This window comes from Ochotona curzoniae, unplaced genomic scaffold (assembly GCF_017591425.1).
Source record: "Ochotona curzoniae isolate NIBS_2020 unplaced genomic scaffold, NIBS_Ocur_1.0 contig_523, whole genome shotgun sequence".
NCBI lineage: Eukaryota > Metazoa > Chordata > Mammalia > Lagomorpha > Ochotonidae > Ochotona > Ochotona curzoniae.
The window spans coordinates 10,793,943-10,912,008 of record NW_024466459.1 but is presented as its reverse complement, the minus strand read 5'-3'; the positions used below and the strand labels follow the sequence as shown (position 1 = coordinate 10,912,008).

Here is a 118,066-nt window from a genome sequence, read left to right as displayed (position 1 = left end):
CCACTCGGTCGACAGGGAACTCGGGCGTGGGTGAATCGACGCTTTTGTGTGTCTGGGGTGACTGCGCGGGGTGAGGCCGCACAGGCCCACGCGCAGCCGCGACCTCCGTGGGGCGCCCCCTGTGACGCTGCCGGCTTTCGGGGGGCTCAACCCAGGAAGGGGCTCCCCCAAGGTGGGGAGCGGAGCAGTGGCAGATGCTCCCCCAAGAACCCAGGCCGCCCCAGAAGCGACTCCACAGGGAGTGGGGTGGGAAGTGCAGCCACGGGGTTCGAACCTGCGCTCCAAGGTGCAGCCCACTGGGCCACACGCAGTGCCCGGTGGGGCAGCACGGGTGCTCGCTGGGTCCCCCACAGGACGTGAGCCTTGGCCAGGGGCGCTGGCGTCGGCTGCTGTGACCCGTGGTGGTGGTTTTAACCTTCTGCAGATGGGCCTGTGGCGGTCCCCGCGTCAACAACATGATCCATGTTTATAAAACCAAGTTGTGTTCCAGACTTTGAAATAAAACAGATCATTTCCCGCTGCCTCCATGCCCAGCTGTCTTGCCAGCTCAGACCACAACGTGACTATACGAAAAGTAAAGTGGTAGCCTAGTGACTAAAGTCCTCGCCTTGCATCCTCCTATGGCCCGGGAAAGCAGTCGAGGACGGCCCAAAGCTTTGGGACCCTGCACCCGCGTGGGAGACCTGGAGGAAGCGCCTGGCTTCAGATTGGCTCAGCCCCAGCTGTCGCAACTAGCAGGAAGATCTTCCTCTCTGTATATCTGCCTTTCATAAAGAAAGAAGAGACGAAAAGATCTTCTGTCCTCTGGTCCGCTCCCCAAGCAGTTGCAACAGCTGGAGCTGAGCCAATCCAGAGCCAGCAGCCAGGAGCTTCTTCCGGGTCTCCCACATGAGCGCAGGGTCCCAAGACCTCCCAGGCCACAAGCAGGGAGCTGGATGGGAAGCGGGGCTGCCGGGATTAGAACCGGCACCGATATGGGACGCCAGCATTTGCAGGCAGAGGATTAGCCAATGGATCCATCGCACCAGCCCGATCCAGCTGCATCCCAGTGCTGTCTGCCATGTCGCTTGGTGCCAAGAGCTCAACAGCCTCTTCCTTTTCAAGGTGGAGACAGGGAAGGGAGCTCTGAGTCCTGACAGTGTGAAGAGCTGGGGTCCAGCAGCTTCTGGGGGAACTCCAGAAGCTGGACGTGGCCCTCCCTGGCAGTGAGGGACCCCTCTCACTGGAAGATGGCAGCGGGCTGGGGGGGAGAGAGGGGTCTGCATAGTGAAGGGAGTAAGAGCGGGGAGCCAGGCACAGGAAGGAGTGGAGTGAGGCTTTATAGCATAGGGGCGGGACTGGGAGCACAGGCTCACGGTGATTGGTAGGCATGTGGTAGGTGGGGCCGCAAGGGATTGGTGGAGAGGGCTGTCAGGGAACAGAAGTGGCATGGAACTGAAGAGCCCAAGACTTCGAGAAATGAAGCCAAGACCTGAAGGAACTGAAACCTAAGGGAAGCAACTATTTCAAGCTGTGGCGGGTCTAAAGTGTGGGGGTCTCACCAACCTCGGGCTGATGTTGAGTCACTGCTCGCACGCAAGGCTCTGGGCCGTCCTCCGCTGCCTTCTCAGGCCACAACGGGGAGCTGCATGGCAGCTGGAGCAGCCGGGACATGGACTTGTGCCCAGATGGGTTCCCGCGCCAGCAAGGTGAGGGTTTGGCCACTGAGCCATTGTGCCAGCCCGAGGCCTGTGGTCTTGCAGACCTGTCGGAGGAGCTGGGAGTGGGGGAATGGGGACAGGTGCAGGTGGCAAAGAGCCAGAAGCAGGACCTCCTCTGCCTGCCTGGCGAGGTCTGGCCAAGGGCACCTGTTTCTCACAGGGCCCACAACCTTGTTCTTGGGGGCTGTCACCACCCACCTGCTGGTTGGTTCACCTGCTAAATGCCCAAAACGCCAGTGTGTGGAATCAAGGCTCAGGGCCGGGAACTCAGCGCAGTGCCCTGCAGAGAGCAGTGCCCCTGTGCTTGACCGCTGCCCGCAGGCGCAAGCCAGCAGGTGAGCAGAGCCTGCACTGTGACATGGAGTGCAGGGGTCCCAAGGCACACCCCACTTGGCACGGTCTCCCTAACTCACAGCGGGGTCCGGGGAGGGGTCGCCAGCTGGCATCTCTGTGTGGGCAAGAGGAGGTACAGGCGTGCTCTCCAAGGTTGCTGGGTGAGCAGCCGGGCTGGAGTGGAGGCCTCTCTTGTAGTGTCGCGCCTCCGGGCCCCAGATGAGGTCAGGTGGGCTGTGTCGTCTCTGGGGAGTGCTTCCCAATGGGGCTGGGCTCATGGGCATCGCCACGGGCTGGGTGTGGCCGGATCCAGTGATCCCATAGGCTGTGTCCAGCCGCAGACCATGCTCACCGCCCCGCCCACCGCAGGTCCTCCTGCAAGGGATGAGGGTCAAAGGCAGACACAGGGAGGAACCGAGTGGACGCAGGCTTAAGCCTGCAGGGGATGGAGTCGGCTTTCGAGTGACTGCTCGCCGCAGCCTCTTAGACCCAAGGTGGTGCTGGGGCCCTGAGAGCCGACTCCATGAACATGCCGGCGTTTCACGATGAGCCGGGGGGATGGGAGTGTCAGGGTGCCTGGAGAGGGTGAAGACCCAACCTGGGCTTCCAGGTTGAGCACGGGGGAGAGGAAGCTGGCGGCAGCAGGGTGAGCTGTGAGGTCCAAACCAACACCCAGCAGGCACACACACACCCATGTTCACGGGGGCATCGTCCCTGATATTCCCATGCCCCTTTCCCAGCAGCCCTGTCCAAAATACGCATACACCTGTGCCCGCGGGGGTACAGCCATGACGTGTGCGCCTGTGCCCGAGGGGGTACAGCCGTGACGTGTGCGCCTGTGCCCGCGGGGGTACGGGCACGGCATGCACATGTGTCCATGGCACTCACGCACTTGTCCGTATGGGAGTACGGCCTGTGGCATGTGTCCACCATGCTTGCAGCTGTGCTGTCCCCGGCAGCCCAGGGGCCACTGCTGGACAACTGGGTAAACCCAGCACAGGTTTGTGGATATGTGAAGGTGAGAGATGTGTGGGCATGGCCTGGAGTTGGGTCAGCCCCCAGGGACAGGCTCAGAGAGCAGGTGTGGGAGGCCGGGGGTGTGGGCTCCAGGGCAGCAAGTGTGAGGAGCAGGCCAGCCCACCGAGGTGGGCGCAGCCCATGGGCATGGCTCTGTTGTGGAGTGGGGGAACCACACACAGGTGGAGCTAGCAAACCACAGCTTTGGGAGGTGACACAGCCCGAATGTCGCCTCAGATTTGAGAATAAAGGGCACCAGTGGCTGGCGGGGGTGAGGTGGCGGCCAGCAGGTCTCTCCCACTGTGGTGGAAATGGCGCCTTCCTGCTCGCATCCACCCGCTGCCAGTGTTGGTGTGGACAGAGACGAGCCTGGGGTCACAGCCACCTGCTTGCAGAGTGGGGAGTCCGATAGCTGTCTGTCCCACAGCGCTCCTCCATCCTTCACCGTGGCTCTCCAGTGTTGATCGGGAGCCTTCCTCCACCTGAACTCCTCTTCTGGGGGTCTGTTTTGGGGGGTCTGATTTCAGCCTCCAGGAGTCTGCGTAGCTACCTAACACCTCTGCCTTCCTCTGGGATTCCTTCAATGTTAGGACTTCAAGGCCAAGCCAGGAACCCCAACCCCCAAAGCCACCAGAGCTAACGGGTGGAAATCCCCCAGGGAGCCCTGGCTGGCCCAGGCCCAGGTTGTCAGTCACCATGGCCACTAGAACCGCAGGGGGCACTGGTTGGCACTGTCTCAAGCCAGCGTGGGGAGCGGGAAGGGGGCACAGTGGGTGCATGACCACCAGGGGCCAGCACAGCTGTTTATACATCCTGGGAGTCAGGTGGTTGCCCCTCTTGTTCCAGACCCAGGCTACCACACTCAGCGGACACCCTGGGGGATGGGGGGCCTCAGGGAGACCCACACCCCTCGATGTGCGTTCATTTTGGTCAGCTCCTCGCTCCCACAGCCTCGCAGCACCTTCGGGAGCTGACAGTGTCTGCGGCCCGGGCACCATGAGGGGCGAGCCGACCTCCACCCCAAGGTCCTGCCTATGCAGCCATGCTACCACAAGCTGCTCCACCCCTGCCCTTGTCAATAGGAGCTGGATGCCCAGCCAGAACTCCTGGGGATTCACTAACAGGGAGTTAGGCAGGAAGTTTGCAAAGAATAGGGACCACCCACCAGTGGGCAGCGCATCCAGCAGAGGGGCTGCGCCAGGGCATGGTTTCCAGTGGAGCCACCTGGAAAGGTGGCAGGGGAACCAGGGACAAGAGGCTGGGCACAGGCAGAGGGCAGCAGCTCCCGAGTGTGGTACACACCTCTGTGGCCTCTAACCAGGGCACAGTCCACAGGCAGCAGAGGCAGGAATGACACAGAACCCTGCAGGTCCTTCCCCAGCCCCAGGGGAGGCTCCCGAGGGGCTCCCCACCCAGCAGTACTGACTCAGGGCTGGGAAGCCATCCCTGCCTTCGGAGCTCAGCCCACATTGGCACTCTTAGAGGGGTGCTGCCTCCATGCTGGCACCGCAGGGGAGCACCTGCACAGGTCCAAGGTCCCCTTCCCTGGCCCTCACCGCAGGCTGAGACCCTTGCCGATGGACACACAGGGGGACCAGTCGCACCCTGAGCCCAGAGCGCCTGTCTTGGTGCCACTCACCTGGCTGTGTCCCTTTGCACGGACTGCAGGAGGACACGCTGGGACGGGGCTCTGGCTGGAGGCCACAAGGCCAGGCCTTGGCTCCCGGGAGCTGCTACTTGCACCCCTGCCTCCGGAGGCCTGCCCTGCTGCCTCACCTGGCCTGGAGATGGGCAGGTCCTAGGAGCCAAGTCGGTGCCTCTGAGCCCTGCACCCACACAAACCCCTTGTGAATCAGCACCATCTGTTTATGGCCTCTGGGCCCATCCTGAGCCCCTCCGTGGGAAGCGTGGCTGTGGGCTCCCCTGCAAGGACACAGCTGGGCGGACATTGAAGTGGCCGGGAGGAGAGCCAGTCCAGTCGCCCTCTGGTGGTGCGTGGCAGAACTGCAACACACGCCTGGCTCGGGGTCCCCTGGCTTTGCAGGGCTGAACTCACTTGGCTTGTCCAGTGGGAGGGTTTCTCTGTGTGCCCCTCAGCTGCAGGGGGAAGCAGAAGTCCCAGGCAGGCACACTAGTGATGGAAGTATGGGGGGAGCCTCGGGTGGGAGCAGGGACTGAGCCTGGGGAGAAGGGAGAGAGATCAGGTGGTGGGAGAACACGGGGGGGGGGGTTCTCGGGGTGTGTGTGTATCTGGGGACATGTGCCTGCGGTTAGGCTGCATACCTGAGCAAGGTGCAGCAGGCAAGGTGGCTGTGCCAGACACGCCTCCGAGTCTCCCAACAAACGGGATTCCCCTTGGGAATGCCGCTCAACCTGTACCTGGCGCCCCAGACCAGACCTCAGAGCCCCCTTGCCATCAGTCACTTGCCCATGACCTTCCTGCTGACTGTCCCCCCCCACACACACTGCTGGCCAAAGTGGACAAGCAGCTGCTCCAGGGGATGGCAAGAACCCTGCAGGGCCTCATGGGTGCTCTGCACGAGGAGCAGGACCAGGTGGGGCTGGGGGGCAGAGGCTGTCTGGGTGGGCTCAGCGCACAGGCTCCTGCCCAGCCCCTCGTCCAGGGCAGCTGGCTGCACCTCTGAGGCTCTTGCCTTGTCCATGCAGGTGCCTAAGCTCCTCTCATCCCCACATCTCAGGAGGAAGTGCACCCCAAATCTGGGGCTTGCATGTATGCCCACGAATGGAAACCAACCCTGTGTGTGAACTCTGGCCCGTGCAGGATGGGCGTGTCCAGAGCACCCTGCCCCGTCTGCCCTTACAGAGGTGGGAGCCCCGTCCAGGGGCAGGCGGACGGCTCAAAGTCGGACTAGATCCTCTGTAGGATGCAGCCCACACCTCAGGCCTTGGGCTGGACAGCAGCACAGCACCCCAGAGTTGGAGGCGCAGGAGGCTGCAGCAGAGTACCTGATCTCTGGCCTGGGGGAGACACACCCAGCTTGACTCTGGAACAGCATCCTGCCTTGGTGGGGCGAGGGCAGGCAGGGGCCCAGAGGTGGGCAGGCTGGGACTGTGGGAGGGGAGGCTGTGTGTGGGCTAGGCCACAGCTGCTGCTCGCCAGGGGACGCCTAGGAGGTGACGCAGGCCAGGGAGGACCAAGCGCAGGAGGCAGGGCCTTCACACCACACTGCTGGTCGCTGGGGGGTCTACAAGGCCAGAGCACAACTCCTAGCTCCCAACCCTTCAGTTCCTTCCCCCAAGGAGTCAGAGTGGAGGTGCCCCCCCCCCCTTTGGAGCTCCGCCTCAGCTACAAAGTTGCAAGTGTGGGAAGCAGTGGAGGCACCTGCCACCCCTCCGGCCAGCCAGCTCTGCAGCCCAACTCCCTGGTAGGATGGGGTCCTGCTGGGGGGCACTATGGCTTCCTCCCGACCCTGCCCCTTCCTTCCTTCCGACTGTCCGTGCCCTGCCAAACATCGGGCTGGACGGCTTCTGGGCCCTGCACGGCAAGAGCCGTCTTCCACATCATCGTCCACGTCTCGGCCGACAAGAGGATGGCCGAGAAACTCGAGTCCAGGGGCTGCCATCACTCCACCCTCAATGCCGCCCTGGCAGGTGCCCATGGGCCACTTGCCCCCAGCTCCAGCACAAAGGCCCAGGAGTAGAACTCCTCAGCCCACCTACAGCTGCATAACTGCCAGGCTCAGGTAGGTGACACGAACCAATCCATCCCAGAAGGCTGAAGACCCCTGTGGGGTCATGGCTGGGTCTTCTTGCTCTGCCCTGAACCACCCCATCTCTGGCCCACACAGGAAGTGCCTTCAGCGACTGGGCAGCTCAGAGGGGTGGCTCCTGCAGCCAGCCCAGCAGGAGGGGCCATGGCTCCTCGGTGACACCTCCTTGCCCTGTCCTTGGGGGCAAAGCCTCAGAGGTGTGGCCGCCCAGCCTCGCACCCCCTCCCTTTGCACAGGTGAGGTCACGGCGCCTCATCTCCACCCGTGACAGGGTCTGGCGTGCCGCACTGCTCCACCCACACCCGGTGGGTGGAGGTCACTGCAGTGTGCCCCTTCTCCCAGCTGCCGCTGGCCACGATGCCCCAGCAGCTGGGCTTTTCAGTTGGGACCTTCTGGGGGCCGTGCCCGAGGGGCTCGGGACGGAGAGGGGTCATGGCCGAAACCTGAGGATTAGCCGAGCTGGCCAAACTCCTTCCTCTGCCTGCAGGCCTCAGGCGCCCCGTCACCTGGCCTGTCAGACTCGGACAGACACAGCGCGAGTTCGGAAAAACTAGCATCTGTATTTTAGCAAAACAAAGAGCTTTCCCACTGCTCTGGGCCAGGGGCCTCTGTGCCCCACACCATAGGGGCAAAGGGCGAAGGCAGGGCCTATACCCCAGCCACTGTGGGAGGAACCCTCCTTTCCGGAGGTGGAGCAAGGCAGGGCATTCTGTAACACAAGCCAGAGAGCCCCCCGGCAGGGGCGGGGGATGTTCCTCAGTGCCCCCTGCCCAGCAGGGCGAGCCCAGGAGCCACCCCCGGACACACACGGGCTTCCTCGGGTCTGAACTGTGGTGAGAAAAGCTTTGTCCATGCGGCCTGGTTTGCACCTGCCCACCTGGCACACCTGGGAACATCTGGAGACAGAGGGTCCTTCAGCGCTCCCCCACCTGCCATCTGTAAGTCTCTAGTCAGGACCAGGGCACGGCCGCACCGGGCCAGGAGCCCACTGTCCCTGGGGTCCCCACTCTCTGTGGGGACAGAGGTGCCCTGACATGGAGGGGCCTCCCCATGTCCTGTCAATCACGGGAGAGGAAGAGGCGGCTCGTCACAGCTCATTGTGCAGCGGGCGGCACGGGGGCGAGAGCTTGTCCTCCAGCACGCCATCGGGGGCGCACACCCAGGGGTCGTGCGTCTCCCACTGCCACTTGGCCAGCTGGGCCTTGAGCAGGTCTAGGACCTGGGCAAAGTGCGGGTCGCTGGCGCGGTTGGCGGTCTCGCGGGGGTCCCGGCTGTGGTCATACAGCTCCCAGCGGTCCCGGTAGTAGTAGTGGTGGAGGTCCGAGTACCAGCACGTCGGCTGACCTGCCACGGTGCGATTCAGCAGGTCCTGGAACGTGGGCGACACGTACAGGTCCTGGTCGATGGGGAAAGGCATCTTGAAGGCCAGGTTGTGCACCAGACGCAGGCCCCGGTGGAATACGGAGCGCATTGGGTAGGCCATGGTGACCTCGTGGTGGCTCTGGCTACCGAAGACGGTGTCCCAAGGGGGCTCGGCCCGCAGCGCCGGCAGGAGGGAGCGGCCCGTGAGCTGCACGGTCTTGGAGCCAAAGATGGCGTAGCTGGGGTAGGGCACGGAGAACCAGTCCAAGAGGGTGGGCGTGAGGTCTGGAAAGAAAGTGGTGGGGGTGGCTCAGCAGCCCCCCGAAAGGCCTGAGCCCAAGCACCCCGCACCCCGCCCGCCCCGCGCCTGCCCGTCCCGTCCCTCTAGCTACCTTGGGCCGGCACCTCTTGTTGCCATGCCATTTCTCAATGCCTCAGCTATCCGCAGGGCCCCAGCCGGTGACCCAGGGACCCCTCCAAACTCCACGGCCAGAAATGAAGCCCCTCAGGCAGGCAGGGCTCATGGTTTGGGGACAAAGGGCAAGGTGGGCCCTGAGCCAGCGACTCCCTGCTACAGGGCTGTCCTGAGATGGGGTGCTCACTCAATCCCACACCCCTGGCTTTGCTCAGCTCAGCATGGGCTATCGCAGAACCACCAAGAGCTTCAGGGGACCTGGCCATGACGAAGCCACGCGAGGGTGCAGCGGTCATCCGAGCGGGGTGTCCAGGCCTGCGGTGTGGGCACCCTCAGGGAAGCGCTCAGCCAAGCAGACAAGGTAGCCCGCCTGGATCCGCAGTCTGTGGCGTGGGTGTGGGGGACATTCGGCTGCCCCTCGGCGAGGGACGCGCCTGTGGGCACAGGCTGAGAGCGGAAGCCACATGGGCAGGGCCCGGCCATACCTAGGAGGCTCACGTAGGCCTCGCTGACCTGCCCCCAGCGCTGCGGGTGCTCGGGGGACGACAGCAGCAAGGGCTCAGCGGTGCCCGGCCAGTACAGGTTGGTCCTGCCGCTGGGGAAGGGGATCCCATTGTCGGAGGTGAAGATGACCAGGGTGTCGTTCAGGACGCCGGCCTCTCGCAGCTCCTGCAGCACGAGTCCCACCCCTGCAGGGGCGGGCAGAGAACGGAGTGGCACGGCTGTGACGCGGAGCGCCCCACAGCCCCCAGGCAGTGCTGGCCCATACCCCGACTTCGGCCCAGGGTCTCAGGACCCCCGAGGAGAGAATTTCACAGTGCAAGCACCCTAGTCTGTGGCCACCGGAGACTTGCCCCACCCAAGTCCTGCCCCTGTCCTGTGCCCCAAACCCAGTTCTGTTCCCACGGCCCGATCGCCCAGCCCCAGGGCAGGGGCGGCCTGAGTCACCAACACCCAGCTCCGGAGAGTTCTCTGAGCACAGGCTCTGCTGGCCACCACACAGGACCTTCCCCCGAACCCCAGCTCACATGGGCCCTGGTTTGAGCCACCTGCTGAGCCTGACTCAGGGCCACCAGGCACAGGGTTGAGGGCTGAAGCCTTGGCATACCCCAGTGCCCGGGTTTCGTGGGCCCACCTTGGTCCATGCGGCCGATGGTGGTATACTGGGCGGCCAGGTCGGCCCGGGCTGCTGGTGTGTCAGGCACGAAGTAGGGCACCTGGGGAGGTGGGGTGTCCTGCTCAGAACAGCCTGTGGGAGGGGCCAGCCAGGGCCACAGCTACCATCCTCCTGCGAGTGGACGAGCCCAGAACAGTGTGCCCCCCAAGGAGTCACAGGCTGATGTCACAGCCCCCAGGAGCAGGGTCAGGCCCCGCCTACCAGGACATCCTGAGGGTCGTAGGTCTGGGGGGTCCAGTCTGGGATGCGCCCCATGCCACTATCCCCGTTGCCGAACTTCTCACAGAAGGCTCCGTACTGAGGCTGCGAGTGGCCACAGCGGTGGGGGTCATGGAAGGCGACATAGAGGAAGAAAGGCCTGCTCAGGAGGAGGGGTCGTGGTGGGCAGGGTCAGTGCCTGGATGCTCTAGCCCAGCGGGGCCTGCTTTTCCCAACTTGCCCCTCGCTCAGGGGGCCTGGGCTTGCGTGCCATGACCTCCCTCGCCCCACACCTGTCATCCTGAGTCTGCAGAAACTTCCGGACCAGCAGCTTCATCCTCGTGATGTTCCGGCCCACCTGGAGGACCGAGCCATTCTCCTCCGTGTAGGCGAAGTCAAACGGGTACACGGGCTCCGGCCCCACGTGCTTCTTCCCTACGATGCCTGAGGGCCAGAGATGAACCAGGCTCTCCCCGGCCTCCTGCTCACCCCACGCCGGGGCGAGGGCTGCAGGGGGCCGGCCCGCGCCTCACCTGTGCGCACGCCAGCCTCTCGCAGCAGCAGCGGCAGGCTCCGCACCTTGTCGAAGGAGTCGAAGTGGTGCAGGTCCTGGTGCAGCCCGTACATGCCGTTCTGATGCTGCCGACAAGCACGCCAAGCACGGGTGAGGCTCCGGCCCCTGCCCGCCTCCCCTCCGGCTGGACCAGCCTTGCTCCACACCCCTCCTCCCTGGACCGGCACCCTGGGGAGAGCTCTCCACCTCCCATTCCCTGCCCAGGAGGCCCCAGGCAAGAGGAGGGGCCAGAGGGTTAGCAGCCCTGCAGGGGGCTTCTGTCCTCTCTGCTAACCTCTCCTCAAATCATATGGCGGGGCTGGGGAAGGAAGGCCCCTTGCCATCACTGCTTTTATTATTTTTATTTTTCTTAAAGGAGCCAGGAGCCTCTTCCGGCTCTCCCACGTGGGCGCAGCACCCAAGGACTTGGGCCGTCCTCCACTCTTCCCCAAGCAGGGAACTGGATCAGAACTGAACAGCTGGGATTTGAACAAGCTCCCATATAGGATGCTGGCACTGCAGGTGACATCCTGACCCACTATGCCCCACCCCGTCCTGCCTCATTACCTGCTTTGTATTATAAAAGAAGTCACTATTGCAAATACACCCCTTGTGGAAGGGCCCATGGTGTGGCCAGTGCAACGAGCGTCTCCTATGAGCACCAACTCAAGTCCCGGCTGCCCAGTTCCCACGCAGCTCCCTGCTAGCACGCCTGGGAAAGCAGCAGAAGCAGGCCCAAGTCTTGGGGCCCTGCACCCCCGTGGGAGAATCTATGTAATTCCTGACTGTGGCTTTGTCCTGGTCCAAAATGTCCCCAGCCGTTGCGGACGACTGGGGAGTGAACCAGCAGACGGAAGATTTCTCTCTCTCTGTCTTTCCAACAAAATAAATAAATAAAGCTTTAAACAACAACAAGAAAATCCAACTCTGCCACTATTTAGAGCGGGCCCAGTGCCCAAACGTGGTGGGTCCCTGGACCATGTGCCTCACTCCACTCTTGGGTGGGGACACACAGACAAAGCAGGGCTGCCCCGTTCCCAGGGACACCAGCGTGGCAGCCTGAGGCGGAGACAGCCCTGTCACCCCTGGACCAGTGAGACGCCCAGTGCAGTTTCCCCACATGCAGGACTGGGTGAGGGTGAGATCACCCCAAGGACAGCCACAGACAGGAAGTAACCTCGGCCCCCAGGTCTTGCTGCAGACCACCCCCCTGCAGCACTGGGGGAGGGGCTCAGGGCAGAGGCCCAGGGCACTCCCCCTCCCGTGCGCCCCCTGGCTGCCCTCACCTGGGGCGCTCCCCCTCCTGTGCGCCCCCTGGCCGCCCTCACCTGGGGCGCTCCCCCTCCAGTGCGCCCCCTGGCTGCCCTCACCTGGGGCAGGCCGGTGAGAAGGCTGGCACGGCTGGGGGAGCAGCTGCTGACTGAGCTGAAGGCATTGCGGAAGACGAGGCTTCGGCGGGCCAGGGCATCCAGGTGGGGTGTGACAATGGCAGTGTTGTTGTAGGCGCCCATCTCAAAGCCGCCATCGTCCGCTGGGACGAGAGGAGACAGGACCAGTGGGCAGGGGTCAGGAGGAGGAGGGAGTGAGCAGACCGTGGGTCCACTGCAAAGGCTTGTCACAGTAATGTCCAGGCAGCAAGACACCCGGGGGGGGGGCGGCTCAAGCCCAGGGGGTAGGACACCCAGGGCTCCCGTCAGCAGGTGCATGTGACACCCACGGGGCCTCATGCCCAGCGGGTAGGACACCCAGGGCTCCCGTCAGCAGGTGCACGTGACACCCAGGGGGGCTCATGTCTGGGTGATAGAACACCCAGGGCTCCTGTCAGCAGGTGGATGTGACACCCACGGGGCCTCATGACCAGGGGGGTAGCACCTAGGTGGGTACTAGCCAGTGGTGTTGCCATGCACCAAGTGTGACTCCTGGGTGGGCACAGACCAGGCAGGCCCGGGATTGGGTGGGCATGGCATTCAGACCTGCCTGCAGCCCGCACCAGCTTGCTGTGCAAGCATGCACTGTGCCAGCCTACGCTCCACACACTAGCAGGCCATGCTGGCGGCAGCTACGGCCCATGACTGGGCGGACCCGGCACGAGGCAGCCTCCAGGGGAGTCCCGAGTTGGGCTGGGGGAGCAGGGATGGGACCCCCGGCCGCACAGCCACACGGAGCTTCTGTGGAGGAGTCGGGCACCCCAGGACTAGCCAGGGGAGGCGCTGAGGGCACTGCGGCCCGGCACAGAGGCAAGGGCCTCTGGCTGGAATCCCTAGGTGGGGGTGGGATGAGGGCAGCCAAGCAGGCCACAGGTGGGCAGGACACAGCATGGGCCACCCTGCTGTCCTTCTCAACCTGCTCAGGGGGTGTCAGCTCCGAAGCAGGGAAAACCATGTCCTTCCCACATTCCCATTTCGGAGCCCCAACCCCACCAGCGTGACTGTGTCTGCAGACGGGACCTCCAACTGGAGTCCAGTGAGGCCCAGAATGGGAACCCCTAACCCTACAGGACAGGCGGCAGCCCTGGGGCTGTTGATATTTTGATCAGCCAGGTGCCCGTCCAGACACCGCAGAGTGAATCAGAGCAGGGCTGGCAGGTGGCCAGACCTCAGAAGGGGAAGTGTCAGCGGGCGGCCTGTCACCGGCCGGCCACCCACACCGGAAGTCTCCTGAGCTGCTGGGCCCTGGGGAACTTGGGGTTTCCCAGGGCAGCTGCAGCGGGGTGGGGGAGGGCAGTGGGCTCCTGGACCCTGGGGCCAGCAGGACGCACTGGCTGAGCCACAGGCCAGTGTGTGGGAGCTGATGAGAGCAGTCGGGCACCCGCTGCCCTGGAGGACCCGCGAATCGGGGCTGCCGGAGTTGGAAGGAGGCCCGCAGGGTCAGGCCAGGGATGGGGGTCAAAGGCTGAGGCCACCACTGGGTCAACATACAGCGTGGGGGGGGGGGGAAGGGGCAGCGACAAGGCGCGCTGCGGTCAGCACCGACCCCTGGCACCGAGGGGCCGAGCAGCCGGGGGACGCCAGGTGGCCGCGGAACTCACCGAGGATGAGCAGCGCGTTCCTGCGCGCACGGCACAGCCCCAGGCAGAGCAGCAGCGTGCAGCAGGCCGGCCACGGGCTCGGCATGGCGGCGGGGGCAGCGAGACCACGGCCACGCCCCCGGTCACGCGCACAGAGCCCCGCCCCGTCACGTGCGCGCGCAGGTCCTGCCCCGTCCCCTGGCCGTGATTGCTGCAGATCCGCCTCGGAGACCTCGGCGACCCGGGCTAGGCGCCCAGGGGGTGAGTCCGCGGCCCGCGCGCATGGGGAGCAGAGCCCCGGCCCGCGCGCCTGGGGAGCAGAGCCCGGGCAGCTCCGGGACTTCCCTCGGGGACCCACACTTCCTGCAGGGAGCCCCGTCTCCCGAGGGGTCCCAGGCCGCATCTCCAGCCTCGGCCGGGGAGGGTGGGGGTAGGCGGGGAAGGGGCGCACGCTGTGCTGGGGACACCAGCACCCCAGCGACTGCGGCGCACCTGAACTGGTCAGGGAGCCCTTGCCGCTTTCCCCGGCCAGGGCAGCCCCTGGCGCCCCTAGGTGCCACAGGTGGGGGCCGGGCCAGGTGGGATGCAGGGACATCAGATGAGGAAGGGTCAGGTCAGGCTGGCCGTTCTGGCTTTACCCCCTCTGGGAGAGGGGAGGCACCTGCTGGTGCTGCTGGACTCCTGGACGCCCAGCCCCTGATCCTGACTGTGGCTCCTGTCCCCCACCCCAGGTCCGCCCTGGAGGTGCCCTCGTGGGTGAAGGCTGTGGGTCCCTGGGTGGGGGCAGGCCACCGGGCCCCGGCATGGCCTCCCCCACCTGTTGCCGGCCCGGTCTGGTGTCGAGGAGGCTGCCCGTCCTGGCCTGGCTGCCCAGGTACTCCGTGCAGTGGCTGAGGCTGGACGTCATAGCCGGGCTGTCGGTCGGGCTCACGGTCATCCCCCAGGCACTGGCCTATGCCGAGGTGGCGGGCCTGCCACCCCAGGTGAGCCGGCTGGTCCCCCACAGTCCCACCCCCGAGCTCTGCAGAGTACAATCTGAATTCCAGAGGTCTTCGGCCACCCCCCCAACCCTTGGCTTATGGTCTAAGGCATGTGACTTGCTTTGGGCGGGTCCGCCCTCGCCCTTGCCCCCGCCCTCGCCCTCGCCCACAGGTGCCTCGTTCCAGACTGACTGCTGGCTGGCCCATTGGGGTCAGGTGGTGACTCTCAGACCTTTGAGTTCCCCACTCCTGCCCCAGGGGCGTTCAAGGAGGAGGGCCCAGTGTCCTGGTGGCCCCCGCCTGTCCAGGAGGAGGGCCCAGTGTCCTGGCGGCCCCAGCCTGTCCATGGACACCTGGCTGTTGGTTCTCACCTCCGAGTTTGTCCACAGTACGGCCTCTACTCGGCTTTCACCGGCTGCTTCGTGTATTTCTTCCTGGGCACGTCCCGGGATGTGACCCTGGGCCCCACGGCCATCATGTCCCTGCTGGTGTCACTCTATACCTTCCGTGAGCCCGCCTATGCCGTGCTGCTGGCCTTCCTGTCTGGGTGCATCCAGCTGGCCATGGGCCTCCTGTGCCTGGGTGAGACAGCCCCCTCCCTAGCCAGACACCTGCCCGGGGAACACACCTTCTTGCCTGGGGCCATCCTGGGGGCATGTTGGGATTCCGGAAGGGCCCAGCCCGGCTGTCCTTGGAGGCCAGGACCTGTGGCAGAGCGGCCAGGGTCTGGCTTTCCTGCTCCCCTGCCCTCTCTCCCTGCTGGAGCTGGGTGGAGCTCGGAGAGGCTCAGCATCCCCTCCTGACTACCCAGGGTTCCTGCTGGACTTCATCTCCTACCCGGTCATCAAGGGGTTTACGTCTGCGGCTGCAGTCACCATCGCTTTTGGGCAGGTCAAGGTAGGCCCAGTGGCCCCTGCGTGCGTGGGCATCGCCCAGCACTGGGAGGAGGGCCTCCGTGGCTCCCGGCTGGCAGAGGGCTGCGGCCATGGGTCATAACCCGCTTGGTCTCTCATTCCAGGGCGGGAGGTGCCAAACGGAGGTCAGGTTTTCCAGCAGGGAGCTGGGGGCAGTCACCACCGCCCTGCCCCAGCCCATGTGGTCGGTCCGGCAACAAGGGCAGCCACCCCGGTGGCCAGGCTCACTGTGCGCTCCCCCCTGGGCCTCCCCTCTGTGGGAGGGGCCTGGGAAGGCCAGGAAACAGCCCAGCATTTGCCCTACAGAGTCCTGCCCAGACCAGGAACCCTCCAGGGGCCAGCCCTCCCTACCCCGACTGCTCAGCCTGCTCACTTGGGCTGATACAAGCTGGGGAAGAATCGTGCGAGTCCCGAGCCCCCTGACTTGGAAAAGCAGGTGGGAGAAGGCCGACCTGGAGGCTGCTCTGTTATAGAGCCCGTCTGATACAGACGGCACGCCAGCTGCTTACTGGGCGCCCAGCGCACCGTCAGGGTGCAGCCGTGCCCACTGGCTCCCCACCCGGAGGACCCCCAACTCTGGAACTGCCCTCTGCTTTGTGATGGCCCAGACTGGGTGTCACTGAGAAAAACTCGCTGGATGCCTCAGACAACCTGCATCTCCTGTCCCGGGGGCTTTGGGTTGGGCCAGGTGGGGCCTTGGGACCAGGGGAGGGTTCCACAGCAGAGGGCAAGGGGCTGGCTGACCAGCTGTCTAACTAGACCCCCCATCCCGACAGAATCTCCTGGGACTGCGGAACATCCCCCAGCAGTTTTTCCTTGCGGTGTATTACACCTTCCGCAGCCTGGGGGAGACCAGGTACCTGCTGGCTTTGGCCCGACTGCCCGGCTCTGGCAACTCTTCCTTCTGGCCCTGCTCTGTAACCTCTCTTGTTCCCCCGTCCCCGCTTGTTTCACCCTTCCGTGGCTTGCAGGACGCGCTTCCGGGGCTTGCAGGACATGCACTTCCGGGGCTTTGCAGGCCCAACCGTGACACACAAGTTGGGAGTGGATTAGAAGTGGATTGGCCAGCTGCCCCACGTGCTGGGTCAGGCTGAGCATTTCAGCTCTGCTCCAGCAACCTGGGGCTGCAGTTCAGCCCCCAAGCCCCTTGGGCATGGTGCTGTTGACCAATAAAGGGTGGGGGTCCCGGGCCACCTTGTCCCTCGTGCTAGCTTGCTGCACCAGCTTCCTGGTGAACCCAGCCAGAAGCCAGCGGCCTCCCTGCCTGTTGGGGTTGCAGCAGAAATGGGGACCCCTTGTCCAAGCTCTGTGGAGGGGCAGAGGTGACAGTCTTGCAGAGGAGCCGGCACTGGGGTGGGAGTGGGGGCCTGGGAGGAAGCTTGCAGCCACCACGGCAGTGGGCGCGCCCTGTCTCTGCAGGGTTGGGGACGCCGTGCTGGGCCTGGTCTGCGTGTTGCTGCTGCTCATGCTGAAGCTGATGCGGACCCACCTGCCCCCCCTGCACCCTGAGATCCCCCCCAGGGTGCGGCTCAGCCATGGGCTGGTGTGGACCGTCACCACAGGTGAGGCTGGGCGCAGGGCAGGACAGGAGAGCAGTGGGAGACCCGAGTAACTCCCAGGTGGCATCTGCCCGGGTAGGCTGGCACCAACCTCTCCCGTCCTAGCACGCAACGCCCTGGTGGTCACCTTTGCCACCCTGGTGGCCTACTCCTTTGAGGTGACCGGACACCAGCCCTTCATCCTCACGGGAGAGACGGCCCAGGGGCTGCCTCCAGTGCGACTCCCTCCCTTCTCGGTGGTCACTGCCAACAGGACGGTCTCCTTTGCTGAGATGGTGCAGGTATGCAAGGCCCTGCATCCCAGATGCTTAGGGATGGGAGTGAGCAGGTTGGGTCCAGGCAACACTGACAAGTCCTCAATGGGCGCGTCTGACCCCCCCAGAATCCCAGCTGGGGCTCACCCTGCGGGGACACCGGGTACTTGCCCTGCCCGAGCCTGGAGGCGTTTGGGACCTGCAGTGCTCATGGCGGAGCCTGTCCAGGGCTGGGGTCCCACGCGTGGCCCAGTGGGCGCTGCTGGAGGTGGGAGAGCCGCTCACGTGGAGTCCTCTTCTCCTCCAGGATATGGGGGCTGGGCTGGCCGTGGTGCCCCTCGTGGGCCTCCTGGAGAGCGTGGCAGTGGCCAAAGCCTTTGGTGAGATGCCCCATGCCCTTCAGGTGCCCACTGCCCACACACCCCCAGAGCCCCTGCTCAGCTGCGTTTGTCTGCTTTCTTTCCTACTTCTATCTGCTTTGGTTTCATTTTGTTTTTTATTTGGAAGTCGGAGCTGTGGAGACTGAGGGGATCTCCATGATTCATGCCCCAGTGGCTGGAGCTGGGCTGGCCTGAAAGCCAGGAGCCAGGAGCCTCCTCCTGGTCTCCCACGTGGGTGCAGGTCCCAAGGCCTCAGGCCGTCCTCCACTGCCTTCCCAGGCCACAAGCAGGGAGCTGGATGGGAAGTGGAGCAGCCGGGACTAGAACCCGTGCCCATCTGGATGCCAGCACTGTGGTGGAAGTTTAGCCTACTAGGTTACAGCACAGGCCTCACTCTGGCTTTTAAAGTTTGAATTTCTTTTCTCTTCCTTTCTTTGGTTCTCTTTTCTTTTGTTTCCCTTCCCTCTTTCTGTTCATTTCTCTATATTTTTCTTCAGTATTTATTTATTTGAAAGGCAGAAGTAACCAAGAAACAAAGGGACAGCAAGCACGTGCATCTGCCATTCACTTCCCCAAGGCCCCAGTGGTGGAGGCAGGAGCCCAGATGTGTTCCCCAAGGCCCCAGTGGTGGAGGCTGGAGCCCAGATGTGTTCCCCAAGGCCCCAGTGGTGGAGGCTGGAGCCCAGATGTGTTCCCCAAGGCCCCAGTGGTGGAGGCAGGAGCCCAGATGTGTTCCCCAAGGCCCCAGTGGTGGAGGCTGGAGCCCAGATGTGTTCCCCAAGGCCCCAGTGGTGGAGGCTGGAGCCCAGATGTGTTCCCCAAGCACTGGCCCAGAGTGGAGCAGCTGGGACTCCTGTGCCCCAGACGATGGGACCCCATGGCCCCTCTGTGCCAGCCCCTCGAGTTTGGATTTGTGCATCAGTAACACATGCCCACATGTTAAAACGTTCATGTGCGGAGAGGGTGAGCGTCCGGAATCCGGGAGTGCAGAGCCCTGCAGACTCAAGCTCCGAGTACCGGCTGGGTACCCAAAGGGCCGGCGCCATGGCATGGCGACCCAAGAATCAACCTGTGTCCCAGCATCCCATACAGGCACCAGCTCCAGACCCAGCTGCTCCACTTCTGCTCCGGCTCCCTGCTAACAGCCTGGCAAGGCAGCAGAGGACAGGCCAGTGCTTGGTCCTCTGCCCACGGGGCGGCCTGGAGGAAGCTCCTGGCTTTGGGCACCTGGGTGCTGGCCAGCAGCTAGGAGGAGCGCTCCCTCCCTCTGCCTTTTCTCTTTGCAGTTCTGCCTTGCAAATAAAAATAAATCTTGAAAAGATCCTCCAAAGGGTTTGGAGTCTAGCGTGATTTGGACTTCCCGGCTAGGGACCCTGAGCCCACTGACAGGCCTCTGGCCTGCAGGCAGGGTGTAGGGCAGCCCCAGCTGCGGGCTCGGTCCCTGCGTTTGTTTGGGTGCCCATGGGGCTGGCGACCCCACGTCCTGTTCTTCGTGGCGCTCCAGGAACAGGAAGTGACTCTGTCTCTGCTCCCCGCTCCAGCCTCTCAAAATAATTACCGCATCGACGCCAACCAGGAGCTGCTGGCCATCGGTAAGGGCCCGGCCGGGCCTGGGTGCTGCTGCTGGGTGCTGCTCCTGGGGAACGGTGGCGGGCACAGAGGGCCTCCCGGGGTGGGGGCTCACTCACAGGTGTCCGGACGGTTCCAGCCAGACCATGATGACAGGGAGTGCACCTGCTGGGTCTGTGGTCTCGGCCGAGACCAAGGGCCACCTGACAGACCCGCTCAGCGAGGCGCTGCCAGGGCGCAGGGCTCAGAGGTCAGAGGGCTGTGGCCAGGTAGACGCTCTGCTCTCCCTCCTGGTGCTGCCTTTGCCTGGCTGTGGCATGCCTGCTGATGGGGAGGACTCTCGGGCTGCCGGACTGTGGACAGGACGTGACCACATTGCTTAGCTTGTCGCTGATGCACACCAGTGGCTCGTCCCCCAGGTGCTCTCAGTAGCTGGGGCTGGGCCGGGCGTCTAACTCAGCCAGGTCCCCCCTGCAGGTGACAGGGACCTAGGACCCAGTTGTCCCCTGCCATCTCCCAGGGTGGGACGCAGAGACTGCCAGAGTCGGGGTGCCAACCCACACGGCCATCACAGGGGCATCTCTGCCCCATGGTGATACTGGTGCCTGGTATGGTTGCTTGGCTTGCTGGCTCTTTTGTTGAGGCACAGACGCCCTCAGTGGGACTCCAGCCTGCTGAAGGGTTGTGTCGGGAGTCCCCCAGCATAGTGCCACTCAGAGGAGCTGGCCCCAGGTGGCTGCAGGTTCTCACAAAGGACACGGACCTGGCGGGGCAGTGGGAGGGGTCTCCCTGCACCCCTCGGTCCGTGACTGAGTGGGGCTCGTCACAGGTGGCTGAGGCCACTGCCCGGCCTCCACATCCACCATGTCCTGGGCTCGGCCGTGTGACCCCTGAGCGCCTGGCCCTGGGAGGAGCCCAGCTCGCACCCTCCGGAGGGAAGGCCTGGAACCTGTGGCCCTTGGTGCAGGTGTAGCCAAGCAGGTCCCAGCCAGCGTCCTGGCAGTGCTGCCCAAGCACCTGCTCGGCCCCTCGCCCTGGCCAGTCTGTGGGGCCCCTGGCAGCGCCATGGGCACAGCTACCCCCTGAGCTCACAGAGCAGTGCCCCAGGCATTTCCTACTGTGACCATCCCCTGCTCCTGGGAGGGACGCCCCCCCCCCCCGAGGGCTGGAGGCCCCTGGGCTGGCTTAGCACGATTAGGCCTTATGTTCCCTCCCCCGATGGGCAGGGCCCCAGGATGCCCCCTCCGCGCTCCTGTCCCTCCCACTCTCCCTTCTCTGCAGGCTTCACCAACGTGCTGGGCTCCTTTGTCTCGTCCTTCCCCGTAACGGGCAGCTTCGGACGGTGAGTGACTGCAGCCTGCCCGCTCTGTGCCTGTCTTGGTCTGCTGGGCTGCAGCTCTGCCCGCCCCCCACCCCGTGACCCAGTGTGGGTGAAGGCTGGCCGAGTGCTGGCATCTAGGTTCTGGCACTGTAGTTTGTTTCTAAAAACTTGGTGCAGCCACGCACTCCTGGCATGGTGGGACAGGAAGAACTGTAGCTCGTGCTAGCAAGCTGGGCCAGACGTCTGCTAATAAAACGTTTATTTAAGGGAGTAAGATGGACCAGGGCGGGTAGAACATTGCTGTTTGACTCCCGAAACCGCTTCCGCGTGCTCTGGTGGGCACGTGGTGCCGGCCTCCCCTTCCTTGCCTGATGTTGCTACTGATTCACGGGCACCTATTACCTTCCAGGACAGCTGTGAACGCCCAGTCAGGGGTGCGCACCCCAGCAGGGGGGCTGGTGACCGGTGAGCCCCAGGTTTCCCTCTGCAGGAGGAGGGGGAACTCACAGTTTGGGGGCCCCTGCAGCCACACCCCCTCCCGCACCCCTCCCCCGCCCAGGTGTGCTGGTCCCGCAGCCCTGCCTGTCCCCGCCCAGGTGTGCTGGTCCTGCAGCCCTGCCCCTACCCCCCAGGTGTGCTGGTGCTGCAGCCCTGCCCCTCCCCCCAGGTGTGCTGGTGCTGCAGCCCTGCCCCTCCCCCCAGGTGTGCTGGTGCTGCTGTCCCTGGGCTATCTGACCTCACTCTTCTACTACATTCCCAAGTCGGCGCTGGCCGCCGTCATCATCATGGCTGTGACCCCGCTGTTTGACGTCAAGATTTTTGGGACCCTGTGGTGTGTGAAGAGTATGTTGGCAGCGGGGAGCCTTGCTCCGGGGATGTCTGGGGCATCTCTGTCCTCCTCCTGGGACCCCAGCACAGGCAGGGAGACCCCTCCTCAGACGTTGATGGCCAGGGGAGCCTCAGCCTGGCCAGTGCCGCCCCTTCTTCCCCAGGCGGGCTGCTGGGGGCCTGGGACCACCTGTGCGCTGTGATGAGGAACGGGGGGTGGGTGGGCTGGGCCTGAGCAGGTGGCCTCCCTCTGCACCCCTAGAGCTGGACCTGCTGCCACTGTGCGTGACCTTCCTGCTGTGCTTGTGGGAGGTGCAGTACGGCATCCTGGCCGGCACCCTGCTGTCCCTGCTCATCCTGCTGCATGCTGCAGCCCGGCCCAGGACACAGGTACCAGGGCCACCCCGAGGGGCATGGGCGTGGGCGTTACAGAAGCCGCCAGCCACCACGACCTTGGCTCATGGTTGGGGGCGGCCGAACGGTGGGGGCTTGGGCCTGGGCATCCAACCTGCCCCCAGGCCTCAGTAGCTTCTTGTGTCCAGGTGTCCGAGGAGCCCGTCCTGGTCCTGCAGCCGGCCAGCGGCCTGCACTTCCCAGCGATTGAGGCCCTGCGGGAGGCAGTGCTGAGCCGGGCCCTGGAAGGTATGCAGAACCCCTGTCCCCCACCTCAGGCCCTGCCCTCAGCAGCTGGGAGCCTCTCCCCTACTCAGGCCAAGGTCTTCAGGCCTCTGGTTGGGTGCTCCCCCCACCCCCACCCTGCGTGTTGACATTTGGGAGCGTCTCTGCACCCTGGCGCCCCCTGCTGGTGATGGTCTCCAGAGCGGTGCCCATGGGTCTCAGCTGGAGCCTCTGCTGTCCCCCCAGTGTCCCCGCCGCGTGGCGCCATCCTGGACTGCACCCATGTCTGCAGCGTCGACTACACCGTGGTGCTGGGGCTAGGCGAGCTCCTCGGGGACTTGCACAGGCAGGGCGCCAGCCTGGCCTTCGTGGGCCTGCAGGTAGGGCCAGCCTGGGACTGCCCAGCGGTCAGCAGCTCCCTTCAGCCTTCCCAGCAAGCCCCTCCTACCGTGACACCATGCTGGAGCCAGGGAGCTCTGCCTGTCCCCACCCGGCCTTCCCCACGGGCAGCCCCGCTCTGTCTCCGTCTCCCGTGCCTACCCGGGCTCAACGTGCCTGCCTGCAGGTGCCCGTGCTTCGTGTCCTGCTGGCCGCTGACCTGAAGGAGTTTCACCACTTCTCCTCCGTGGAGGAGGCAGGTGGGTGCTGGGGCGGTGGCCCTGAGGGCAGCCGTCCTGAGGGCAGCGCTGGGGGGCGGCAGCGCTGGGGGCGGGGCCTCCCTCTGCACTGGAGGAGTGTCGGGAAGTGCCCGCGCACACGCATTCTCACACCTGTGTCCACCTTCAAGGCCACCCAGCTAGGGCATTCCCATCATTCTAGAAAGTTCCCTCCTCCTCTGGGGGGACCGTTGTTCTGATTTCTGCCCCTATTCAGGGTCTGCCTTGTCCTTTGTGTTACTACTGGCAGCCCTGGTGCCACTACCTGGCAGAGTGGCCGGCACTCAGGACCAGGGGATCCCCAAGACATCACAGATGTGTCCTGGGGCCCTGGGTGGAGCCCTGTGTGTGGGCGCCTGGCCAGGCAGCCTCAGCCCTCTCCTTGGTGCTAGATTGCACACACCCCATGAGCCCCTCCTGCACACCCTGTCTGCTTCTGGGGCCTGAAAAGCTTGTGTTGTCGGCAGAGAAGTTCCTGAGGCAGGACTCAGGGCCCCAGCGCTACAACAGCAGCGAGGACTCGGTCCCAGAGCCCGAGGTCGCCCTTCTGAAGGCCTGAGGGGCGCCTGTGGGCGGGCGGCTTGGAGAGACTTCGAGAAGGTTCTGGTCCCCGTCTGCTCCTGGATACCTTGGAGGCTGCATGGGGGGCAGCAGGAAGAAGCCCAGCTGGGACCAGAGGTGCCCGTGGGCATGGCTGGAGGACAGCGGGCTCCCTGGGCATGGATGTTTCTGGAAGCTTGGTCCAGAGGGGGCCGGCACAATGGAGGGGTGGGGCCTGCATCCTGGGTGGGGCACGAGCCTGGCGCCCCAGGACTCCTGACTTGGGGTTCCTCACCAAGTGCCGCCCCACCAGGACAAGCAGGCGGGATGGTGGGACAAGCGTCTCAGAAGGGTCTGGTCCTGCCTCGGCGTCTGTTGATGTCCGTGGTGTCGTTACATCAAGCTGTGCCAAATGACTTATTTAAAAAGAATCGCAATTTTTAATTTAAGTGCTGACTTGAGTGTTTTTGCAAGAATCTCTCTGGTGTATGGAAAGCGGCATCGAGCCCGGCTCCCCAGCTCCTCCTGGGCACGCGTGCCACTTGGCAGCCCTGTGTCCTGTACTCAATACGCTGTTTCTTCAGTCTGGTGGTGCCGTGTCCCTGCAGTCGTGGGCTGCGAGTGATTTCCTGTGACCATAAAAAATGTCAGCACACATGGCTGTCACAGCCCAGGCTGCTTCGCTGCCCATGTACCCGGAGTCATCTTCACGGTCTTATTGTGCCTGAGCAGATGTGAGGCCTGGGCAGGTGCGAGGCCTGGGCAGGTGCGAGGCCTGGCCCCTGTCAGGGAACTGAGAGTGGGGGCCACGGGAAGTTTCCCAGCAGAACCAAAAGCAGGGACAAAACAAAGCTGGAGGGTGCAGGTGCTGGAGGAAGGAGGGGGCACGGCTCCTGCGGCACGTGCAGCCCTGGCCATTTCCTACAAGGCTCTGGTTCCGCTCCGTGGGGCAGTGTCCTGGTAGTGGTGGGCTGCCCCCCGTGGCCTAAGGGCTCCATCCAGAAATAAAACACAAGAACAGTACAAGAGCAGAGGCCAGGTGGCAAGGGGCTCCCCTTCTCGCACCCCTGTTCCCTCCCTCCGTGGCCTGCGTGCCCCTCCCCCGTGCACGCAGCAGCGTCGCCCCGCACTCTCACCTTGGGTGTCGCCCTCTTCCCCCCTTTGTCCTCTTTTAAACTACGCTTCTTAAGTCCACTCTAGTTGCTCTAACCGCAGGACCCTCTCCCTATGGAGCTGCTTACCTGCCCATGGGAAAAGGACACCCGTCTCCGCCGACCCCTTCCCACAGTGCTCCGTGGGCATTGGCAGCAAGCCCCTGTCCATCAGCTGGTGCACGGCTGGAAGCATCCACTGAGCCCCAGGAAGCCAGGAGCCCATGGGGGCAGCAGCCCCCTGCACCCCAAGCATGCCGTGTAGCACAGTGTGTTTCCAAGTGGTTGGACCCCGCCACCCCGAGGGAGACCCGGATGGAGGGCCTGGCTTCTGCCAGCTGTGGCCTGGCAGCCCTGGAGCTGTGGACCTGGAGCGCAGAAAGGCAGGGCAGGGATGGGCTCCTGGGAGCCCTTGCCGGCAATCCGAAGGAAGTTCGCACAGGCAGGAAATTAAACAGGTTCCTGCCGAGCCCAGCGTGCCCTTCTGGAAAGAGCAGAAGCAGCCAGCAATCAAAGTTGTGGCTGAGCCTGTGTGCTGGTCAGGGAGAAGGGAGAGTTCTGGAATTTTCTCAGCTTTCCCATTAACCCTGAGCTGTCTCGTGTCTCACTGGTCATTGTGGCCAACAGGGGACTGAACCAGCAGATGCAAGGTCTCTCTCTGGCTCCTTTCTCTCCATAACTCTGCCTTTCAGATAGATGATCGAATCTTTTAAAAAGATTTATTTTTATTGCAAAGTCAGATATACAGATAGGAGGAAAGAGTTCCTCTGTCCAATGATTCATTCCCCAAGTGAGCACAACGGCCAGTACTGTGCCGATCTGAAGCCAGGCGTCAGGAACTTCCTCCAGGTCCCCCACACGGGTGCAGGGTCCCAAAGGCTTTGGGCCGTCCTTGACTGTTTTCCCAGGCCACAAGCAGGGAGCTGGATGGGAAGTGGAGCTGCCGGGATTAGAACCGGTGCTCATATGGGATCCAGGCGCGGTCAAGGCGAGGACTTTAGCTGCTAGGCCACGCTGGGCCTGATAATCCAATCTTATTTTTAAAAATGTATAGGGCCAAGTGCGGTAGCCTAGTGGCTAAGTTCTCGCCTTGGACGCGCAGGGATCCGATGTAGGCGCCGGTTCTAATCCCTGGGACCCCCGCTTTCCATCCAGCTCCCTGCCTGTGACCTGGGAAAGCAGTCAAGGACGGCCCAAAGCCTTGGGACCCTGCACCGGTGTGGGAGACTTGTTGTGGGCTGAGGGGTTGATTAGCACTTGCTAAGCTGAGCACTACAGGAAATGGGCTCAAGGCTAAAAGCACCTGGTCTAATCAGACTCATTAGCATCCTGTTGTTCTGTTAAAGGGCCTGGGGGCAGGGAGAGTATATAAGGAGTCATAAAGAGAGGTTAGAGAGACGACTTTCACCATCACTGGTCTGCTGTCCACATTACTGGCTCTGCTGGTCAAAGCTCCTGGTATTGAAGGGCTCAGCTGTTGCATCCCCCTGGGGAGTGACTCAGCAGACAGGAAGTCCTCCTCCTTGTTTCTGCTCCAACAGGTCTTGAAATGCACCAAGTGAGTACTGGGGGATTGAAACACCTGTCATCCCTCGGGGGGAAATGACTCAGAAAAGCTTTGTACTTGAAAGAGTAATAGAGACAGTGAACCTGCTGCCCTCCCTCGCTGCCACAGCAGCCAAACTGGGCCAGACCGGAGTCTGCAGGGCTTCTGTTGGGTGGCAGGGCCCTGACCACCCATCCCCAGCCCCCTCCCGGGGTCCACATTAGCAGGAAGCTGGGTCGGAACTGGAGCAGTCGGGATGTGAGCCAGCACTGAGGGGCCTGTGGGCGTCGCACACTGCAGCTTAACGCAGCACGCTGCCATGCCCAACAGGAGGGCCACTGCGGGGTCTCAGCCCTGGTTGGCTCCGACCACTGTGAGCACACTGTGTCATGATAAGCTTCTGGGGACATTCCTGGTGGCACGAGCTCTGCCTGTGTCCCTGTGTGTCCTCTTGTCCAGGTCCCATGCACGGGTCCACACACACCTCAAAGCGTACGTTTGACTAATCTGCACCTCTGTGACAGCGAGTGAAGGGTAAAATCTGCAGGAACCGAGTGGGTAGGAGTGTGGACCGCTGCAGTGCCCTGCTCTGTCTGCCTGCTTCCTCGCGCCAGGCACTCCGAGCCACTCCACTCCCCAAGGCCATTCCTCTGGGAACCCAAAGACAGGAAGTCCTCCTTAACCTGCCTCCCTCGAAGGCAGAGCAAGCCGCTCTGTCCAGGTGCTGCATCTCCCGCCCAAGTCTCCGCTTCCCAGCCGAAGGCTCTAGCAGCCGGAGCCTGAGGATGGTGTGCTGGGCCCAGCCACACCTGCCAGCCACGGGGTGGGCTCCCTCCCAGGCTCAGTGCTGCCCGAGCAGAGGACAAGGGAGGCGCTGTGGCTCCAAGCTGTGACTCTGAAGAAAGTGGGGAAAGGCCATTGGGACGTCCCCCCGGGGGCTGAGGCCTGGCGCGGGCGTCAGTCCCCCCTTTAAAGGCACGCAGCACAGCGCTTCCACTGGCACCCCACAGTGCAGGACGTGGCAGTGAGCACCCAGCACTGTTCCCTTTGCAGACCACACACTCAGAGTGGCAGGGCAGCCCACGGCTGCCACACCAGGAAGGTGACAGGTCTGCGTTTCTGGCCGTGTGTGCATGTATGTTTGTGTATGAATGGACATGTATATGTGTCTACATATGTGCGTGTGTGTGTCTTTGTCTAGCTGTGCCCAGATTTTGAGATCCCCAGAAATCGCCAGGAGTCTGAAGTCGATCCAAGTGCACAAGGACGGTTTATTCAAGCTTGGCATGTCCAAGCTTGGGGTCTTGGTTGTTAGTTATTTAAAAGAATGGAAGAGTTCGAGTTTTAGGTTATAGGATATTAAGATACTTTACGTGCAGCTAATTCTCGCAACCTGGTTCTTTACCGTGAGCTGAAAACACCAGACGCAATGACATATCTTAGGAAGTTTATTCCAGCGGGGCAGGAAAAGGGGAAGGGGGGAAGGGAGGTAAGAAGGAGGAGAGAGAGCAAGAGAGAGAGCAAGAGAGAGAGCAAGAGAGAGAGAGAGAACCGAGTGGGGCAGGAACAGGGGAAGGGGAGGGAAGGGAGGAAGAGCAGGGGAGAGGAACCAAGGAGAGGAAGAGAGAGAGCAAAAAGGAGCGAACCGCACCTTGGGGCCTTTTTTGTCTGCCAGGTGTGGGGGGGCGGGGATTGGGAGGGATTGAGGTCAAGGCCCCAGGGGATGGGTGCCTGCAGGTGAATGCCTGGGGATGATTGGTGAGTGGGCGGGGTTGGGGAAGGGGCTGGGAGATTGGGGGTGGGATTCTCAGGTGGAATGCCAGGTTCCATCTGATTGGTGGATGGCTGGACTGGCGCGAATTCCGTGAGCTGTGAGGAAGAAGGAATGACGCAGGGTCCAGGGTGGGATATTGGAATAAATCCTTATATTGGTTGAGAGCAGGCAGCTGGCTAACCGGCCGACCGGCCAGGAGTAACACCCCTTACGGGAATGCAGCCCCGAACAGCACATTCCTAGGGTTTTTATAAGGCCAGTCCATAGTAGGTTGAAAAGGGGCAATTCACGAGACCCTGCAAGCTAGGGGAAACTCCACACATTCCCTACCCATCTCGGCTGGACAACCCAGCCCTGGCTCTTCTCCTGTCCAGCAATTAAGGTAACCACTCCCTTAATTACTTGGAGCCACCAGTGAGGTAACCAGACTTGGGCCTTGATGCATAAGCGTTGGAGCCTATTGCACCTGCATGTAGGTGCTTGGCCCTGGCCTTCCGGAAGAAGACCAAGCCCAAGTCCATGGCCAGAGTCCACAGCTAGAGTCCATGGCCAGGATCCAAGGCCAGGGTCAACGGCTGGCCAGCAGGGCCTCAGCATGACACCTCCATGCCCCTGCACTTGGAGCTCCCAGCTTCGGATCAGCTCAGCTCCAGCTGTGGCGGCCACTTGGGGAGTGAACCAGCAGATGGAAGATCTGTCTCTTCTTCTCTCTATAAATCTGTATGTAGATATATTTGAGAAGGGAGCTTGACCTGAAGTAGAGTAACGGGGACTTGAACCAGCACCCACAAGGGGTGCCGGCACTGCAGACAGTGGTTTCTGTCCCACCTCCTGTTGCTGCACAGCTGGGAGGCAGCAGGGGATGGTTCCCATCCTCTCGTGGTGGCTGTCCGCCACGTGAGAGCGCTGGAGAGCTGCTGCAGGGATTGGGGGAGGTGACCCATGGATGGAAGGTCTCTCCCACCCTCTCGCTGCCGCTCTGCCTTTGGAATAGACTAGAAGAAAGCAACTGGCCATGGGAGCGGGCATGGCCAGGCTCCTGCCCAGACCCTGGCTGAACTGGACGGTGGGCTGTGAGCTACAGGTCAGAGTAACCACCATCTGATGCCCCAGCACACCCACTCTCGGACCCCAATGCTGAGACCAAATGTTGGGGAAAGCCTGCCCTGCAGGGGGGCTGCTGTGGGGAGACACCCCCGAGAAGGGCAGAGGTGGGGTTCCCTGCTCAGGAAGGAAGGAGTGTGAGTGTCCGTGGGGGACAGGAGACACCTAGGGAAGTGTGCAGTCAGGGTCCTGGCTTTGTCATCCAACAGCAGTATCCCGCAGCAGCACCGCCGGTCCTACCAGGGTGGACCACGGGGACTGCCCACATGAGGGCTGAGCGGGGGTCTGGGAGCCGGGGCTTGGCTCAGGAGCCCCGGAGACATGGGTGCTGGGGTCCGTGCAGGTGCGGATTGCATGAAGGTGTGACGAGAACAGCTCCCCTGCTTGGCAGGGCCTGGGGGATTTCTCTCTGAGCACCTTGGCCGGTCTCACCCCCATTTGCATGGACACTCAAGCACCCACTAAGAACTCTGTCATCTATTGAGTCATGGTTGTTTGCCCCTGTGAGATGGTTTTTACAACCGAAGTGAACTTGAGAGTTAATGTCACTGATAATGTCTGCTGAGTGGGCCTTTGGCAGTTTACACGCAGGAGCACAATTAAGCCCATGCCATTTCTGGACACCTTATTAATTGAACATCTGTGCATGCTGTCTTAGTTCTGAAGTTAAAGATAAAAAAGCAAGTGCTTGTGCAGAGGCTTGTGATGTGTCTGAGTAAATAAAAAGGACAGCTTCTTCTTGAGCAAAGGAGGCAGCGAGAAGGCACCAAGTGACAGTGTCTGTGTCTTTATCGCCGACTCCACGCACCCTTCCCGAGCTCCGAACTGGAGCTGGACTCCGGCCTTGGGCACTGAGACACAGCCTCCATCAGCAGTGGCCAGGCCCCTGGGCTGGAGCCACTCAGAGGACCGGATGCCATGCCGTGAGCCACCTGCACTTTGCCCCTAGGTGTCATGAAGCTGGGCATGGCTAAACTGGCAGGTCCTCTGGGTCACTCCCAGCTGGCGGCTGGTCCTGTCCAGGGTGCTGAGCCCCGAGCCCCCAGCCCGAGCCCCCGAGCCCCCGGGCCCCCTAGGGATGGAGGTAACAACTCGGGATTGTCAAGTTCGGGCCTGTGTGTGGCCTCCCCGGGGCCTCTGGGCAGCTGGCACCAGCGCGCAGCTGCAAGAGGCACCAGTTCAGGCGGACGCGGGGTTCCCGGGGTGCACCCCAGCCAGGCTGAGTGCGGCAGTGCGTGGACCAGGTTCCAGAGGCGGGAGGCAGATCCAGGTCCCGGGTGCGGGGTCCACGGGTGGCAGGCATCTCGCGGGATGGGGAAATGGGCCATGGTGAGTTCCGCAGGACGCGCGTGCGGGATCCCACGACGGCCGGGGGAACTCGGGCTGCGTCCGTCGAGAAGGGAGGTGGTCCGCGGGGCGCAGTGCGGGCCTCCCGGGGCGGGGTCGGGGCGAGGCCCGGAGCGGCGCCTGCGTCCTGATGCGCCCTTGTGACCGGCCGCCCGCCCCGCGCCGCCCCTTCCTGCCCGCTGCGAGTTTCGGTTTCGCCGTAGCTGCGTCTGCGCTCGAGCTCCCGGGGCCGTGGACGGACGGCAGGTGGCGCGCGGGGGGCGGCCTCTCCTGGGATCCCCAGGGCGGACCCGAGACGGGGCTCCCGCAGCCGCGGACTACAGGGTCCACGGGAACTTGTATGCGCAGGGCCGCGCCCCAGAACCGTGAGCTTGGGGCCAAGGCCAGGTGGGCGCAGTCCGGTGCGTGCGGTGGGGACCCGGTGCTGGACGCCGAGCAGGTGCAGCGCTTGGCCGAACCTCCCCAGCCCGTTTCCTTTGAGGGTGCTGGCGAGGGAGGGGACTCTTGGGATTGAGTTGTTTCTGAGGTCCGTGGTTGGTGGGCTGAAGGTTGCTAGCACCTGGAGCGCCCCCGCTGGCTGGGAAACAGCTTGAGGTTCGGGGGAGACTGTGCACGTGTTGTGGATTTCCCGTGGGATCGGGACTCCCCATAGTAGCACCTGCTGTTTGAGCCAATGCAGACGCTGGAGTGGATTGAAAAGCTGCTGCCTTGGTGAGGGGTGCAGGCTCACGTGCAGGACAGGACTTGTCCCAGGACCCCCAGAGGCCCCTGCAATGGGGGAGGGGAGAGTTGCTGGCACTGGGAAGGACTGGCACAGGAGCCTTGCTGGCCACTGCTTGGCCTGGCTGCACCGGCTCCTGGTTGGAGGCCAGCAGGGAAGGGTGTGTCTCCGTGCTTGGCTGTCACTGTGGGGTGACTTCGCAAGTGGCCCTGGAGGCCATGCTGCATTTCACGGGGAGGAGTGAATGCCCGGGGTGGGGGTGGCTGGCTCCTGGGATCACGACCAAGGCCCAGGGGCGTTCCCGTCCTTCCTGCTTGCCACTTTTGTTTTGCTGGGGACTTTTCCTGGCACTTCCTTGACGCCACCAGCTGAGCTGCACCGTGACCAGCAGCCGTCCTGGTGGTCCCACCTGCTCCTGTCCCGCCATCTTTGGCTCAGGAGGGAAGGCAGACAGCTGCAGGGGCTGAGCCAACCTGCGGTGGAACAGACCCCACTGGTCAGTCCTCAAACAGCCCGATGGCCAGTGCTGTCTGGGGAGGGGTTTAAGCCCTGTCTGGGGAGGGGTTTAAGCCCTGTCTGGGGAGGGGCTCACATGAATCGCCCCGGGGCAGAAGGGAGAAAGCTTACTTGTGGTGGGCAGTAATTGTTACCCTCTTGCCCCCAAACAAAAGGTGAGGCCAGCAGCTCCTTCCCAGACCCTAAGGTAACTGAGGTGCTGTCCCCTTCACAGTGACCCCACTGGGCCAGTCTCCTGCTGAGGGACAGGGAGGGAGATGCTAATTCTGGGAAGCCCGTTCTTTTGCATTTGAAAAGATAGTTTTATCAGAGGAGCACAATTAACATCTCAAAGGTAACGATCACCAGGGACCAGAAACACCTCAGAGGCCTGCTGTCCTGCCTGACCACACACACACACACACACACACACACACACACACACACACACACACACACCCCCCCAGGGGCCTGCTGTCCTGCCTGAACACACACACACACACACACACACCCAGGGGCCTGCTGTCCTGCCTGACCACACACACACACACACACACACACACACACACACACAGAGACACACACCGGGTCATCCTCTGCCACTTTCTCCGCTGCTTTAGCAGAGCGCTCCATGGGAGGTGGAGCAGCTGGCATTTGAGCCAGCGCCCATCTGGGATGCCGGCACCACTGGCAGATTAGCCCGTCACGCCAGCGTGGCCGCCCCACAACGTAGATGTCTACACTGTGCTTGCCACAGAAGCTTAAAGAACAATCCAAGGGGTCAAGGTGGTTGGCAGCTGTTTCCTGGCTCCTGTGAGGAACCATCCACAGCCACAGGTGGCAGGCTGCCTCTTTGAAGTTGTTTTTTTTTCCCCGCTTGCTGTGGCCTATAGATGCGCACCGGTCATCTCCCTGCAGTTTCCCAGGGCCTGGCCACAAGTGTAACCATGAACTTGGGGTCACTGCTAGGGTAGCTGCAACCCCGGCAGGAGAACCCTCATGCCCCCAGCAGGCAGGGGTGGGAAAGGCAGAGAGAGATCTTCCAGCCATGGGTTCATTCTCCCAGCGGCCGCAGTGGCTGGGCCGGGCACTTCCTCCCTGGCTGCAGGGCCCAGGCCGGGGGCTGTCTGGATGCTTTCCCTGGTGCGTTAACAAGGAACTGGACTTGAATCAGTGCTGGTGCCGACACCGGGTCCAAGACAGCGAAGCTTTGTGGTCCCCCGGGACAGACAGCCAGAGCGCGTCCTCACCCTCAGCCCACCCACCCCACCCCAGTAGTGAGTCGGCCGGCAGACTGTCCGGGACCACCACGCGTGCCACAGGGGACAGCCCCGACAGGCCACACCGTTAGAGGAAGCAGTGACGTGGCTAGTCAGGTTTGCAGGGCCTGAGAGCTGCACCCTGCTGGGTGGTGAGGAGCTGCAGTGGCAAGCCTGGTTTACAGGAGCCCGTTGTGCAGGTGGCCCAGGTTCAGATACTAAACCTCTTTCTGAGCTCCTCCGGCAGGACACTTGGTTTTCTGCTTGCCCTGCCACCATGTGGACCCTGAGGGCCTGACGAAACTGACGCCTCCCCCTTCTCCCCAGTGAGGAATATCAGAAAGATTGTGAGCTGGCAGGCTGACGGAGGGGGTAGGACGCAGTGGGGGAGGGCAGGGGCAGCCACGGGCCTGGGACTCCCCGCCCTCAGTCACCCTGGCTCACTGGGGCAGGACCCACTCCTCCCACCACCGCTCGCTCCCTCAGCTTTCTGGGAGTGCTCAGCTGGGCTGGGCTGCCGCTCCAGGCCATCCCCAGGGCGGCAGGCTCTGGAGCCTGTGCCGGGCTGACCTGGGCAGCTGCCTTCCTTGCAAGTTATGTCCAGCCTTCCTATGCAGGCAGGGCTGGGGTGGGGTAGGCAGGGCAGGGCTGGGGCAGGGCAGGGCAGGGGTGGGCAGTGTGTGGTCCTTACAGGGGGCTTCTGGCAGAGCCAGGATTTTGCAAGTGGCCCTCCTCTGTCCTCTGATGGGCAGAGGTGCTCCTGGGCCAAGGGGCTGACTGGGTGTTTTCTCAATGGCGGCTTGAAGTTCCTGGAATATCTCCAGGGATGTGGGGGACGGGCAGCCCAGCCGGGAGTGGGGTGCAGAGGCACACACTGTGATGTTAAGCAGGTACCAAAGTGTTCCCTCCCCTCTCCCCAGGAATCCGGGGATGAAGGCTGGAAGTGCAAAGTAAGGTCAGTGGCCCGACTGGAAGGGTGCGGGCGGGGGGAGGAAGGGGAGGCAGTTCCTGGGCGGGGGGAGGGGGGCGTGGAGGACGGCCGCGACCTGCCGTAGGGGATGGGTTTGGATTGACCGGAGACTTCGGGACCGCAGCATTTTCAATTTCCCGGAAAATGAAACTGAAGCGCGCCGGCGGTCACATGACCGGAGGCACCGTTTGCAGTGGCCGGCGGCTCACTCTCGCCTTCAGGTCCTCCGAGGTCGGCGCCGGCCTCCAGGAGCCCCGGGCCAGCAGCATGGAGTGTCCTGCGTGCGGGCATGTCTCCAGCGAGGACGCTCCCAAATTCTGCAGCGAGTGTGGAGAGAGGTTGCCTCCTGCGGGCGCCCTGCCAGGTGAGGCTGGGGGTCGCTCAGCCGCGGTCCGCAGGACTGGACAGACCTGTGTCCCGGCGACAGCAGGCGGCCACAGCGTCCCGGGGCTCCAGGCGGCCTCATGGAGGGACGGCGGCTCTGTGGGGGTCCTTGGCATGGCTGCCCCTGGTTTTTGTGAAGGGTTGCTTCGTTTCCCACCTAGGGCTTGGGGTCCCCCTTGCTCGTTAGGGATGGGAAGTGTGGATAGCTGAGGGTTTGTGACTGGATTTCTGGGGCATCCCTGGGATTGAGGGCCCTGCCTGGGTCTGTAAAAAAGTGAGGGGCCCCCTCCCCGACCCAGGAACAGGCAGGTAGTTTTATTCATTTATTTATTTATTAAGTTTCCTTATTTGAAAGTCAGAGTTACAGAAAGAAAGAGAAAGAAAAAGAAAGAGAAACAGGTCTTCTGTCGGCGGGGCACTTACCAAGTGGGCACAGTGGCCAGGGCTGGCACGGGCCAAAGCCAGGAGCTTTGGGTCTTCCATGTGGTGCACTTGGGCCGTCCCCTGCTGCCTTCCCAGGCTTAGCAGGGATCTGGATGAGAAGTGGAACGGCGGGGTATGAACTGGAGCCCGTGTGGGATGCCGCTGTGACTTTACCCACGACCCAGCTCTGTGGGTTTAGAGGCCACCATGTTCCAGCAGACCCAAGTCCTTCCTCACACCCAGGATCTTTCAAGTAAATGCAGGTCTTTCTGCGGCCCGGCCGCCTGATGGACACCTCAGCAGTGTCCCTGGCTCACCGCACGTCCAAGTCCAAGAATCTCCCTGGCCCCTGGCTGTCTTCAGGGTTGCCACCTCCGGGGATCTGGCCACACTCTGTCTACGGAGGGTTGCCAGTGGTCCTTGACAGCTCCCCACCTCTCCCACCTGCACTGCACCTGCACCACCTCCCCCAGAGACTGTCCTTGCCCAAGTGCAGAGCGCCCGGCACAGAGAGGTCAGGCAATAGTTGTGGTCATATAGCGGACAGCAGGCAGGGCAGAGCCTGGACCGCATGGACAGAGGAAGGTGGGGTGCTGGCCTGGGGGAGGCCTTACTGAGTGGGAGTGTCAGGGTCCATCACCCAGGGGGGCGCGACAGGGTGGTCGCTGACCAGTGGCTGAGAGGGAGCACCTGACCTCCGTCTTCTGGGAAATGGTGCCCTCTGGTGACCTGGCATTCCAGCGTGCAGCCCCCGTGTTTGCCGACAGCACAGAACAGCAACGCCCTGTCTAGGCGTGGGCCGTGGCATTCCCATGCTGTGCCCTCAGGTATTTGAGCTACGACCCAGAGGCCGTGCCCAGCAGGGCCAGGCAGCTGGCCAGGACCGGCTCCTGCCTCCGCAGCGGCTGCCGGGTTCCGTCTGCAGGAATGGAAACTGAAAGCAGGATGCTGGTTGGGCGCAGGCGCAGCCCCTCTTCCTGGCCCCAGCCGCTCCCGGCCACTGTGCTGCGGGCAGGCACGGGCGGCTGCAGTGCTGGTGCAAGGGACGGGGCAGCCTTGAGCACCAGGACAGGGCTTGCTTGGGTTCCCCCCAGCCCAGGCCTCGGGTTGCATGGAATGGTTACTTTGGGGGTTGAAGTTCAGTTTGCTGATTTGTGCCTTATTGTTCTCTGAACTTTCTGGAAGAATTTGTGTTGTAGTTGAAGAAACTAAGATGAGGAGCCCGAGACAAGTGTCCATGGAGCAGGCAATTTTGGGGGGGATCTGGGCAGGAGGGTGGGTGAGGGTGGCAAGGATGACCCGTGCTGTTGCCTGGGCAGGAGCCCTTCAGCCTCTTGGGGCCAGGCTGGTTGAATTTTGCCCTGCCAGGTCATGGCAGGATGAGGCACTGGCTGAGAAGTGGATGCAGACTCAGGACTTTGCTCCTGCAGGTGGCCCAGGTGGCTCCCAGCAGCAGAGGGAAGCCTGGCCTGAGTTGACCACGCCTAGCTTCAGGGTGGCCGGGTGGTGTGCTAGGTCAACCGCTCCCATGTCAGGGTGCTGCCCAAGGCAGGGGGTGTCTTGGTTTCTGGGAGCGCCTGCCCAGGCAGGTGTAGACGTGGGATAGGACAGTGGTATTCTCTTTTGCAAGACAGATATGGCATACTACTCGCCTTTTTTAAAAGACTGGTTTTTTGAAAGAATGAATTCTGCAGAGAGAGAGAAGAGGAGAGGGGAGACAGACCTTTCACTGGCGGCTCACTCCCCAGATGGCCACAGTGGGCCAGGGCTCGACCCGGCCAAAGCTGGGCGCTCCGTCAGGACTCCCAGGTTGGTGCAGGGTCCTAAGGACCTGGACCTTCCTCAGCTGCTTTCCTGGGCACATCTGCAGGGAGTTGGGTGGGAAGTAGAGCAGGTGGGATGCATCTGGGATGCTGGCACTGCAGACATTGGCCTCGTCTGCAGCGCTGAGGGTTTGATGAGCTGACCTGCAGGTGCTCGTGCCTGCGATGGTTCTGTAAGTACACCCACTGCTGACAAGTGGCCAGTGTACCGGCCAGCAGGGCCAGTGGCATGGACACGGCGAGGGTCAGGGAATCAGACACCGACAGGAGACCAGTAGTGGTGGAAGAGGTCTCTCTCTGGCCTCCCTTTATTCAGCCATAAATACCTTTCCCCCAAGCCTCTAGCAGAACGATTGGATGCTAATGAGTCTGACAGACAAGGTGCCACTAGCCTCCAAGCCCATTTCCTGCAGGAGCCAAGCTTAACAAATGCTAATCAACTCCTCAGCCCACAACAGGCCAGGAGACCTCCAGGCCCTGACCTGCCCTGTCCGCAGCCCGTCACACTCCCCAGAGTGCCACTGTGAACCCTTCTAGACGTTTCCTCTGAGGAGGCTTGGGCCCACACAGCAAGCCCTTCGCTGGGCTCGGGTGGGCAGGATTCGCAGCGGGCTGAGGGTCTCCTGGGATCGCTCCTTGGGTGCAGGCCTTTGTCATGCACACCTGGTCCAGCGCTGGAGCCGTGCCAGTCTGAGGGCTCTGTCCTGTTTACAGTGACCCCCGCGACGCCTTGCTGCCTTCCGGGGCTCAGCACCCCTTGTTTCTCCTGTGGACAGGCAGGTGGTTGCTTTTGCCAGCGAGCCTGGCTTGCTGGGGTTTTTCTTACTGGCACCTGCGCTGATTGGGGCTGTGTATGTTGGACAAGCCCAGCTGCTCCGGCTTGCCCCGCGGAGCTGTGGGCTGCTTCGGGCGGCTCTGCTCTGGGCAGCCCAACCCATGTGTGCAGCTCTGGTGTCTGGCTGGAGGCAGAGGGGCTCAGCAGCCCCAGATCTGTTGCCCCTCTTGGAGGAAACTGCGGAAATCTCAGGAAGCAAACCCTGGGGCCCTTCCACCTTTGGTCTGGTCCTTGCTCGAGATGTCAGCCCTGGGAGATGCCGGGTTCTGATTAGGTTCCCTAACGGAGGCCCGCCCTGCCGATGGAGCCATCGCCAGCATGGTGTCCTAGTGTGTTGGCACAGGTGGTGCTGGCTATGGCTGTCCCAGGTTGCCTACCAGCTGTTTGCATTGTCGGGTCCCGTGTGTTCCCTGTTTCTGGAGCTTGGGGGAGCAGGGCTGTGCTGAAGAGGGCGGAGGGCAGGGGCTCGGGGTGTTAGGGTCAGGCTAAGAGGGATTCCAGCCACAAGCTCCGGGGTAGACAGAGCACCGGGAGCCTCCCAGTCCCTCGAAGGCGGAAGCGGGGGTCAGGTGCTCAGGGCTGTGGCTGATGGCCCCGACCAGGGCTGGGCCCTGCTGGGAGAGGTGTGTGTTCCTGAGAGGAGGGAATTTCCCAGGCTCTGGCCAGTGTGCCGCGGGAGCTGTGGGCCTGAGAAGGGCGAGGTGGCCATGCAGGCTGCCCGGCCCCTCTCTGACCAGTGACCTGGTTATGTCCTGGGCTGGGTCCCTGGCTCCCTGATGCCGCCTTTGGCAGTGGGTCCCAAGGGGGCATTGGAGAGAACCAGGCCCCTGTCTTAGCATGGCCCTGGAGCAGGGCACTCTGTCCCCTCCCTGCCTCTTAACCCTTGCTTCATCTCGGCCTGTAGGCTCTGGGAGTGCTGATGCCAGGGCAGAAACGCCTGTGGAGAGAGAGATGGAGGGTGTGGAAGCACTCCAGCCGGGACATGTGGACCCCAGCTTGTCCCTGAGCTCAGGGGACTGGCAAGAGGACATGGACGAGCTTGCTTCTGATTCCTCCTGGACTGTCCAAGTGGTGAGTACGTGGCCCTGCTGCCCACCTGCCCGGCCCTGCCCGCAAGCTGGCCCTGCTGGGCTCTCAGGGGTGTCTGGGCGAGGCTGGCCGGGTCCCCCAGTGTCCGCTGCAGGGGCGCCTCTGCACAGCTGCCCCTGCCCGCCTTGTCCACCCTGTGGGGCAGGGCCAGGCTCTCTCCACTGAGGCGCTGGCTGACGGGCGTCTCCCTGCCTGGGTGTGAGCAGGTGCCTGGGAAGTGTGCTGCCAGGCGACCTTCCTGTTTGGCCTTAGGCAAGCTGCACAGGGCAGGGAGAGTATCCTTTTTGCTTTTTCCTGTCCTGTTTGTTGGCCCCAGGAAGCTGCCAGCTAGACACGAAGTGAAGGAAGGGACCTCAGAGACCATGACAGTGAACCCTAGCCTGCTAAGTCCTTTCTGAAAACCTAGCCAGTGTCCGGAAAGTGGCCACAAACGGCCAGTCAGATCCACAGGCGGCAGCAGCTGCAGGTCCCGAACAAGAGACCAGGAAGCTGGATCCCCAGGGCTGCCGCGTTCAAATAGTCACAATTCCTAAAATATGTTGTTTATTTGAAAGGCACAAAGATGTGTCATCTGCTGGTTCACTCGCAATTGGTGGCGGCAGCCAGGGCTGACCTGGGCTGAAGCCAGGAACCAGCACTCCATCCAGGTCCCCTGCTTGTGCAGCAGGGAGCCAGGACACCAGCCGTCCCAGCTGCTCTCCATAGTGCACTAGCAGGACAGTGGGGCGGGGGCTGGTGGGACTTGGGCCAGTGCTGCAGTGAGGGGGTGGCCGCCCGAGCAGTGATCCAGCTTGGGCCGTTGCTGCAGTGAGGGGGTGGGGGCGGCCGCCCGAGTGGTGGTCCGGCTCGGCTCGGTGCTGCAGTGAGGGGGAGGCCGCCCGAGCAGTGGTCCGGCTCGGCCCCGTGCTGCAGTGAGGGGGTGGGGGCGGCCGCCCGGTGGTCCGGTCATTGTGCTGATTCCCAGCCCCAGCATCCAAGCTTGAACAGAAACCTAGGAATTAGTAAAAATATTACGGTCATTTCTGCTTTGGGGGGTAGGAGAGAGATTATTAGAAACTGCGGCTCACTGGCACAGGAGTTAGAGTTCTCACTCTGCCGCTGTGACTGGCGTGACCATCCCCAGAAGCTGGATGGAAGCGGGGCGTGGTCACAGATGGCGGGTCGGGCAGTTATCATGGACTAAGTACAAAATCGGGAAGGTACGCTAACAGAAGCGGAATGTGACCCAGGGAGATTCAGCGGTGCAGCTGGTTATCCGGGCTGAGGAACAGAGTTAGACATGACGGGGTGACGGTGCCCAGGAGCGCAGTGTGCCTGTGGGGCATCACCCAGAACAGCCACACACGCCGACAGGGAGTGCTTGACGGAAACCAGAGGCACAGAAAGAATGCAAGAAGAATTAACGACTGGGGACCTGTGCAGTGGCTCCATTGACCCATCTTCCGTCTTTAAGCTCCGGCATCCCGTATGGGTGCCGGTTCTAATCCCGGCAGCTCCACTTCCCATCCAGCTCCCTGCTTGTGGCCTGGGAAAGCAGTCGAGGACGGCCCAAAGCCTTGGGACCCTGCACCCATGTGGGAGACCCAGAAGAGACTCCTGGCTCCTGACTTTGGATCATGTCAGCTCTGGCTATTGTTGACATTTGGAGAGTGAACCAGCAGATGGAAGATCTGTCTTTCTGTGCTTGTAACTCTGTCTTTTAAATAGATAAGCCTAGGAGGGATGGGAGGAAGGAAAAAAGGAAGGGAGGAAGGAAAGAAGAAAGGAAACAGCAGTTTAGAGATGGAATCCTTTGGAAGAGTGAAGAAGGAGAGACAGAGGAAGATCTTGTCTGCTGGCTCACTCCCCACGCGGCTGCAATGGCTGGAGCTGAGCTGACCCAAAACCAGGAGCCAGGAGCTTCTTCCGGGTCTCCCACACAGGTGCAGGGTCCCAAGGCTTTTGGCCATCTTTGACTGCTTCCCCAGGTCACAGGCAGGGAGCTGGTGGGAAGTGGAGCAGCTAGGATGTGAACTGGTGTCTCTCTTCCTCTCTGTATATCTGACTTTGCAATAAAAATAAATAAATCTTTTTTTTTTAATTACAAAGTCAGATATACATACAGGAGGAGAGACAGAGAGGAAGATCTTCCGTCCGATGATTCACTCCCTAAGTGAGCACAACGGCTGGTACTGCCGATCCAAAACCAGGATCCAGGAGCCTCTTCTGGGTCTCCCACGCGGGTGCAGGGTCCTAAGGCTTTGGGCCGTCCTCGACTGCTTTCCAGGGCCACAGGCAGGGAGCTGGATGGGAAGTGGAGCTGCCGGGATTAGAACTGGCGCTCATATGGGATCCTGGGACGTTCACGGCGAGGACTTTAGCCGCTAGGCCACGCCCCGAGCCCAAAATAAATAAATCTTAAAAAAGAAGAAAGTGCTGAAGGGAAAAGGAGGGCCACTGGCGAGCATTATGTATTTTGGTAAAGTATTCCTAGAAAGTTGGGGCAGAATGCAGATTCTCCCAGATAAGCTCCGGGAGAAGTCCCCACCCCCTTTGAAAGTGTGCCTGGGAAAGGAGATGGCGATGCTCTTGCTACAAAATAACAGAGATGAGTCGGAGAGCCTGCGCAGCCTGGCTGTTCCCGCAGGAGGGTCTGTCCATGGCCATGACAGGTCTGGCTGGGATGCAGGAAATGGCCATTTGGATTCCTTGTTCCGTTTCTTTGTTTTTTTTTTCTAGAGGGGTTGGTGTGTTGGCTCAACTGGCTAATCCTCCTCTTCCAAGTGCCTGCATCCTATTTGAGCACAGGTTCTAATCCCAGCAGCTCCACTTCCCATCCAGCTCCCTGTTGTGGCCTGGGAAAGCAGTCAAGAAAAGCCTTGGCACCCTGCACCTGTGTAGGAGACCTGGCAGAAGCTCCAATGGTTGTGGCCACCTGGGGAGTGAACCAGTGGATGGAAGATCTATCTCTCCAGGGGGGGAAAATATATATAAATATATGTATATATATATAAAGGCAGAGCAACAAGGAAGAGAGTGAGAGAGAGATTTTTTATTGCTGCTTAATTCCCCAACATGGCCACAATGGTGGCGGCTGGGCCAGAGTGAAGGCTGGAGTGAGAAACGCCGTCAGGGTCTCCCACACGGGCGCAGGGTCCCAGGCATCCTGATTATCGTCTGCTGCTTTCCCAGGTGTGTTGGCAGGGGGCCGGGTTGGAAGTGGAGCAGCCGGGACTCGGAGCAGTGCCCAGCTAACGTTCCAGTCGAATCTGCTGCACTACAGCGTGTCCCCTAATCCCGGTGCTTTTCCACCCTTGCTGTCCGCTATAGTTTGGTTTTTCAGAAAAGACATAATTCTTAGGGTCACGGCGGGAAACGTGCATGAGTGTTGATTCTCAGACACACGCAGCTGCCCCCACGTGTCGCAGAACACAGCGTGGGGTAGGCGCTGCATGGCCACAGCCAAGCGCCGCCTGTCCCCTTGCCGTGCACTCAGTTTCCCAGGTTTCTAAGGTTGCGGTTTGGCGGCGGTGAGCTGCTGTCCTGGAAGGTTGCGGGTGTGAGCGGTCCTGCGGGCTCTCGTTTTCCTATTAGAGCAAAAAGAAAAAGAGGAAGAAGAAGAAGAGCTGTGACACTGCCACTTCCTCACAGCTGGACTCCTTGCATCCAGCTCCCTCTGACCTCTCCAGTCTGAATTCGCTCCAGAACTTTGGATCCAAAGACGCAGCTCAGCTCCCGCCCCAGCCCCTGTCCCAGCCCCAGCCCCCACCCCAGCACCAGCCCCAGCCCCTGCCCCAGCCCCTGTCCCAGCCCCAGCACCAGCTCCCACCCCAGCATCAGCCCCAGGCCCAGCCCCCGCCCCCGTCCCAGCCCCAGGCCCAGCCTCTGTCCCCGCCCCAGCCCCTGTCCCAGCCCCAGTCCCTGTCCCATCCCCAGCCCCCACCCCAGCACCAGCCCCCACCCCAGCATCAGCCCCAGCCCCTGTCCCAGCCCCAGCCCCCACCCCAGCACCAGCCCCCACCCCAGCATCAGCCCCAGGCCCAGCCCCCGCCCCCGTCCCAGCCCCAGGCCCAGCCTCTGTCCCCGTCCCAGTCCCTGTCCCAGCCCCAGCCCCTGTCCCAGCCCCAGCCCCAGCTCCCGCCCCAGGCCCAGGCCCAGGCCCAGCCCCAGGCCCAGGCCCAGGCCCAGCCCCAGGCCCAGGCCCAGCCCCAGGCCCAGGCCCAGCCCCAGCCCCTGTCCCAGCCCCCGCCCCTGTCCCAGCCCCAGCCCCAGGGAGGCAGCAGCTCTTTACCGCGTAGTCCCAGAACCCAGGACCCAGTCAAAGGGAAAGACCTGGACCCTGTCAATCTGCCCGGGAGTAGAGACCTCCCTGTGGAGGTGCCCAGCCCTACAGTCGCTGGCCAGGCGGAGTCACAAGGTGACAGTACTGAGCCCGGGACAGCAGATCAGCCAGACCAGCGGATGGCGGAAGCCCTGGCTTCTGGGGTGAGTCCCTGGTGGAGGTGGCTAGGGGCTGGCAGGAGTCCCTCTGTCCCTCTGCTGTGGCCTGCAGCCCCAGATGTCTCCCTGGGAGGTGTCCTCGGGTGTTCCTGGGGGGAAGGCCAGGGAGGGGCGCCACCCAGGCCCGGGACCTCCGTCTGCCTTTTCATCTGTGTCCTTGGCTGTGAGCTTCTCGGGTCTAAATTTATTTGAGAAGATTACCTGAAAGGCAGAATTACAGAAACAGAGCAGAGCGTTCTTCATCGCTGATCCACTCCACAGATGGCCACGATGGCAGGGGCTGTGCCAGGAGGCAGGAACCCGTTCCAGGTCTCCACTGTGGGGCCACTGCTTCCCAGGTGGATCAGAAGTGGAGATGCAGGGACTCGAACCAGTGCTCATATAAGGTGCTTGGATCACAGGCAGGGCTTAGCCAGCTGCGCCACAATGCCGGCCTCTCTCCTTTCTTAAATGTATTTGAAATGAGACCGAGATCTTAGAAGCATCTGTTCACTCTCCAGCCATCCAGGACAGCTGCGGCTCGGCTGGGCCAGGAGGAGGCCGAGCGCCAGGCACTCCATCCTGGGCTGCCACCAGGGTGGCAGATCCAAGTCAGTAGGCTGGAACCCGCGGCCCTGCCAGGGCAGGCCCCAGGCTGGCAGCCAAAGGGCACGGATGCCTTCTCTCTGCAGCCTGCGCCAGCCCTCACACCTGCTTCTCCTTCTCACAGGCGCTGCAGGCTGCAGCTGAGCCCGCTGCGCCAGAGAATGAGGCAGGCAAGGAGGTGAAGGGCAAGGCCCAGAAAACCAAGCAGCCGCCGGCCGGTACCCCTGCTTCCAAGAAGCCCTGCCAGGTAGGGCGGCTCCTTCCCGAGAGTGCGTGGGGGCCAAGCAGCAACCGCAGAGGGAGCTGCGGGCCGGGGGCGGGGTGTCCCAGCCGCTTCGCTTATAGGGGACCCGAAATCAGGCATGGTGGGCTTCTCCCTTGAGAAGCAAGGAAGCTGCTGCCCCTCAGAGTGGTGAAGGGCTGGAGAGGATGCTGACCAGATGGGAGGCCACGGCAGAAAGACCAGAAGGTCCTGGAAGGTTCCAGCAGGGAAGAGCTGATTCTGAGGGGCAAAGAGGAAGGCGTGGTTTTAGGGTTGGGGGTTTTGTTCCTTGTTCCAGGAATCTGAATCCAAAGACATGAGCACAGCTGTTCATGGAAAACAAGCAGACACGGACAAGAAGGCAGAGCCTGAAAAAGTCCCCAGAAAGTCAGAAGGAAACCGCAGGAGCGCCACAGCTGCTCCAAAGAACGAGAAACCGAAGGGCCGAGAGGCTGTGGCCAGGTGGGCCTGGGCAGCCAGGAGCAGAGGGCAGGACGAGGTGGGGGCTGGGCAGCTGGGAGGGGAGGGCAGGACGGGGTGGGGGCTGAGCAGCTGGGAGGGGAGGCAGGACAGGGTGGGGGCTGGGCAGCTGGGAGGGGAGGGCAGGACGGGGTGGGGGCTGAGCAGCCGGGAGGGGAGGCAGGACAGGGTGGGGGCTGGGCAGCTGGGAGGGGAGGGCAGGACGGGGTGGGGGCTGAGCAGCCGGGAGGGGAGGCAGGACGGGGTCAGGGGCTGGGCAGCTGGGAGCGGAGGGCAGGACAGGGTGGGGGGCCTGGGCCCTGCTTTTAGGGAGACAGGAACTGACCAAGAGGTGGGAGGACGGGCATGCGTCCCCATCTTTCCTGGTGATCCCTTGGGTCCAAAGCCGGTGTGGGGGCTGATGCTGCAGAGCCGCAGGTGAGGCTGCCAGCTGCGATGCCGGCATCGCAGGTGGGCACCGCTTTGTCTTGCTCCGTTTCCGCTCCAGCTCCCTGCTCACGGTCTGTGAAGGCAGCAGTGCTCGAGGTTCAGCCTGCAGCTGTGCGGGAGAGCCGGGGAAGCACTGCCTTTACCCGGCCCAGCTCTGGTTGTTGCAGCCATTCCAGGAATAAAGCAGCAGATAAAAGACTGTTCTCTCTGTAGCTCTGCTTTTTTTTAAGGATTACTTATCATTTCAAATGAATACAGACAGACAGGACTTTCATCTGCTGATTCACTCCCCAAATGATTGCAATAGCTGGGACTGGGCCAGGCTGGAGCCAGGAGCTAGGAACCTCTTCTGGGTCTCCCATGCGGGCGCAGGGTCCTGGATGGGAATCCCTGTGGATGAAAGGTGCGGATTTAGGGTCCGGCACGGTAGTCCCTGCCTTACATGCGCCGGGTTCCCATATGGGCGTCGGTTCCTATCCTGGTGGCCACGTTTGCCATCCAGCTTCCTGCCTGTGGCCTGGGAAAGCAGTCCAGGATGGCCCAAAGCCTTGGGACCCTGCACCCGTGTGGGAGACCTGGAAGAAGCTACTGGCTTTGGATCGGATCAGCTCAGCTCTGGCCGTTGCAGCCACTTGAGGAGTGAACCAGCAGATGGAAAATCTTTCTCTCTCCTTCTTGCTGTAAATCTGAATCTCCAATAAAAATAGACAAATCTAGAACAAGAGAGAGAGAGAAAAACAGAGAGAGAAACAGGCAGGCGTCTGGGGCACGTGTGTGCGTGCACGTGTGGTCGGGCTTGGATGACGGTCTCTGCCTTGGCCTCCCTGCAGGGTGCTGAGCCCTGGAGAGGGAGTCACGGTGTACTTCCATGCCATCGTGTCTCCACACTTCGGCGTCAATCCCAACCGTCACAAAGTGTTCGTCAGAGGAGGAGAGGAGCTGGGAAAGAAGTGGTCGGACGTATGTGAGATGAACTATACCAAGTGAGTCTCCAGGCCCATGCACACAGCTTCCCCCGGAAATGCACGGCCTGGCCAAAGGCGCAGGCCGCGTGGAGGTCTCCTGTCGTTTCAAGGTGGCCCTTTGGCCCTTGGGCCTGTCAGGGCACTGTGTCATGTTCTGGAAGCATCCTTCCCCTTGGCCTCGGTCTCCAGTGTTGGGTCTGCATGTGGGAACATGTTGGGGCAACTCAAGGTTTTGGGATGGGGTAGGGGGTGACTGAGCAGCGTCCCTGGGGTGGTGGGATCGTAGAGTGATGGGGCACTGTGGTGTCCCCAGGGTGCTGGGGTCACTGGAGTGAGCCTGGGGTGATGGAATCATTGGAGGTCGTGGGTTCCCTGGGGTGTCCCCGGGGTGGTGGGGTCACTGGGGGTGGTGGGTTCCCTGTGGTATCCCCAGGGTGCTGGGGTCACTGGAGTGAGCCTGGGGTGATGGAATCATTGGAGGTTGTGGGTTTCCTGTGGTGTCCCCCGGGTGGTGGGGTCACTGAGTGGCGTCTCTTATGTTCGCAGAGACTTGGGTGAGGTCGGGTACCTCGTCGAGGGCAGCTTGCTCATCTCCAGGCAGCACCTGGACAAGGCCATCCCGTACAAGTACTTCATCTACTGCGAGCAGGGCGACAACCAGTACGAATTCATCTACAAGAAGCAGCAGAAGAATGGGCACGTGAACCGCTGCCTGATCGTGAAATCGGACCTTGTGGGCTCGGGAGGTGAGCCCGGACCCACCGGTGGCCAGCCCTCGCCTGCAGAGTTAGTGAGCTGACCACCGAGGCCACCTAGGGTGTGGGGCTGGGACCTGGGGGGAAGACAGCAGTTAGCAGATTCCCGGAGTAGGAGAAGGGGCGGGGGCGAGCGTTGGGACTGACCCTGCCCAACAATGTCCTGCTGGTGATGGAGCGAGATGTCCCAGGACCAGCAGCCCCAGCCTGCACCCATACACCTGTGCCCACCTGGGGCCTCCTCCTTCAGGCTGTGGGGAGTTTGAAGACCCTCTATGGCTCCCCAGAACTTCTTTGGGCAGTGCCTGCTCCATGGCTCTCTGTTCCATCCCTGGCATTGGCCTGTGCCCCCTACCCACCCCTGTGCCACCATTCCCAGGCCTCCCTTGGGCAGTGCTTGCCCCATGGCTCTCTGCTCAATCCGTGGCATTGTCCTGTGCCCCATCCCCAGCTCTGCTCTGCACCCTGCGGCCTGGGCACATGTTGAAGGAGCAGGAGGTTGGGGGGCCGACGAGGGGCTGGGAGATGTGTCCATGAGAAGACATTCTCAGGCGGCCATCACAGCCTGCAGGCAGCCCCAGGCAGGGCTGCGCTGGGCAGACAGGCGGCCTAACCTTGGCAGGAGGTCATTGCTGCTTGCCCTGGCTGTGACAGTGGTGTTTGTCATCTGCTGATGGGGCAGTGCTCCTGGGCCCTTGTCCTGTCCTGTGTCTCACTGGCCCTGGAAGCCACTGCAGGTCCAGCCCCTGCCCCGATGGGCTCTGTGTGAGGCTGCTGTAATTGTGCCATCCTCTGTGGGGTGGCAGGTGTCTGGCACTCGACTGTAGTGTGGAGCCTGGCATGCTTCTGCTGGCTGGGTTCACCCACTGGTGACTCGGGATGCTGTGCCCATGGCCTTGACTCTCCCTGCCACGGAAGGGTTGCTCGGACCCTGCCTCTGGCCGAGTCCTGGTGACACTCACTCCTGCCCTCCCAGTGCCCCAGCCCCTCTGCTGGGCTCTGAGGGTTGTGACGATGGCATGGGCCTGGCTTTCCCCTAGACTGGCACCAGTATGATGACAACATCTGCATGAAGCCACCAGGGATGATTCAGAAATTCATTGACACCATCCTGGACAGCTCGCGGAAGGACCTGGTGAGGGGGAAGCAGCTGGCGGCCAGCATCATGCTGGACGGCATCTTCAGCATCCTGCAGGCCTGGAGCGCGGTCAACCTCAGCAGCTTCCTCAGCCAGTTCCAGCAGTTCTACAGCGTTGTCCGCGTGCCCATGGTTCACACGGGGAAGCCCCAGGAGTGGACCGAGCTGAAATATGAGGTGCACGAGGTACCAGGCTGTTTCTGTCTGCTTTTAAAAAATGCATTTGATTGATTTATTCAAAAGGTGGAGCTACAGAGAGAGAGGGAAAGAGGCAGAGAGTGAGCAGGCTGGCACTGGCTAGTTCATTCCCCCAAATAGCAACCGTGCTCAGAGCTGGCACAGGCTAATGCCAGGGGCTGCAGCTTCATCCTGGTCTCCCACACTGGTGGCAGAAGCACCGGCGCGTGGGCCGGCTTCTGCTGCATTTTTGGGTGATGTGCAAAGAGCTGGATCCAAAGTAGCAGAGTCAGAACTGAGGCCCGCATTCCGGCCTCACTGCCACCCCCTCCCCAAGCTTTCACTTCTGTCCCCAACTGCCTGAGAAGGCTGCTGGGCTCACATGGCCACTAGGGGGTCCCTTTTTTATGGTTCACTCCCCAAGTGGTTGCCACAGAGCTGAGCTGATCCAAAGCCAGGAGCCAGGAGCCAGGAACTTCTTCTGGGTCTCCCACGTAGGTGCAGGGTCCAAAGCTTTGGACCGTCCTTGACTGCTTTCCCAGGTCATGTGGGGGGGAGCTGCTGGGATTAGAACTGGTGCCCATATGGCATCCTGGCGCATGCAAGGCAAGAACTTTAACCAGTAGGCAACTGGGCCTGTGGGGTCCCTTTGTTGGGAACTAGCTTCTAGCCTGCTTCCTCTCTCCTCCCTCCTGAGTCCTGCCCAGCAGCTGCCCCCCCCCGTGGCCCGGGGCAGAGTGGACATGAGTCCTGGACACCAGCTCACTGCTCCTTCCCGCCTGCCGCCCCGCCAGGGCCGTGCAGACCTGCACAGTCTCAGGGGTGATGGCAGGGCACCCCAAGCCCCGTGTGGTCCCCACCGCTCCAGGTGCTGTACCTGCGGCCTGAAAGCCTAGAGCAGCAGGTTTGGGGGAGGGTGGGCTGACCCTGTCGTGCACCCCCACTCCTCTGAGGCAGCCAGCCCCTTGAGCGCGCTGGCATCTACTCTGTCTTGGGGCCCAGGTAAATATGCACCTGTGGAATTGTCTGAATGTGCGGATGGCACCATTTCTGGATGGCAGAGGCAGGGACCAAGTGCCTGAAAGCTGCCCCCTGAGCAGCAGGCTGAGGGTGGGCCTGCTCGTCCTCTTCGCCGTGGAGAAGATGGACATGTCACTTCCACAAAGCGACCTGAGCCTGCTGTGCCGCCTGCTGGTGCCCAGCGCCCGTTCCCCCAACGCCATCCACGAGGACCTCAGCCTCTTTCCAGGCACCTTGCACAGGTAGGTACCTCTCGGAGCCCTTTGTCGTGACTGGCTCTGCTGGCCGGGCCCCCGAAGGAAAGGCTGAGACTGCCTGCGTCCTGGCGCAGGGCTGGCCTTGCCTGAGGAGACCTCCAACCGCTGGGGTCGTTGTGCGTGGCTGGTTGTGGCTGTGTTTGATCAGAGCCTGAATTTGCTTTCTGGGCTTTTTATGCCTGGAAGCACCTGCTAGGGTGTGTGTCTGCCATCTCACGCAGGTGCACACCCAGGGGAGGAACTCCAGTCAGGAGGTGTGCAGCGTGGGGTTAGGGTGGGGGTCAGCAAAGGGTTTGGGGCGGGAGACATGCAGTTGCAAGTTTAGTGTGGGCGATGGGTAGATGGGGGGGTCACAGGCCTGTTGGGAAGGCAGCCCCCAGGCGTGCCGCATGCAAGCTGCTCAGCTGGGCAGTGATGGAGGGGCACGTCTCACACAGCCCAGCTGCCATCAGCTCACCGTAGCTCCTCCGCCCTTGCAGCTGGCGGGCATCCTTGACCAACCTGTGCCAGAAGTGCATGGACGACAAGGTGGATGACTACCTGGGCGTGCTGCCCGTGCTGCACTACTTCATGGACCTGTCGCCACCCAGGAGGGACGGGGCCAGGCAGTCTGAGGACAGCTGGGCAGCCCTGGAAGGAATCTCCTACTCACAGTTCCGGGAGAAAGCATCAGACGGGTGAGTAGTGGGCTGCGTGCAGGCGCGGGACTCCTGGGTCCGGTTCTTCCACTGGGCTTCTCCGAGTGAGGTGTTGGGGTGCTGATGGCATGTGGGTGCCTGTGTCCCAGCGAGTGAGTCTCGCACGCCTTGACCACCTTTAAGCACCGGGAACTGGAAGGGACATAGATCACCGCTGTTGGCACTGAGGGGGCCGGAATTCCGGCTTCGTCCAGTTGGGGATGGGTTGGTGTGGCCGGTGCTTCAGGGCCTTGTGTGTTACATGGGTATAGGGTCCAAGCACTCGTGCCAGTTCCAGCTGCTTCCTGGGGCCATTAGCTGGGAGCTGGATGGGAAGCGGAGCAGCTGTGACAAGAACTTGCTATGCCACAGTGCCACCCCATTTGGGAGGCTTTTATAAGCATCCATCCCTGCGCAGGTACTTTCTTGAGATAAATTCCTGCGGACGGCCGTGCTGTGTCAGGGACTGGGTGTATGCAGGATGTGGGCTCAGGGCAGAGTCTAGACCTCAGACCCAAACAGTAAGGCCCCCGCTGCATCGCCAGAAAATGATCACCAGGGCAATGCAGACGCACGGGCTCCGGGCAGGTGCCTCCCTACACACTGAGCGTTCTCGAGTCATGGCGACCACTTGGGGACCTTGTTGTGGGCCGGTGCCTGCGACACACAGCTTCCCGTGTCAGCACCGAGTCAAGTCCCGGCAGCTCCCTGACAGTGAGCTGGGAGGACAGTGGTCCAAGAGCGTGGGCGCCGTCAGCCCCGTGGGAGAGCGCACGGGGGGAGGCTGCCTTCAGCCTCGCCAGCTCCGGCAACTTCTCTTTTTCTCTCTGCCTTTCAAGTAAGCAAATAAATTAATAAAATTTTAAAACCTCATAATGAGAAAAATATATTGCCATGTGATTTTATAATGATTTCTTTTAAAAAATTTGTTTATTGGAAAAACAGAGAGAGAATTGGAGAGGAATATCTTCCATCCACGGTTTCACTCCCCAAATGGAAACAATAACTGGGGCTGGCCCACGCCAGAGCTAGGGGCTCGGAGCTGCTTCCTGGTCTCCACGTTGGGCGGCAGGGCCCATGCACTTGGCCCGTGCTCGGCTGCCTTCCCAGGAGCTAGATGGGAAGCTGAGTCATCAGGACTTGAACTTGCACTTGGATCTCCGACCCAGTGTGGCAGGAACTACCCTAGTGCATGGGCTGCAGTGCCAGCCCTGCACCTGCTCTGTTCTGAGGTGAGTGGGCCGCTCCTAGAGAGTACAAGTTTGGAAGGCAGCTGATCGGTTAAAAACGCATGGTGTCCAAAAAATAGGAGTTGAGTTGCATATTTCTGTAAAGAAGATACCTGTGCTTAACATCATGGATCATCAGGGAAATAAAACCGGAGCCGTGCAGGATCCCTCCCGGGCCTGAGCACACACACACACACGCACACACACACACCATCCCTCCCGGGCCTGAGCACACACACACACACACCATCCCTCCCGGGCCTGAGCACACACACACACACACGCACACACACACACACACCATCCCTCCCGGGCCTGAGCACACACACGCACACACACACACACACACACACCATCCCTCCCGGGCCTGAGCACACACACACACGCACACACACACACGCACACACACACACCATCCCTCCTGGGCCTGAGCACACACACACACACGCACACACACACACCATCCCTCCCGGGCCTGAGCACACACACACACACACGCACACACACACCATCCCTCCCGGGCCTGAGCACACACACACACACACACACACACCATCCCTCCCGGGCCTGAGCACACACACACACACACACACACACACACACACCATCCCTCCCGGCCTGAGCACACACACACACGCACACACACACACACCATCCCTCCCAGGCCTGAGCACACACACACGCACACACACACACCATCCCTCCTGGGCCTGAGCACACACGCACACACGCACACACACACACCATCCCTCCTGGGCCTGAGCACACACACACACACACACGCACACACCATCCCTCCCGGGCCTGAGCACACACACACACACACGCACACACACACACCATCCCTCCCGGGCCTGAGCACACACACACACGCACACACACACACCATCCCTCCCGGCCTGAGCGCACACACACACACGCGCACACACACACCATCCCTCCCGGGCCTGAGCACACACACACACACACGCACACACACACCATCCCTCCCGGGCCTGAGCGCGCGCACACACACACACACACACACACACACACACACACCATCCCTCCTGGGCCGAGCACACACACACACATACACACACACCATCCCTCCCGGGCCTGAGCACACACACACACCATCCCTCCCGGGCCTGAGCACACGCACACACACACACACACACACACACACACACACACACACACACCATCCCTCCCGGGCCTGAGCACACACACACACACGCACACACACACACACACGCACACACACACACACACACCATCCCTCCCGGGCCTGAGCACACACACACACACACGCACACACACACACACACACATACACACACACCATCCCTCCCGGGCCTGAGCACACACACACACACACACACACACACACACATACACACAATCCTTCCCGGGCCTGTTAGGGCTGAGCACACACACACACGCACACACACACAACACCACCAGCATTGGAGGTGGGGATCTCTGGGCCCAGCTGTGGGGAAACGGGGTGACTTTATGCTAGGGAATTCCTGTCAAGCTTCCCCTACGACCCTGCAGTTCTGCTGTGGATCACAGATAGGAGATCCCAGCAGGAACTTGAGCGTACCCTTGTGCACCCATGGGCACAGTGGCACTGTCCCCTGTAGCCAGGAGGAAACAGTGCCCATCCAAGGATGAGAGGGCACGCATGGCGTGGTCTGTCTGTGCCAGGGGAAGCAGTGCCTCTCCAAGGATGAGAGGGCACGCATGGCGTGGTCTGTGCCAGGGGAAGCAGTGCCCCTCCAAGGATGAGAGGGTACGCATGGTGTGGTCTGTCTGTGCCAGGGGAAGCAGTGCCCCTCCAAGGATGAGAGGGCACGCATGGCGTGGTCTGTCTGTGCCAGGGGAAGCAGTGCCCCTCCAAGGATGAGAGGGTACTCATGGTGTGGTCTGTCTGTGCCAGGGGAAGCAGTGCCCCTCCAAGGATGAGAGGGCACGCATGGTGTGGTCTGTCTGTGCCAGGGGAAGCAGTGCCCCTCCAAGGATGAGAGGGCATGCGTGACGTGAACTCCTAGAAGAGGTTAAGTGGTGAACTTGGCATCACAATTCCTGTGGTTTTCAAGACCCCTGCCAGCTCCAGCTGCATGGGCTCCTCACCTGTTGGGTATTGGCTGGCATCCCTGGTCTGCACCCACTTTACTCCCATGCCCTCCACACTCGCTTCTGTTTCTGTAACGGGATATGTGTTCCTTCCTTGTGGAGTCCCCTGGGGCGCAGCCTGGGACACCCACATCCTGTGCCGGGATTCCTGGGAGGGGCAGAGGCAGGCCCTGCTCGTGCACTTGGGACGCAGCAGCGTTGCTCCAGTGCTTGGGCCCCCAGCGGCCACGCGGGACACCTGTTGGAGCTCCTGGCTCTTGTCGCCATTTGGGGAGTGCAGCAATGGTTAGATCTCTCTTCCTCCTTTCCAATGGAAGCAAACTTTTTAAAAGATAATTGCATTATTGTTCCTTGACTGCTGTTGGAAGCCAAACTTATATTGGCTATGTAAGTGCTTGATTTTTCATTTTGTTATTGTTTCAAACGGTTCGTGGTTTGACAAGGCAGAGGGCGGGAGAGAGCTGCTGGGCTCTTGTTTGCACGGTTCCGAGCGGAGTCAGCGCCGCCGGAAGGCCCCCTGCTCACCCACCTCTACTGCAGTGCAGCCATCCTCACCATGGCAGCCTGCTTTTGGTCAGGAGTTATTTATTTGAAAGGTAGGAGTTATCGCATAGAAGGAGAGACAGAGGCCTTCCATCTGCCGGTTCATTCCCCAAATGGCGACTGGGACTGGGCCAGGCTGAACCAGGAGCCAGGAGCTTCTGGGTTTGCGCTGCGGGTGCAGCCTCAGGCACTTGGATCTGAGGTGCGTGAGCAGGGAGCTGGATGGGAAACGGCGGAGATGGGCCTTGAACTGCTGGTGCTCATCCTAGATGCCAGTGCTGCAGGTGGCAGCTTCACCCACTGTGCCACGATGTTGATCCCTCCACAACTTTCTCATCTCCATAGACTGTGTCTCTGTCTCCTTCAAACCCTGGCTGCTCATTCCTCTCCAGCAGCCCTGGCACCACCCCACACCCTGTTCGGCTTCCTGCCTGCCAGTGACGCCTAAGGCCTACCTGGGAGTGGATTCTCATTGGATTTGCCAGTGAGACGTAGAGGGAGCGTGATCCAGCTGCCATGGGCTGATCCACAGCCCAGCGGCCCGGCCAAGGGCGGGAGTGAGGCTCCCGTAGTCTAGGTCTCCCAGAGGACCCAGGAGCCGCGTCACCCAGCCGTCAGCCCTGCCACTCAGGATTTGCAGCCTGGGTCTCTGTGACGCCACGCAAGGCTTGTGGTTTGGTGACTTCGAGCAGGACACTCTCGTCCGGGTCCCTCCACGTGGCCCTCTGGTGGTCTCCAAGCCCAGCTCTCTGCTGCTCTCACCTTGTATCCCATGCCACAGGAACCGGCTGCTTGAGTTCCTGGATCAGAACCAGCACCTGCTGAGCCTCGATGAGTATCTCTTCCGCTCCTGGTTCAGTCTGCTGCCTCTGGGCCACTTGGGCCACTACATGGAAAACTTCGCCGAGCACCTGAGCGACTGTCCAGTTCGGCTCCTGGACTGCCTCCAGGGAACCGCCCATCGGCTGCAAGGACTTGGGCCAGTGTCGGATGCGGAAGTGAAGGTGTGTGGTCCGTGGCGGGCGCTCCGCAGCTGATGAGATGGAGCCATTGAGCCTTCCCTTCCCTTCCCAGGAGGTGGAGGGGCAGAGGTGCTGGGGAACTCAAGTTTGTTGATGGTTTTGTGTTTTTTTGGCCAAGACATTCTGTCCTGTTTCAACCCTGCTTGCTGTCTCTCCTTCACTGCCCTAGGATGTTGACAGTCTTTTGAGAACGCTGCTGCACCTGCTGGAGATCTGTCACACTGTGTGAGTAGGAGCACGGGGCCCATCAAACTGTATTTCATGTCTCTTTGCAAACTAGTCACGTAGCCATCAGATTGTTTGGAAGGTTGCTGGATTTGCGTGTTTGAAAGGCGCGGTGGCAGAGAGCGGGGAGCTGGGGATGTCCCACCTGCAGCTTCACTGCCTAGATGGCTGCCATAGCTAGGGCCGGGCCAGGCTGGAGCCAGGCGCCTGGCACCTCCGCCTCTTCTCCGAGTTCAGGGAATTCACTTGTGAATATTACAGCTTGCTTGTTTAAAATGCTTTTTAAAAAAATTTTCATTGTATAGGAAGGGCTTAGGGATGGTGGTCTTCCATCCGCTGGGTCACTCCCCACATTGCTACAAGCCAGGGGTCCAGTGCCCAGTCTGGGTCCTTCCCCCTGGGGTGGGGGTCCCAAGCACTTACACCATCACCTGCTGCTTCTAGAATACATGGTAAAGGCTGTGGTGGGAGGGAGTGCAGCGGGGCCTGGCACCCTGGCACTCCACTCTGGGACTCAGCTCAGAAGCAAAGGTGGCAATAGAACACTTTGCTTCCTTCTCACGTGGGCTGCAGGCGTTGGACAGGGAGGGTCTGGGACATGTGGTGGGTGGAGGGGCCCCGTGCCCTCCTGCCTCGATCCCACAGCTTCTCTCGGTGTTTGGGGGCAGGATCCTGAAGGCAGGCCTGCTGCAGCCCTGCCGGGCCCTGTGCGTGAGGCTCCACGAGGTGGTCTGCAGCAGCGTTAAGCACCTCAGGTTTTACGAGATCCTGGCCTTGTCGGCGGAGGCTGTGTGTACACTTCTCACCCCGCAGCCCCAAGCGGTGAGTGGGGTGGCGCGGGGAGCCGTCAGAGCCGTGGGGCAGGGCACTTCCACACCTCTCACCGTGTGCTCGCTCCGTCAGGCCATCAGGCCCTCCAGCCCTGCTCCTCCACCTCCCTCCCCTGCAGGGACCCCGGTTCCGATTTCTGTCCCAGGGTCAGCGTGTCTTGAGTGCACCCCCTGTGTCTGGCTGTCCTCACTCAGTGTGTGTCCCCATGGGTCTGTGTGACACTGGTTGTTGCCGCCTCCTGTCTGGGCAGTGTGCATCCTCCCGGAGTTATCACTTCAGATTTTCTATTTAGCGTGTCTGTGTGTTCATGTTGAGGTTTAGATGTTTTCATTACGCTGGGCCCAAGGCTTTGGGTCATCCTCTGCTGCTTTCCCGGGCCACAGGCAGGGAGCTGGATGGGAAGTGAGACAGCTGGTCCAGCCTGTTCCACTCCTGGTTGAGAACTGCCTGTGCCATCTGACCCACTGTCTACCAGCAGGATTTCCTCATTTTTCAGATAGTCCTTTCCTCGCACCCCCCTTTTCTGTGCCTTGAAAATACCCCGTGCTCTGTCGTCTTGGCACTCCCCCAGTTAGTGCCTCTGTCGCCTGTCCATGTCCGATGGTTCGCTCCTTGTGGCCAAAGCCAACTGCTTGATGCCTGTCGCCGTGGCCGTGGCCCAGTCCACAACAGGGGCGATGTGTGTACATTTCGTGGTCTTGGTTTTCCTGTGACCTGAGCGGCTTAGGCAGGGCAGCACACACGCAGCCACAGTGAGGGGACGGCCTCTCCCTGGGACCTGGGAGGCCGCCAGGTCCGGGTCCCTGATACCTGCACTATGTCCGCTTCTTGATGGAGGCCTCGGGCCTAGGGGAAGGAGGTTGGTGCAGGAGTGGGGTGGGGTGGAAAAGGAAGTTACTGCTCCTCCTCCTCATGAACAGCATGGAACATTCTGGGCAAATGAAAGAACTTGTCCAAGGGGCCTTCCCACAAGACCTGTGTGATGTCTGCAGGAGGCCCTGGGGAGAGGTGAACGCCCGAGGGGATGCTTGTCTTCCTGCAGGATTCGGCGGGGGGGCCGGAAGAAGCCGTAGGGGAGAACTCGGGCATCACTGACTTCCGGGACACTCTGACCACGACCAGGGCCTGGCTGCAGAGCGTCTTCGTGGAGAGCATGCTGCAGAGCTTGCATCCGTCCAGCGTCCGGTTCACTTATAAGCGGGAGATCCAGGTGAGCTGTGGGGCAGTGAGCAAGTTCTCAGGGCTCTAGGGTGGAGGCTGATGGTGGTATTGATGGTGATGGTGTTGGTGGTGGTTGTGACAGTGTGCTGTTGACCGTGATGGTGCTGATGGTGATGGTGGTATTGGTTGTGATGGTGTTGGTGTTATTATAGGTGATAAGGGTGGTGACGGTGATGATGTATTGGTAACAGTGTTGGTGGTTATGATGGTGTTGGTGATGGTGTTTGTGGTGATCATGGCACAAACAGGTCTCATGGGCTCTTATAAAGCTGCATCTGAAGGGAGCTGAGGTGTTGGGTAGGGCAGCTGGGGAGAGGGCAAAAAATGCATCTGCCTGTGGCACAGCCTGATGGGGTCTGGCCGAAGAAATTTGGCATGAATTGGATCTCGGAGAAGCCATGTGACAGAGCTGGGGAAACTGCGGAAGTCAGCCTGAACTCTTGAACATTCTCAACATCCTGAGAGTTTGGAAAGGCCTTGAAGCTTTTTCAGAAGGCAGGCAGCACGCGCTCCATGTTGGGCCTGTCCCTGGCTCGGACCGTCGGACAGTCGGGTCATCAGGCAGGGACAGGCCAGGGCCATTGCGATGGTGGCCAGTCCGGCCCACGAGGGCAGGGCTTGTGTCCTCCTGTCGTGAGATGATGCTGGGCCCCAGCTGCTCAGTCTGTCACTTTCGTGTGGGTTTTGCAGGTCTGGAGACGGCTGGTGGAAATAAGCTTCCCCTCGGAGCTCGGCTGGAAGGAGTCACTGCTGGGAGACCTGGAGGGAAGGCTGCGGCAGGTGCGACAGCTGCCTAGGCTTGCAGGAGTGGTCAGCAGCTGACAGAGGGGGCGAGACTCCCCTCCTCACCCCCATCCCACCCTCCTCTCTTTATTTCTTTCCTTCCTTCCTTTTCCCTTCCCTTATCTTAGATTTGTGGTTTTTTTTTTTTTAAGATTTATTTTATTTTCATTACAAAGTCAGACAGAGAGGAGGAGAGACAGAGAGGAAGATCTTGCATCCAATGATTCACTCCCCAAGTGAGCGCAATGGCCGGAGCTGAGCCGATCCGAAGCCAGGAGCTCTTCCGGGTCTCCCACGTGGGTGCAGGGTCAGGAGCCAGGAACCTCTTCCAGTCTCCCATGCGGGTGCAGGGTCCCAAGGTATTGGGCCGTCCTCCCTGCTTTCCCAGGCCACAAGCACGGAGCTGGATGGGAAGTAGGGCCACCAAGATTAGAACCGGCGTGCATATGGGATCCCAGCACATGCAAGGCAAGGACTTTAGCCATGAAGCTACCACGCAGGGCCTACATTTTTTTCTGTATCTGGTAAAGCGGGGGGAGCCCCACCCAGTCAGAGAGGGCAATTTTTCATCTGCCTGCTCACTTCCCAAATGGCCATAATAGCCAAGTCGGGGGCCGGGTTGGACCCAGGAGCCAGAAGCTGCATCTGGGTCTCCCACATGGGTGGCAGGGGCCCCAGTAATAGGGCGTCATGGCTACCTCGCAGGTGCACTGGCAGGAAGGTGGATGAGAGTTGAGCTCGGGCTCTGACATGGGTGTGGGTCACCCAGGCAGCGGCTTAGCCTGTGAGCACCTCAGTGTGTGCTGCTCTGATCCATCCCGTGTGGTTTGATCCTGCGAGCATGTTTCAAAGTTGTATCAGGAGAAGCCCAGGAGAGCATGGGGTGACACCCTCCCCCATACAGAGCCTGCCTGGGTCTTGCTAAACACCGAGAGATCTGAAGGAAGACAGAATACTCTTCATTTGGAATTCAGACTGTAAGCAGATTGGATTTTACACAATCTATGGAACTATTATGTGGCTCTTTTTGGGTGATCAGAAGCCAGGAAAAAGCCTCATTTTTCAAACTTCACTGGTTTCCTGACGTCTGTGCTTGTCTGTGTCTGAGCTCTGCTGGTTCAGGATGTGGGCTGCGGAGGAACAGGGGACCTGGGAAAATTGTGGTTGGGCGACATTGCAGGCAGCCCCCGGAAGCTCTCACTCCTGCCACTGTTGCAGGAGAGGCCCCGCACCCAGATCTACGCCTACTGTGACACCTGCTGGGACACCGCAGGTCCCCAAGACAGCGTGGCCCAGCGCTTCGAGAAATGTGTCATTGATGCCGTGAGCTCAGCCTGCCAGGTAAACCAAGCTCTCTCCCGGGCCACGCTGGGACGCGTGTGCAGCAGCTCAGGGCTGTTACTGAGGGGGCTGGCTGCAGTCCTGTGCAGATGCAGGAGCTGCAGGTGGTCTTCGCTTCCTGTTTGGAGTACGATGCTGAGAACTGGGCTTCTCCCCCAACACTGAGGTTCCTGTTGCTGGAGCTTTAGGTATCACGTGACATGACAGCCACTCCGGTGTTATCTTGGCCCAAAAGATCTTTTAAGTTTTTTTTTTTTTAAACATTTATTTACTCATATTCATTTGAAAGGCAGAGGTTCAGAGAAATAGAGAGATCGTCCATCTGCTGATTCACTTTCCAGGTGACTGCAGTGATTGCCCAAACTCAGCCAGACCGAAGCCTGGCGCTCCAGCCGGCTCTCCCACGTGGGTGCAGGGAGCCGAGCGTTTGGACCGTTCTCTGCTGCTTTCCTAGGTCATTAGCAGGGAGATGGATCAGAAGTGGCGTAGTGAGGGCTTAAGCAGTGTTCCGGTGTGGGATGCTGGTATTCCAAACATTGACTTATTTGTTTGTAAAACAGGATAGAGAGAAAGAAAGAGAGGCTTTAGACAGGCTCCAGTCTGCTGGATCAGTCCACAATTACCCACAGCATTTGGAGCTGGGCCAGGCAGGCCTGGAGCCGGGAGCTGAGACTTCTATCCAGTCTCCCCTCAAGGCTGGCAGGGTCCACCTGCTTGGATTCTTGTCACTGCTTCCCAGGGTGCATGTCAGGAGGAAGTTGGGGTCAGGCGCAGAGTGGGGACTCGAACCCGTGCACTGCAAGAAGGGATGTGAGCGTCCCAGGTGAGCACACCAAATGCTGGCCCTGCCCGACGGCTTTGAGAAGGCGTCCCTTCCTTTCTCGTAAAGCTCCGGATTGTCATATCACACATAATACCGTTCTCCGCTGAATGTCACAGTTCTGTGGCCCTGGGTTTATCCACAGACCCTGTGCAGCCACCTCGGTGGGCTTTGTCCCCACCTCAGAGAGAGGCTCCAAAGCTGTCAGCCTGCCCATGCCCGCCCCAGCCACTCTCTGCAGCTGTGTCTCGGGACTTGTGGGGTGTGGTCTTTCACGCCAGGCTGATGGCTCTGAGCCTGCCAGAGTGTGTGTGTGTGTGTGTGTGTGTGTGTGTGTGTGTGTGTGTGTGTGTTTTCTTTCCCCACCTGTCCACAGTCGGGCCGGTGACTAACCCTTTTGGTGCTACTCTCTGTAGATTGGGGATCTAACTCGGAGTGGAACTGCCAGGTCTGTATGTACGTGTGTGTGTGCCTTCCCATCTCTGTGCTGACCCCTGACGCCGTCGGCAGCAAGCAGGATGAGATGCGCTCCTGTGCTGTCCCTTCAGGCTCTGGCCGACTGTGCGCCAGACCTCTGGAGTGCTGGGAAGCAGGGACTCCCTCCTCTTTCTGTTGTCTCTCCCAGTCTCAGACCAGCATCCTCGAGGGGCTCTCCTGTCAAGACCTGAGGAAATTTGGCACCCTGGTGTCTGCCGTGATCATCAAGTCCTGGCCTAGACGCCACGGGCAGGCCGTGGACGACTTTGATGAGATTTTGAAGCACCTGCTGACGGGACCCGACGTGACGCATCTCTGCAAGTTGTACGGTGTGTCCCCGAGGTGCTGGGGCACAGGGTTGTGGGGCTGGCGCCTGCTGGGGACAGGCTCATGTTTAATGGGGGAGGGAGGCAGAGTAGCTGGAGGGGCCCAGGGGGCCTGGGCTGTCTTGTGTTACAAGGAAGGCCAGTATCACTGAGTGCCTATGCGTGCCAGCTACCCTGCTCATGCAGCGTTTGAAGCATGCTTTCCGCACGTCCTCCTTAAGGCCCTGTAGTCAGCATGCAGAGCAGGCCCTTGTCTGCCGCGACTTTCATGGAAACATCTGTCGCGTTTCCCTCTACCTTCTCCCCGTTCGGTGGCTCATTTCTCCGACAGATTGGTCAGTCTGTTTATCGCTCACAGAGGGAACCTGGCCTGCACTCGAGACTCTTGCAGTTAGGGCGAAAGCTGGCATTGTTACCAGCGGTGCAGACAGGCTTGGTCCCCACACAACATCCAGAGAGAAATTATTGGAGATTAAACTAGCATAGAAAAAAAATTCTACCATCTAAACTGACGCTAAAGTTCACATTGAAAGTTTGGTGTGAAGGGCAGAGGGCCCATGTCTGGGACCCTGCTCCCCTGGGCTGTGCAGTGTTGCCAAGGCTGTGTCGCTGGCCTCCAGTGCCCAGGATGCACTCAACTTTTTTACATTCCAGGTGGGGGCGTGTGAAAAGAGACATATATGTGGTGAAGCATGTATTACTGAAGTGAGGGGAGGCAGTGTGGTGTGAGCTGTGTGTCCCTGAGGTGAGAGGAGGCCATGTGGTGTGAGCTGTGTTTCCCTGAGGTGAGAGGAGGCGTGTGGTGTGAACTGTGCTGTCACCCTGAGGTGAGGGGAGGCGTGTGGTGTGAGCTGTGTGTCCCTGAGGTGAGAGGAGGCCATGTGGTGTGAGCTGTGTGTCCCTGAGGTGAGAGGAGGTGTGTGGTGTGAGCTGTGTGTCCCTGAGGTGAGAGGAGGCCGTGTGGTGTGAGCTGTGTGACCCTGAGGTGAGAGGAGGCGTGTGGTGTGAGCTGTGTCCCTGAGGTGAAGGGAGGCGTGTGGTGTGAGCTGTGTGTCCCTGAGGTGAGAGGAGGCATGTGGTGTGAGCTGTGTCCCTGAGGTGAGAGGAGGCCATGTGGTGTGAGCTGTGTCCCTGAGGTGAGAGGAGGCGTGTGGTGTGAGCTGTGCTGTGACCCTGAGGTGAGGGGAGGCCATGTGGTGTGAGCTGTGTGTCCCTGAGGTGAGAGGAGGCCGTGTGGTGTGAGCTGTGTCCCTGAGGTGAAGGGAGGTGTGTGGTGTGAGCTGTGTCCCTGAGGTGAGAGGAGGCCGTGTGTGGTGTGAGCTGTGTGTCCCTGAGGTGAGAGGAGGTGTGTGGTGTGATCTGTGTGTCCCTGAGGTGAGAGGAGGCCGTGTGGTGTGAGCTGTGTGACCCTGAGGTGAGAGGAGGCGTGTGGTGTGAGCTGTGTGTCCCTGAGGTGAGAGGAGGCCGTGTGTGGTGTGAGCTGTGTGTCCCTGAGGTGAGAGGAGGTGTGTGGTGTGAGCTGTGTCCCTGAGGTGAGAGGAGGCGTGTGGTGTGAGCTGTGTGTCCCTGAGGTGAGAGGAGGCGTGTGGTGTGAGCTGTGTGTCCCTGAGGTGAGAGGAGGCCATGTGTGGTGTGAGCTGTGTCCCTGAGGTGAGAGGAGACCGTGTGGTGTGAGCTGTGTGTCCCTGAGGTGAGAGGAGGCCGTGTGGTGTGAGCTGTGTGTCCCTGAGGTGAGAGGAGGCCGTGTGGTGTGAGCTGTGTCCCTGAGGTGAGAGGAGGCCGTGTGTGGTGTGAGCTGTGTGTCCCTGAGGTGAGATGTGCTGGTCTCCTGGATTGGCTCAGCCTTTACAAGGGAAACAGCTCTCTCCTGGTTGATTTTTACCTTTTTGAGTGTCATGTCTGTGAACCAAGGAAGTTGTGTTGTTGTGAGGCACACGTCCACACCTCTGGAAATCCGCCCCCTGTGCAGGGTGTGTGGAAAGCAGGCAATGGCGGAGAGCCTGACGCTCCAGTTTGACTTTTTTCCTCCTCTGATAGGAACCGACCGGAAGCTGTTAGACAACATGACAGATGAGGGCAAGAAGCTGATGGCCACCACAGACTCGGTGCTCACAAAAGTTGCTGCTGACCTCACGTCGGGCACCGTTCTGATCAGGCACCTTGAGGTGGTCCTGGAGCACAGGACCCAGTTTCTGAACATCTGGCGATTAAGTAAGGTCCAGGCTGCTCTGCAGCGGGCGCAGAGGGGTCACAGGGCATGGGCCTGCCCTGCAGCAGGTGTAGAGGGGTCACAGGGCATGGGCCTGCCCTGCAGCAGGTGTAGAGGGGTCACAGGGCATGGGCTTGCCCTGCAGCGGGCACAGAGGGGTTACAGGGTCACAGGGTCACAGGCCTCTGTGTGTGTTCTTGTGCGTGTATATGTCTGTGTTTGTGTGTCTGTCTTTTATACCTGTATATGTACTATATACATGTGTCTGCATGTGTCTCCGTGTGTGCGTGGGGGTATCTGTGTGTGTCTGCATGTGTCTCTGTGTGGTTGTAGCTGTGTGTGTGTAAGTCTGTGCGTGTGAGTATGTGTGTAAGTGTCTTTGTCTGGGTGTGACTATTTATGTCTGCACGTGTGTATATATTTGGGGTGACTGTGGCAGCCCTTGTAAAGAGCTGCTCTTCTCAGCAAGTTCAGGGGGTCACTTGTAATTCTGGGCACAGTCCTGGCAGAGGAACTCCAAGCTTGATCGCCAGGGCCCTGGGTGGGGCACGGAGTGGATGGTGTAACTGAGGGGTCACGGTGCCCCAGGCCCTCCTGCCAGCCCTCCACGGGCCGGGGAAGTCAGTGCCTTTCAGAGCCAGGCGGCAGATGCGCACGGTGGAAAGTGGTTTCTGTTGGTTTGCTCTGTTGGCCTTGACCTGCTGAACTACCTGCCTGCTGTTTTCCAGAGGCAAAAAGTCCCTCCCCTCCAGAGGACCATGGTGAGATGGAGAAGTTGCTGAAATGGAGGGAGGAGGAGCTGAAGTTTCTGCAGGCCGAGCAGAGACGCGTGGACAGCCTCCTGAAGCAGTGTGAGAAGGTGAAGCATCTGGTGCGAGGTACGGCCTTCTCTGTCTGTTAGGTTTATTTTTGTATCTGAAACTCCTGGTTATGGAGCGAGACAGAGATGTCTTCCATCTGTTGGGTCACTCCCCAAGAATCCGCAAAGACCAGAGCTGAGCGATGCCGAAGCAGGGCCCAGGATTCAGCCCAGTCTCCCATGTGGGTGCAGGGGCCATTTCCCAGGGCTTCTCCAGGCTGTTAGTAGGGAGATGGGTCGGAAACAGAGCAGACGGGACACGGACCAGTACCGCCCTGGCTGCTTGCGCCACAGTGGCACTATACTGGCTACATCACAACACCAACCCCAAGGTAGTATTTTTCGTTCTTTTTTAAAATTTTATTTTATGATACAATTCCATAGGCTCTTTTTCTCTCTTTTTTTTAAGATTTATTTATTTATATTGCAAAGTCAGATATATAGAAAGAGGAGGAGAGACAGAGAAGAAGATCTTCTGTCCGATGATTCACTCCCCAAGCAGCCGCAATGGCCGGAGCTGACCTGATCGGAAGCCAGGAGCCAGGAGCTTCTTCCAGGTCTCCCATGCGGGTGCAGGGTCCTAAGGCTTTGGGCCGTCCTTGACTGCTTTCCCAGGCCACAGGCAGGGAGCTGGATGGGAAGTGGAGCTGCTGGGATTAGAACCGGTGACCATATGGGATCCTGGCATGTGCGAGGCAAGGACTTTAACTGCAAGGCCACCATGCCAGGCCCCTTTTTTCTCTTTTTGATGTTAGTTTAAATGCAGACTGACATTCCACTTGCTTGTTCACTCAAACGCCTGCAGTGGCTAGGGCCGGGCGAGGCCAAAGCCAGGAGCCCGGAGCCCTGTCCGTGTTTCCTCCCTAAGTGGGATGGCACCCAAGTCCCTGAGCCATCACCTGCTGCCTCCCAGGGTGCCAGGGAGGTGGGAGTATGAGCAGGCCCGGGACTTGAACCCAGACCCTATGCTGCATCGCGAGTGTGTCCATGCACCTCTCACGGAGAACCTGAGAGGACAGGGTTAGAGCGAGGCTTGCCTCGCGTGGATTACCGCGGCAGGCTTTTGTTCTGGCAGATCGTCCTGGAGTTTCGCAGCAGCAGCCTTTCCTGTGGACTTCCGCTGTGGAAGCCGAGGCTTGCCGAGGCATATGGCTTTGCTGTTGCACTCTGCGCCCTGTGCACACAGCCCGCCCTCTCATGATGCCCTCCTCGGAGAAGGCTCATTCGTGCAAACACGAGAATACTTGGGGAACAGGAATGGACATGATGGGCTTGTTTTGGGGTGTAAGCATATTTTGAAATCTACACACAATTTTTTCATGATTCACATTTTCCATACACTTAAAATAAACGCATTTGAAAGGCAGAGTGCAGGGGCTCCCGGCCCGTGGTGAGCTCTCCGAAGGCCTAGGATTGGCACACTCAGGCCAGGATGAAGCCTCAGGCCAGCTTCCCCAGGAGTCGGCGGGTCCTCCCCAGCTGCTCTCCAGCGGGATGATAGCAGGCAGTTGGAATCAGAATCCAGGTGCTCTGAGGCGGGGTGCAGGCCTCTCTGGCAGCTGCCTGATCCTCCACAGCTGCCTCCTCTGGCCACTACTTTCGATGAAGACTTATTTGTTTATTATTATTATTTGAAAGCCAGAGTTGCAGACAGAGAGAAAGAGACCAAAATTTCCCATCTACTGGTTCATTCCCCAGATGACAACAACAGCCAAGGATGGACCAGGCTGAAGCCAAGAGCCAGGAACTTTTTCTAGGTCTCCCACGCAGGTGCAGGGCTCCAAGGCTTTGGGCCATCCTCTACTTTCCCAGGCCACGGGCAGGGAGCTGGATGACAAGTGCAGCAGCTGGGACACGAAACGGTGCCCTTACGGAATGTCCACACTTATACGTGGATGGTTAACCTTTTGAGCCACCATGATAGCCCTCTTATTTGTGTTTTAGAAGAAGAGACAGAACTCCCGTCATTCCCAATTCATTGCTGGTCTCCCGCCTGGGTGCTGAGGACCCAGGTGCTTGGGCCATCACCACAGCTTCGCCCCCTAGGGCGCACATTAGCAGGAAGTCAGAGCTGGGAGTGGAGCCAGATGTTGAATTTGGGCACTCCGGGGAGGACTTGGGTGTCTTAATGCTTGTGCTGAAACCTGGCCCCAGCGAGGGCTGTCTGCGGAGAGGGGATCCGTGTGCCGGCGTGGCTTCCGACACCTCCTCCTTTCCGCAGTGGATTTTGGAGAGATTGCTCAGCGGCACTCGGATGACCTCAGCCACAAAAGCCTGAACACAGCCGTGACCGTGCGCCTGCCCACCTCCTCGGACGAGGACTGGAACACGCACTACTGCCTGTGTCCCCAGGAGCGGGACATGGCTGAGGACATCGACCGGCTGAAGGACAGCCATGTCTTCCAGCTCTGCTGGGAAGAGACCGCGCGGTCCCTGGCCCGGCCTCTGCAGGCCTCAGAGCCACTGGGCAACGCCAAGGACGAGCCTGGAAGGCCAGTGGTGACCCTGGACGAGGCCTACACTCAGCTCTACCTTCCATGCCACGAGAAGTTTCTTAACCTTTACGTGAACCTGCAGTCAGGAGACATCACCCTGGCAGAAGTGGACGTCATGTTCAAGGACTTTGTGAACAAGTATGGTCAGCTGGTCCTAGAACTCCAGGCCATGTGCAGAGCGTTCAGGCAGCCCGAGAGGCGTTGGATCTACAAGCGCATCAACCAGATCCAGGAGTACCACAGCCTGCACCAGGCCGCCAGCGCGGCCAGGGAGATCACGCGAGTCAAGGAGAGTCTGGGCCTGACCGGCAACTTCAGCGTCCTTCACACTTTACTGAACTTTGTAAGTCGTTGCTGGGAAGCCCGCGGCAGGGCTCCTGAGGAGCGGGGGACCTGGCCACTTCCTTCAGGTTGTCCCTGAGGTGGGCTGTCCCAGGGCCTTTGTTTCTGCCTTGATGTGTGACTGTTGTGGCTGTACTTAGTGGGTCAGGCATGTGTATATATATATATATATTTGAGAGATAGAGCTACAGAGACAGGCAGAGCTCTCTCACCCACTAGTTCCCTCCCCAAATGCCCGCTACACCCATGGTTGGATCAGGTCACAGCCACCTAGGTCTCCCACATGGTGGTGGGGCCCGAGGGCTTGGTTGTACCCTGCAGTAACAGGAAGCTGGATCAGAAATGGAGTAGGTGGGACTTGAACTGGCAGGTGGTGACTTACACCACTGCCCCCCGGTGTGGGCTGCGGGAGTGGATTTTAAAGTCTGAGCAGTGTTCTCAGCTGCATGCGAGTTACCCCAGACAGCGTGGGGGGTGGGGACAGGAGGTCAGCAAGGGAGATGGGACCATCCTGGAGGCCAGCACATGCCCACTGGGCCGCAGCAGAGCCTTGTCTCGTAGACGGATGACTTTGACAACTTCTGCCACGAGAAGCTGGACCAGATCAACACGCAGCTCGTGGAGGCGAAGCGGCTGCTGCAGGACGTCAGTGAGCCGCGCTGCCGCTGCCTCAGGCAGCTGGGCCTGTGCCGCGAGTTCATCAGCTGGCTGCGGGATGCCCTGGCAGGTGAACCTGCTCTGCCCACGTGGCCTGGAGCTCTTCCTGGCCCACCATGTGGTGCCCAGCCTATAGGGGGGCCCCCTTTGGTCATAGGCTGTGCCGAGGACACCGAGGGATATGGAGTCCGGCTCCCAGACTGTTGGCGGGAGTTAACATTGGCAGGGGATTTTCCGTACTCTGGCTTCACTTCCCTTTCCCCTCCGCCTTGGCTTCCGGTTGAGATAACCAAGGGTCCAGGCGAGGTGGGGACCCCGTGGCAATGTCCTCGGGAGCACACGTATCCTCCCCAGCCGGGGCTCAATGGCCTTGGGAGTTCTGAGGCTTCCCCAGAGGTGGAGAGGATGGGAGCAGGTGGCAGTGCCAGGGTGGGGGTGATGGAACGTGCTGGTCCCCCTCCACTGGGGAGCTTGGCTGTCTCTAGCCGTGGTCTCTGGTCGCCCTTGACCATGTCCTTTGAGTTGTAATTAGCTCCAGGATGATCACAGCTGTTTCTTAGTTTGCTGTTGCCACGCTGTTGTGTTTATGTGGTGCTGCTGTGAGGACTGGAGGAAGGAAGGTGTGCAGAGAGCGGACCAGGGTCTGGGCTGGCGTGGGACTGACAGGGCAGCACGAGCAGCAGGGGCAGCAGGGGCGGTGCCCTCTGTGAGCAGCAGTTAAGGTGCCCTGGTTCTTACTGAAACCAGAGAGTGGATGGCATCCTGCCAGCCCCTTTGTTGTCCATCTCCAGCTTCACATAGGAAGACACCCCAAGTTTGAGTCTCGGGCCACCCCAAACCTGCCTCCTCTTCTTCCTTCTCAAGACATCAACGAGCTGAAGGTGTTCGTGGACCTGGCCTCCATCTCGGCCGGGGAGAACGACCTTGATGTGGACCGGGTGGCCTGCTTCCACGACGCTGTGCAGGGCTACGCGTCCTTGCTCTACAAGCTGGACACCAAGGCCGGCTTCCAGACGTTCATGAAACACCTGCAGGAACTCTGGAAGGCCCTCGACAATGACCAGCACCTGCCCCAGAAGCTGGTTGGTCTCTTTTCTTTTCTTTTAAGGACTTATGTTTTTTTATTTGAAAGGCAGAATTATAGAGAGAGGAGCACAGAGATCTTCCATCTGCTGGTTCTCGCCCCAGATGGCTGAAACGGTCAGAGTGAGGCCATTCTAAAGTCAAGAGTTTCCTCCAGGTCGCCCGTGTGGATGCAGTGGCCCAGGGGCTGGCACGCCTTGCTGCCTTCCCACGCCATCAGCAAGGAGCTGGCTGGGACGTGGAGCAGCCAGGACTTGAACTGATGTTACTATTGCATGCTGGCACCAGTGGAGGCAACCCAAGCCGCAGCTGGTCAGTCTGCTCTAATCTGGAGGCAGGGTCAGCTGAGCCGCGTGGCAGCCTCGGCCTGGGAGCTGCAGGAGCCCCGCCTCTGTCTGCTGTGTGCTGTGTAGTCGCTGTGAAGGCTGGCTGTTTAGGAGCGGTGTGTCCCAGGCAGGCTGTGCGTGTTCTAGCTTGTGGTAGAAAAGGATATAGAATCGCTTCTCAGCCTTTTGACTAAGATCAAGTATAGAAAACATACAGAACTATATGAACAGCTTGGACGGCACCCTAGAAGACATGCCTGAAGAGACAGGCTCGGGGGACAGGCCAACACTGGAGAGACAGGCTCGGGGGGGACAGGCCAACACTGGAGAGACAGGCTCGGGGGACAGGCCAACACTGGAGAGACAGGCTCGGGGGACAGGCCAACACTGGAGAGACAGGCTTGGAGGACAGGCCAACACTGGAGAGACAGGCTCGGGGGGGACAGGCCAACACGGGCCCAGCAATTTTCACAGGATGTGGCGATGGATTTCTTTGGCTTGAAAAGAATTGCAGGAGTTTGTTCCAGCTCTCCCAGGGCCAGAGCTGGAGCAGCATGCTACCCCACCGGGCGGGCCCGGATGCTTGCTTTAGTCTGTGTCCTTTTCCCAGGTTGGTACTGGGTTTTGCCACCTCGGAAGCCCTTTTCAGGAAAGGAAGACCTTTTCAGCAGGTCTCTGTGCCAGGGCCGAGTCCACGGCATCGTGTAACTGCTCAGGAGCCAGGACTGGCCCCAGGACACTGAAGGAAAGGGGGGCCTCCAGGCAAGGGTTCGCTTCATCACTTGTAGAGGAGGTTTTCCCCATTTTCCTGGTTGTACCTGGGACCACAAAGTGTCCTAGAGAGCCAGGGCTCCACAGCCCTGCGGTGCCAGCCTAGTGCCTGCAGAGCAATGGATCTGCCTGGGCAGCCAAGCTGTGGTTACCCATCTACATCCATGAGCACGAGAACCCGTGCCACGTGCCACACCCTGGTGTGTGTGTGTCCAGCCTGGTGTCAGGTCCTGGGGCACACACAGGCCTGGCACCTGCTGTAGCTGTGCCCTGGAGAAGGTGAGGGCCATGGCGCTGGGGCGGGCTGGAGGCTGCAGCAGGAAGGGGAGGCGGAGTCCTCTCCACCTGGGCCCCAGCGTGTCCCTGTCGCCCCGACAGTACGATTCTGCCAGGAACCTGGAGTGGCTGAAGACAGTGAAGGAGAGCCACGGGTCTGTGGAGCTGTCCTCGCTGTCCTTGGCCACGGCCATCAACAGCCGCGGCGTGTACACGATCCGGGCGCCCACTGAGGGTCAGAAGGTGAGGGGTCCCCGGTTCTCAACACCCAGCGGGAGGGAGGGAGGGGGTGCGGCCATCCTCAAGGCCACTCGCTTCCCCTCACGCCACCTTCCGCAGACTTCCCCCGACACGGTGCTCCGCCTGCTGCTGCCGGAGGCCCCCGGAGGCCCCGACGGGGAGCGCAGCTACAGCCTGGACGAGCTGCAGGAGCTGCTCAACAAGCTGATGCTGCTGTCGGGCCAGAAGGAGCAGAGCAACTCCGAAGTGGAGAGGTTTTCAGAGGTGAGGGCCGCTGGGCTGGGCCCCTCACTGCCCAGATGCCTCACAGGGCGAGTGGCTGCATTTGGGGTCTGCTAGAGAGAATGGCTCAGCCGTCAAGCCCCTGGAGATGGAGCCCCAAGGGGTCGCAGTGCCCCCCATCAGACAGGACCTGAATCGACACCCAGTCCCTGCTGCTGGCGGTGGCCAGCCTGGGGATGAGCGTGGCCCCTAGCCTGCTGCCGCTGTGTCCCCCATTCTACTGGAACCCCCCCATCATTCCGTCTGGCCCTCACAGTCAACGTCTCTTCTTTCTGTACCTTGTTGCTCTCCAGAGGAGGCAGCCGGACCCACAGAAGGGAAGGCCTTGTGGGCCACAGTGCAGGCTGAGGATCCCACAGGGGGAGGAGGGGATCCTGAGTTCCTTGGTGAAAAGCCGGTAACCTCAGTTGGGACTGGGGCATGGGGCGTGTTGAGACCCCCCGTATGCGCTCACCACCTTGTTGCCCGTCTCCCAGGTGTTTGGCCGCGTGCAGCGGCTTGTGCGTGCCTTCCTGGACCTGCACTCAGCTGGGAACCTGCTGTTTCGCTCCTGGGCTGCCAAGGTCTACTGCTCGCCTCGGGGGGACGTGTCCATCTGCGTGGACTTTGGTCTGGCGCTGGGAGAGCAGCTGGTGGGCGGCGGGGACGTGCTGGAGCAGCTGGAGGCCGTGTGCCGGCCCCTGGAGCACTGCCTGCAGCTCTGGGAAGACTTTGTGGCCCAGAAACGACTGGAGCACTTCTATCTGAACTTCTACACGGCCGAGCAGCTGGTCTACCTCAGCCACGAGCTGCGGAAGGCAACGCCCAGCCAGGCTGCGCTCACCATGCTGTCCTTCCTCAAAAAGGACTGCACCCCGGCCGAAGTCCTTTGGGCCACCTCCGGGAGCGAGCTGGAGGCCACGGAGCACCTCGCCAGCATCACGGCCGAACGGGTGGCAGAGGAGCTGCCTCGTGCGCTTGCTGCCGAGGACAGCCTCGGGGGGCAACTGAGGGTCTTCCTGGAGCAGGCCATGGGCTGCATGACCGCCTTCCTGCCCCACTGCCTGGACCTGCAGGCTCTGGGTAGCTGCCTGGCCCGCCTGGCCTGCGTGGGCGGGCCCCGTGTGCAGCGGCACCTCCCACAGGGCCTGCAGGTGGGCCGGCCCAACCTGGTGCTGTGTGACCAGGCCGAGGTGCTTCTGGCCACCCTGGCTGTGTACATGCAGGCTCCGGAGCAGCCCCTGCCCAGCTACGACGAGGTGCTGCTCTGCACGCCGGCCACGACCTTGGAGGAGGTGGCGCTGCTGCTGCGCCGCTGCCTCACACTGGGCTCCCGCAGCCGCAAGGTCTACTGCCTGCTCTTCGGGGACCAGCTGAGCTATGAGGTGGCCTGCCGGGCGGGGGCGCTCTTCCACAGCCTGTGTGCCGGGCCCCACCGCGAGGACTACCAGCTCGTGCTGCTGTGTGACCGTGAGCGCGGGCACTGCTGCCTGCCCTCCGCCTTCAGCCAGGACAAGGTGCTGGTCACCCCCCAGGCGCCCCTGCAGGCAGTCCAGGCCTACCTGGCGCAGCACTTCCGGGTCTCCGAGCAGACCTGCTCAGCAGCCACTGTCTTCAAGGACCAGATGTGCGTTGGGATCGTGGCGTCCGAGAGGGCCGGCGTCGGTAATGAGGGGCAGTGTCCGGCAGAGGGTGACATAGAAGTGGCCGGAGTGGTGGTGACTGGGTCTGTGGTTGGACCCACAGGGTCTTCCCAGGCTTCTGGGGGTCACTCTCCCTCAGTTGCCCAAACCGGACAGCTGCCATGGCCCCTGCTGCCCGCTCTTCCAAGCAGGCACCTGTGGAATACTTGGTTTTGCACACATTCCGCGCCCTTCTTGGTGCTGACGGTGACTGGGGGAGGCGGGGAGGCAGTGCTGGGCACTGGTGCCCTGACCCACTTGGGGATACAGTGGTCTCCTTCCAACTTGGCCCCTGGCCCCTGCCACATTCCTTGTTGAAGAATCGTCCCCTCGCCCTCCCCACCCCACCCACGAGTGCTTGGCCTTCTGATCACTTGCACTGGCAGCCAGGGAAGACATAGAAACCGGGTAATGGCAGGATAGAAACTGGGTCGCATTGCCCCCCAGCCAGGGACCCTGCCCTGCCCGGGGCCTGACCGCCTCTTGTCGCCCTCAGGGAAGTCCCTGTATGTGAAGAGACTGTGCAGCAAGCTGAAGCGGCAGCACGGCAGGAAGGCGTTCCAGAAGATAGTGCGCCTGACGGAGCCCCGAGTGGACGAGAGCCAGGTGCTCCACAGCCTCGCGTCCTGTCTGCCCACTCACTTCCAGGACACACCTGCCATATTCCACTTGGACGTGACCTCTTCCGTAAGTACACCCCGCCAAGGACCCTGTGTCCGCGTTGCTTACTTGTCTCTGGAGTGCCTGTGTCGCCGTGTCAGGAGCACGGGGCATCGTGGTTGTTCTGGGCACGCACGGACGCCAGGTGCTTCTGTCCTTAGGTGCGGACTGGCGTCTGGGAATTGCTTTTCAAGCTCCTTGTTCTGCGCTGTTTAATGGACGTCAACGGGAAGATGTGGCGCCGGAGCCCGTGCCATCTCTACGTCGTGGAGATCCTGCAGGAGAAGTCAGCGCTGCCCCGCAGGCCCGCACGGCTGGTACGAGAGCCTCCGGGCGGGGGCAAGGCCATCTTGGGGGCCCACTTTTTCCTGAGGGTCATGTTAGTACAGACACAGCAACTCATTGGTTTCTCTTAAAGACTGATCTTGGTTATTTGAAGGGCAGTGTGATGGTGGCGGAGAGGCAGAGAGAGATAGGAAGAGACGAGGGAGGGCTTACGTCTGCTGGCTCCCTCTCCAGTTGGCCACAATAACCCAAGCTTGGCCAGACCAAAGCCAGGAGCCAGACACACCGTCCTGGTCTCCCACGGGGTGCAGGGGCCAGACAGCTGGCCCATCCTTCGCCGCTGCTTGTCCAGGCACATTGGCAGCAAGCTGCTGGAGCTCGAACTGGAGTTCTGACGCGGATGCCGACCTCGTAGGCGGTGGCTTCACTGAATGAGCCCTGAGAGCCGGTACCTCCACGCTGGTCTTAGTGTGCCCTCATGGTGTGTTATTGTCACTCGGAGATTAATGCCGAGTACCTCGAACAGGCCTTCTCTGCTGCCCCATGCGAGCTGTCGGGGATGAGGGCTTTTGTCACTGAGCTCGCTCAGCCAAGGGGAGTTCTGTCTTTGTCTCACACACACACACAGGTGCTCAGTGGAGCACTGAGCTGTGGAGGAGTGCAGCTCCCACCTTTGGCTTCTGCAAGACGTTAGGGCTGATCTGAACGCGGGGAACCGCGGGAAGCCGCATCTCTTTCCGTGTTTTTGTTCTTCCCCTGTACGGGCCCACGCGCCAGGGCTCGCCGTCACGGAGGGTCGAGGTGTGTTGTGGCGAATGTGGAGTTGTAACCCCTGCTCGTCTCTCTCTCCCTTCCCAGGGCGCACATGGCCCGCAATACAGTTTTCTTGACATCTTCCCAAAAGTCACCTGCAGGCCTCCCAAGGAAGTGATGACCTCGGGCCTGGGCGCCGAGCGGAGCGCCACGGAGCCCGGCATGGACGAGAAGAAGTTCCGCAGTGCGCCCTTCCAGAGGACATACCAGTACCTGAAACGGTTCCATCAACACCAGGACCTGGACGCGTTCCGGTACCAGCCGGGCTCGGTGGAGGGCACGCCCGCGGAGTGCACACAGCTGCTGCTCATCCACTGTGGAGTCATGGACCCGTCGTGGGCGGAGCTGCAGAACTTCGCCCGCTTCCTCAGCTACCAGCTCCAGGACTGTGAGAACTCGCTCTTCTGCAACTCAGCCTTCACTGGAGACACCCTGCGGGGCTTCAAGAACTTTGTGGTCACCTTCATGATCTTCATGGCCAGGGACTTCGCCACACCCACGCTCCATAGCTCCGACCAGAGCCCCGGGAAGCACCTGGTGGCCTTGGACGGAGCCAGGGAGGAGGAGCTGGCCCCGTTCCTGCTCCGCAAGCGCTGGGAGTCAGAGCCCCATCCCTACGTCTTCTTCAACAACGACCACGTGTCCATGACCTTCATCGGCTTCCACCTGCAGCCCAACAAGGGCGGGGCTGTGGACGCCATCGATCACCTCACCGGGCGGGTCATCAAGAAGGACGTGATGACCCAGGAGCTGTACCAGGGACTGCTGCTCCAGAAGGTCCCCTTCAACGTGGACTTCGACGCGTTGCCCAGGAACGAGAAGCTCGAGCGGCTGTGTCTGGCCCTGGGCATCCAGTGGCCCTTCGACCCCGACGAGACATATGAGCTCACCACGGACAACATGCTGAAGATCCTGGCCATCGAGATGCGGTTCCGGTGCAGGATCCCCGTCGTCATCATGGGAGAGACGGGCTGCGGCAAGACCAGGCTCATCAAGTTCCTCAGTGACCTGCGCCGCGGGGGCGTCAGGACGCAGACCATGAAGCTGGTCAAGGTGCATGGCGGCACAACAGCCGACATGATACGCTCCAGGGTCCTTGAGGCTGAGCGCGCTGCCGCCCACAACAGGGAGCAGCACCAGCTGGACACGATCCTGTTCTTCGATGAGGCCAACACGACGGAGGCCGTGAGCTGCATCAAGGAGGTCCTGTGCGACGGCACGGTGGACGGCCAGCCCCTGGACAGGAACTCCGGCTTGCACATCGTCGCGGCCTGCAACCCGTACCGCAAGCACACGCCAGAGATGATCCGCCGCCTCGAGTCGGCCGGCCTGGGGTACAGGGTGAGCGCGCAGGAGACGGCCGACAGGCTGGGCTCCATCCCGCTGCGCCAGCTGGTGTACCGTGTCCATGCCCTGCTGCCAAGCCTGGTGCCCCTGGTGTGGGACTTCGGGCAGCTGAACGACACGGCCGAGCACCTCTACATCTTGCAGATCGTCCAGCGGCTGGCGGGCTCTGCCCGTGTCAGCGAGGGCCACACGCGGGTGATGGCAGCGGCGCTGTCTGCCTCACAGGCCTTCATGCGGCTCAGCGAGCATGAGTGCAGTTTTGTCAGCCTCCGGGACGTGGAGCGCTGCGTGACAGTATTCTGCTGGTTCCTGGACCACAGCCAGTCGCTCCTGGAGAAGCTGAGCTCACTGCCGGGCCAGGCTGACAGCGCCTGCCGGAGGGACCCCGTGCTGTGGTCACTGGTGCTGGCCCTCGGGGTCTGTTACCACGCCTGCTTGGAGAGGAAGGAGTTATACTGGAAGGCGGTCTGCCTGCGGCTTCCGGCGCCCTATAACGACAGCCACGTGGCCCTGGAGGAGATCAGCCGCACGCAGGACCTCTTCCTGCACGGCGTGCCCTTGCGGCAGGCCATCGCCCGCAACGCGGCCCTGAAGGAGAACGTCTTCATGATGGTGATCTGCATCGAGCTCAAGATCCCGCTCTTCCTGGTGGGCAAGCCCGGCAGCTCCAAGTCCCTGGCCAAGACCATCGTGGCGGACGCCATGCAGGGCCCTGCCTCCCACTCGGAGCTCTTCCGGGGCCTGAAGCAGGTGCACCTCGTGTCCTTCCAGTGCAGCCCCCACTCCACGCCACAGGGCATCATCGGCACCTTCCGGCAGTGTGCCCGCTTCCAGCAGGGCAAGGACCTGCAGCAGTACGTGTCCGTGGTGGTGCTGGACGAGGTGGGCCTGGCCGAGGACTCACCCCAGATGCCCCTGAAGACCCTGCACCCTCTGCTGGAAGACGGATGCATCGAGGACGACCCAGCCCCCCACAAGAAAGTGGGCTTCGTGGGCATCTCCAACTGGGCCCTGGATCCCGCCAAGATGAACCGCGGCATCTTCGTGGCGCGTGGCAGCCCCGACGAGCTGGAGCTCATTGAGAGTGCCCGCGGCATCTGCTCCTCCGACGGCCTGGCGCAGGAGCGCGTCCAGGGCTACTTTGCGCCCTTCGCCAAGGCCTACGAGAACGTGTGCCGCAGCCAGGACAAGGAGTTCTTTGGCCTCCGGGACTACTACAGCCTCATCAAAATGGTCTTCGCCATGGCCAAGACCTCGTTCCGGGAGCCGCCCCCGCGGGACATCGCTCGGGCCGTCCTCCGTAACTTCAGCGGCAAGGACGACGTGCAGGCGCTGGCCATGTTTGCAGCCAGCCTGCCGGAGGCCCAGGGCTCCGAGGAGCTCAGCACCCTCCAGCTCATCAGAGAGAACATTTTTGGGACCACGCAGATGTCGGACGCGGGGCTGGAGGAGGCCGAGGTGCGCTACCTGCTCGTTCTCACCAAGAACTACGCGGCCCTGCAGATCCTGCAGCAGCTTTTCGTCGCTGAGGGGCGGCAGCCTGAGATCATTTTTGGGTCCAGCTTCCCCAAGGACCAGGAGTACACCCAGATCTGCCGCAACATCAACCGCATCAAAGTCTGCATGGAGACCGGCAAGATGGTGGTGCTGCTCAACCTGCAGAGCCTCTACGAGAGCCTGTACGACGCGCTCAACCAGTACTACGTGCGCCTCGGCGGCCACAAGTACGTGGACCTGGGCCTGGGCACGCACCGCGTCAAGTGCCGCGTGCACCCCGCCTTCCGCCTGGTCGTCATCGAGGAGAAGGAGGTGGTCTACCAGCACTTCCCGATCCCGCTCATCAACCGCCTGGAGAAGCACTACCTGGACTTGCACACGATGCTGCGGCCCTGGCAGAGGGCCATCGCTGACGAGCTCGAGGGCTGGGTGGCCCAGTTCGTGGAGCTGCAGCCGGGCCAGCTGCTTGCCCAGCACAAGTACAGCCCCGCCGATGTCTTCATCGGGTACCACTCGGACGCGTGCGCCTCCGTGGTGCTGCAGGCGGCCGAGAGGCAGGGAGTCCAGGAGGTCACGGACGAGCTCTACCAGCAGGTGTCCGAGGAGGCCAAGCGGACGCTGCTGCGTTGTGCCACGCCCGACGCCGTGGTCCGGCTGAGCGCCTCGTTGCTGGGCAGCTTCACGGCCCAGGGGCTGGCACGGGAGTACTACCACTCCCAGCAGCATGACTCCTTCGCCGACTTCCTGCAGGCGCAGCTCCGCACGGTGGACGCAGCACGCGGCGCTGTCTTTACGGAGGTGAATCTTGCCTGTGGCTTACCCGTCATGTGCCTGAGGCTCCCGAATGTCAGGAGCTCTTCGCAGCCTGTGGGCGGGGTGTTCCTGGAGGCACAGGCCCTGCCAGCCCTTCCCCGTGCTGGTCTGTTGTACCAAGTTTGGAGTACATGTTTTGTTGATTTATTTTAAGCTGCAGAGCAGCAGAGGGACAGGGAGATGGGACAGAGCTTCCCTCCACTCCTGGCTAGAGTGCCAGGGGATGCTGCAGGCCAAATCCAGGAGCTTGGCGCTCCTTCGGGGCTCCCACGTGGGCGCCGGGGTGCAAACCCTTGGGCCAGTGCTCTCCCAGGTGCACGACCAAGGACGGGATCTGAAGCGGAGCACCTGGGACTCGACTGGTGCTTTTTAAAAAATTTATTTGCATGTTTATTGAAAAATCAGATATACAGAGAGGAGAGACAGAGAGGAAGATCTTCCACCCAATGATTTACTCCCAAAGAAGGCACAACAGCCGGAGCTGAGCCATTCCAAAGCCAGGAGCCCAGACTCTTCTCTGGGTCTGCCACACAGGTGCATGGTCCCAAAGCTTTGGCCCATCTTTGACTGCTTTCCCAGGCCACAAGCAGGGAGCTGGATGGGAAGTGGAGCTGCCGGGATTAGAACTGGTGCCCATATGGGATCCTGGCGCGTTCAAGGCGAGGACTTTCACCACTGTGCTATTACACCGGGCCGACCGGCTCTTTCTTATGCATACCGGCACCATGAGTGGCTGTTTAACTTGCTGTACCACAAAGCCGAGTGTGCATTATTCTTTTGTTTTGTTTTTAATTTAAGATGCAGTGAGGCAGAGAAATGGGGAGGGAGGCCTAGTCAGGGTGGGAGAGAGAGCAGGCGTGCCTCTCTGGTCGGTGGTTCTCTCTGCGAAGGCGTGCTGCAGCCAGGACCTGCTGAACGCGGCTCTCGTGTGGGCAGGAAGCCGGTCTCCTGAGCTGTCACCTCGCCTGCTTGGGGTGTGCCTTAGCGGGAAATCAGGAGGCAGAGCTAGGCTCCAACCCCAGTTAGTACGAAGATGGCTTCATGATTAAGCTAAACGCACACCCCTCGAGTGCCATGCGTGCACCACGTTCTCTGCCAAGGGCTGTGCCCAGGACCCTAGGGATTGGATGGGAACTGGTGCACCTGTCTGCGGGGCGAGGGCCCTGGCACGCCGCCCCAGGCCCCAGTGTCAGCACCCCCACTAGGGCTGTACTGCAAGCATGAGGGACAGTACAGGCCGGTGAGGGCCAGTGCAAGCGAGGCCAAGACCCCACAAGCTAGGCTTGAGCAGAGACCAGGAAAATACGCCTGGGACCCCGAGAGTGAAACAGCCCTGGGGCAGAGCTGCAGGGCTCCCGCTGAGACCCAGGGCTCAGCCTGCTGTGTGTACGCACAGCTGAGCTTGCTGGTGCCCTGCCCCACAGGTCACCACATTCTCCCGGCTGCTGACCAACCACGACTGCGAGGGCCTGGCGGCGGAGCTGGGGGACGGGGCCCCCAGGCCCACGATGCTGTCGCTGCAGCAGTTCGACACGCAGTACTCATTCCTGAAGGAAGTCCGGTGAGACGGCCCCTGCAGGTCCACCTGGCCACCTGCTCAGCTGCCCTCCGTCTAGTCCCTGATGCTGTTGGCCTCTGCACCCGAGATGCCATCCTTGTGTCCCCCTCCTTGTTGGCATGGGCACTGACTGGCATCATTTCTTGGCTTCCAGAAAGTGCTTGATGAAGACGGCCAGGTGTAAGATCCTCATTATCCAGGCGGATTTTGAAGACGGCGTGCACAGCGCTCAGCTCATCGCGTCAGCTAAGTGCGTTGTCCTGCTCCTCAGAGTTGCTGGAGGAGCGCGGGGCAGAGCAGTGTCCCGGCGTTAACGGGGTGGCAGGGGGCTGGCGTTTCGCTGTTGGCTGCATCTGCAAGTGTCTGGTTGGTAGCTGGCCGCAGCTTCGTGGGGGCAAAAGCTGGGCACCCTGGACTGAGTTCCGAGCTCCTGGCTTTGGCCCAGCCCCGTGCTGGCTGTCGCAGGTCATTGCCAGACTGACCCAGTCATTGTCAGTCTCTCAAACACATAAATAAAAATATAGGAGCTTACGGAATGTCCCCAGGTCAGACATTTGCAGATGGAGTTTGTTCATGTTCGCTTTGCCCTTCTGCAAGTTCCTTTGGTGCAGTGCAGGTTCCAGGACCATAGCAGTTTACAAAGGCCTGGATCCTTCCCAGCCTGATCAGCTATGTAAACATTATCTAATTAATTGGGAAAAAAAAAACTCATTTATGTATCTGGAAGGCAGAGTTACAAGGAGAGAAGGTGCTGAACCATCTGCTGGTTCACTGTGCGAATAGCCGCGATGGCCGCGCTGAGCCAGGAGCTTCATACCGGTGTCCCACGTGGGCGCAGAGGCCGTGCTCTGCTGCTTCCCCGGGCACCTCAGGGAGCTGGATGAGAAGTAGAGCAGGCAGGACGTGAACTGGCGGTCCTACACCTGTGACAGCTCTACCTGCTGCGTCATGACTCTGGTCTCCTAGCAGTCTCCACTGGACATTTCCATAATGTTCGTGGGAAAATGAAATTTTCACAAGTAACTGTTCCTTTATTCCCTAACTTTGCAAGGGAAGCTTTGAAAGTGCCAAAGGAAGCCATGTTGTGTTCCACGGCTGAGTCATGGCCCTGTGGAAGGCTAGTGTGGCTGCAGGTTTCCTGAGCAGAGTCTTGCCTGGCAGGGACCTCCGTGTGAGGGTGGCCAGCACAGACCGCAGGACATGGCTGCGACCCAAGGGGAGGGCAGGTCTGCTGGGAGAGGACCTCCCCCCGCCAGCTCCTGAAGGAAGATCCAGGCTGTGCACCGAGCCCGGCCCCTGAGGCCGTCCCGGTGCCCCTGCGGCCGTATCCCGGCCACCTGTGCCCCGGGCTAGCTTTGTGCTCATCCCTGCCCTTGTTGCCTTAGGTACTCCGCCACCAATGAGATCAACAAAGGACTGGGCGCGGAGGGCTGTGTGTTGGTCTGCTTCATCACCAAGTTGTCACGGATGGAGAACAGCGCGAACTTCGTGGGATTCCAGGGAGGTAAGCCCGCGCTGGCTGCGACTCCCTGCCCTCCGAGGCACGGCGCGGGCCTGGATCTGAGCCATGTTTCCTCCCTGCTCCGGCGACTGCCATTACATTTCTGTCTGTAGCATGGGGCCACGGTACATGGCACTGCCCACACGGTCTCTGCTTCCACGGGCCCAGGGGACAGCTCTGCCAATTTCATGGGCACTAATGCCCCACTTCAGGCAGGAAGGCTGACCCCAAATCTCTCTTCTGCCTCTGGAATCATTGCCAGCTGTGTGTTATATGAGAAAGATGATGCCTCCTGCGTGTTTTCTGAGCAGCAGGATGGTAATGTGTCGGCCACGGGCCACATCCACAAGCCGTTTTTGTTTGTTTCTTTTTATATGAAAAGCAGAGTTACAGAGAGAGAGAGAGAGATTTTCTGTCGCTAGGCTCGCTCTCCAAATGACTAGCGCCACAGCTAGGCCAGTCCAAAGCCAGGAACTTGGAGCACCTTCTGGGTCTCCCACGGGGGTGCAGGGACCCAAGGACTTGGGCCACCCCCTGCTGCTTTCCCAGGCCACAGGCAGGGAGCTGGACGGGAAGCGTTGCAGACAGGACACGAACCGACACGCATATGGATGCAGGTGCTGCCGACAGGGGCTTAGCCCACTGTACCACAGCACCAGCCCCAAACACTCAGTGTTAGGTGAAAGCTGTTGACATGCCTAAAGTGCATGCAAGATCACTGTGCCCTTGCTGCACGTCGGGGGTAGCCATGCCTGCAGCAGCCGTGGACATGACTGGGGTCGTCTGGTGCTGGGAGCCAGAGAGGCCACCGACCGGTAGGTTCCGGAAGGTTCCAGTGGCGCCTCTCTTTCAGGGCTGTGGCTGTCAGTGCACATTGACGACCTGCACAGGTCCACTGCCATGGCCTCCGACGTGACCAGGCTGCAGAGCGTCTCCATCAGTCAGCTGTTCCAGCCAGGAGACGGCCCTGGGCGTGAGTTGCAGCACTGGGCGCGGGCGGGCAGTCCCCTGTCTTTGCCACCTTTGAGTCGCAGCAGCTGCACTCAGCAGGAGCTGGCATGAGGCTCAGCAGGAGCCTCACCGGCTCCCAGTCATGGCTGCGCGTGCGTGAGCCCTGGCACCTGCCTGTAGCAGCCTCTGCGAGCTGCACTTGCTGACCTCTGCTTGGCTTCCAGTGGAAGGCAGCGACGAGGAGGCCATGGAAACAGACGCACGGGTGGTGGACAGGGAGACGGAGGACGCAGAAATGGGCCGTGACACCTCGGTGCCTGCCAGCAGCACTGTGAGTGTCCCCACAGGAGATGCAGGCCACGGGGGGTTGTGCGGGGCTGGTCCTGCCCTCGGCGCTGGACGAGGCCTGCGGCCTTCTCCGTGAGATCTCTTGGGGTTCAACTCCGCCCCGAGGATCCCACAGTTAGCTCCCAGCAGGCGGCAGCATTCCCCAGGGGTGCCAAGCTGCTGGGAGAGGAGCCATGGTCCCCGGCTTGTGCTTGGTGTGTGTGCTGACCATGGCGATTGGCAGGTACCCATCCTGGACACCACCCAGCTGCTGCAGAGCTGCGTGCAGGGCGCCGTGGGGATGCTCCGAGACCGGGCTGAGAGCTGCCAGCGCAACATGAGGAGGGTGGAGCTGCTGCTCGGCCTCCTGGCCCAGGACGGTGAGCACAGCTCCACGACCTTCCCCCTTCCTATCTGCCCCTATCCAGGGCTGGGCTCTAGCCTGGTGCCCTTCTGAAACCTAAGAGCCTCTCTCAACCTTGGCTCTCAGGCATTCCCTGGGGAATGGGCGGCTCCCTGCTCTGTGCTGTGGAGGCAGGGCGTGGCCTGCACAGTGCAGCAGGGGCTGCAAGGTGGATCCACGGCCTGGGTCCAGTGTAGGCCTCCTATCTCTTTGCAGTGCCCTTCCAGCAAGTATTCAAGATGCGCCTGCATGTTCTTCTGAAGAGGCAGGAGAGCCAGGCTTGCAGTCAGAGAGAGTGGGTGATGCGTGAGGCCTCGAACCAGGATGCACTCCAGGAGGCCGGCACCTTCAGGTATCCACACATGGGTGGGGCAGCCCAGTACGGGGCGGGGAGCACTTGGCCGCCTGAATTGCTCCTGGTGCTGCTGTTGCTTTTGCTCCCACTATGCATGCTGAGTGGATTCCATGGAGGTGACGGTAGAACCCCCTGGTGGGGCCTCCCAAGGGACAGCCTGCTGACGTGGGGACACAGTAGGGGCTGCAGGAGGGGGGCAGGCCTCTGCATGACGTCACGAGACGCACAGGGTCGGCCCCGTGGGCACCACTGGGTGTCCCTGGCTCTTCCCCTTGTTTGCTGTTTTTGTAAATTTTTGGCTAAAGGCGGAACAGGATCTGTGTGTTGGTACACTCTCCTGTTGGCTGCAGTGGCAAGGGCTGACCGAGCCAAAGAGAGGATCCCAGATCCCCTCCTGGTGTCCTGCGTGGGTGTCGGGGCCAAGGGCTTAATATATACATGAGGGGACAGTCCTCTGGCTGTGCTACGTACAGGAGGGGGCAGTGGCCCTCCGGCTGCAGCCTGGGTCTCGGGTACATGTAGACGGCTGTCAAGGCCTCGTCTCGTGTTCAGACAACGTCCGTGGCGTTCCTGGCGTCTGCCCTAGCTGCTGTACTCCTGTCGGACCCGGGCTGCATGCTGGCCGTGTGTGTGTTCACCCACGCTGACGCCTTTTCTCTTACGATCCCTGTTGCTTTCCAGTCAAGTTTGACCATGATTCTCTTTATAGAACCAGGTGACTAACTAGTCCCGGGAAACAGGTGCATTAAAGTAAAATGAGGCGAGGGTTCCGAGCCTTGTCGGTGACACCCGGGAGGCCGCAGCAGGTCCCAGGCACGGGCAAGCCGGCGGTGCCGTGGTGACGCAGCCCTCGGTGGGGCGCCGTAGTGACGCAGCCCTCGGTGGGGCGCCGTCTCTTCATGCTGCAGGAACTCGCTGTGGAAGCGTGTGCAGAGCGTGGTGACCCCTCTTCTGGCCAGCGTAGTGGCATCCCTCGACAGGGACGGCAACCTGGAGCTGCTGGCCAGGCCGCACGCCCCCGCCTGGACGCGGCCTGTCTGGATGTTCATCTTCAGGGACACCAAGCTGCTGGACGTCCCCCTGGTGGCGAGTGACGTGAGGTAAGTGGAGGCACTCCCACCCGGGCCCCTGCGTGGAGCGTGGCCATCGCTGTGAGTCACGCGGAGGGTCTTGGTTGTGGCTACAGGACGTGCACTGAGTCCCAACAAACCCTGCTGTCCTCACCACTCTCCCACTGCTGGCCACGCCCGTGTGTCGGGGATGCCGTGGGCCTGTGCTCCATTCCCTGTCCGTCATTCCTGGGGAGAGGCGTGGGGCCTTGCCCTCGGCCTACCTAGTCTGTGACCTGGGCTAGGGAGGAAGGTGTGAAGTGAGAAGGAAGGCTGCTGCTTTCAGAGAGAGGGTCCCTGTGTGGGGCGTGTGGGTGCTGGAGCGCTGTGCCTGCGTGGATGGCGGGCCGCCCGCGGCCGGCTCCGGTGTCTGCGAGCCTGGGAGTGTGAGATCTGGAATAGGCCTGAGGCTGTCCAGTGGCCCCCGACGCCACGTCCTTGAGGGTGTGCGTGGAGGGCCCCGTGCTGTGTCTTCCTTGGCCTCACCACCGCATTCCTTCTTTGTTCCTCTTGCAGCAGATCTAAAGGAGACATCATGGTGGAGAACTCCATGAGTCTCCCCGAGAACTCCGCCAACCACACCCCGTTTAGCTGGAGGATCAAGGACTACCTGGAAGAGCTGTGGATCCAGGCTCAGTACATCACCAGTGCTGAAGGTGAGGCCCCTGGGGGCCAGTGAGCCAGCTGCTGCTCTCCGAGACCAAGCCTGCCCGTGACACGCAAACACGCAGCTTCCAGAAACTTCCAGAAAAACTTCCGACCTTCTGGTTTCTATTTTTATTTTTACTTGAAAGGCAGAGAGAGAAAGATCCTCCAACTGTCTCATTCCCAAATGGCTGCAACTGAGCCAGGAGCCAGGAGCTCCTAGGTCTCCACGTGCGTGTAGGGGCCAAGTGCTCAGGCTGTCCTCTGCCAGTTTCCCAGGCCACAAGCAGGGAACTACACCGGAAGTGGAGCCGCTGGGACTCAGACTGGTGCCCACGTGGGACGCTCTCCCCGCAGGCAGAGGGTTAGCGAGATGCAGCACACCTCAGGCTGATGTCACAGGTTTTGTAGGCGAACATCTGTGCCCTGCAAAGGGCATGTCCTCCTCCAGGCCTCAGCCCGCTTGCCCGTCTTGCCGCGGGGACGTGCACTCTGGCACCTAGCAGCCTCCCGCAGAAGGCAGCCCGATCAGCGTGGTCTGAGCCCGGGCAAGATATGGCAGCCGCTGGATCTGGGGGCTCCCCGAGCATAGTTCACGCGCAGGCGCACAATACCCTGTCTGCCTCAGATGGCCTGTTTTGTGGTTGTTTTTGTTTTACATTTCCAAAAAGTTTATTTGTTTTTCGAAAAGTTAGGAAAAGCGATCTTCCATCCACTGCTTCACTCTTCAAATGGCTGCACCCCCACATGGCACAGGCGTCTGAGGGAGCTGGAAGTGGAGCAGCGGGGACCTGAACAGGTGCCCACACGGGCTGCTGGCGCTGCAGGGCCACCTAATGTGGCCATCTGTGGCCGGCGTGGAACACTGATGCCGCCTTTGTTTTACTCACCGGAAAAATATCTTGAATGTCTAGGCAGGGACTGTCCTTGGTCATCCTGAGAGCAGCTGGTGGCTGCCCACTTGATCTGTGAGCTCCAGGGAGTGGGCACCACGCTGCTGCCCCCGCACGAGGCCACACGCCCTGGAGAGTCCCGTCTGGTCTCACGCGGCCCCTCTCCGGTCTCCTGCCTGCAGGACAGCCGAGGAAGTTGGTGGAGATCTTCCAGCAGACTCCCCTGGGCCAGTTTCTCGCACAGCTCCCTGGGGAGCAGCAGCAGGAGCTTGTACAGGGCTTTGTGGGGGACTGCATCCTCTCGACCATGAACGTGTCCACCCGGGAGGAGCTGGAGGTAGGCGCTGTGACCGGGGGGGACGCGCTGGAGGCAGGCGCTGTGGCTGGGGGTACGCGCTGGAGGCAGACTCGGGGGCAGCCATGGCCGCTGCTCCGGAGGCTGTGGGTACACAAGCCCCTGGGCCTCTCGGGACCCTCAGGGCCTGCCCTCCCACTGTCCAGGACCTGTTAGAAGCTAAAAATCAAGAGCCCTGGGCTCCCAGCGTGGAACAGAGCGGGGGAGTGGGGGCCTGAGGTTTCCTCATTGCTTTGTAGTTTTGGATGGTCCAGTTTCCCGCAGGCTAAGCCTGTCACATCCTCTTAACACGACCCGCTCAGACCTCCTTCTCGTTCCAGTTTCTGCAGATGGCTCTGTGGTCCTGCGTGCGGGAGCTCCATGCGGCCTCAGGCCGGCCGCAGGAGGAACTGTCCCTGCCCTGGGTGCTGCTGGCCCAGCAGCACTGCCGGAGCCGCCTGCAGAACCTGGCCCGCATCCTGAGCCTCCAGCCGCAGGTCCGCACCAGCCTGGCCAACCTCGCCCGGAAGCAAGACCTGGCCGGCAACAAGATGGTACTGCTCCTCCCCAGCCACAGGGCGTGGCTCCCTTGGGCGTGGCCTCTGGCAGGGTGGGCGTGGCCTCTGGCAGGGTGGGTGTGGCCTCTGGCAGGGTGGGCATGGCCTCTGGCAGGGTGGGAGAGGGCTGCCCGTGCTGACACTGCCTGCCGCCCTCCCTTCAGACACTGGACGCCTTCGCAGCCCTGGCCTGTGCAGAAATGCTGAGCAAGGACATCCTGAAGCCCAGCGCCCAGGCCTGGCTGCAGCAGGTGAAAAAGCTAGCCGTGCCCCTGGAGCTGGTCTGCTCAGAGGGGCACCTGCGGAGCGTGGTTGGCACCATCAGCAGGCAGATCAGGTGAGCCCAAGGGCTGCACCCTGCCGACTCAGCCTGTGTTCGTGTCCAAGTCCCAGCAGGGTGGGGAGACGGCAGTGGGAATGACGTGGGGTGGGGTATACTCTGCCACTCGCTGACCCCCTTTAAGCGTAAGCCCTGCCTACGTTGAGGCACGAGGAGGCTGCGTTTGGCCTCGGTCACTCTGCTCGTGGGGCTGGAGAAGGTGTGGTCCTAGGCTCCCCCGCTCCCAGCTGCCGTGACAAGTAGGGATGGGCAGGCCACGAGGGTCAGCTCAGCCCCAGCCTGGGCCCTGCGGGCGACGTGGTGACCAGGTGGTTGAGTGGGCCTGGGGCTGCCGACCTCCCTGCGCGGCGGCCACTGGTGGGGGCGCAGTCAGCTGAGCGACCCCTTCTGCCCCAGCACCCATTGGCGCCGAGTCTCGGCCGTGGCGCTGTTTGTGGAACACGTGCTGCTGGGCACCCAGAGGCAGGACTCCGAGCTGCGGCAGCTGGTCACCTCGTACGTCTTCCAGCTGGACAAGGTGAGTGGCTGGGCCCACCTCTGGCACGAGCATGGGCGGGCCCCTCTGGGCTCCAGAGCCGAATCTGCCATCAGAGCTGGCGTGCGTGCCGCGGCTGCCCGGAGCTGCTGGTCCCTGGGCTCCTCGGGGCTGGCCCTCTCCCGAGAGGGCAGGGCGGCCTTCCCCAGGAGGCTGTGGGGAGCCACCTTGTGCATGGCCGCCACCTGCGGTCCACGTGGCTCAACGTCGCCTTCCTCCTTCAGTGCCTCCAGGAGGACTCGGACCTCAAGGCCCCCAGGCCGTTCACGGCCGTCGTGACCACGCTCTGTGAGTGTAAGGAAGCAGCCTCCAAGATCCTCGCCAGGTGGGTGAGCCGGCATTGCCTGGTGGCTGCAGGGCACACACGGCTGCATCCCGGGGGGGGGGTGACCAGCTCCCGGCCTTGGCCACAGAGCTGACGGCTCCTCCCGGGTCCAGGTTCAAGCTGCAGCCGTGCCCCATCTGCCTGGGGGACGCCCGGGACCCTGTGTGTCTGCCCTGTGAGCACGTGTTCTGCCTGCCGTGCCTGCGGACCTGGCTGGCGCCCAGCCAGAGGCTCTGTCCTTACTGCCTCACGGACCTGCCTGACAACTTCACGCCCACCGTCTCCCAGGAGCACAAGTACGGCCCCTGTCGTCCCCACCTCTCCTTCCCACCCCCAGGGCTGAGAAGGGTCTCCGGCATCCGGAGGAAATCCACGGCCAAAGCAGACGTTAACCCAGGCCCTCCTGCTTGTCCCACCGAGGGAGCAGCGTGGCCGGGCTGTCCCTGGCTGTGCGGCAGTGCGCAGTTCTCCCTGCCCCGTGGGCCCGAGGCAGCACAGCCTGCCCGCCTACATGTGACGCCGCGTGCTGAGCCCTGGGGTCCTGGAGTGCAATTCCAGAGGCTGGAATGGGGTTGCAGCGGGCAGCCCTGGCCTCGCAGGGAGCCTGACGGCGCGTGTCCACCCCCTGCCCGTAGGATGGCCATCAGCCGGCATGCGCAGTTCCGGCAGCTGTGCGACACCTTCTTCGTGGACCTGGTGTCCAGCATGTGCTTTCGGGACAACTGCCCACCGCACAGGGATGTGGTGCAGGGCCTGCTGTCTCTGCTCTTCGCGCGCAAGGAGGTGCTGAGGGATGCGGTCGCTGGTGAGCTTCCCCCCCCCGCCACCCCCCCTGCACAGCAAGCCATGAGCCCGTCCTCGCCCCTCCTGCCTCTGACACGAGGCCCCCCCCGGTTCCAGGGCCCCGGGAGCATACCAAGTCCCTGTCTCCATTCAACGATGTCGTGGATAAGACCCCCGTCATCCGCTCCGTGCTCCTGAAGCTGCTGCTCAAGTACAGGTGAGCGCCCCGTCCCAGGCCCTGCTGCTGGGCTGCCCCGCCAAGGCTCCCGGGATGCCCTGCTGCCATGCCAGCCCGAGCAGGGCTCCTGGGATGCCCTGCTGCCAGCCCGAGCTGAGCTGCCAGGGCGTCCAGGCTCCCGGGATGCCCCGCCAAGGCTCCCCGTGCACCCCATTGCTGGCCTGAGCCACACTCACAGAACACCCTGCTGGCAGCCTGAGCTATGGTCCCAGGACATCCCACTGCTCTGCCTCTGCACCAGGCTCCCTTTGCTGCCCGCTCCCCACCGCTCCCTCCCTGCCAGGAGCTTGCTCACAAGGCAGAGGCAGAGCAGGAAGCCGCTGGAGTGTAGCAGAGGGTGCGTGTGGGTTAGGGGCAGAACTTGGATCAGTGTACCCTCCGCCAGGCCCTGCTGTCTTGGGGTATTAAGGTTGCAGGGCTGTGCCACGAGCAGTGTTGAACACACCTCAGGCACCTCAACAGGGATGAGACTTAGCCGAGCCAGTGTGCACCTGACATTTTTCCAAAAATGCCCCTGTGGAGATGGGCACATAACCCTAAAGATGCCTGCGTCCCGTGTTGGCAAACCTGGAGCTTTCAAATAAAAATCTAAATGTTAGAAAGTTTGCATTTTCTGCTGTGACCTTAAAGATCGCCACCTGCTGGTTCATGCCACAGTGGCCAGCATGGAGCCAGGCTAAAGCCAGGAGCTTCATCCGGGTCTCTCCATGGGTGGCAGGGGACCAGGCACTAGGGCCATCTTCCTCCATTTTCCCAAGTGCGTTAGCAGAGAGTTGGATTGGAAGTGGAGCACCTGGGACATGAACCAGTGCCCATCTGGGATGCGGGTGTCACAGGCGGTGGCTTAACCCACTGCGCCACATCACCAGCCCCTCTTGAATGTGTAGACTTTCCGAGGCGCTCTGCAGTAATGTTAATGAATGCAGATCCTTCCAAGGTGTCACACATTTGTGTCCACATTTGTAAGGTCCGTGTCAGCCAGCAAGCCATGCTGCCTCGGTGACGGCGCCAAAGCCAGGCATGGATCAGAACCCCAGATCTGCTCAGAGCCCGTGAGCGTGGAAAGTGTGGGTGCGCGGTCTCAGCTCCCAGCCTGCCAGGGGCCTGTGGCCACACTGCTCTGGGCAGCGCTGGGCAGGCCCAGGGAGGCGTCGCCCTGTGTCCACTTGCACGTGTCCGAGGTCGGGGAACAGCCGCCTGCCTTCACAGGCGTTGACGCACAGCACAGAGCAAAGCCATCTTGCCCACCAGCTTCTGTCTTAGAAATGCCTTATTGTTAATTTTTAAGATTTCTTTATTTTCTCGGAAAGTCAGGTTCTTAATTGAGAAAAGGAGAGACTTCCATGTAATGGTTCACTCCCCAAATGGCCGCATCGGCTGCGGGTGAGCTGACCCACAGCCAGGAGCTCCTGTTACTTCTCTCCCACCGTTCGGGGGAGGGTCCCACGCGGGTGCAGGGTCCCAAGGCTTTGGGCCATCCTCGACTGCTTTCCCGTGCCGTATGCCGGGAGCTGGATGGGAAGTGGAGCAGCCGGGACTAGAACCCGTGCCCATCTGGGATGTCAGCACTTGCAGGTGCAGGGTTAGCAAGTTGAGCCGTCACTCAACCCGTCATTTCTTATTTTTTTTATGTTAACATATATTAGTTTATCACTGATATGTTAAATGACTTGGCAAAGATTCTTTTCATTTTTCTGCTTTCTTGGCACATGTTATAAGTCGTTCCAGATGTGACTCGCATCAACACCATCTCTCGCAAATCTGCAGCAGCCAGAGGCACTGCCAATGGCCAGTCTCAATGAGGCAATCCCAGGGGCACACTGATTCTCTGCCCCGTGGCACCGACTGCCCACATGGGCACCAGTTCAAGTCCCAGCTACTGCACTTCTGATCCAGCGCCCTGAAAATGGCCTGCAGAAGCAGTGGGGGATGTCCCAAAGGGAGATCCTGAGGAAGCTTCTGGCTCCCAGCTACACAGCAGCCCAGCTCTGGCCATTGCAAGAACATGGGAGTGAACCAGTGGGTGAAAACCCTCTCTGTCTCTCCTCTCTCTTTCAAGTAAAATAAATAAACCTTTAAAAAATATATGGACTCGCGGGGGGGGCATCTGTCCATTGAGTAGGTGCTGGTGATCTCCCTGAGTGCTGTCCTCTGTCCAGGGTGACCTCGGACTGCGACTGCGCCGTTCAACGGCTGCTTGCCCTCGGGCACGCTGGGGGCCAGCAGGGGATGGCTGGGGGCCAGCAGGGGATGGCTCAGGACCAGCAGGGGATGGCTCTGGGACCAGCAGGGGATGGCTCTGGGACCAGCAGGGGATGGCTGGGGGCCAGCAGGGGATGGCTGGGGGCCAGCAGGGGATGGCTCAGGACCAGCAGGGGATGGCTCTGGGACCAGCAGGGGATGGCTCTGGGACCAGCAGGGGGTGGCTCTGAGACCAGCAGGAGATGCTTTGGGGCCAGCAGGTGATGGCTTTGGGGCTAGCTCCTCGCCATCCAGGAACAAGACCTGGAAGGGCTCTCCACTGCTTATCTCAGCCGGCCACCTGGCACCAGCTGGGGCAGGCCCTGGGCGGGAAACCAGGAGGTCGTCTAACCACAGGGAATACAGAAGTGAGCTGGTGTTCTCCAACGTTTGCAGTAAAGCCACCTTGCCTCCTGTCCCTGTGCCGATTGGCACTATGCCAGAGCAGAGCCCAGGTGCTTGGGGCCCATGTGCCCAGGGTCATGTGTCTCTCCCTGGGGTCACTGTCTCTCCGCCTGGGCTCACGCCTCCCTCCCCTTGCGGCCATGCCTCTCTCCCCGGGCTCACGCCTCCCTCCCCTTGCGGCCATGCCTCTCCCCCTGGGCTCACGCCTCCCTCCCCTTGCGGCCATGCCTCTCCCCCGGGCTCACGCCTCCCTCCCCTGGCGGCCATGCCTCTCTCCCCGGGCTCACGCCTCCCTCCCCTGGCGGCCATGCCTCTCTCCCCGGGCTCACGCCTCCCTCCCCTTGCGGCCATGCCTCTCCCCCGGGCTCACGCCTCCCTCCCCTGGCGGCCATGCCTCTCTCCCCGGGCTCACGCCTCCCTCCCCTTGCGGCCATGCCTCTCTCCCCGGGCTCACGCCTCCCTCCCCTGGCGGCCATGCCTCTCTCCCCGGGCTCACGCCTCCCTCCCCTGGCGGCCATGCCTCTCTCCCCGGGCTCACGCCTCCCTCCCCTGGCGGCCATGCCTCTCTCCCCGGGCTCACGCCTCCCTCCCCTTGCGGCCATGCCTCTCTCCCCGGGCTCACGCCTCCCTCCCCTGGCGGCCATGCCTCTCTCCCCGGGCTCACGCCTCCCTCCCCTGGCGGCCATGCCTCTCTCCCCGGGCTCACGCCTCCCTCTGCCCGCAGCTTTCAGGACGTCAAGGGCTATCTCCAGGACTACTTGTCGCTGCTGGAGGAGAAGACGTTCATGGTCGAGGACAAAACCGAGCTGTACCTGCTCTTCCTCAACTGCCTGGAGGTGAGTGGCAGCTCACTGCGCCAGCTGGCATGCCATGACAGGGGCTGGCAGAAACGGGCAGGGCACGCGCAGCTCGGCGGGCGCCAGCAGCCGGGCTCCCCCAGGCGCAGGGGGCTCCACCTTCATTCCCTCTAAGGCTGCAGGCGTTCTCCAATCCAGTCCTGGTTCCTGTTCACGGCTTTCCTTTTTGAATTTTAGTTCTTATATTTAAATGTATTTTTATTCAAGATTCTTACAGTGTATTTGACAGGCAGAGCTGTCAGGAAGAGGAAGAGACAGGTCACCCTGTGCTGCTTCATTTCCCAAATGCCCTGAATAGCCAGAGCTGGGCTGTGCTAAAGCCAGGAGCTTCTCCCACGTCTCCCACGCGGGTCCAGGTCCCACGGCTCTCTCAGGCCATAAGTGGGGAGCTGGATGGGAAGTGGAGCAGCCGGGACTTGAACTGGCGCCCATGTGGAATGTCCACATTGCAGGTGGAGGCTTATCTGCTGCTGTAGCGCTGCCTCCTTCCGCAGGCTTTCTGGGGGACCCCTGCCCTTTCAGGAACCAGGAGACTGGCACACTTACTTTTAGTACCTTGCCGTTTCCATTTACGGAGCCTTTACCAGACCTGTGAGAACCCCAGCTTCTCCTCCATTTCCCTGAGACGAAGGAGGCGCTGGCCTTGGCCGAGTCAGGAAGGCGTCCTGGGCCCACGGCCACTCCCAGCCCTCAGCGCCTCCCTGCCTCCCTGCCCTTGCCCTCGGCCCCGCAGGACTCTGTCCAGGAGAAGGCCAGCGCGTGCCCGCAGAGCCAGGAGCTGAACTTGCTGAGGGAGGAGGGCAGCTTCCTTCAGACCCACGCCCAGAGCAGCCATGCCCACGAGGCATCCGTGGAGCACCTACAGGTGGTGGCCAGGATTCGCCTGTGCCTTGACAGGGCCGCCGGCTTCCTCTCAGAGTTCCAGGAGGACAAAGGTGAGGCCCCTGCAGCCCCGGGGTGGAGGGCAAGGCCATCCCAGGCCGCCCGGGGACTCTTCTGGCTGCTTTGGCCCCTGAGAGCATCCCCCACGTCGCCGTCTCACTGCCCCTGCAGCCATGGCCGAGGCACGGCAGAGCTACCTCCAGGACGTGCGGCACTTCTGTGTCCACTCGCAGAATGACTGGTACCGTGTGTACCTGGTACGCCAGCTCGCCAGCCGGCGGGGCATGGAGTTCGTGCAGCACCTGTCCGCCCAGGGCCACCCGTGCCAGTGGGTATTCCCCAGCGATGTCATCACACAGCAGGTAAGACGCAGGGACCTGCCTGCCGGGAGAGGAGCCACATGTGTGTCCCCTGCCTGCTGTCCTGTGTAGATGTCCCTTCTGAGCAGGGCCAAAGGCTGCTATGGCCTGGGTGTCCAGCACATTCCAGGCTGGTGACTCAGCCCAGCAGCTCTGTTCCTCTTAGCACTGGCAGGCGGCAGCCAGGCAGGGGCCGTGGTCACAGACCTGTGGTCAGCCAGGCAGGGGCTGTGAGCGAGTCAGCCCTGTGCTCGGCTGAGGCAGGGGCCATGGTCACAGCCCTGTGCTCAGCCCTGGCAGGGACCGAGTTGCTGTCCCAGGCTGCAGAGTGGCACCCACAGTGCTGACACGTCTTGCTCCCGTCAGGAGCTCACTGTGCCACAGCTTGGGCTGGGGAAGTGCGTTAAAGGGTGCAGGCAGCAGGCAGCCCTGAGGCCCGTGTGCCCCTGCCCCTGGGTGTCATCCTCGCATCCCGTGCTTCCCAGTGTCATCCTGTGTGGCAGTGCCTGGGAGCTCCCAGGCTGTCCACCTGCCAAGCTGCAGCACCCCTGGCCCATTTGCCCAAGTAACCCCTGTGCCGCTGGCCCAACAGGAGGAGCACCTGGGCCAGCCGGATCGCTTCCTGGTACATGGGAGTGAGTACCAGGCTCTGCGGGACGCGGTAGGCAAGGCCGTGCTGGAAGGCAGTCACGTGGCCATTGCGGCTGTTCTACAGGTGAGCCAGCACCCCGGGCGGCCCCTCTGTCCCTGATGTTTGCCCAGCCCTGGGGAGACCAGGGAGTTTGTATGCTTGGGCCTCTGCGGGCAGCCGGCCAGCTCTCCTGACGGGCCCTGCCAAGGCCAGCAGCTGCTCTGCCGGGTCTGTTTGTACCCGTGACTTCCTGAAACCCCTCTGGCATGCAGCTGCCAGATCCACAGCACTGCATGCTCCTGTCTCACGCGTGTGCTTGCGTGTCTGCTTATTGTAATATACAGGGGGTGGAGACTGATCTGGCACCGCTTGTAAGTCCCTGTTCCCCTGGCATTGTGCCAAGCAGAGCCCAGGCCCATCTGGGCTCAGGGCAGGGGGTGACTCCTGTGCCTCGGGCAACAAGCGGCCAGTTCGCACTGGTTTAACTGATACCGCTTCAGGACCCCAGTAGCCCCAGTGGTTCCAGGTGTTGGAAACAGAGAAAGCTCTTTGTCTTGCCAGTTGCTATTCCATGCACCAGTCCCATGGCCCTTAGCCACAAGCCCCGGACGCCCTTCCCTCCGCAGGCGTGCTGGACACCCCGCGCAGGCCCCATGGCCCTTAGCCACGTCCACAAACCCCCGGATGTTCTTCCCTCGGCAGGCCTGCAGGATGCCCTGCGCATCAAAGGCAGTGTGCTTGCTGTTGGCGCTCTTCCGAGAAGTGGCTGTCCTGTACAGATGCCAAAATGTGAACCTCCACCCGAAGCCAGAGGTGAGTGGCGGCCTCTGGGGTTCACGCTCACCCAGAGAGAGAGGAGACCCTTGCTCGGTGGGTGTGCTGCCTGGATGCCTGCAGTAGCCAGGGTGGGCCAGGCTGAGCCTGGGATCCCCTGTGTGGGCAGCAGGGACCCAGATCCGTGAGCCATCGCCATGCCCTGTGGCAGCTGCACTTGTCGCAGCTGGGCCAGGGTCGGAGCCGGGCCCTGGACCCCAGGCCTGTACTGTTTGCTGTGGTCCCTTCAGCACCAGGAGGAGCCTTTGTGAGTCAGATTCACAAACATAAATTATGCCTAGCATTTTTTTAAACTGAGACAGATATTTTCATTTTTAGTATATGGAAGGACTGTTTGTGTTTAATGCAAAGCTTATAGGATTATAACCAAAGTGAAGGGGCTGGCATGGTGGCAGTGGTGCAGTGACTTAAACCTCCGCTTGAGGCTCTCACATCTCGTATCTGAGTGGTGGTTTGAGTCCCCCCTCCCCGCTTCATAGTCACATCCCTGCTGATGCTCTGGGGAAGCAGTGTGGGGTGGCCAGGCGCCTGGGACCCCGCACCGTGGGAAGGCCTGGGGAAGCAGTGTGGGGTGGCCAGGCGCCTGGGACCCCGCACCGTGGGAAGGCCTGGGGAAGCAGTGTGTGGTGGCCAGGTGCCTGGGACCCCACACTCATGTGATGAATAAGCCTGTGGAAACAAGAGTGGATTGTGGAAATGAGCACGTGGGCTGAGGCTGTTGGGGCTGTGGATGAGAAGCGTCTCTGGGGACGCTGGGCCTCCCTGGCCTTTGGTGTGCATTTGCTGGCGTGAGCCTGGCTGGGGGCCGGCGGGGGGCCACACGGTGTGCCCTCAGATCGGCCTCAGTCTGAGCGTGCTGTCCCGGCAGCAATGTGCCACCATCAAAACATTCCTCGAAGAAAACCCCGTCCTCCCTTCGAGCGCCAGAACGTTGGCGACAGCCCTCCTGGACAATGCCCTGCCGCTGCTGAGGGCACACCCCCAGGCCAGCGGGCTCGAAGGCACCGTGCTGGAGCTGGCTGTGCATGCCGCCGCCGTCCTGCTCAGCGGACACCACGCCGTCTTGGAGCCACTGCGCATGCTGGCCTTCTCCCCGTCCAACATGGCGGTAAGGCTCTGAGGGGCCTCGGCCCTCGCTCTGGCTCTGCTGTGGCTCTCCGTTCCTTCCTGGTTTCCTTCTCAGGGTCAGGGACAGGGTCGGGTGTGCTCACTGGAGCACAGCAGCCCGTCAGCCTGCCTGGGCACCGACGGCCGGCCCTGCTTCTTGGTATTTCAGAGAGCGTACCTGCCCACGATGCCTGAAGACCTGCTGGCACAAGCCAGGCACTGGCTAGGCCAGGATACGGTGCAGTGGTACAGTAAGTATAGACGCAGGACCCCAAAGTCATTCCAGAAGGTTCATCCTCTGGCACCTTGCAGTGTCGGCAGTGTGGTCCGAGGTACTCCCCTTCTCCTTTGAGGGCGATCGCACCTGCCTTGTGGGGGCGGGGAGCGAAGGCAAAGGCTCCATGGCATTGCTCGATGCGGCAACATGTGTGGCCCCCGGAGGATGCTCCGTAGCCCGGCCTCGCCAGGATCAGCGCTGTAGTATATACAGCTGTAGCACGTGTTCACAGGCGGGCTCCCGCCGCCCGGGCCTCCAGGGCCACGCTGAGGGGCTCCCGCCGCCCGGGCCTCCAGGGCCACGGTGAGGGGCTTCCGTCTACAGGGCCTCCAGGGCCACGCTGAGGGGCTCCCGCCGCCCAGGCCTCCAGGGCCACACTGAGGGGCTCCTGTCACCTGGGCCTCCAGAGAGGAGGCAGCCCTCCTTCAGTGGGGGGCATGGGCTGCTCCCTTCACCTGGGCCTCGAGAGGAGGTGCAGCTTTGCTGTCCTCAGACCCATTCACTCCCGGCTCAAGGCTGTGGGGCTCCTGGTATGCGCCACAGAGCCCAGCTGCGAGAGCAGCCCCGGAGCACTGGGCGCAGGGCAGGATGCCTGCTGCGTGCCCAGGGTGGACAGCAGGAGCAGCCACCCAGCACGTATCCCGTTCTTTCCACAGCTTGTCCCAATGGCCACCCGTGTTCCGTGGGAGAGGTGAGTCCTGGGCTTGGGGGTGCAGCTGGGGTCCCCCTCAAGGTCTAAGCTGTGGCTCCTGGAGGAAGGGGAGGATTTGGTCTGGCCCCTGTGGGTGGCACAGGTGCGTGCCAATGGCAGCGTGGGACATGGTGACCTCTGGCCCAGAGGTGCCGAGGGCCACCCACACCTCTCTCGGCCCCCTGGATGGGGCTCCTGCACGTGACTCAGATGTCCCCTCCTCTGCACAGTGCCCAGAGCCCCACTCTCCCAGGCCCACCTGCACGCCCCCGGAGAGACCACACAACCGCCTGTTGGCAGCGTGAGCTCAGTGGGCCGTGGCTGTGACGTGGCTGTTACTACCCCAAGAGCAGGAGGCGTCTCCCTCCCCCACCCACAGGCAGCAGGCTGTGTGGCATCCACACTTCTGCTCTGGGAAGCTACTGCCTGGGCCCATGCTACAGGGGCACCACGGGCGAGGAGCTCACCAAGGGACCAGCACGGGGGCCTGATACGTTGGCCCCAGGTCTGTCCACGCAGGCCGTAGCCGTGGCACACACGGGCGGAGCGTCAGGGACGTGAGGGCAGGGGGTGGGAAGCCGTAGCGTGCTCCTTTGCCCGACAAGGTGGCGCCCACGGCTCCCGTGGCGCAGCCTGCGAGGCGCGTACAGTGCACACGGGACAGGCTCCCTACTGAGCGTCAGTCTGAGAATAGAAATCCTCGTTCTTGTCTCAAACACGGCCAGGGACCACTGTTGGGGTGCAGTACGTGAGGGGTGCCACTTCCTGTCCCCACTGTTCCACTTCTACCCCTGCCAACACGCTTGGGAAGGCTGCAGCCGCTGGCCTGGCCCCACCTCGGCTAGTGTGGCCTTGGTGGACAGTGAGCCAGCGGATGGGGCTTGGCACTGCCCTTCAAGTAAATATCTTTAATTAAATACATAAAAATAAAAGGCCAAATGTGCCCAGTCTGGCCAGCTGGTGCCGATGGTGGCCGTGGCCGCCCTCCTGCGTGGCGGTGGCGCCGTGACTCGGTCACCTCTGTCTCTCCTAGTGTGGTCAGCCAATGGAGCAGAGCTCGTGCGTGGACTGCGGCGCTCCGATTGGCGGGCATAACCACAGGCCTACCGCTGGCTTCCACGTCATCACGTACGTACGGCTGTGCCTCCTTCCCAGCGGTCGCGCACGGGCAGAGCCGCCGGGTGTGTGGACCTAGTGCGGGCAGTGTCGCTGGCTCATGGGGCGCTGGACACACAGCGGTCTTGCACGTGAACACAGGCGACTGCTACGCCCCTTCACGCAGGCATCTGGCGCGTGGGCTCGGCCGTCCCCAATGGAAACACGTGGCTAATTTGGCACCAGGTGTGTCTATGGGGACTTGGTCTTCCCCTGCCTTTTCTCCTTGTCCACTCCAGGGACAACAGTGACAGAACGCAGACTGGACACGTGCTGGGTGACCCGCAGCACAGAGAAGCGACCACAGTACCTGACCGAGAGCTGTCCCCGGCGGCCTTCATCCTCATCCGGCTGCTCACACATCTGGCCATGCTCTGGGGAGCCGCCCAGCACCCCAAGGTACGGGCACCTGCTGCTGCCTGACGGTTAGTGCTTCAACCCTGAAATGGACGCATCTGCTCACACAGAGTCCCATGGGCGGCCTCCCTCTGGGGCTCCCCAGAGTGGCACAGGGTGGCGGGGCAGCCCCCATCAGACTGTGTCAGGCCCCCTTGCAGTGAGCAGCTGTGTCTCTGACCACAGCTGGGAGCAGCCGCTGGCATCCTCTCTGACCTTGAGTGGCTTCCAAGGGGGCATCCCTCTGGTGTCGCCAGCACCTGCCCTGCCGTCCTGCTGTTCCCAGAGCTCGCCCGGATCCCTACACTAGCCTGCAGTGACCCTCTGCCCCTCCGTGCCCCGGCCTGCAGGATCTGCTTGCCATCATCAAGCCCCCGGTCATGGACCCGCAGCACTTCTTGCAGCAGCACATCCACAAGGACCTGGAGCAGCTGGCCAGGGTGCTGGGCCAGAGCGCCGACGAGACCGCCTGCGTGGCCCACCTCGTGCTGCGCAGCCTCCTGCAGGAGCAGGCCCCCGGCCCCGCTGGGACTAAGAGGAGCGCTTGGACAAGGGTGCCCCAAACAGGTGTGAGAGGGCGGGATGGGGTGGGTGCCCTGCAGGCTGCGCTCCCAGGGCACACCAGCTGCAGTGCGTGCCCCGGCTGTGGATGCTGCTGCCCACGCCGTGTGCCAGGCACGGCAGTATGTGCTGGCCTGGGCACTTCTGGGGAAGGCCGCAGAAGGTGTTTGCTGAGTTCATGGGTGTTTCTGTTTTAAAAAATTCAAATCTTTACCAACAGTCACACCTGTAAGATAGTTTAACAAAGTGGTGATCTCTGAAGGCGGAATCGGTGATTGTACTTTCTTTACCCACAACAGTATTTTTTTAAAGATTAAAAAAATGGTTTTTTTATTTGAAAGGCAGAATTACACAGAGGTAGACAGAATTTTCCATCTGCTGGTTCACTCCCTAGTGGTCGCAGTGACCTGAGCTGAGCTGAGCTGAGCTGGGGTCCTAGAGCTCCCACTCGGTCTGCCACATGGGTGCAGGGGCCCCAAGGCCCTGCTTTCCCACAAGCTGGATGGGCAGTAAAGCAGGAAGGACACAAAGCGGCACCCATATGGGATGGCCATGCACAGGTGGAGGCTTCGGCTGATAGTCCATGTAAAAAAAAAAAACTTTCAAATTGCTACTGTAAGGCCCAAGTTGTGTAGTAACAGCGAGGCCGTCTGCTGCCCTGGGACACCAGGGGTGCTCCAATCTGGCAGCTGCCAGTCAGTGTGCACGGTGCAGAAGCCGCTCTGTGGCAGTTCACAGTAGGTGAGGGTGCCCAGCGTCCTACTCAGGTGCCACCCTGTGGGGCCTTGCTCGCCTATGGGCGCTGGCAGCTGGGCTGGCTCGCAGTGTCCCTGGCCACAGCCACCATGTCTTCACTCCCCTCTGAGCGCTGACCTCCAGTCCTCCTGGGCTTAAAGCCACTGAGACGTGGGCGAGCGAGGCTCCCACCCGACCCCTGGTGCACAGCAGTGCCCTGCAGAGGCTGCCGGGGGGCCATGTCGCCCACCTGGCCTCGCCTGTGACCACTGCCCCTGTGGGCAAGTATGACTCGTTCCTCTCATAGGACCTGGGGACTTCGATGCGCATCTGTCAACGAAAATGCAAAGGAACAGCTGGGAAAAGCACATGGAGGCCTTCATCCTGCCCGTCCTGCAGGTCGGTGTGAGCAGCAGGGACAGTGGGGTGTCGGGGCGGCTGCCCAGCGTCCCTCCAGAACGCTCAGCTTCTGGCTTTGGCGCCCTCTGCTGGAGTTGCCTCCCCCTGCTGGCCACAGGCCTCTTTGCACTTGCTCCTGCCTTGTGAATTTTATTTATTTTTAAGAAGATTTATGTACTTTTGTTGGAAAGGCAGATTTACAAAGAGGAGAGGAAGATGGTTCACTCCCCAAATGGCCTCAATGGCCAGAGCCAATCTGAACCCAAGAGCCAAGGGCTCCTCCAGGTCTCCCATGTGGGTGCAGGGTCCCAAGGCTTTGGGCCGTCCTTGACTGCCTTCCCAGGCCACAAGCAGGGAGCTGGATGGGAAGTGGACTAGTCAGGACACAAACTTGCCCCCACATGGGATGCTGGTGCTGCAGCTAGACAGCCAGTTGAGCTGCCATGCTGGCCCCGAGCCTCTTGGGGACTTTGATAGGCAGGCTGAGTGGCACCACAGCTGGCCTGACTGTCCTGGGCCAGGCAGGTATACTTCTGAGAGGGCCTGAGCTGGCTGGGAAATAGAAGAAGGACAAAGATAAATAAAGAAATGAAAATATAGACCTGGGTTTCTGTTAGAGATGAGAAAATTGACAGGCACATATGGGGGTACAGGGCACACCTCCTCAGGGGCGTCCTGCCCCCAACTGTGAGTTCTCCGCCCTTCTCGTCCTCCAGAGCCTGGACACCAGCCTGCTGCAGGTGAACGCGCTGATCAGCCAAGATGAGCGCATCAGCGCCAACCCCGTGGCCAGGATCGTGTACGGCGACCCCGCGGCCTTCCTGCCCGGGCTGCCCCGCCGGGGAGCACTGCACTGCTCCAAGGCCTGGAGCTGCCGGCAGAAGGTCACGGTGCAGCACCTCCAGCACGTGCTGGAGCAGAAGAACGGCAGGGAGACGGTGCCCATCCTCTGGTACTTCCTGCAGCAGGTGCGTGCGCCCTGGCGCTGCCTCTGTGCCCCAACGACTCCCGGGCCCTGACGGCCCTACACCCCTCTGTGCCAGACTCATTTATAGATTGGTTGATTGATTTTACTGGAAAGGCAGATTTGACAGAGAGGCAGACAGAGAAAGATCCGCCCACTGGTTCACTCCCTGAGTGGCCACAATGGGCAGAGCTGATCTGGAGCCAGGACTCTTCCGGATCTCAGTGCGGGTGCAGGGTCCCGAGACGTCGGGCCGTCCTCCACTGCTTCCCCAGGCCACAGGCAGTTGGACGGGAAATGGAGCAGCCGGAACACGAGCCAGTGCCCATGAAATGCTCATGCTGCAGATGGAGGATCAACGTGCTATACCACTATGCCAGTCCTAGGTTCTTCTCTCTCTCTCTCTCTATTTTAATATCTGTTTTAATTCTTTGTGTATTTTCTTAGAAAGGCATAGTAACAGAATTCTTCCATTTGCTGATTCACGCCCCCCCCACCATTCCCACCCCTGCGAAGGGCCGTGACGGCTGGGCCAGGCTTGGCACTTGCAGCTCCCTCGGGTCTCATGTGGATGGGGAGGGAGGGGGGAGAGCAGGAGAGGCACGCTCGCTTGCTCAGCAAGGGTGGGCACGATGCCGGTCAGGGTGCCTGGGTTCAAGGCCCGACCCCGGCTTCTCACGCCAGTTGCCTTCTCATGCAGACACTCTGGGGCAGGTGGCTGTTAGGGGTTCCTGGCACCCTGTGGGAGAGCTGGCCTGAGTTCCCTCTGCCAGCCAGCAGAGGGACGCCCGGGCTGTCCACCTGCACCTTTCAAACAAGCAATGAGCTTTTCAGAAGGACCTGCAGGCCATGACTGGGCGCTTTCTGCTGTGTGGGAAAACTCCCAGCCAAGATGGCAGAGCCGCCGGCGGACAGCAGCCTGTGCAGGCGCCGAGTGACGGGGCAGACGGGTGCTCTTCTGTGCTGGGGGCATGGCTCCCGGGCTCCCCGCAGGCAGGCACTGCATGGCATCCAAGCCCCTTCTGTGTAGAGGGCAGGGCCGCCTGTGTTGCCCGCCTGGAGCCAGCACCCCCGCCCCATCCTCCAGCTGGGTGGTATGACATCACCTCGCTGGCTGGGTGAGCTGCAGGCCTGAGTCTGCTGGAACATTCCAGTAGGCATATGAGGCGTCACCCGGTGGGCTTCCCCTTGCAGGAAGCAGAGCTGCGACTGGTGCGGTTCCTGCCCGAGATCCTGGCCCTGCAGCGGAGTCTTGTCAAACAGTTCCAGAACATGCCAGAAGCAGAGTACCGTTCCCTCAGGGGCTTCCTCTCCAGCCACTGTTCAGGTGTGTGCCTGCCCAGGCTGTCCCTGTTGCCCAACCACGGGAATGGGGCAGTGCAGGGCCCCGGGGCAGCAGGAAGTGGCAGTGCCCAGGCCCCGGAGCACGCCAAGGGCTCCGGCCACTGCTGGGATCCCTGGTGTGTGCACATGGCTGAGGTGCTTCCAGGGCCTCCCCAGAGCGTGCACGGGGCCGGGCAAGTGCCACCTAGAGAGCCCGTCACACACACGCTGGGCCACCCCAGAGCGTGCACGGGGCCGGGCACGTGCCACCTAGAGAGCCCGCCACACACACGCCGGGCCACCCCAGAGCGTGCACGGGGCCGGGCATGTGCCACCTAGAGAGCCCGTCACACACACGCCGGGCCACCCCAGAGTGTGCACTGGGCCGGGCACGTGCCACCTAGAGAGCCCGTCACACACACGCCGGGCCACCCCAGAGCGTGCACTGGGCCGGGCAAGTGCCACCTAGAGAGCCTGCTACACACATGCCGGGCCACCCCAGAGCGTGCACTGGGCCGGGCAAGTGCCACCTAGAGAGCCCGCCACACACACGCTGGGCCACCCCAGGGCCAACACAGCGTGCTGGGCCACCCCAGGTCCCTCACAGAGCACGTGCTGGGCCACCTTAGGGCCCTAACGGAGCACATGCTGGGCCACCCCAGGGTCCTCACAGAGCACGTGCCGGGCCAGCCCAGGGTCCTCATAGAGCACATGCTGGGCCACCCCAGGGTCCTCACAGAGCGCATGCTGGGCCACCCCAGGTCCCTCACAAGTGCCTTGTCCCACAGACGGGCAGAGGCACCTGCTTCATAACCGCATCACCATCTTCCTGTCGACGTGGAACAAGCTGAGGCGATCTCTCGAGACCCACGGTAAGGGGCCCATCTGCCACCTTCTGGAAGTTTCTCTCTGTACCCTCGTGAGCATGCCTGTGTGTGCCCAGCACTGTGCTAGGGGCCTGCCCCTTTGCTATAGAGTGTCGGAGGCAAAGCAAACAGAAGGAAGTAAAAATGAAGCCCTGAGTAGACAAGGAAGCAGACAGTCGGGCTGGCGGGCGTGTGGGGGTCAGGGTGGAGCTTCCCCCGCCCTCCTCCTGCTTCTCCTCCCCTCCCCCCTCCCCTCTCCCCCTCCCCTCCTGGTCCCTGGCCTCTGCTTAGCACGCAGTCTCTCGTTGGAAGGTGAACTCAAACTCCCCAGGGACTACTGCGACTCGGACTTGGACCTGGACTCTGACTTCGCGGTCATCTTGCCTCGGCGGCGCGGCCTGGGCCGCTGCGCCACCGCCCTGGTCAGCTACCTGATCGGCCTGCACAACGGCATGGTCTCCAAGGTGGAGAAGTTCTCCCAGGAGAGCAGCAGGTGGGCGCAGGCCGCCCGGAGGTGCAGCCCCTCTGCCCACGCCCCCGGCTGCTCCGGCACTCCTCGGGAAGCGGGGGCCTAGGTCAGGGGTCCCTGCGGGCCTGACCCAGCCACGCGCACTGCCCCGTCCCTCAGCTACTCCGTGGACGCCTCGGAGGTGGGCGAACAGCATGTCATCAGCTACGACGTGGAGCGCGACCTGACCCCGCTGATGCTGTCCAACTGCCAGTACCAGGTGGAGCGCGGCGGCGCGGCCCTGCAGCACGTGGACCTGGACAAGCTGGAGCGGCAGATCGTCAGCCGCTTCCTGCAGGGCAAGCCCAAGCTGACCCTCAAGGTGAGCCCCTCCCGTGGCCTCTGGGACGCCCACTTCCCCGCAGCGTCACCTACCGCTCTCCTGCGTCATGGCCACATCCCTCCGAGTCTGGCTCCGAGTCTCAGCCTTGCTGGGTTTTTGAGCCATGGACAATGCCATGCTTCCCCTTCTCCTCCCGGGCACCATCAGCTGTGCCTTCTGCGTGTCCCCGCCTTCTGGCCAGCACAGCCCACTCGCTGCTTCCTTCTGCAGCCCACACCCTCTGCTGTCTGCTGCACCACCTTGCCCGAGGCTGTGGCAGGACAGAGGCTGCAGGGTCCCTCATGCAGTCCAACGGCCCTGATGGCTGGGGCAGGTCCCTCGTGATGCTGTTTCCACAGACCACAGGGCAGCAGCGAGCCCCCACAGACCGCAGGGCAGCAGCGAGCCCCCACAGACCGCAGGGCAGCAGCGAGCTCCCGCCTGCCCGCCTTCCTGCCCTGGACCAATCTGTCACCCCGTGGGCTCTCCCAAGGCGGCTCAGCCCTGATAGCTCCCTCATGTCTCGCTGTAGGGCATCCCGACCCTGGTGTCCAGGCGGGACTGGAACTATGAGCGCCTCTTCAGGGACATCAGGAACAAGATGGCACAGGTACCCTCAGGGACCCTGCCTCCCCACACGGAGAGTGGGCCACACAGTGAACTGCCCCCTCAGTTCCTGCGTGGACACCGATGGACCTCAAGGGGTGGCCTAGAGGGGATGAGACGCCCGCGTCCTGAGCCGGTGCACAGTTGTCCAGCTTCTGGACGTGGCGGGCATCCCGTCAGCTGTCGCTGTGGTCGTCGGGCAGGTGGCCCTGCCTGTGGCCTTGAGCGGCCAAGCAGTGCACCTCCTACGGGGAAGCGAGAACCAGAAAGCCACCTCATGGCCCGGGTCTCACGTGTGCCCCCCAGGATGCCCTGCCCCTCTCGGCCGTCAGCACCATCACCGGGCTGCTGCAGACCTACAGCGCCGCCTGCGAGGCCCTGGCCGTCACCGAGGTCGCCCTGGGCTTCCTGGGCACTGCTGGCGGGGATCCCAGCATGCACCTGAACGTGTACACCCAGGCCATGCTGCGCATGGCAGAGCAAACGGCACCAGTCCTGCAGGTGGGTTCAGCAGGGCAGCTCTCCTCGGAGGGCATCAGGCTGGCCTTCCCTGGGTGGGAGGTCGGCCCCAGCAGAACCTGGCCACGCAGCCAGGGTCAGCCCCGGTACCCCTGAGTGAGGCAGGGACAAGAGCCCCCACCCCATGCAGTCGGTCGACAGCGGAAAGAGCGTCTTCAGGACATGTGGGGTGGCTGTCTGCAGAGGACACTGCCGCAGCGCCCCACAGGGGCAGCTCCGAGCGAGGGGAGTGGCCAGAACAGAGTGGGCTTCGGGACGCGGGATGGAGGTCAGCTGGCAACACTTGGACGCCTGACCCACAACCTCTGTCTCAGACTCAGCCTTTGTTCTCCCACAGGCCCTGAGCACGTGCCAACTAAGGCACGCCATCGCCCTCTGGCAGCTGCTGGCCGCTCACAAGTCCGAGCAGCGGCTGCGGCTGAATAAGGTGAGGCTGGAATCGGCCGTCCTGGGCTCAGAACACACTCTCTGCCCCTGCTGCAGTGCCCACCCCACCTCACCCCTCACCCCTGCTGCAGTGCCCACCCCACCTCACCCCTGCTGCAGTGCCCACCCCACCTCACCCCTGCTGCCCTTCTCTCCCACACCAGGATCCCTTTGTGGACATCGACCTGAGGTACCGGAAGGAACTCAGCCCCACAGATGCGCAGGTGCTCGGTGCTTACCTGAAGCAGGGGAGCCTGGACGCCTTCCTCCTGGAGCTGCACGAGATGATGGTCCTCAAACTCAGGGCTCTGCCAGGCGAGGCCAGCTTCAACCCTGCATGGAGGTGGGCACGGAGCGGGACCGGGGTGGGCATAGGACGGGCACAGGCAGCCCACTGCCTCTCCCCACCTCCCAGATACCAACACACTTCCTCCCCTGGCAGGGATCCCACGTCCTGCTGGTGTTAACAGTTGATAAAGCCATGTAGTCTTCTGACAGGTACACGCCCGGTGGCTCTCGTTTGAAAGTAGGTCAGGAGAGCCCTTCCATCTGCTGGTCCACGTCTAAGGGCCGAGGCAGGAACCAGAGCTCCATCCAGATCTCCCATGGTCCAGCAATGTGAAACTGGGCCACTAGGTGGCAGGGCCAAGCCCTGGAGCACCTGCTGCCCCCAGGGGCACGTTAACAGGAAGCTGGAACAGAGCGCAAGGTCAGGACTTGAACCTGGGTCCTTGGAAATGAGGCAGGTGCCCAAATGGTGAGCCACACGCCACCCTCCAGTGTGTATTCTGAGGGGCCGGCACTGTGGCATAGCAAGAGAAGTCTCCACTGGTAGCACCAGCATCTCACAGTGATGCCCGTTGAGTTCCGGCAGCCCCGCTTCCCACCCAGCTCCCTGCTGCTGGCCTGGGAAAGCAGTGGAGGACGGCCTGAGTCCTTTGGAGACCCGGAAGAAGCTCCTGGCTCCTGGTTTCAGGTCAGCTCAGCTCTGGCTGTTGCGGCCATGTGGCAAGAGTCTGTCTCCTGCTCTCTTGCGACTCGATTTTCAAATAAAAACAAATGAATCATTTTTTAAAGTTTATTTTGGAGCAAAAGCTCCACGCACATTCTTTTTCCATGTCCTTTCTGAAGACCCACACATGGATTTAAAAAAAACTTTTTTTTTTTTGCACTACAGTAAACTTTAGTTCTTTTTCTGTGAAAATATCCCTCCACACTAAGACACAGAGTGGAATTTGAGGTTCTGAATCACATCCCAGGAGGCTTGGCTGTTGGCACCGCTGCAGCACGGGACATGCGCAGTGGATGCGATCGGGCCTGCGTGGGCGTGGGCGCCCGGGAGCTGCAGCCCCTCAGGCGGGTGTCAGTGCTGATCGGGGCTTTGCATTGCAGCCTGAGAGACACGCTGGTGAGTTACCTGGAGACCAAGGACTGCGAGGTCCCCGAGCTGGAGCAGTTTCCGGAGGAGATCCTGCTGTCCAGCTGCGTCCCCGTGTGGAAAGCGGCCGCGGCGCTGAAGCGGGGGCGCCAGGCCAGGTAGGCAAGCCGCCGCCCTGCAGGAGGCCAGGGAGCCCACACGGCAGGCTTGCAGCAGGAAGCCAGAGGCCCCACAGCTCCACCCAGCCGTGCCGCTGCCAGTCGTGGAAGTTCCAGCGCTGCGTGCGTGAGTGTGAGAAGCGGGGACTGTCACAGCCATGACTGCGGAAGGAGCGCGCCCAGGCCCAGCCTGTCCTCTGCAGCCACTCTGTCCTGGGACAGGCGGGGCAACTTGGCTTCCTCACTCATCCTGCCTCCTGCGTCTGCGTCCGCGCGCTTGGCTGGCAGGAAGAAGTGGTGCACATCGTCACCTTCCGGCCAGGGAGCTCTCCCCAGCAGCTCCTGCCAGCACCTGGCCGCTGGACCAGGGCTCCGGCTTCCCCACAGGAGGGGGCAGCGGGGCGCCGAAAACCTCGTGGTAGCTACAGGAAAAACTGTGGGTCACAAAAACTTTTCTTTTTAAATCTTCTAATTCCATTTTCTATCATTTTTTTTGGAAGTTCTTTCCTGTTAGCACAGGGTTGGGCAGCCAAGGCACCTTCCAGGGGTTTTGTTTTGAAATGGGCACTGGGCGGGCGGGACCTGCCCAGCAAGCAGCTTGGGCTGCCTGCCATGCGGCGTGCCCTGGGTTCCCATGGTTACCACCATGTTGGGTTCTGACCCCTTCTCAGGTTCTCAGTCCAGACTGGGAGGTTGGCCTTCGCTCCTGTCCTCACTGTCCTTCCAAAACCTCCCTTGGCACTGGGCACCTGCCCTGGGGCACATCCCTGCTGCCCCACGTGGGAGGTCCCAGGTCAGGGCCACCACTGCCACCCACATTCCAGCAATGTGAAACTGGGCCACTGAGTAGGAGCTCCAAGAATACAAAATGCTGGCTGAGAAGCCGCTAAGGGCGTGGGGGCAGGGCCTGAGCCTGCCAGCTGTGACCACAGACCTCTGCCTCCTGCCCTCTGGGACGGGGTCGTGCCCTTTGCCCTGGGGACTCCTGCGACACCTCGGAGCCGGAGTGCAGCTGGCCCTGGTCACCAGGTGGCACAGCATACCCCACTTCCTCAGGCTCGTACCCTGGCCGGCAGGGGAGCAGGTGCCAGTCTTGGGCTGTGGAGCCTTCATCCCCCTCTTGGTCTAGAACCTTTCAGGCCATGCTTCTAAAGCCTTAACTCAGAACACTGACAGGGTAGAAGCCATCGTCCTGGCCGTTGGCCTTGTAATAAACTTCCTCTTCCTGCCACATGGTTGTCTCTGGCACACAGGCATCACTTGGGCTCCTGGGATGTGGGCAGTTCCAGCACTGTAGCTCCGAGGCTGGCGTGGAGCATTGGGCAGCACCATCCCAGCCTCCGGGGTACAGCCCTGCCAGGCCCCACCACTGCCCCAGCCTCCGGGGTACAGCCCTGCCAGGCCCCACCACTGCCCCAGCCTCCGGGGTACAGCCCTGCCAGGCCCCACCACTGCCCCAGCCTCTGGGGTACAGCCCTGCCAGGCCCCACCACTGCCCCAGCCTCGGGGTACAGCCCTGCCAGGCCCCACCACTGCCCCAGCCTCCGGGTACAGCCCTGCCAGGCCCCACCACTGCCCCAGCCTCGGGGTACAGCCCTGCCAGGCCCCACCACTGCCCCAGCCTCTGGGGTACAGCCCTGCCAGGCCCCACCACTGCCCCAGCCTCAGGGCACAGCCCTGCCAGGCCCCACCACTGCCCCAGCCTCTGGGGTACAGCCCTGCCAGGCCCCACCACTGCCCCAGCCTCTGGGGTACAGCCCTGCCAGGCCCCACCACTGCCCCAGCCTCGGGGTACAGCCCTGCCAGGCCCCACCACTGCCCCAGCCTCTGGGGTACAGCCCTGCCAGGCCCCACCACTGCCCCAGCCTCAGGGCACAGCCCTGCCAAGCCCCACCACTGCCCCAACCTCGGGGCACAGCCCTGCCAAGCCCCACCACTGCCCCAGCCTCGGGGCACAGCCCTGGCAGGTCCCACCACTGCCCCAGCCTCGGGGCGCAGCCCTGCCAGGCCCCACCACTGCCCCAGCCTCGGGGCACAGCCCTGCCAGGTCCCACCAGCTGCAAACAGTACTGTTCCTTCCTTGGAAGCCCTCATGGCTGCCCCTTGCTAGACCTTGCAGGGTGGATGTGGGCGTGCAGCGTCCCCAGCTCCCTGGCCACATGCCCCGGGAGGCAGTGGATGTTGCCAGCATCAGTGTCCCTGCACGGGAGGCCCTGGTGGGCTGGGCAGCTGACCTGGCTGCTGGGGCATGTGGGGAGTAAACGGGGGATGGAAGACCTCTGTTGTTACTAGGCCTTTCAGCGAGATGAGCATAAATCAATGACGTCTCCCAAGGATCTTGCTGTGTGTGCTCTGGGCTGTAACTAAGCCACCCTCTGCCGGAGCCAGCGCACACCCCAGCACCTGCCCTGTGTCCAGGCAGACCGGTCCGGCCACCAGCAACCGGGGGTGCAGAGAGAAAACCCTGCCACACCTCCTCGCCCAAGGAAAAAGGCTTCCAGCTGTAGTTCGCCTGGAAATAAACCCCTCCATGCACTGCCTTCCCTCCCGCCTTCCTACTGTAGCACCCACCTAACCATCAAAACAGAACGTTACACACCGGTGACGGTCACCACAAACTAATTACAAGGCGAGGGGAGGCAATCAGCTGACCGACCGACAGCCCTAGCAGAGGGCGGCCCCGAACAGTGGCTTGCATGCAGGAGGCGCTGCGCCGTTCCTTGCCTGTCTCGGCTGGACAGCCTGTGCCGGTCTCCCCTCTGATCCGGCAGTCCAGATGACCAGGCTGGGGCCTTGGCAACATCTGTGAGATAACCGGCCTGGGACCTGAATCCCTGGGAACTGGGAACCATCCGCGCTGCGGGTCACGCAGGAGGCTAAGCACGAGTCACAAAAGGGACAAGTATTGCGGTTCTACACCACGAATGTTAGCAGCTGGGAAAGCAGCCCCTGCCTCTCCAGGCCTCTGCTGGGAGGGAGGAGAGACCCGCTATTCCCAAAAGGCCGCAGGAGCCGGCACCCTCGGCTGAGAGTGGGACTGCCGGATTCGAACCGGCGACCTGCTGTTTCGCAACGCCAACTCTCCGTGCTTGCTTCTCAGGAGGTGAGAGCCCCTAGGTGCTCTGCCGGGTGAGGTGGGGCTGGCCCCGGGGCGCACACCTGCTGCCCGGATCCTGGCCTGTCCGGCCGGGGGGCTCCGCACAAAGAGGCGACGCGGCTGGCGGCGCCATGGCAACGCGGCGCGCGCCTCCGGAAGTGACGCCACCGGAAGAGCGACCGCCGTCCCTCCATGGCCCCGAAGGCGCCGCAGCGGCCCCCGGAAGAGACGCTGTTGCTATGGAAGCGGTAGTGTGGCCGGGGGGCGCGGGGTGGTCCTCGGGCTCCCGTCGGGGCCGCCTCGACACGCCTGTCCTCCCCCAGGGAGCAAGCCCGGCTGCGGGCCCGCGTGGTGCAGCGGGACACGGAGGCATGGCAGCGGGAGCCCGGCTTCTCGGGGCTGCGCAGGGTCGGCGGCGTGGACGTGTCCTGCGTGAAAGGGGACAGCGTCCGCGCGTGTGCCTCCCTGGTAGTGCTGAGCTACCCCGAGCTGCAGGTGACCGGGCCCAGCGGACCCCACGCCGCCTCCTGGAGCACGCTGTCCCCGCCCTGGATGTCCCGGGGCTGGCCCCTCCGTCCCCTGGGGTGAGCTCGTTCTGTCCCTCGGGACCCCGTGCCTTCCCGGCCGTCCGGCTGTGGCACCCCTCCTGCGGGGTCCCGAGGAGGCCGCCCGCCGTGCTGGGGAGCCCAGAGAGGGCCTCTGGGGCAGCGCACCGCCGTGGGGCCTTCGCGCCCTGCACCCCGGGCCGGTGCGGCGGGGCATGGGTGACCCGGGCCCCTGGCCTTGCCCAAGTTCCGGGTGAGACCAGGCCCGGGGGTCGCCACAGGCAGGTCGGTCCCAGGTGGGTCGTGGTGTTGACGCCCACCCCCCACAGGCAGGGTGGGTTGTCTCGGTCCCATGGGTGAGGCAGAGCAGGGAGGCAGGGGTGGGTGGCTGAGGGCCGCCTGCCCACAGCACGCCCGATGACAGGTGCTGTACGAGGAAAGCCGCTTGGTCAGTCTGACGGCCCCCTATGTGTCCGGCTTCCTGGCCTTCCGGGAGGCGCCCTTCCTGGTGGACGCGGTGCAGCGGCTGCAGGAGAAGGCACCCGACCTCATGCCGCAGGCAGGTGCCTCGTCCCAGTGCAGGGGGAAGCCCCTCCAGGCTCTCTAGTCACCGTTACCCTGGGCCAGCCTGGTCTCCCGCGGGCAGCCAGCTCACTAGGACTCCCCTGTGGCCTACAGGTCCTTCTTGTGGATGGCAACGGGGTGTTGCATCACCAAGGTAACCCTGGGCAGGGAGGGTGCTGGGGCAGAGGGCACAGCTCCCACCGCCTGCCACCATCAGGACCCACGACGTCCCCCCCCGTCTGCTGCCTCGCTCCCGCTGCCCACCCAGAGCCTGCCAGTGAGGCCCTTGTCTGCCCTCACTGCCGCTGCCCACGCAGAGCCTGTCAGTGAGGTCCTTGTCTGTGACCCAGGCAGGACAACTGAGGTGCCCGAGTTAGCTGGTGCAGGCTTTGTTGCGCTTGTTTGAGGGGCAAGGCCCAACCGACAGAGCTGTTCACTGGCTCGCTCTCTGAACACACTGGCCTGGCCATGCCTCTAGGTCTCCCATGTGGGGCCCAGGAGCCCTGGGACTTCAGCCTGGGCCTGCATAAGCCGAAGTCAGGACTCCCACAGAGACCCCGGCCTGTGCATCCTCCCACACCTGGCTCTGGATCCCTGGGCTCCCGGGAGTCCCTCCCAGCCTCACCCTCTGCCCCTGGCAGGCTTTGGGGTGGCTTGTCACCTCGGCGTCCTTACGGATCTGCCGTGCGTTGGAGTGGCCAAGAAGCTCCTGCAGGTGGACGGCCTGGAAAATGATGCCCGACACAAGGAGCAGGTTTGCGGGGGAGGGAGGAGCTGCCTGGGCCCCTGGGCTGGGATCGGGGAGCACCCCTACGTGCTGCCGCCTTACCTGGGCCACTTGGCCACCTCAGCCCGGCTTTCCCATCCCCTAGATTCAGCTCCTGCGGGCCGGCGGACAGACCTTCCCGCTTATCGGAGGCTCTGGGTCCATCCTGGGAATGGTGAGTGGCCCTGTCGGAGGCTGCCCTGCTCCTGCCCTGCCCCAATGGCCATAAGTCCCTGCCCTGAACCAGCAGGTCCTCCCTGAGCCCCAGGCAGAGCTGCTGGCCATTAAGTCGTCCTGGCCCAGCCCGGGCCACCCACAGTGCTGTGACAGCACCTTTGTTCCACAGGCCCTGAGGAGCCATGACCACAGCACCAAGCCACTCTACGTGTCCGTGGGCCACCGGGTCAGCCTCGAGACAGCCGTGCGCCTCACCCACCTCTGCTGCCGCTTCCGGGTCCCAGAACCCGTGCGCCAGGTTCGGGCACCATGGGGTTGGGTCTGGCACTGGTCCCTGGCCACCTGCTCTTCCACGCTCCCACCAGCCTGCAGGGTCAGAGGACAGGGGACCCTAAGCCGAGGGTACCATGCTGGAGAGCTTGGCAGGGCAGCAGCAGGCCCCACAGTGGAAGTGGGCCGGGGCCGGGGCCTCATTCCCGTCCCACAGCCAGCCATGCCCACGCTCCACGCTGGGCCTCACAGCCTCTCTGAGCTCAGCTCGGGCCAGGGCAGCCCCCTCAGGGCAAGAGGGCGCTCTGGTCCTCTGGCCAGGAGGCCCTTGCACACTGGCAGGCTCAGTGCTAGGGCAGCCCATGTGGGGACGCCAGGACATGGGCACAGCTGGCACACAGCACCCAACCTCCCTTTGTGCCCCAAGGTCAGCCCTTGGCTGAAGATGAAGTCAGCCTGTGTGCCCAAGGAGACAGCACTCAATGTGCAATGTCAGGGCCCCGCAGGAGAGCCTAGAAGGAGCCTGATGAGCTATGAGCCAGCAGGGAGGTCCCAAGCACGTGGGAGTCAGTGCTGGTTGCCCTGGGCAGCAGCCACATGGAAGCAGTGGAGGCTACCCTGGGCCAGGCAAGGTCATGGGGAGCAGGCCTTCCACCATTCCAACCACAGCCTGTGCAGGGGCCGGGTGGGACCCACAGCCTGTGCAGGGGCGGGGCAGAGAGGCCAGGCGGGACCCACAGCCTGTGCAGGGGCCGGGTGGGACCCACAGCCTGTGCACGGGCCGGGCAGAGAGGCCAGGAGGGACCCACAGCCTGTGCGGGGCTCTCCTGACTCCAGCTGCAGTGTGTAGGGCGGCCTCCAGGGGGCAGCCGCAGCCCACTCCAGAGCAACACAGCCGGCCCTCCTGATGTACAGCTCAGCAGCCACCCTGGGCGAGTGGCCAGGCCTGTGGCGGGGTCTCCAGCCCACTTGGGTGGTCCCAGGGGCAAGCAGGACATGCCTCCTCTGAGCCTTCAGCCCTGATCTCCCTTGAAATAGCCTACAGGTGGGTGTCACCTGTGTGGAGCCACAGCTCCGGGTGCTGGTCCCACTGGCCCATGCCGTTCCTCTTGGGGTGCTTCCTCTGACTGTCCTGCTGCAGCCCCTAGTCTCCTGGGACAACGAGACGCCTGGGGTCTGTGTCTGCCTCCCTGAGCCGCACGCTGCTCCTGTCTGTGCCAAGGGACCGGGTGAGGGGGAGGAGACACTCGAGGGGCCGGGCCATGCTGCTCCTGTCTGTGCCCTGCTGCTGGCGATGGAGCAGACGGGACCAGGCGCGGGGGAGGAGACACCCAAGGGGCCCAGGCGAGGTCTCTGACAGAGGCCACAGTTGAAACTTTAGTCCTGAGTGATTGCTGCTGGACTGTCACCGTGGGAGGCTGTTCCCGGTGCTGCCCGGATGCCCACCTGGCCCAGCCCTTATTGTGGGCCTCGACCCTGAGCGTTATTAGGAAAGGGGTGCAAGGAGGAGGGCACACCATGGCTCAAAAGGGTAATCGTCTGCCTGCAAGTGCCAGCATCCCCTGTGGGCACTGGCTCAAGTCCCTGCTGCCCCATCCCCCGTGCAGCTGCCTGCTGATGACCTGGGAAGGTGGGCACTGGCTCAAGTCCCTGCTGCCCCATCCCCCGTGCAGCTGCCTGCTGATGACCTGGGAAGGTGGCAGAGAATGCTCAAGTGCTCGGGCACCTCCCTGCACATGGCAGACCTGGAGGAAGCTCCTGGCTCCTGGCTTCGGATCGTCCCAGCTCTGGCCATTGTGGCTATTTGGGGAGTGAACCAGTGGACAGGTCTTTCCATCTCTCCTCTCTGTAAATATGCCTTTCAAATAAAAAATAATAATAAATCCTTTTTTAAAATGGGGACAGGAAGAGAAGAGATTGAAAGACATCTTGCCTCTGCTGGTTCGCTCCCCAAGTGGCTGCAGTGGGCAGAGCTGGACCAGGGTGGAGGCCAGAACCAGAGCCCAGTGCATGACTCCCACGCAGGCGCAGGGCCCAAGCTCTGAGCCGGCCTCTGCCGCTCTCCAGGGATGCAGGGCCCAAGCCCTGAGCCAGCCTCTGCCACTTTCCATGGGACGCAGGGCCCAAGCTCTGGGCCGGCCTCTGCTGCTCTCCAGGGATGCAGGGCCCAAGCCCTGAGCCGGCCTCTGCTACTCTCCACGGGATGCAGGGCCCAAGCTCTGAGCCAGCCTCTGCTGCTCTCCACGGGATGCAGGGCCCAAGCTCTGAGCCAGCCTCTGCCGCTCTCCACGGGATGCAGGGCCCAAGCTCTGAGCCAGCCTCTGCCGCTCTCCACGGGATGCAGGGCCCAAGCCCTGAGCCGGCCTCTGCCGCTTTCAGGGCCCAAGCCCTGGGCCGGCCTCTGCCGCTTTCCACGGGACACAGGGCCCAAGCTCTGAGCCAGCCTCTGCCGCTCTCCACGGGACGCAGGGCCCAAGCCCTGAGCCAGCCTCTGCCGCTCTCCACGGGACGCAGGGCCCAAGCTCTGAGCCAGCCTCTGCCACTTTCAGGGCCCAAGCCCTGGGCCGGCCTCTGCCGCTCTCCAGGGACGCAGGGCCCAAGCCCTGGGCCGGCCTCTGCCACTCTGCCAGGTGTATCAGCGGGCTGGTCAGGCCGTGGAGCAGATGAGGCTCAGACACACAGCAGCTGAACCCTAGGACCGCTCTGGCCTGAGGGTCTTCATGGCCCCCGATGCCCTGACAGGGAGCTGTGAGGACTCGGCATGGGTTTAGGAGCAGGAGGGCGTGTCCTGAGGCCTCTGTGTGGGTCACCCAGTCCCTGCTGCTCCCCTGCAGGCTGACATCCGTTCCCGGGAACATGTCCGCAGGACCCTCGGGCTGCCCGTGCCTGGACAGCTGAGGTGAGTACCTAGGGGGCTGTTGGGGTCCGACCCTCCCAGCTGTGGTGAGAACGTGGGGCCTGGCAGGTTGCTGAGGAGACCCCAAGAGTGTTGGGGGGCAGTGGTGTGGCCCCAGGTTGGTGGGAAAGCCCTTGAGCACCCCTCACCTCCCCCCACGTACGCACAGGCCCTTGGGCCTTAGCCCGCATTCCCACAGGCCAGCTGGTCCCCTCTGGCCACTACCCCACAAGGTGCAGGGCATGCGCTCTGAGAAGGGCCCTGGGCTGGGGACTCGGACACACCCCAGCCTGCACGGAGGCTGGCGGCCTGAGGTCCCAGGGCTCCCGAGCCTGTGCACTCTGACCCGGAGCTGCTGCACCAGGGGCGGGCACTGAGCCCCAGTGGGCTGACAGATGGGTGGCCCTTCCAGGAGAACTGTCCCAGCACTGCCTTTCCCCGCTGTGTGGGGGCCTGCAGGGTGTCCCCTTGGTCTGGCCGTTTGGCCTGGGCCCCATGGACCAGGTCCATGGCGATGTGTGGAAACCAGCTGGCGAGGGGCTCCCCCGCTGGCTCTGGCAGTGACGTGCCCCCTTTGCAGTGTCATGACCAGGGCCCAGGAGGTGCCTAGGCCCAGCAGCAGCTCCACAGAGCCTGAGGGTGAGGGTGACCCCCTGAGGACCACAGCCGAAGTGCCAGGACAGACCTGAAACCCCGCTCCAGGACGATGCCACGAGGACAGGGACTGCCCCGGGACGGTCGCCATGGGCCACGGGGACTCACCTCCATCACTGCAGGAGGGGCAGCGGCCTCCAAAGACGCCGAGCACTACACCCCTGGGTGTGCAGCCCGCTCCAGGCCAGCCAGGCTGGGGCCAACAGCACAAGGAGGCTCGGGGTGCAGTGGCCCGGCGGGCCCAGCTGCCTAGCTTCAGGATGGCCTTGGCCCTCACCCAAGGAGCTCAGAGTTCTGGGGTGCCAGAAAACTGCCTCTGCTCTTGGATTTCTGCTTGTCTCTTCTCTTTATTGGGGTACATTATAAAGGCGGACCACCGCTCCAGCCACATGGAGCCAGCTGTGCAGCTGTGAGGGCCAGCTGGGCCCCTCCTGCTCCCAGACCGGTGAGCCTCACCCTGGGGCAGCTTGGCCCCAGCCTGCTGCCGTCCAAGACTTCAGGCTGCACATGCCTGGCCTCCTGCCTGCCCTCAGGACTGCGGGGGAATCGGGGGCCCTGGGAGCACAAGCTGCTGCTGGGCAGGGCTGCTGGGCAGGGCTGCTGTGGTCTGACCGTTCTCGCCCGCCGGTCTCGGTGTGGCGCAGAGCCTCAGGCAGCTCCCATGCACTGGCCAGAGCTGACACTTGGCAGGGCGGGACTGGGCCCTGGCCAGCAGAGACCCCGGTGAGGGGTGGCTTCCCTGAGCTGAGGCCCAGTGGGGTGGGACCGGGTGCTGGGCAACAGAGACCTTGGGAAGGGACAGCTGGCACACCAGGGCAGGGCCAGCTCTAAGGAGAAGGGCTGCCGGGCTCCGGCACTGGCCCCGCAGGCTGGCTTGGCCCTGCTGCTCTCGCTGCTCAGTGCCCAGTCCTGCAGGAGAGCTCAGAGTTCTGGGGTGCCCCTTGCCGGTTGCGGTCACACATGTGTCCTCCTGGGGTCTTACAGGGTTCTGGAAGGGCAGACAGCACAGCGCATGCCCCCCGCTGTGTCACGTGCTGGCCATGGCATGTGAGGCAGGTAAAGTCAGAGTGGGCAGGAGTCGACTCCCTAGGAAGCCACTGTGCACTCCCAGGGTGGCCGAGACTTGCTCGGACCCTGCCCGGGACTTGCCCCTTCCTCTCTTCAAGGCCCTCTCGCCTCTTCACCCCACACCCACCCACCACACTTGGGCCCCATTCCTCAGCCTGTGAGTGCCCGGCTGGCTGGCTGACCGCACCCTGTGCCTGGCTGTGTCCCCTGGCCTGTGTCAGGTGCTGTGGGCTCGTTCTGCAGAGCTGTAGGTGGCACGGGGCCCTCTGCAGGTGCACGTGGACTGTAGGTCCGGCGCCCCTGCCAGCAGAGCACCGTGGCCCTGGTGGGCGCAGTGAGAGCCTCCCCGGGTCTTGCCACTCACGCAGGCCTTCCACTTGTTGCAGCGAGGATTGGGGTCGGTCAGGTTGGCTGCGTGTTGTACCCTTTCTGATGTGCTATAAACACATCGTGTCTCAGGTTATTCACTGCAAGTGTCTAGAAATACAATGTGTACTTTTTTTTTGTTTTTTAAAGATTTATTTATTTTTATTGGAAAGGTAGATATACAGAGAGGAGGAGAGACAGAGAGGAAGATCTTCCATCTGATGATTCACTCCCCAAGTGGAGCTGGAGCTGAGCCAATCCAAAGCCAGGAACTTCTTCCAGGTCTCCCACGTGGGTGCAGGGTCCCAAAGCTCTGGGCCGTCCTCTGCTGCTCTCCCAGGTGCATCGGCTGGGAGCTGCATCAGAAGTGGAGCAGCAGGGACATGAACCAGCGCCTGTGTGGATGCTGTTGCTGCGGCTAGCGACTTTACATGCTGCCCTGTGGCTCACCCTTCCCTCTCAGCCTTGCTGTGCCCGTGTGGCTGTGGGTACTGACAGTTGTCAGTGTGGGATCCTGTCCCCGTGGGATCCTGTCCCTGTGGGATCCTGGTCGTGTGTGGGATCCTGTCCCCGTGGGATCCTGGCTGTGTGGGATCCTGTCCCTGTGGGATCCTGTCCTGTGCAAACACAGATGCTTTGAGCTTCACCTTTGCCTTTCTGATCCAAATGCCTGCACCTTTTTCTTTCTGTGGCACTTGGCTGTGCCCCAGGGCTGCGCTGACATCCTGTGCCCTGAGTGGGGGAGAGAGCTACCCCAATACTGTCCCCGCCAGCTCTGCTGCTGCACAGCCCACCCACTCCCTTCCGGCTCAGGGTCTGGAGCTGCTCTTACAGTCTCACTGACCCTGCAGATCCCTGCCCAGGGCATCCCGGCTCCCAGCCACGACTCAGAGCTCAGACCTGGTCCCCACCTCCCCTCTCCAGCAGCTGCCATCACTCCCCCCAGGTACCCCCCCCAGGTACCAGGGTGCGTGTGACGAGCTAGTGGGGGCAGAGCTCAGGCAGGAGACACAGGCTCAGCTATCACTTTTAGACTAGGCGGGATCAGGTGACCCTGCCCAGAGCCCCTCCGCCGGGCGGGGGTCGTCTGTGTCTGCAGAAGCTGGGGGCGGGACCACTGCTTCCTGCCTCCCTGTCACAGGTAGCGGCTCCAGGCTGTCAGGACCCCCACCTGCTCCCTGGGGCCGAGTGCAGTGAGTCTTGGCTCCTTCCCACAGAGCCATAAAAATAGGGCTGGTGACGTCTGCCAGTGCAGACCACAGCCTGCACCCCAAGCTAAGAATACGCCTGACCCTCTCAATAATTCAACTTGAACTTAAATAGCTCCACAGACTCACCTGTTGCTGTCATAGCGGCCCCAGGAAGAAGATGGTCCAGCCCCTGGGCCTCTCCCAGGA

At 61.8% G+C, this 118,066-nt stretch overlaps 4 protein-coding genes across 7 annotated transcripts; 3 read left to right on the top strand and 1 right to left on the bottom strand.

Moving 5' to 3' along the window:
* Positions 1–7,322: 7,322 nt before the first annotated feature.
* Positions 7,323–13,693, bottom strand: SGSH (N-sulfoglucosamine sulfohydrolase). Of its 2 annotated transcripts, XM_040989816.1 has the most exons (8): positions 13,515–13,693; positions 11,857–12,017; positions 10,467–10,572; positions 10,227–10,377; positions 9,937–10,093; positions 9,694–9,775; positions 9,044–9,247; positions 7,323–8,428 (listed from the first exon to the last, which is right to left on the bottom strand). In XM_040989816.1, exons 1-8 carry the CDS (start codon positions 13,597–13,599, stop codon positions 7,869–7,871), a joined length of 1,506 nt encoding a protein of 501 aa, XP_040845750.1. In that variant the 5' UTR covers positions 13,600–13,693; the 3' UTR covers positions 7,323–7,868. The 2 variants fall into 2 exon arrangements, with proteins under 2 accessions (XP_040845750.1, XP_040845749.1); XM_040989815.1 differs by lacking the exon at positions 13,515–13,693 and having other exon boundaries at positions 11,857–12,313.
* Positions 13,608–23,561, top strand: SLC26A11 (solute carrier family 26 member 11; the record flags this gene model as incomplete). The annotated part of the gene is made up of 17 exons (XM_040989375.1): positions 13,608–13,754; positions 14,225–14,476; positions 14,863–15,055; positions 15,285–15,370; positions 16,164–16,243; positions 16,807–16,949; positions 17,052–17,227; positions 17,508–17,580; positions 19,122–19,172; positions 20,431–20,491; positions 20,880–20,935; positions 21,173–21,313; positions 21,561–21,688; positions 21,841–21,940; positions 22,163–22,296; positions 22,482–22,554; positions 23,040–23,561. Coding segments are annotated over 17 exons (1,986 nt in total), but the record flags the coding sequence as incomplete, so codon positions are not given.
* Positions 23,562–30,270: 6,709 nt separating this feature from the next.
* Positions 30,271–106,440, top strand: RNF213 (ring finger protein 213). The gene is made up of 70 exons (XM_040989374.1): positions 30,271–30,435; positions 33,430–33,464; positions 33,701–33,843; positions 37,849–38,015; positions 41,607–41,780; positions 42,258–42,497; positions 43,222–43,344; positions 43,658–43,821; positions 45,099–45,251; positions 45,780–45,979; positions 47,029–47,312; positions 48,306–48,565; positions 49,060–49,257; positions 53,932–54,154; positions 54,342–54,397; positions 55,066–55,219; positions 56,271–56,438; positions 57,140–57,229; positions 58,451–58,573; positions 60,019–60,199; positions 62,234–62,412; positions 63,136–63,283; positions 65,486–66,102; positions 66,663–66,828; positions 67,623–67,840; positions 69,317–69,457; positions 69,554–69,718; positions 70,213–71,380; positions 71,894–72,084; positions 72,219–72,374; positions 73,201–76,797; positions 78,237–78,373; positions 78,525–78,620; positions 79,756–79,874; positions 80,725–80,844; positions 81,047–81,153; positions 81,394–81,529; positions 81,769–81,904; positions 82,816–83,007; positions 83,536–83,672; positions 84,737–84,891; positions 85,230–85,442; positions 85,610–85,782; positions 86,182–86,302; positions 86,545–86,645; positions 86,759–86,941; positions 87,281–87,450; positions 87,546–87,645; positions 91,037–91,148; positions 91,903–92,104; positions 92,223–92,413; positions 93,003–93,125; positions 93,744–93,854; positions 94,744–94,983; positions 95,152–95,233; positions 95,916–95,950; positions 96,984–97,078; positions 97,345–97,504; positions 97,852–98,020; positions 99,105–99,196; positions 99,913–100,164; positions 101,355–101,487; positions 102,272–102,355; positions 102,662–102,842; positions 102,978–103,179; positions 103,712–103,789; positions 104,092–104,286; positions 104,642–104,731; positions 104,895–105,073; positions 106,123–106,440. The coding sequence occupies exons 3-70, from the start codon at positions 33,747–33,749 to the stop codon at positions 106,268–106,270; spliced, it is 15,351 nt and encodes a 5,116-aa protein (XP_040845308.1). The 5' UTR covers positions 30,271–30,435; positions 33,430–33,464; positions 33,701–33,746; the 3' UTR covers positions 106,271–106,440.
* Positions 106,441–109,548: 3,108 nt separating this feature from the next.
* Positions 109,549–115,486, top strand: ENDOV (endonuclease V). 3 transcript variants are annotated; one of them, XM_040989825.1, is made up of 9 exons: positions 109,549–109,611; positions 109,687–109,858; positions 110,333–110,467; positions 110,587–110,626; positions 111,114–111,226; positions 111,345–111,413; positions 111,585–111,713; positions 114,520–114,584; positions 115,174–115,486. In XM_040989825.1, exons 1-9 carry the CDS (start codon positions 109,556–109,558, stop codon positions 115,268–115,270), a joined length of 876 nt encoding a protein of 291 aa, XP_040845759.1. In that variant the 5' UTR covers positions 109,549–109,555; the 3' UTR covers positions 115,271–115,486. The 3 variants fall into 3 exon arrangements, with proteins under 3 accessions (XP_040845759.1, XP_040845758.1, XP_040845760.1); XM_040989824.1 differs by having other exon boundaries at positions 115,162–115,486; XM_040989826.1 differs by lacking the exon at positions 111,585–111,713 and having other exon boundaries at positions 115,162–115,486.
* Positions 115,487–118,066: the final 2,580 nt, after the last annotated feature.

Bases quoted from the DNA above. Each gene is read 5' to 3' on its own strand.
- ENDOV (XM_040989824.1), top strand. From the start codon at position 109,556: ATGGCCCCGAAGGCGCCGCAGCGGCCCCCGGAAGAGACGCTGTTGCTA. The intron at 109,612-109,686 runs GTAGTGTGGCCG...GTCCTCCCCCAG, and splicing joins ACGCTGTTGCTATGGAAGCG to GGAGCAAGCCCGGCTGCGGG. The intron at 111,714-114,519 runs GTTCGGGCACCA...GCTCCCCTGCAG, and splicing joins TCCCAGAACCCGTGCGCCAG to GCTGACATCCGTTCCCGGGA.
- SGSH (XM_040989815.1), bottom strand. From the start codon at position 12,213: ATGAGGCCCCGTGGGTGTCACATGCACCTGCTGACGGGAGCCCTGGGT. The intron at 10,378-10,466 runs GTGAGGCGCGGG...TCTGGCCCTCAG, and splicing joins AGAGGCTGGCGTGCGCACAG to GCATCGTAGGGAAGAAGCAC. The intron at 9,776-9,936 runs GTAGGCGGGGCC...CCACCTCCCCAG, and splicing joins ACGACCCTCAGGATGTCCTG to GTGCCCTACTTCGTGCCTGA.
- RNF213 (XM_040989374.1), top strand. From the start codon at position 33,747: ATGGAGTGTCCTGCGTGCGGGCATGTCTCCAGCGAGGACGCTCCCAAA. The intron at 43,822-45,098 runs GTGGGCCTGGGC...GCCTCCCTGCAG, and splicing joins GGCCGAGAGGCTGTGGCCAG to GGTGCTGAGCCCTGGAGAGG. The intron at 78,374-78,524 runs GTGAGACGGCCC...CTTGGCTTCCAG, and splicing joins TCATTCCTGAAGGAAGTCCG to AAAGTGCTTGATGAAGACGG.